Source organism: Scyliorhinus canicula, chromosome 4 (genome assembly GCF_902713615.1).
Source record: "Scyliorhinus canicula chromosome 4, sScyCan1.1, whole genome shotgun sequence".
Lineage (NCBI taxonomy): Eukaryota > Metazoa > Chordata > Chondrichthyes > Carcharhiniformes > Scyliorhinidae > Scyliorhinus > Scyliorhinus canicula.
This window is the reverse complement of record NC_052149.1, coordinates 152,499,236-152,643,414: the sequence shown is the minus strand read 5'-3', so window position 1 is coordinate 152,643,414 and position 144,179 is coordinate 152,499,236. Positions and strand designations below refer to the sequence as shown.

Genomic DNA, 144,179 nt, shown 5'->3' with positions numbered 1-144,179 from the left:
GCAGGAGGCCGGCAGCGGCCTCGGTGCTGAGGGGGTTCATGGATCAGGTGGGAGGGGTGGACCCTTGGAGGTTTTTGGAGCCGGGGGGTAGGGAGTTCTCCTTTTTCTCCCATGTTCATAAGGCGTACTCCCGGATTGACTTTTTCGTGCTTAGCAGGGCGCTGATCCCGAGAGTGGTGGGGGTGGAGTATTCGGCGATAGCCATTTCTGACCATGCTCCACATTTGGTGGACCTGGAGCTGGGAGAGGGGAAGGATCAGCGCCCGCTGTGGAGGTTGGATGTGGGGCTTTTGGCAGAGGAGGTAGTGTGCGGGCGGATCCGTAGGAGTATAGAGGGGTATCTGGAAACCAATGACAACGGGGAGGTGCAAGTAGGGGTGGTGTGGGAGGCGCTGAAGGCAGTAGTTAGAGGGGAGCTGATATCTATTCGGGTGCACAGGGATAGGGGGGAGAGGGTCGAGAGAGAGAGGCTGGTGGAGGAGATGGTCAGGGTGGACAGGAGATATGCAGACACCCCGGAGGAGGGGCTTCTGAGGAAGCGGCGCAGTCTCCAGGCGGAGTTTGACATTTTAACCACCCGTAAGGCGGAGGCGCAGTGGAGGAGGGCACAGGGGGCGATGTATGAGCACGGGGGGAAGGCAAGTCGGATGTTGGCTCACCAGCTCCGGAAACGGGAGGCAGCTAGAGAAATTGGGGGAGCCACGGATGCAGGAGGGAACTTGGTGCGGGGTGGCAAGGACATCAATGGGGTGTTCAGATCCTTTTATGAGGGGCTGTACCGGGCGGTACCCCCCGGGGAAGCAGGCGGGATGGACCACTTTTTGGATAAGCTGGAGTTCCCAAGAGTAGGGGATGAGCGGGTGGAGGGTCTGGGGGCCCCAATCGAGCTGGAGGAACTGATGGAGGCATTGGGAAGCATGCAGACAGGGAAAGCGCCGGGGCCTGACGGGTTCCCAGTGGAATTTTACAAGATGTTTTCCGATTTTCTGGGCCCACTGCTGGTGAGGACCCTGAATGAGGTTAGGGGGGGGGGGGGGGGGGGGGGGGGGCTCTGCCCCCAACGATGTCCAGGGCAATTATCTCTTTGCTCCTGAAGCGGGATAAGACCCCTTCAGTGTGGGTCTTATAGGCCGTTCTCGCTCCTTAATGTAGATGTTAAGTTGTTGGCAAAGGTGCTGTCCAGGAGGGTGGAGGATGTGGTCCCGACGGTGATTCATGAGGACCAAACGGGGTTTGTAAAGGGGAGACAATTGAATGCCAATGTGCAGAGGCTCCTGAATGTTATGATGATGGCGCCGGTGGCTGGGGAGTCAGAAATGGTGGCGTCCATGGATGCGGAGAAAGCTTTTGATAGGGTGGAGTGGAGTTACCTGTGGGAGGTGTTGCAGAGGTTTGGGTTTGGTTAGGGGTTCATCAGTTGGGTGAGGTTGCTGTGCAGCTCCCCGGTAGCGAGTGTGGTGATGAACGGGAGGAGGTCGGAGGACTTCGGCTTTCCAGAGGGACGAGGCAGGGGTGCCCCTTGTCTCCCCTGTTCTTCGCGTTAGCGACTGAGCCCCTAGCCATGGCGCTGAGGGATTCAAAGAGTTGGAGGGGGATTGTGCGGGGGGGGAGGGGGGGGGGGGGGGGAGCGCCGGTTGACGCTGTATGCAGATGATCTGCTGTTGTATGTCGTGGACCCGGCTGAGGGGATGCCAGAGGTGCTGAAGATACTTGAGGAGTTTGGGGACTTTTCGGGCTATAAGCTCAATGTGGGGAAAAGTGATCTGTTTGTCCTGCACCCGGGGGGTCAGGTGAGGGAGATAGGGGAACTCCCGTTGAGGAGGGCTGAGGGGAGCTTTAGGTATCTTGGGGTCCACGTGGCTAGGACCTGGGGGGCTATGCATAGGCTTAACTTTTCGCGGCTGGTGGGGCAGATGGAGGAGGAGTTCAGGAGGTGGGACGTGCTACAGCTCTCGTTGGTGGGCAAGATCCAGTCGGTTAAAATGACGGTGCTCCCGAGTTTTTTGTTTCTTTTCCAGTGCCTCCCCATATTGAGCCCGAAGGCTTTTTTCAGGAGGGTGAATAAGTCGATTCTGGGGTTTGTGTGGGCGCGGAAGGCCCCGAGAGTAAGGAGGGTATTTTTGGAGTGAAGAAGGGAGGTATTGGGCGGTGAACGTGGCGATGATTCGCAGGTGGGTGATGGAAGGGGGAAGGTGACGCATGGAAGAGATTGGAGGTGGCGTCCTGTGCGGGTACGAGTCTGGAGGCTTTGGTGACGGCCCCACTTCCACTCCCCCCGGCAAAGTACTCCACGAGTTCAGTGGTGGTTGCGTCCCTCAAAATCTGGGGACAGTGGAGGCGACATAGGGGGGAAGTGAAGGCCTCAGTTTGGGGCCCGATATGGGGCAATCACCGTTTTGCGCCGGGGAGAACGGGTGGGGGATTTGGGAGTTGGCACAGGGCAGGCATCAGACAGTTTGGGGACCTCTTCCTGGATGGGAAGTTCGCGACTCTGGAGGAGCTGGAGGGGAAGTGCAACCTCCCCCCGGGAAAGCTTTTAGGTATATGCAGGTCAGGGATTCTGTTAAGAGGCAGGTGGCGGAGTTTCCACGGCTGCCGCCAAGGGGGGTGCAGGACAGGGTGCTTTCGGGGACGTGGGTCGGGAAGGGAAGATCTCGGCTATCTACCAGCTGATGCAGGAGGAGGAGGAGGAGGCCTCAGTAGATGAGCTCAAAGCGAAATGGGAGGAAGAGCTAGGGGAAGAGATTGAGGATGGAACGTGGTTGGACACCCTGGAGAGGGTGAATTCTTCCTCCTCTTGTGCACGGCTCAGCCTAACTCAGCTGAAGGTGCTGCACAGGGCTCACATGATGGGGGCAAGGATGAGCCGGTTTTTCGGAGGGGAAGACAGGTGTGGGAGGTGTTCGGGTGGCCCGGCAAACCACACCTATATGTTTTGGGCATGTCCGGCCCTGGAGGGGTTTTGGAAGGGGGTGGTGGGGACTTTGTCTGAAGTGGTCAGGTCTAGGGTAAAGCCGGGCTGGGGGCTCGCGATCTTTAGGGTAGCTTCGGAGCCGGGAGTGCAGGAGGCGAGAGAGGCCGGCATTCTGGCCTTTGCGTCTCTAGTAGCCCGGCGCAGGATTCTGTTACAGTGGAGGGATACGCGGCCCCCGAGTTCGGAGGCCTGGATCAACGACATGGCTGGGTTCATCAAGTTGGAGAGGATGAAATTTGCCCGGAGGGGGTCGGTACAGGGGTTCTTTCGGCGGTGGCAGCCCTTTCTCGATTTCCTGGCGAAGGGGTAGAGGGTCAGCGCCGGCTCTAGGGTTGCTGGCGCCCCGGGCAAGCTGAACTTCGGCGCCCTTGGGGAGGGGGGGGGGCGGGGCCGAGGGGGGGGGGCCGAGGGGGGGCGGACCCGAGGGGGGGCGGGCCCGAGGGGGGGGCGGACGCGGGGGGCGGACCCGAAGTGGGGGCGGACCCGAGGGCGGGGCGGGGGGGGGCGGACCCGAGGGCGGGGCGGGGGGGCGGACCCGAGGGCGGGGCGGGGGGGCGGACACGCTGGGGGGTGGACCCGAAGGGGGGGCGGACCCGAGGGCGGGGCGGGGGGCGGACCCGAGGGGGGGCGGACCCGAGGGGGGGGCGGGGGGGACTGAGCGGGGGGGCGGACCGAGCCGGGGGCCGCCCTGGGGGCGGACGGCCACCGCGCATGCGCTGGTTGGCACCGGCCCAACTGCGCATGCGCGGGTCCCGAGTCTCTGGCGCCCCCGAGCACATGGCGCCCCGGGCGACTGCCCGAGTTGCCGGTGCCTTGAGCCGGCTCTGCAGAGGGTGGTCAGTTTCAGCAGCAACCTGGGGAGGGGGGGGGGGGGGGGGGGGGGGTGGGGGGGGGGGGGGGTGTGTTTGGGGATGGTTGGGGGGTTTGTTTTTGCGGCAGTGGGTTTGTTATGTTATTTTCTTCTTTCTTGTATTGCTATTTGTTATTATTTATTTTGGGGGGGGAGAGTTCTTTTCTTGTTTTGGTGTGGAAACACGCCTTGTTTGTCTTAAATTGCGGGGAGAAAATTTGTTATTGTTATTAAAAAACTTGAATAAAAATTATTTTAAAAAAATATATATATACAAGTGCCTTTGAGCAGGGACATTCCAAGCCCCAGGGGGAAACAGGTTACCAGCCATAGCACCAGACTTGGCCTAGCCCAGCACACTGACAGACAGGCACCAATAACCCCAGGAACTCAGCTGGGGAGACTTTACCAACCAAGAGAAGAAGAATCATCAAGACACTCAATAATTGGGTGGCCTGCGAGGGTTACGCCAATTCCATCCCCCGAGTACAATAAGAGGAACCTCCCTTAGACCACTGGACCAGACTAGCATTTCTACCAGAGCACTGCTCACCCAGATGAAGAGAAGAAGAGAAAAAGAAAATGGAGGAATGCCCACGCTGACCCAGGAATATTAGCAATAGCCCAGCACTGTATGCCATTGCAAGGAGGATATTAAGGGATATGACCGTACTGCCTCAACAGAGACACGGACACTGCCGACACATGGAAAACTCAACCACAATGAAGAGGACGTTCAAGAAACCACTGTATAAGACCACTTGACGGTCGGTGCCTAACACCCCCATCAAACCACCTCCACACGAAAGAAGGGCTCCAACAATGTCAGGATATCTTCAAGGATTAACTGAGCTCACCTCGGCGTGCGCCATCATTCATTTCCTCTTATTCTAATCATTCTAAAAAAAAACAACCTCGAGAAAGGGTCGGAAGGAAGCCAGTTACCCCCCATCGAAGGAGAAAGCCACCCTATTCCGCAGCAACCATCCACACATCACTGGCTATAGCTCCGCTCATCTTCACTATGAACGAGATAAGGGTTGTTCAAAATGCACTCCTTTCTCATAACCTCAAGAATTACAGCACGTAAAAAAGAATAAAACTGTGCACAGACCACATACCACACAATTGACTCAATACGGGTTTTGCTAGAACAGGATAACAGGTGACCCCCGTCCCGATGCTCACACCTTGCACGCCCTTGCGGGGATAAAAGAAAACAACTAATAGTCAACAGCATGATCACAGGGGAATAACATCCAGGGTTATTGAAGAACCGCAGGATAATATAATAACACCATCAAAAAGATTTGGAAAAGCCAGAGCCACGACAGGAACACTCCTCAGGACCTCTTGACATTTCCGATGATCAAGGCACCTTCACTTCCACCATGCCACTACCCCGATGCCCAAGTGACCCACAGCCTTGGCCTCGGCCAGTGGGATGACTCGACACGATCAGCCACCTCCAACTCCATACGATGAGCATCGAGAACAGGATAATATAAGGGCAACGGATGGGGGGCCCAACCGACACCTGGCCTTGAGACTAGCTACATTGTGCATCATCAAACCTGATTCATACAACACCCCCCCCCCCCCCCCCCCCCGATCAGGATTGAAACAAGGCAGTGAATTTTCAAACTCAATTGGGAACTCTCCTCCCACTCCCTGCCAGAGACCAGGCGCACAGACACTCATTGTCCAGCCCCCACCTCGCGACCCTGTCAGGATAGACGACACGCCAAGCTGCAGGATCTCAATGAATCAAAGGCGGGCCCTTACCAGGGAAAGTGATGTTTCAAATGCAAAGATTTTCTCCTGCACCTCCACCATTCTCCCAAGGATACCTCGAGGTTCCTCAAAGTGAGCACCAAAAACCTGTAGCACAGAGCGAGAGATCATCATCCTGGACAAAATTTTCAATGGTGTCAGTGGTACATCATCACCTACATTATATATTAACATATTCCACCTGTTAACCCTTTACACGACATATTGATCCTCCAGCTTTGACAGGCTGCCTGCCATCCTTAATTGGATGATGCTCTAGCCCTCTGTCCATGAATTGGCAAATACATGAAAATCCCAGGTGAGGGCAGAGATGGATTTACAATGAAACACACAGCGCTGGAGCGGGGGGCCCTGGACAATGGCCGGGGTGGGGGGGGGGGGGGGTCGTGAGGGTTGCCCACTGAGAGTTGGTTGTGGGAGCACCAATCAGTGGTAGCTCTGAATTTGCTGATAGGCCAGCCTATCAGCAGGTAATGCAGAATATTGGGCTCTGTTTGTTGGACTCCACTTTAGAGCGGGAAAACATGGTACCAGATGTTGAGAGGTGGTGGAGATTTCGGGCAGTTCGAATGGACCTCCTGATTTTCTGGTGTGTTTACGAACTTTCCTTCCGTGAAGCCGCAGCCTGGTTTCTAAAATTCGGCCTGACAGCCTGAGGCAAAAGTCAGATCATCAGTGTCAAGTCGAGGAAGTAATTTTTGATCCTGCTTTGAATATCTCAGTGGATTTGACAAGCTTCTCAAAGAGCATTTCCTATGGTCTTATTGTCTTATTTGAAAGGTTTGAATGCATTGTGGCTCAGGGAAGACCAACGTTTTAATGCAGAGCCTACGATGACTTCATCACTATAATGGCAGAGCAACTCAGAAACTAGTGAAGTAAAAAATGCCAAATACTATTCCATAATAATTGATTCAACACCCAATGTGAGTCACATGAACCAATTAACATTAAATTTAAGATATGTGACCAGCGATGCAATCCCACACACTGAGTGCCTGAAGGCAACGGTTTTGGAAATCATTGCAAATTTGGACATCAAAAATTGTTGTGGGTAGAACTTTGAAAACGTTGCAAATATGGCAGGAAAATATTTAGGTCTATAAGCAAGACTGAACAATACAAGCCCATGTGCATCATTCATCCCATGTTCCAGCCACTCCTTGAATTTAATCTGCACTGCGCAGTTGAATCATGTGAGGCAGCTGTATATTTTTTTTTACTTTGTTCAAAACCTGTATGCCTGCTTTTCAGTTTCCACGCATTGGTGGAATATGCTGCAATCGCGCTTGGAGCAGGCACATGGAAAATATTTGACGGTCAAAATAATTTATGACACCATGTGGTCTGCCCGTGCAGCTGCTGCTTTGTCTTAGAAAATTTACTTTGTTGATATAAAGGAATGTATTATATGACAGCCACATCAAATTCAGATAAATCACATGTGAAAGGTGAAGCAAAATTCTCAGCAGAGAAGTTTGAAAAGTACAATATTGTAGTTTTTACTGTTTTATGGAACCGTTTACTTCAAAGATTTAATGGCATCAACAAATCACTGGAAGATGTGAATAAAACTTTATTAAGTACTTCACAATTGTTAACCTCAGTTAGAATTTTTGTCATGGAAGTTTGAAATGACTGTATCTCAGTAGAAGCAGAGGGCACATACATTAACAAGGAACACAGACCCCTCTGACGATGAGAAGTGTATAAAGTACAGGTAGTTATTTTTTGATGCAACACGTGACCATGAAATCACTTTGAAAGGGAAAGAGAAAATCATTGTTGAGACTGTCAATGTTATTTGTGACACAATAATGGTGAAATCGCAGAGCAGAAGTGAATCTCTGAAGAAAACTGTTGAATTATTTTGGGTGCTTTTAAACAAATGTTTGGATGAGAATGCTAAGAGCAGCTGCAGTAAAAGATTAATTGAATTCTATCAGGAGGACTTAGACACAAATCGTTTTGAAGATGGAAGTGAACCAATTCATTCATTTCATCGATAATGATGTGATCTGTGCTTCAGGATCACCAGCTGATTTGTACGGACTTGTACATGATGGTTTGCGGGCAACCTTTCCAAATGTGGAAACCGTTCTGAAAGTATTTTTAACAATACCTGTCGCAAATGCGTCAGGTGAACGTTCTTTCTCTGTATTGAAAAGAGTGAAAATTATCTGTGGAGTATGATGAATCAGGAATATTTGGCAACTTCAGCAATACTGACAATTAAAAATGCATCCTGACAAGATTTTGCCTTTAATTATGTTATTAAATGATTTTGTGCAGAAGAAATGTCATCTAACTTGCCATTGATTTCAAATATCCGATGAAGCAAGAAAATCTAAAATCTCTGTCCCTGCACCGTATTCTCCAGTCTAAATTCTGTTCTTCAAAAGAGAACATATATGCTGGTCTGATATAATGGCTGGTGGTCACAAGCAGACAGTTAAACCAGTGAGTAAACACCATTCCCCATCGCTCTCAATACTAGCCTTCCGAAAGTCTCTTCCAGACAAAGAACAGAATCCTGCCAGAGAGCACTGGACTTTTTCTGGCTCATTCTGTCCTGCACTGGCCTGTGCTGTGCTGCAGTCATATCATTGGTTGATTTCTCTATCCCGGTGCTCATCAGCCAGTTCATTTTTGCTTGCCTCAAGACCCACAGATCGCAGTATTGGCCATCTCTACCGTCATGCTGACAACAGATAGGATTGGATTTCAGTTAATTAATTACAGGCTTGTTTTTATAAGTTAAAAAGCACTAAAGCAGTTAAGCAGTGATTTGTTTCCTTTTTCCAGTTTCTGTGGCTTGCATTGTGTGCAAGCCTTTGGGAGCAGGTTTGAAGAACTTACCCTCAGTGCCTAAAAGGTAATTACTTAGCTTTGATGAAGAAGTATTCTCCCACTTTCAGTTTCATATCTAATCATCCTGGTCAAAGCCGAACATGTCTGGTTCAGGAGGGCATTGATTCAATTGGGCGTGGGGTTTAATGGCATTTGGGGTGGGTCACATGTCACCAGAGGGCGGGGCATACCACGGGCACCCTGCAAAGAGGGAGAGCACGGGGTCCCCAAAAGTATAAGTCTGTCTCTGAGTGAGGGACTGTTCCCCATCCTGTGAACTTCTGACTCCCATTTAACCATGATGGTGGTGTTCCTGACCCACAGGGAAAATCCTGGCCCCTGTTTGATTGTGGGCGAGAAACAGGGTGTTTTCACTTGCAGCTGCTTAGAGGGCCAGGTATACATAAGCATAGCCTGTGCACTGGAGTCTGACAATCTATTAATGACAAATATTACTTCCGCAATAGGACACTGGACACCCAGGTTCTCCAAAGAAGTGAAGGAAATCCTATTTCCATATCTTTTTGTTAAAACAGTAAAAAACATATACAAGGCTAAACGGTACAAACACTAATTTTGTGTTGGAGAAACAGGGTACCCTCCCCTCAGTACCAACGTACGGGGAGGGAGGGGGTTAATACTCTGATTATTACAACAGTTCACAACACATTTCTACAAAAAAAACAAATGGTACAGGCACTAAACTTTGCGCTGGAGAGACCAGATACCCTCACCTCTGTACCAACAGAAGGGAAAGGAAGTGGGTGGTGGGGAGATCTGATCAGAAACAATGGAAACACCTGGCCAGGGCAGTGAGTATACAATAAATCAGTGTCACTAATGTTTCAGCATTTTAACAAGCCAGGCAGATTAGCAGCAACCAGTTCCTATCAAGAATACTGGAATTATGCTGTACTGAGCAAAATTGCCATTTACACTAACTTCCTCTTTACTTTGTTTGAAGAACTTACCATCAGTGCCTAGGAAGTAATTACACCCTTAGTGTTTATGCAGAATTGTTCTCTCACTTTCAATCTCATATCTAATCATCCGGGTAAAAGCTTTACATGGCATGTAATTGCATGTATCTGTTCTCACCCACATTATGGGTAGCAATCCAACACCTGCAATTTAATTGAATCTCATGTAAATTAAAAATGATTCCTACTGACTGTATTCCTTTTAAAGAGTGAACAGCCGTAACATTAAAGACAAATTAGAGGCAATTGACTGACCATTTATTCCACTTGTCGGAGGCAGTTCCAATAGCTTGTACCTCCTCACCTAACACGAGGGAGAAGGCAATTGAGGATTTTGTAAATGTGAGGATAGAAGAGTTGTAGATTTATGCCAATATTCTGCTTCTTCATCTTTTCGAACCCCGCATGTTGTTTGTCAGCAGACTTGATCATGACACCCTCATGGCCTACTGAACTTGGCTTTTTCTGACAACTCTTTGGCTTGTTTTCATCCAGATGTGCAAGATGAAGCAGCAACATATGAAGAAGAACAATGGACTGGATTCTCCGTCCTGAGGCTGAGTGCCGATGTTAACAGAGGATCCGTGGTGTTTCCCGTTGGGAAAATCGGCACAAAACCCTCGCCTATTCCGGTACTGGTGAGGGGCTAGCACTGGCGCTGCGTGAAACACTCGCGGAATGTGCGGAAAACGGTCTGATTATCGCCGGGTCCCGTGCGCAGGGCTGACAAGCTGCAGCCGTGCAAGCCTACACCCTCCATACACACACCGGTCGTACCAGAAAAAATGGCACTGGCTGTGCTGGACCGCGTACCTGCCCACCCTGACCCCACAGCCTACCTCCTGGCCAAGCCGCACCACTCCCCCAGCCCTGTCAGAAGTCCCCCGGCCAGCGGCATGGATCTCGGCTGAGTGTTGTGGAGCTGGAGACTGTCCGCATGCACTTTCTCTGTCCCTGCAGCCAGCATGACAGGCTCCCGACCACTTGGACCACACATGGCCCACGTCGTCGGGAACACGGCCCATCAGAGGCGGAGCATTGTGGGTGGGCGGCTGGTGATGTGCCAACGACGTTGCGACTGTGCACGCTGCACGTCCCGATGATGCCGAGTTGGAGGGGGTGGAGCATCGCGACCCGGCGTCAAACCACCACCGACCCCAAATCCGGCGTCAGGAGCCATTCTCCGCCCAATCGCCATTCCCGATTTTGGCATCGGACTACGGAGAATCCCGCCAATACTGTATCCAGTCCTGTAAGTACTTCAGTGTGAACGGGGTCAATCACTCTCTGCCCTCCCAGAACAAAACTGGACAAAGATCCTCTCAGGTGTACTTGAGCCTGAGGCAGGATATGCACGAGGCAGTAAAAGGAATTAGGAATGGAACATGAGGAAGATGTTGATTCCTGGAGGTCCTGGACACTTTACTGTTTGGTTGAACAGCCCAAGGAACCAGATCTCAAGATCTTAAATAAAGGAAAATGACTGCAGATGCTGGAAAACTGCTGTGGAAGGGTCATAGGGACTTGAAACATTGACTGTGTTGCTCTCCACAGAAGATGCCAGACCTGCTGAGGTCCAGTTTTTTCTGTTTTTATCCCCCAGGTCACTTTTTAAAACTTAAACATCAATGCAGATGCTGAGGTCAATCTTCTACAACTTTAAATGTCAAGTCTATGTTACCCATATCTGTAGAAAGATAGGTTCTCTCTCAAATAGATCTGTAGTAGTGATCACCAGAGAGGTGACAACCTAGAATAAACCCATTTGTAAAAAAAGTTGAGTAAAGTTGTGACTTCCATTGCTACTGGATGTGCAGTCCCTACAGTGGAAACTGGTTGTAGGTCTGGATTAAGCATGTGGTTAATTCCATGGGAAAGAAAACCGGGATGAGATAGTGGTGTTGGAAAAATCAACAGTTATAAAACGGGTGGCAATTCATTATTGTGCATTTTATGCTACTGCCAAGTCCAATGTCAACACCATTGTACCCTCTTTACAGTTGCTAAGGATTGATGGGGTAATGGGAGCTTACTGTAAAAAATAAAAAATGCATTTTTTAAAGTGGTTTTCAACGGGGAGTAATATCCTGAATCGGCTGAGAAATGAGAGCTCTGTGATGTTTTTTGTAAAATACTTTGTGGATCTTTTACATTTACTTTTTATCTTTTCTGTACACCTTAGAATACTGGATGTTCATACAGATAATCACATGTTTTAGAATCCAGCCACCTCAGTAACTACTGATTAACGCTTCTTAATTTTCTTCCTATTCCTTATTTCCCTTTCATCTTGAACAGCCTGTGGAGACAGTCCTCCTCAACTCTTCGGACCATTTTTCTTTCTTCCATGAGTAGAATGTCTGCTCCCTGGATGTGGAGAATCTAAAGGCAAAAGCCTCCATCACAGAACCTGTTTACCACAGTTTGATTATTCCAATTTTCAAAAATACCTTTGACCTGGGATTCTGCACATTGCTATTTGACCTGACCTTTGACCTGGGATTCTGCGCATTGCTATTTGTCTCAGTTGGCCGGACAGCTGATTTGTGGTGCAGAGCAAGGCCAACATTGTGGGTTCAACTCCTATACTGGTTGAGAATATTCATGAAGGCCCCACCTTGTAACATGACAAAGAACTGTGAATATATCAATTATCAAAGAGTTTGCTATTATTTTTGCTGTATTGTTGAGTGTTACAAAGGGAAATAATATCCTTTGGTTCAACATGTAAGAGGCTTCAATTCACCAACTGAAAGGACTTCTGTCAATCACACCCCATTTGGTAGGAGAATGGCAGGTATGAATGATATTAGCAAGGGGCTTCCGGTACAAGGACACTCACTTCAAAGATTAAGTGATGTATTTTATCAGAGAAATTGAGAAACGCAAATGAAGTGCCAACACATTCCATGCAAGGTGTGAAAGCTGAGGGCTGAAGCGAATCAGGACACATTGACTAGCTCATTGAAAGTTTGGGATTTAGTTGCCTACCAATTGGTGAATGTAAGGGGAGGAGGGAAGGGCATCAACTGTTATAACATGAGACAGATGAGGAGAGAGAGTTCACTGGGAGCCTTGATTTCAACACAGCAAGGGCAGCAGGAGGCACCTAGAGGAAAATGATCAGAATGCAGGAACAATAATCAGCAGTGAAAGATAAACTTCACTTATATGGAACTCTTCTGCAGCAGAAGGCTATTTAGTAATGTGGGAAAAGTGACAGCCAGTTTGCGCACTTTAAGTTTCCACTAACAACAATGAGATAATGGCCAGGCAAGCTATCATGGCGGTGTGGATTGAGAGATAAATATTGGCCAAGCCAATGGGAAGAACTCACCTGCTCTTGTCTGAAATAGTGCCAGGGGATCTTTTACAGCCACCTGTGAGATTGGGCAAATAGGGCCCCACTTTAATGGCTAATTCAAAAGATGGCACCTTTTGGCAGTGCAGCAAATGATTTTGCATTCAAAATCTGGAACGGGACTTACTTACAGATTGAGTCACTGATGGAGAAATTAGAATTTCTTGTCAAACAGGGTTCTGATTGATATGGCCTATCTGTATTTGTTGAGAAAAAAAAGGTTACTGAAACTAATAAAAGTGAAGTAATGTGTCAAAACATTTTTTATATCGTTCTGGTATTAAGAGTTTGTCGCAAAATCAACTCCACTCCAAGTGGCTACTTTATTTAAAATTTGTAAATCTTAACAGGTTACAGTGAATGAATGATAGTTTACAGAACTAAGCAGAATGTATATCAACCACTCTGTTCTGGATTTAACTGTTCCCTTCCTCCCTCACCACTCATCTCTAAATGATTCCACCCCGAGCAGTCTGAACACTTGTTCTTCACACATCTGAAAAAGGAACTGCACACAGTTCAATCCAGTCAGCACTTTCTACACTTACTTCCCTTGTCCAACTGATTGTCTTCCGCTTAATCCAAGAACCAGTACACGCATGCCTATTCATTCAGATTCCGATCATGTTCTGTCTTCCCAGCATTGTAGATGTGTTTCCCCCTCCCACTCAGTGACAGGATACAGTTTGTTGGCTCACTGCTGTATTACAAGAGATGTTCAATGCACAGGCTATATAATTGTAAATGATGCAGCCTAGCTTTGAAGCACATTAACCCTTTCTTACAAGTTGAGCAGCAAATGTCATGTCACCATGCTGAGGAACTTAAATCAAACAGTATGCTTTGCCTTTAATGTCTTAGCATGCTAAGATCAGAGGAATCGTTTACTTAATGTCAAAGCTTGTGTGAGTAGTTTTGTAACTTGTGTATCATCCAAGTGTGGGAAATTGTCAGTCATAAGGTGCAATGACTATCTGCACTTCTAGTGTCACTCGATATACTTCACCTTAGATATGATTGCTTTGGCGTGTGAGGTAATTGAATTAGCATGTCTCATTTAAAACATCACACCGTGGAAATTCGGAGGAGCACTTGCACAAAACTTGCAGAACACGGAATCTATTGGTCAGAAAATAATGGAAAGAATGCACCTGGCTTTCCACCTCTATCCAGTTAGTCATATTGGCCCTGAAATGTGACCTCTGGGCGCCATCGAATGACCTCGTTGTGTCCGACTCGGTGACACGACGAGACCATTAAATCTCGCGACGGAACGCCTCATGAGGTCTAGCAAGGTTCTGCAAGACGTCGCGATCTGGATCTCGCCCTTGCTGTACGAGATCCAGATTCACATATTAAAGTGAGCCATTGGGCTCATTTAAATATGTTGGTACCCGATTCTCCCAAGGCCCGGGAATGAACGCCCATGCCTGGGAAGCCTTGTCATGGCACCATTTAGCACTGGTATTACTGCTCCTGGGAGGGTCTCCCAGGCCATTGCAGGCCTCTGGGTGGTCGGGCTTTGGGCAGGGTGGGACTGGTTGGCACTGCCAGGGTGCCCCAGTGGCACTGTCAGGCTGGAAAGGGCACTTCCAAGGTGCCATATTGGCAGTGCCAAGATGCCCAGGTTGCCTGTGCCAGGATCGTCCTGCCCATATGACGTGGGGTGAAGGAGTGCTCGAGGACTCCCTAAGAAGGTAGGTTGGGGTGTTGGGTCTGGAGGCTGCACTGGGGAGTCTGAGGGGGCTGAGAGATTGGGGCGGCATTTAAAAATGGCATCCGATCTCTTTCTGCACTGACGAATGGTGCAGGGAGTGAGGTAAGTTCGGGGTGCTCCCGACCGAGGCAAACAAAAGGAGTCCCATTTGATAACGGGGTCGTCCTCAGTGCTGCAGGCATCGTGAAACACCCTGCTATACACGCCCAAAATGGACTCTTTTTTGGACGGTATATCACGCCCTTTGTTTTTCTCTCTGCACAGATGCTTCCAGACCTGCGGACTGTTCCAGCGTTTCTGTTTTTATTTCTACGACATGCTACTGTTTGGAAAGGCCCTATTGGAAGTGCAAGCCTGCAAAATTATCCCTGACATGGATTTGTTATCACACTAGGAACTGGGAAGCTACAAATACCACATCACCTTGCTTCCAAGTGTCATGACATAAATTAATTTATGGCCAAGATTTACTGGCCCTTCCCGCCAGAGGGATCCTCCGGTCCTGGGAAGGTGATTCTGCCCCCCACTCCCAAGTGGGTTCCCCAGCTACAGGGTGAATAGGCTGACGGGCTGCGCAAAATGCCGTATAGATTTCGGCAGGCCCCTGCATTGGGTTCCCTGACTGAATCATGGGTTTCATATTGTTAATTCTCCCTGTAGGCCAAGAGAGATGTAAATTATTGCATCCATGTCTGGGAGCAAGTGGTTTGTGCGGAATCCTTGAAGTCAGAACAAAATCCTTCAGCCTGCAACACACCATTCGCTGTAGACTTTAGCAACTACCGCGAAGTATGTCTACAATTGCAGCAACATACAGTGGAACTCAATCAGCAACTAAACCTGAAAGTAGCTTTAGCTGGAGTGTTCAGTTCTAAATTAGCAGCACAAAGAAAAACTTAAACTTACTATGTACACCTGCTACTAACTCCAATACAGTTGGCAACCCAATACAGTTCAAATGCCACTTATAAATAAAGTTGTCAAACAGATGACTTGCTTAGTTGTGAAGACCATTGGAGAGAGTTCCTTTCAAGAGCAGATTCAGTACACTTTTGTTCAACCTAGCAGCATTTGGCAAAACTGCTGTTCAACTTTAAATCCTTCTGTCTTGCCAGACTCAAATCCTATGGCAAACTGCAAAACCTACAGGCAGGCTTGGTTCCTCCCATTAATTACATCAAATGTATCCCACTAAGATGTCACATGACTTGCTAGCTAGGACTAAATAGAATCTCTCATAAATTATCTACTCTCCAGGGAATCTCCAGCAATCATGACTATAACCCATTAGCCCTTTATCTGTAACCAAGTAAGTGGTTGGAATAAATCATGACCTCATCTTTGACAACTTCTTAATTACAGCTTAAGGAGACACAGTCTGTTTACCTTAACCTAGGTTCTTTAATAATATTACTGCAACAAATATATATCTTAACCCAGGCTTTTAATAACATTATTGCAACAGATATTTAGTACAATATATATATATCCATTTCTTACATTCATCGCACCCTATCAATAAAGCCCAGGATATTAAATGCTTCATTAACTGCGCTCTCCACCTGCCCTGTTACCTTCAATGATCTGAGTACATATGCACCCAAGTCCCTCTGCCCTTGCACCCCTTTTAGAATTTTACTTTTTGTTTTATCTTGTCTTTCCATGTTCTTCCTACCAAAATGCGTCACGTCACACTTCTCTGCATTCAAGGTAATTTGCCACCTATCTGCCCACTCCACCAACTTGTCTATGCCCTTCTGAAGTTCTATACTGTCCTCCTCACAGTTTACAAGTTTTGTGTAATGCGCAAACTTTGATATTGTCTCCTGCACACCAAGATCTAGATCATTAATATATATCAGGAAAAGAATGGGCCCCACTACTGACCCCTGGGGAACAACACTACAAATCTTCCTCCAGCCTGAAAAATATCCATTGACCATTACTCCCTGCTTCTTATTATTCAGCCAATCTTGTATCCGTGTTGCTACTGGCCCTATTATTCTAAGAGCTAGAACTTTTCTTGTGCGGCACTATATTTATTTATGTGCGCTGCAATTTAATAGAAAACAATCTCCAAAGTTTTTTCGAACATAATATAATTTTTAAAAATCAGTGTTTTAAACAGAAAGTCAGGCACTCCCACAATGAATTCCCCCTTCCCTGGTGAAATGGGGTATTTAAAGACTAATTGGCCAGTTTCTCTCTCCTTCACATTTTCCCCTCACCCTCTCGTCTGAAACTTTCACCGACAGGTGGGATGTGGACTTGTGTCTTTGATTCCTCGATAACATTTTGTCCCCTGCTTCTCCTCCCAACATTCAAAAGAAGCAGATCATTCAACAGAATCATTACATGACAGACTGCCTGCTTGTTATCTAAAGACAAAAAAGTAGTTTCTTGCTGTAGTAGGGAAAATGGAGAATCTGAGGTACACATGGGACAGCAGGGAAGGGGATGCCTGGAAAGGGTTAACCTGACAATCTCTAAAACCCAAAATGTGGACAAATGCAAATTAGCATACTACACGCAGGCATATCTCAGGTAACACATTTCCAAGCCTCAGCAATAGGGACAAATCAAAAACGTTCAGCTTGGCTCCAGCAGGTCTGGAAGGGGCATTGTGCATCCAACCGTATGCAGCTATCGGGGAAATAGGGCACTCACCACCTCATGTCTAAAGGACGATCCAGTGTATTGCAAAGCAGATTGACAGGATGTGTCGACCGAACAATTAGAAGTGAAGTATGTTAGACAAGGTATCCGCGTTATCTAATCAGGCAAATGATTGTAGCTAATCAAACGGCTGGTATTGATAATCGGGTTTATTGTAGTATTTTGGATCACTTTGTATTCCTTTGAATCAGTCTGTACCATCCAAACAGTATAAGATGTGTAAACCAGCTTTGTGTGGCAGAGCGACTGGGACCAAGCTACAGTTATAGTGGCCGAATGTCGTTCTCCCGCATGCATGTGGCATTAAAAGACGTTTTGGAAAGTTTCATACGGTCTGAAGAACTCGACTCATTTAACTCCGCCAACATTGCTTTAATAGTTTTTACAGTGTCTTGATTCAGGGAACATCCTTACAGGAGGCTTGGCATCAATCAGTGAGAATTCCAATCTAAAAAGAGGTCTAACATCGGTCAACACCCATTCTAGCCTGACAAAGCTTCAAACATCAATCAGCAACATCCCAACCTAACCATAGCTCTAAACCCAGTCAATGCCAGTCTCCTTCATGCAAGTCATCAAACACTATTATGTCGCATCTTGGTCCAACACGAGTCTAATTAACTGAGATTTATAATCCTAATCTATTAGTATTTGTATATCAGATGTTCAGAATCCCTCGAATCAGTGATAATCCTAGTCTCCCAGGAAATTCTTTAACATTTGTCATTGGCATTTCTGGTATAAAAGGACATCATTTGGGGCAATCCAATTTGTACAGGATGTCCAGTGTCAGCTCACAAAAGCCCTTGTCTAACAGCAGGCTGCCCAAAAGTCATTAATAAATTCAGTTGCATTGGAATCAAACAAGTATCAAGCATTCCAGTCTGAGGGGAGTTCCAATCATCCTAAACCAACCAAGGCCAAGGCCAGCAAATATATATCAGTGGCAATCTCAGTCTAAAGGGAAGCTGGACATCAATCTTTCACAACGTCTATAAAAAGGGAAATTAACATCATTCAGTGATAATTCCTGTCTGGTGCAACATTTATACTGGACTATTGTAACCGGTGATGTGGCATCTGTTGCAGTTGTTCCAGTATGTCAAGAGCTCTAATGTCTATTGCTGCCCAATAATATGAAATGGAGATCAATTCTCAAATTGGAATAAAACCAGATTAATAGAAGATGGAAAACCAGTAGGTGACAGAGAATCTTTGATCTCAAACAGTATCGATTCTAGCTTGTCAGGATATGAAGCTTCTGGAAGTGACATTTCTATTGACCGTGAAAGTCTTCAATTGACTACTGAAACTCATAAAATAACTGTAGTCACAATTAGTGAGGCAGCACGGTAGCATGGTGGTTAGCATAAATGCTTCACAGCTCCAGGGTCCCAGGTTCGATTCCCGGCTGGGTCACTGTCTGTGCGGAGTCTGCACGTCCTCCCCGTGTGTGCGTGGGTTTCCTCTGGGTGCTCCGGTTTCCTCCCACAGTCCAAAGATGTGTGGGTTAGGTGGATTGGCCATGCTAAATTGCCCGTAGTGTCCTAAAAAGTAAGGTTAAGGGAGGGGGAGGGGGTTGTTGGGTTACGGGTATAGGGTGGATACGTGGGTTTGAGTAGGGTGATCATGGCTCGGCACAACATCGAGGGCCGAAGGGCCTGTTCTGTGCTGTACTGTTCTATGTTCTATCTCAATGCCGTGATAAACCTCCCATTGGGCAAGGATAGGACTCTCGCTTCTCATCAGCCAATAGTAGTTCCAGTTTAATGCAACATCACACGCCAGCCGCTGTTAAGTTTTGCTCCAGTAGAAAAATAAAGCTTTGCTAGCAACAAAGTGATACAACAGAAAATCCTAGTCGGTAGCAATCCCTGTATAATAGAAGATCAAATGCTAGCCAGTGATGATGCCATCACTCGCCCTCTAGCCGCATTCTCGGTTCAATAAAAAGGTAAGAAGTCGAGAGGGAAGTCACATTTAAACAGAAACAAAAGGAAATCTTCAATTGTTAATTACCACTCCCATGCAACAGCATCCCGAAAATGGATGCAATCGCCAGCCAGTGACAATCCCTACGTGTCATGGAGTCAGCTGCCAGATCCGGGAACAGTAACTCGTTGCACAAAGGGCAGTGGAACAAGTTACCACCTGCCTGTGGACAGTATCTTGAGAAGCACATGTCGAATTCAGGTCAGTACAATTACAGGCTCAGATTCACAAAGGGCAGCCGCAGAGGATCACAGCTCAACAGAACTCCTGGTATTATCCTGTGTAGTGTTCAGCCAACCATGGCGCCACAAGACATTTAGTGAGCGTTCAAAGCTGAAAGCAATTCAAAGGCAAAACAGTGACATTTCCAGGTCAGCCAGACATCAAAACCCAAACAGGTTAACACGAGGTGTATCAAAACATCCAAGAAAACATCGATCACCACACATACTCGGGATCAGTGAAGAAAATATGACAGAACCATGAACACAAATGTTTTGGATTAAATTGCAAACTATTCTGATTTTCTCCTCAGTAAGACTCTCAGCCAAGTCATTAGGTTGGACTGTTCCCTGTCCACAAATACAGGTTTACAACTGCTGCACAAGGAATTTAAATGTCACTATTCACTATCGAGATGGTACAAAAATCACAAATTGGTTATCATGTCTCGGACTTTTTTAATAATTGCAGTTGTAATTAAATCTAAATGAAAATGCTGTAGTACTCAAACGTGAACACCCTTGTAATTTATCGTCAGAAATGACCAGAATCAAGCTATCTTTCATTACAGAGCTGCCATTCAGTGGATTCCCACTTCTCGATATTATGAATATAATTTGCGGTGGTAAGAAACAAACTAAATTTCACTGGAAATATAGATGATGTCAGGGATGGATAATACTGCTCAATGAATTACATCCAGCAATCCAACTTCGGGGATGGAGGGAGTTGAAGCTGATGTGTTATGTACTCTGGGATAACACAGGCTGCAACTGGATGCATCTTTAACCAAAAGATACTCCAGACTTTGAAGTCAGTTCAATCTGATTTATTGAACCAGTAGCACAGTTGGCACAGTTCTCTATGAGTTCGACTCTCTGCTAACCCAAGTGTGGTTACTCTGTCTGACTGAATCAGACTATCTCTTAGCCACGTGCTGGAGGTGTGATACTGTAATACACCCTGGCTCACTCTGTAGATGTTCATCAGTGGAAAGAGGTGGAGTGTGAGTGCCTTGTGAATTTTATAGTGAGATACCACCCCTGAGTGTCCTGCCTGCTCATTGGTCATGTCCTGTTCTCTGTGTTCATTAGCTACCTGTCTATGCCTGTCTGTATATCATTATCTGCATGTCTGCATATCATGACATCTTCCTTTTTAAAATTTTGTTGGCATATGGGAACGTACTTACATATGGTGGCATATATTAACATATATACAAGCAGTGGTGTATGTGAACCTATTTGCATGTGAAGACAGCTGTCTCATGTGAGAAAATAGAACATAGCAAACAAAACAAATGTTCATAAATCCAGTCTCTGGGGCTTGCGTCTGATCTTTGTCGACCACCGGAGAGGTGGTGGTGGGGACGATGGCGCCTTGACAGGCTGGATGGAAGCCTGACTGGTGGTGTAGACCTGCACAAGGCTGCATAGTGTCCAGACTTACCACAGTTTAAACATTGCCTGCCTCTTGCAGGGCAGTGTTTCCTTAAGTGGGCGTTGCCGCAGTTCGAGCATGTCACAACGTCGGCGTCCTGATGCTCAGCGCGTCATCGCACATGCGCAGTGCGGGTGTCGGCCGCTTCATTATTCCGTTTGCACGCGCATGTGTGGGGCCCCGGGAAAAGCTCGCAAAATGGCCGCTTTCATCAATGCTGAGGCGTTGTCTCCGGAAGATGGCCTGCACACTCTCTGCCTCGTGGGAGGCAAGTTTCTCATTTTCAGCCGATTTGTACTGGGCATAGCGATTTTTGGTGTGCTCATTCACTGTGCATGTTTCAATCGCGACTGGCAGAGTCATATGCTTGATTTTCAGTAGCTGCTCTCTCAGAGGATCAGAGTGAACTCCAAAAGCGATTTGGTCTCTGATCATGGAGTCAGCGATATTACCAAAGCTTCGATGTACAGCAGAAACTTTTGCTTGAATGTCCGCCAGTTGGCACTGAGATTGCCGGAGGTCCTGAGCTGGTGAGGAGCCTGAATCTTCTCCATGGTGCCGGGATACATTTGCTGGTCGTCATGGAATGGACTGAGGTAAAACACCTAGATTAAACAGTCTCCTGGTAACATGATGTGTTATGTACTCTGGGATAACACAGGCTGCAACTGGATGCAGCTTTAACCAAAAGATACTCCAGACCTTGAAGTTAGTTCAATCTGATTTATTGAACCAGTAGCACAGTTGGCACAGTTCTCTATGAGTTAGACTCTCTGCTAACCTAAGTGTGGTTACTCTGTCTGACTGAATCAGACTAGCTCTTAGCCATGTGCTGGAGGTGTGATACTGTAAATACACCCTGACTCACTTTGTAGATGTTCATCAGTGGAAAGAGGTGGAGTGTGAGTGCTTTGTGTCTTTTATAGTGAGATACCACCCCTGAGTGTCCTGCCTGCTCATTGGTCATGTCCTGTTCTATGTGTTCATTACTGCCTGTCTGTCCCTGTCTGTATATCATTATCTGCATGTCTGCATATCATGACAGAAGCAAACATTTATTCTCATGTTTTTTTGCAGAGTCATCAGTTAAAGGTTTTATAAAAGTAAATTACTCCGGATACTGGAATCTGAAACAAAAACAAAAAATACTGGACAATCTCAGAAGGTCTGACAGCATCTGTGGAGAGAGAAGGGAGCTAACATAGAATTTTACATAGAATTTACAGTGCAGAGGGAGGCCATTCGGCCCATTGAGTCTGCACCGGCTCTTGGAAAGAGCATCCTACCCAAGGTCAACACCTCCACCCTATCCCCATAACCCAGTAACCCCACCCAACACTAAGGGCAATTTTGGACACTAAGGGCAATTTAGCATGGCCAATCCACCTAACCTGCACATCTTTGGACTGTGGGAGGAAACCAGAGTACCCAGAGGAAACCCACGCACAGGGAGGATGTGCAGACTCCGCACAGACAGTGACCCAAGCCGGAATCGAACCTGGGACCCTGGAGCTGTGAAGCGATCGTGCTATCCACAATGCTACCGTGCTGCCCTAACATTTCGAGCGTGGATGACTTTGACACAGAGTAATCCAGATTAGAAATGTTAGCTCCCTTTTCTCTCCATGAAAGGTTTTATATCTTGGTCCACATTCCGGTATCAAGGCCACCAACAAAAAACAATTACACAAGGGCAGTTAGGGATGGGCAACAAAAATGTTGAAGCCCCTATGGATAAATCCAAAACGTTATTTGTGAGAGGGGGGGCGGAACGGGAGAGTCCCTCTGAGTCCCAAAAGGAAAGTAACTGACATCCCTGTCACAGGCATACCCCGTGCCCTCTGCCAAGCTACTCCTGACATTCCCACCCCTCCATTAACTTGGAAATCAATGAGCAACCCAGGTGGGAAGTAAACTCTTAAGGACTGGCTTTTCAATCGGAAATCTGCTCATATTAACATCTACCCCATCAACAGCTGAAAACAGCACTGTCCACAAGAGAGGCACAAAATGGCCTTCATTTTCTTCTCCTCGTTTTTCCTCTTTTTATTTAATTGTTTCTCTCCTTTTCTCTTGCGTGGAACTAACCTGCTATTGCCGGTTGGGATGCTAGCGTGGCAGCTGCAGTCTCAGTCCGCAGCCGCTCTGGTTGGGGCGGGCGGATCGGAGACCGGGAATTAATGTGCGAGGTTTGAGGGTTGGGCACGTGGCCGATCTGGGGGGGAGGGGGGGGGGGGGGGGGGGGTCTCTTTCTTGGGTCTGGCTCCTCAATCCGAGTCTGCCATGCAGCACGGCTTGGCCGCTGGAGGCCGCTGCCATGCGCATGCACGGCCTTTGACCCGGAAGTGCGGGGGCCCGTATCCGCAGCGAAAGCTGCGAGATTCACTCTGGGTCCCTGCTAGACCCCTGCAGGGCTATGAATTTGATTCATGGTTTTGCAGGAATTTCAGGAGTACAACTCCACCGTTTTGATGTCGCCATCAGCACTGAGTCTCAAAATCGGAGAATCCAGCCCCATATGTTTGCATGTTTGTCTGTTCATTGCCGTTATTTGTGTAATCAGTATAATGGCTGGGATTCTCTGATCTGAGTTCACCCCACCACCGCTGCCAGCGAGAATGGGAAATTTGGCGCTGAGGCAAAACTCCATTCACTTCAGCGGGACCAGAGAATCCTGCCGGTGTGAACCGACAGAGAATTCCGGCCAATGTTTCCTCCAAAAGATGTCACTTCCAGCAGATAGTCATTCTCTCAGCACTGTGCTAGAAATGTCAGCCTAGATTATGGGCTCCAATCTCTGGAGTAGAGCTTGAACCTTTGGACTCAGGCAGCAGAGTGTTATCCATTGAGCAACAGCTAACCCAATGCTCCAGGTGTTGTACAACCTGTTGACTGAGTGGTTCAGAAGTTCACCTTCTTATGGACGATGATGTTAGCTTCTGGTTCCTTGAGTGATGAGTCTCCTTCTGTAAGATGCTGTCTGTTCCTTTGATCTTTTCTGTTGGCTAAATCCTGTATCTGAACCAGCTGAAAAGGTTTCTGATCCTGATCACTATTCAATGGCCTTTTGCTGGAACATGCACCAGCAACTTGGCTATGACGGCCTGTCAACTCCTCAGATACCGAAGCAGTTCATTTCCACGTGCATCAAGACCTGGACAACATTCAGGCTAAGGCCAAGAAGCAGAAAGTAACATTTAAGCTCATACATGCCAAGAAATGGCTATCTCCAAAAATGGAGAATCAAACCAAGAAATGGCTATCTCCAAAGATGGAGAATCAAACCAACTCCTCTCGACAGGATTACCACCACTGGCTACCCAATCATCAACATCCTGGGGTCACCACTGATCAGAAACTTAATGGGAGGCAAACACATAAATACTATGGCTACTGGGTCAGAGGTTGAGAATTCCTTGGTGAGTAATTCACCTCCTGACTCTCCAAAGCCTTTCCACCATCTTCAAGGTACAATTCTGGGGTGTAGTGGAATACTCTCCAGTTGTTTGGTTGAATGCAACCCCAACACTCAAGAAGTTCAACACCATCCAGGACAACATAGTCTACCTGATCGGCACCCCAAATAGCACTTTAAATACGCACCACCTCCTCCACTGATACAGAGACAGTAGGATGCTGGAGCCTCGACTGCCGAAGCAAATCTTCCTTGCCCAGCTTAAGGAAGATTCCTGGACAAGAAGAGGACAAAGAACACGCTTGAAAGTCACACTTAAGGCTTTAAAAAAAATAAATTTAGAGTACCCAATTCATTTTTTTCCAATTAAGGGGCAATTTAGCGTGGCCAATCCACTTATCCTGAACATCTTTGGGTTGTGGGGGCGAAACCCACGCAAACACGGGGAGAATGTGCAAGCTCCACACGGACAGTGACCCAGAGCCGGGATTCAAACTTGGGACCTCGGCGCCGTGAGGCAGCAGTGCTAGCCACTGTGCTACTGTGCTGCCCTACTGAAGGCTTACCTCAAGAAATGCAACATAGACAACATAAACCTGAGAGACCCTTGCTCAGATGGGATCTACTTTTTGAGACCCTACCGGGCAGCACGGTAGCATTGTGGATAGCACAATGGCTTCACATCTCCAGGGTCCCAGGTTCGATTCTGGCTTGGGTCACTGTCTGTGCGGAGTCTGCACATCCTCCCTGTGTGTGCGTGGGTTTCTTCGGGGTGCTCCGGTTTCCTCCCACAGTCCAAAGATGTGCAGGTTAGGTGGATTGGCCATGATAAATTGACCTTAGTGTCCAAAATTGCCCTTAGTGTTGGGTGGGGTTACTGGGTTATGGGGATAGGGTGGAGGTGTTGAATTTGGGGGTAGGGTGCTCTTTCCAAGAGCCGGTGCAGACCTGATGGGCCGAATGGCCTCCTTCTGCACTGTAAATTCTATAAATACTTGGCGGAACGTCCTGATTGAAGGGAAATAATTTTCCCAGGTCACCCAATGGCAAGAGGAGACCCAGAAATGAAGCCCGAGAAAGGAATACCAGTGATCTAGAGTCCAAGGATTGATCCCACCTCTTGGAAACACCCTGCCAAATGTGCGGTCAAAGATGAGGCTCTAGGATCAGGCTCATCAGCCAGGAAAGGACCCACACAACCCATACCCAGTAACATGGAGTTTCTTACAATAAGAATCATACTTGTTAGCGAGTGATCGCTGAAGGAGAAGATTCTGAAATGTGATCATGACTGTAGACAAACACGGCAAATGATATATTCACAGCAACGTCTCATAAATAGCAGATATAAATGACTAGTTAACCTTTTTTTGGTGCTGTTGATTGAACAACAGATGGTGGTCAGTGCATCTCAGTTCTTCCTCCAACTACCATTCATGTCCATTTGAACACATAGCTGGGCCTCAGTTTAATGCTTCATCTGACAATAGCAGCTCTGAAAAAGCATCAAACTCTCATTGCTTCACTGAGTTGAAAACTTAGGTTATGCACTCATGTCTGTGCAGTACGGTTTGAACGCATGTCACTCTGACATAGAAGCAAGACTGCCGTGCTGAATTGGGCTGCGCTAACACTTGAGAAATGGTATTGCCACATTTCGGGAACCTTTGGCCATTTTTCTGCAGAATGGATTTGGAAATAAGATTTATTTTTAATGGTTTTCTTTACAGAAAGTTGTTATCTGACACAAAAGGCAACCTGATGAAGAATTTGTACCATTGTACCTGCATCCACCAGCAATGAAACAACAAGCAAATCCCTTGCCTGTCTGGCACCTCCAATTTACTGTGGTCATGTGTCACCCCAGGATTTGGCCTTCCTGGTTCAAATTAAAATTCTCATCCTTATGTCCAAGCAGCTTCATGGCTTTGTCCTTTCCTTTCGCTGTAACATTTCCCAGAGGACTTGCCTTATCTTCTCATTTCAGGTCATTTAAAATACCCCAAGCTCAATATTTTGGAAGGACAGATTGGGAAGCATCAATCTGGTTAAGTGGATTCCTCACTTTTGAGGCCCCTACAGACATGTTGAGTTTAACTGCCTCCCTGAGTTGAGTGGATGAGTCGTTGGCCTGAATTTGGAAGACCACTAAACTGGCGTTCGCTCTGCCAGGTGCCATCTTTCCTTTCGACAAGGAGCAGGAGAGACCTAAGAAAACCTTACTTATTTCACATTAATGCTTATTTCACTGTACAGCGCCCTTGTTTCTAGCACACCACACAACACCCTGATCTAAACTAATACAAGATGCCATAAATCATCAGCCACTGACCGTCTTTTTCCTTTTGCCATTTCAAAATTTGCTCCCATAATATCAACACGCTGTTAGACTATTTCTATAATCAGAAAATCAGGCAGGCACAAAAAATGACATCAAAATAACTACGGCACTCTGAAGTGCCCACTGCGTACATACACCCTTTTATCTGTACCATTGACCTTTGAACAAGTGGATATATGCTGTGGTGATGCCCTGGCCTCTGTGCTTCCCATCTGGCAGCTTTACTACTGGTGGAAGGTATTACCTTGGATCTTGGGATAATTCATAGAAAATAGTGAAGGTAAGCCAGGCTCCCTGATGATGAAAGATCAGTGACAGGATTACCCAGAGCTTTGTGACTGAGAAGAAATGTGTCCAAGCTTCATAACATCTGAGGTCTGGCAGCCTGCCTCTGCCATATTCTTGGTTGCTATTGACCTGGCTGAGGAGTATAATGTCCGTCTGCAGATTGAGCAAAACTCACCCTTACGGCCATAGCCTCTGGGTCTCCTCCAGTCGGCTTTGGACCTGCTTGAGTGATTTGATTTGATTTATTGTCACATGTACCGAAGTACAGTGAAAAGTATTTTTCTGCAGCCAAGGGAACGTACACGTACGTACATAGTAGACAAAAAGAACAATCCAACAGAGTACATTGACAAATGATACATCGACAAACAGTGATTGGTTACAGTGCGGAACAAGGGGCCAAACAAAGCAAATACAAGAGCAAGAGCAGCCTAGGGCATCGTGAACAGTGTTCTCACAGGGAACAGATCATTCCGAGGGAGAGTCATTGAGGAGACTCCCCCAAACTTCGTGTCATCGGCAAACTTACTAACCCACCCTTCCACTTCCTCATCCAAGTCATTTATAAAAACCATAAAGAGCAGAGGTCCCAGAACAGATCCCTGCGGAACACCACTAGTCACTGACGTCCAGGCGGAATACTTTCCATCCACCGCCACTCGCTGTCTTCTTTCAGCCAGCCAATTCTGTATAAAGACAGCCAAATATCCCATGCCTCCTAACTTTCTGAATGAGTCGTGAAACAATGATGTTTCATCACTGGAGTCTGTGTCTTCCACTGTGCTGAGTGATCTGGGGTTGAGTTTAGAGAAACAATTCTGAGCAAAGTGATTTTTTTACCTTTGCACCTGGAACAAAACTTCTCAAACGCTGGACACTGCCTTAATTTGTGCCTTTCACCACATGTGGGAAGCACGGTAGCACAGTAGTTAGCACAGCTCCAGGGTCCCAGGTTTGATTCCCGGCTTGGGTCACTGTCTGTGTGGAGTCTGCACATTCTCCCTGTGTCTCCGTGGGTTTCCTCCGGGTGCTTCAGTTTCCTCCTCCAAATCCCGAAAAATAATCACTGTTAGGTGAATTGGATATTCTGAATTCTCCCTCAGTGTACCTGAACAGGCGCCGGAGTGTGGTGACTAGGGGATTTTCACAGTAACTTCATTGCAGTGTTAATGTAAGCCTACTTGTGACAATAAAGATTATCATAAAGATTATTATTTTTATTATCTTTTACACAGAGATACTTTGTCCTGATCTTTAACCTGTTGGTGTGCGAGGAGCTGTAGGACAATACCCGCCTTTTTTTTTAAGTTTCCTGCCTTTATGGAAAAAGGGCGACAACTGGAGAGTTTCTTCCAGACATGTGTGCAGCCAAATATCATGGGCAGGATTCTCCCATTCGGCGGCAGAGTGTCCACGTTGTCGGAAACGCCGTCGCGTTTCATGACGGCGTGAACGGGCCGCTGGCAGTACCGATTCTGGCCCCAACAGGGGATCAGCATAGCGCTGGAGCGGTTCACGCCGCTCCAGCCTCCCATCCTGGCGCGAACTATGCGCGACGGAAATTGCGCATGCGCAGTGGCATCAGCGCCAACCAGTGCATGCGCGGTGGCCTCCCTCAAAGTGCCGGCCCCGACGCAACATGGCGCGGGAGTTCAAGGGCCGGCACGGAAGAAAATAGGCCTGGGGAGCGAGAGGCCGGCCCGCCGATCAGTGGGTCCCGATCACGGGCCAGGCCCCATCGGAGGCCATCCCCCGGGGTCGGAGCCCCCCCCCCCCCCCCCCACAGGCCGCCCCCGACCCAGCTCGCAGTGTTCCCGCCGGCTGTGACCAGGTGTGAACGGCGCCGGCGGGACTCTGCCTTTTTAAAGCGGCTGCTCAGCCCATCCAGGCCGGAGAATCGGCGGGCCGACTGCGTACAGATGCCTGTGACTTGTGCCGCGCCGGCGCCAATGGCGCCGATTCTCCGCGGCGTGCCGGCGTCAGGGCAGCATGGCGCAGTTGCGGGGATTCTCTGGCCCGTCTCCGGGCTGGGAGAATCCTGCCCCGTTGCTTGATGTGTTGGGCAAGCTGGGTCAATGTGGACTGCGTTTGATGCACTGTAGTGAGAGACAGACTTCCAACACTTGATGAGATGCAACATGATTTTATTTAACATCTAACTATATTACATGTTCAACTGTGGGTTGACACTATGCTGACTTGACTGGAGACCTGATGCTAACCTGACCAGGCTTACTAGCTACCACATGGTGTTTGCACTGGCTATGCTCACCAGCTCTGACTGTCTCAGAGGCTGGATCCCAAGAGAGCGGGAAAACTGGTGCCCTCTGTCTTTATAGTGGTCGTGTCCCGTCTGGTGATTGGCTGCTGTGTTCTGTGTGCTTACTGGTCATCCTGTGTGTCAATCACTGCCTGTCTGCACTCCATTATATACATGGATGTATATTATGACATTGCTCTCATTGTAATGTTCTGGTCAGATGGCCTGATTTATATTACAAGAATACTTGCGGCTAAAGATATAAATGATTTATTAACATTATCTATTGATCAACTACAAAACAACAGATAAATAACAGTATGATCATGCACAAGCAACCTCTCTCTTCCAGCTCTCCAGTCAGTCTGAGATCACCTGATTCTGACACTCACTTATATACTAATGAGTCTCCTAGTGGTCAGTCGGTAAATTACGACACAACCATGATATCGTGTATGCGATCTGTTGTAAAATCAAGCACAACACCATAAGACCATAATACGTGCAGGGCCGGCTCAAGGCACCGGCAACTCGGGCTGTTGCCCGGGGCGCCATGTGCTTGGGGGCGCCAGAGACTCGGGTCCCGCGCATGCGCAGTTGGGCCGGTGCCAACCAGCGCATGCGCGGTGGCCGCCCGCCCCCAGGGCGGCCCCCCGGCTCGGTCCGCCCCCCCCCGCTCCCCTCGGGTCCGCCCCCCTCGGGTCCGCCCCCTCGCCCCGCCCTCGGGCTCGCCCCCCCACCCCGCCCTCGGGTCCGCCCGCCCCCCGCGTCTGCCACCCCGCGTGTCCGCCCCCCCCCCGTCCCCCCCTCGGGTCCGCCCCTCCTCGGCGCCGCCCCCCCCTCGGTGCCGCCCCCCCCCTCGGCCCCGCCCCCGGCCCCGGCCCGCCCCCCCCCGGCCCCCCCCCCGCCCCCCCCCGGCCCCCCCCCCCCCCCGGCCCCGCCCCCCCCCCCCCCGGCCCCGCCCCCCCCCCCGGCCCCGGCCCCGGCCCCGGCCCCGGCCCCGCCCCCCCCCCAAGGGCGCCGAAGTTCAGCTTGCCCGGGGCGCCAGCAACCCTAGAGCCGGCGCTGAATACGTGGGAGCAGAAGTAGAGCAATCGGCCCATTGGGTCTGCTCCATCATTCAATGAGATTGTGATTGACATATCTATTCCTCAACTCCACTTTCCTGCCTTATCCCCATAACGCTTGATTCCCTTACTGCTCAAATCTATCTCAGCCTTGGTCATGCCTAAGACCCAACCTCAACAGCTCCCACCGGTAAAGAATTCCACAAATACACAAACCTCTGAGAGAAGTAATGTCTCCTCATCTGTGGCTTAAATAGGTGACCCCTTACTCTGAGATTATGCCCTCTGGTCCCATACTTTTCCCACAAGGGTAAACACCTCTCAGCATCTACCCTGTCAAGCAACCCCCCCCCCCCCCCCCCCCCCCTCACAGGCCTAGGAATCCTACATGCCGTAATAAGGCTGCCTCTCAATCTTCTAAACTTCAATGAGTACAGGCCCAACCTACGTAACCTCTCACAAGAAAATACTCCAATATTGGGATCAACCGAGTGAAGCTTCTCTGGACCGCCTCCAATGCTAACATATCTTTTCTTAGATAAGGAGACCAAAATCGGTTCACTGTATTCCAGCTGTGGTCTAACTAGTGCCTTGTATAGTTTTAGTAAGACTTTGCCATTTTGTACTATGTTTCTTTTGAAATAAAACGCTGTTTTTATCTGTAAATGTTTAGCTTTTGGCATTTGTCTATTAGTAGAATTTTATCCCATTAAGACTCTTTGAACCAAATAGACATCAAAGGCAGATAAATTCCTTTGTGATGTCACAAGGTAGATGATGTGACATCAGAGCAGTTATCGTAACATCACAAAACACTGTCAAATGTAAATTGTGGAAGGAGAACTTGGTCCCCAACCCTGCCCCACCATGCTCATCTCCTGTTAAAAGTTGAGGGTCTGTTAGCTTGATATTCTCGGGGAACTGGCTGATGCAAACGTAAGTTAAATTGCCAGACATATTCCTCAGTTAGAAGGTAGTTTAAAAAAGATGATCGGTTTAATGACGCTCACTGACAAATGGTCACCTCTTGGAACAAATACTTGGGGCGGGATTCACCACTTGAGATACTAAATGCTGATGCAGGCGGCTAAATTGCAAGTGTTCAGTCCCAGAGCGATTCAGGTCCCATTAATGGGTTAGGACCGGCGGCATGTAGAACTTGCGCAATTCCAGTGCATGCCGACCCTCAACCTAGCCAGGATGATGCCTCCGGTTGCGCTGGACTACGCCCATCTCATTGATGGGTTGGCTAGGGTCAGAGGGCATCTGGGGGGTGGCCTATTGGGATACCCATATGACCCATGTTGTTAGGTTCACAGTGAGCAGGAAGGCACGGTGCTGTAGTGGTTAGCACTGCTGCCTCATGGCGCCGAGGACCTGGATGTGATCCCGGCCCCGAGTCACTACCCGTGTGGAGTTTCCACATTCTACCCATGTCTGCGTTGTTATGGGCCAGGGTTTAGAGAAGCCAAAGTCTATCATGGAATTCACCTGACCCACAACTTTTACTAGATTGTGGTGTGGGGAGCACGCGGCCCACTCTACAGGTGTGGTACAGCAGAAATGGAAAAGTATTTTTGAAAGCAAAACAATGTTTATTCTATGGCTTTTAAAGCAGACCAAGGCACGCCAGCAGCGCGGGTTCAATTCCCGTACCAGCCTCCCCGAACAGGTGCCGGAATGTGGCGATTAGGGGCTTTTGACAGTAACTTCATTTGAAGCCTTGTGACAATAAGTGATTTTCATTTTTATTTCACCCTGCAGCAAACAGCCTAAAATGAAAGCAAAAAGCTGACAAACAGCCCAGCTCCACGCACACTCTGACATCACTGATCAACACCAATTTCGCAAAGGTACATTTCTTAAACACCTATTTCTTTTTTTTTCTTTTTTTTTTATAAATGTTTTTATTCAGTTTTCATATTTTATATTGAACAAATTACAAATTGTTAGGAGAAAGAAAAAAAAAACACGCAAAAATTAACATACATATTTACAGGTAAGCATCTTCGTAGTAGTAACTGCGCCCCCCCCCCCCCCTCAACATGTTTATTTAGTTTGGTTTTGGGCCTTAGCTAGCCATCGAACCCCCGTAACGAACCTGTAGCCCCCCCCCTCCCGCTACCTTCCCCCGACAAACACCTATTTCTTAAAGGTACTCTCACATAACAGCGTGGGTCTCACCCCCACAACCCAAAGACGTGTGGGATAGGTAGATGGACCACGCTAAAATTATCCCTTAATTGGGAAAAAGAATTAATGTAAAAACAAAAACAAAAAAATTAACAGTGGGCAGTCAGTAGCACGTGCAGAGTGGTCTGTGCTCGGCTACCCCGACCACATGGTCCACATTCTGACCATCCCCTGCTCCTTCCCCCCAGCCCTGGCAGACATACCCCAGCCAGACACACAACTGTCAACATACTATAGCGATGCTGGACACTGTTTGTACCCCCTTCCGCACCCTCAGCAGCCATGATGCCTGTTTCCCGATTTTAAATACCACAAGTGAACCTCACCATTGGTAATTCCACCTGGCATCGTCGAAGGCCTGAAAAAGATTGGGCTGGACCGTTAATAATATGGCAACAGCATTTACTGTACCATTTGCATTCCAACGTCAGCATGTAGTGTAGAACGCATTCACACCACTGTCACGGGACTAGAGCGTGACATTCCGTTTACACCAGCATCAACTTCGATTTTCAGCTGAGTCCAAATTCTCTGCCAGATCGTATTTCACAATTCTGGTGTCGCTGGATGGAGGTTCCTGCCTTTGGTGATTGACTGGTAAGAAGCAGAGACAAGGGGCGGTATTCTCCCCTACCCGGCAGGGTGGGGGGTCCCGGCGTAACGGAGTGGCGCCAACCACTCCGGTGTCGGGCCTCCTTTAGCGGCTAGGCCCGCGCCGGAGTGGCTCCCGCTCCGCCAACTGGCGCCAACGGCCTTTGGCACCACGCCGACCGGCGTCGGGGCTGGCCGAAAGGCCTTCGCCGGTTGGCATGAGTCCGCGCATGCGCCGGAGCGTCAGCGGCCGCTGATGTCACCACCGGCGCATGCGTGGTGCCCCCACGGCACAGGCCTGCTGGCCGATCGGGGAGCCCCGATCGCAGGCCAGGCCACCGTGGGGGCACCCCCCGTGGTCCGATCGCCCCGTGCCCCCCCCCCCCCCCCCCCCCAGGACCCCGGGGCCCGCTCCCGCCGCCTGCTCCTGCCAGCACAGAGGTGGTTTAAACCATGTCGGCGGGAGAGGCCTGAGAGCAGCCGGAGAATCGCCACGGGGGGCCCGCCAACCAGCGGGGCGCGATTCCTGCCCCTGCCGATTTCCGGGTGGCGGAGAATTCCGGCCACGCCGGGGGAGGGATTCGGGCGATTCCTTGACCTTGTGGGGGGTCGGAGAATTTCGACCAAGATTAATCATCAAGATTGGGCAGCACGGTAGCATGGTGGTTAGCATAAATGCTTCACAGCTCCAGGGTCCCAAGTTCGATTCGCGGCTGGGTCACTGTCTGTGCGGAGTCTGCACGTCCTCCCCGTGTGTGCGTGGGTTTCCTCCGGGTGCTCCGGTTTCCCCCCACAGTCCAAAGATGTGCGGGTTAGGTGGATTGGCCATGCTAAATTGCCCGTAGTGTCCTAAAAAACAAGTAAGGTTAAGGGGGGGGGTTGTTGGGTTACGGGTATAGGGTGGATACGTGGGTTTGAGTAGGGTGATCATGGCTCGGCACAACATCGAGGGCTGAAGGGCCTGTTCTGTGCTGTACTGTTCTATGTTCTAATTCCTAATCTGGGGCTAGATTCTACGATTTTAAGACTAAGTGCTGACGCCATTGTGATAACTGGTCTTTTACGCCAGGAAAACTGTTTTGCTGGCATAAGCCGGCATAGAGCTCGCAGCTCTAGCTGCCGATACATCCCCAGCACTTCCGGTTCAGAGGCCTCTCCATGGGCACGGCAGTGGCCTGCAGTGGCCGAGTCGTGCTCCATGGCTGACTCAGCCCGCGGACCTGGACCGCCAAAGTGGTTGTGGTGATATAACCACTGTAGTTATGCGTACTTGCAGTAGGGGGATGTATGCCTGTACCTGTTCCTCCGGTAAGCCCCTGCCGGCTAGCTCCGCCCACAGGGAGCTTGTGTATAAATATGCGTGTGAGTCACTCAGACCTTTAGTCTACAGTTGCAGATGGAGGGACAGCATCGTACAACAATAAAGCCTCTATTGTACTAGTCTCTCGTCTTTGAGTATAATTGTTAGTGCTACAGTGGTGACCCCCTCCGACTGCTCACGCGCCCCAGACCGCCCACCCACATTACCCCTGGCCCCGAATAAAGCCCCTGCTGCCCGCCGATCGCCCTCTCCCGGTTGTGGCGCCACCAGACTGTTTCCACAACCGCCACACGAGGATCCCAGACGGTGTGAACACACGTAACCCTCGCTTTGGGAACTCGACTGGTTAGGAATGGAGCATCGCAGGGCAGGGCAGGCCTCAGGCAATGGCCTGAGATTGTACATTTGCTAGGAGTAAGCTCGTCAGAGGGGCTTTGAGTCCGCGTTGTTTCACTCTCACCTTCAGGCCTGCACGTTCTCCACGCATCCTGGGGTGACTGCTTCTTTACAAGCCTGGGAGATAGTGAAAGTGTGCAGGTTAAGGGTATAACAGAGGGTCTTCACTCTGGTTGGTGTGTGGATGGAGGATTTGCTGCCTTGCTTGTAGTTCCTGCGTCGGTAGATGTGTCTGCGCGGTCGAGTGATCCAGGTCGCTGTCGGGCTGCGTTTTGGCTTCACCAGTCGGTGGATGTCCAGACCAAGCTCTGGCGTGGACAGGTCAAAGACCGGTAAGTGGATGGCATCTCTGGGGTCACGGTTAATGATGAGGCGGTGGCCATGTCCCTGTGTTGGAGTCCGCCGGGTCCTTTCCAGATCACTTCTGGATCTTCTAGGGGTTAGTTTTAACTCTGTCCTTCGCAGTTGCAAATAAATGTATGGGCGTGTGGTCAAGCTGGTGGGCAAGGGCTTTGTGGCATTTCACTGATATATTCATTTTACTTGCCTGAATTCAGGTCACTTGTTCTAGAAGAATAGAGGCCCGATGTAAATGACAATGGACTGGCCCAGTGAAAAAGAAACTGCAAAAGATTAACTTCTTTTTAAATGGGTATGGTCTTTGTATTCATTGTTTTGATCATTTTTATCTTTTCCCTGTTTCCAATTTAGAAATAAATTAACAGGAGATCCAACATCAGCCAATGACAAACCCAAATGAATTGGAGGTTTAACATTATCGAGTGACGAACTGAGGCTAATACATTTGAGTATGAATCAGCAATAATCCTGCCTTTCAGCCAGGACAATGAACACTCATTAACATCCCTGCTTGACAGGAAGGCCAAGGTAAATCACTCATGCTCTCAAAGGAAGAACGAGCAATCAACCAAGCCTCAAATTAACTCCCAACAACCGTCAGCGCTGATTTCTGTTCAGAGGAACATTAAACATCAATTGGCAACGATACCATACTGCCAAGAGACTAAAGTGCGGCCAACATCAATCCTGAACTAGAGGCCATAAACTTCAATGAGATTGAATCTGGTCTTAAAGCAGATCCTAGTTCAAGTAATGATAATCCCAGTGTAACTGAGTTGACCAAACCTCACCCACTAGGATTCTAATGTAACAAAAACTCCAACCCCAATCATTATCAATCCCAAAATTTAAAAAAAAGAGGTTGAATTTGGGACTGTAACAATTCTAATCTCATAAATATCTCTCACGATTTCCAACAGTAAGCAACCACATTGCTATCTAATTTTGGTTAACAAGAATCCCGGAAAGCTCAGCGTTAATCAAGTGTTCATGTTGGTTAATGAGTTCACGTCCAGAAGGCAATTGCATTTCAGTAGCACCACTTCTTCTGTCTCACAGGCAAACATTGGTTATTAACAATTCAGTTTAATCAGTGACGTATTCCAAGTCTAACCAAACATATCAGTTGATAGGTTACAATCGTGGTGTTAATAAAAGACCTAAGGTCAATCTGCAACAACAGGAATATACAGAACAATGAACACCAATCAGTGACAATTCCAGTCCAACAGGGTTTCTGTCCATGGTAAGTCTAACTGAGTTCCATTACAATACAACCTGATCCCATTCCATTCTGACAAACTATTTGACATGACCCTAGTAGGTATTTTAGCACTTGAAATCTGCTCGGGACACTAAACATCATTATGTGATAGACACATTCAGTGACAGTTACTGTATAAACAAAAAGGACTAAAAGTTATTCAGTTAGTAACATAAACGTGATGGGGGTTCTAATCTCCAGTCGGAAAAATTCCACAATACCAGCAGAATCAATGTCTTTCGTCAGCAGTTATATCCACTTATCGGAACATCAGACAGCAAACAAAAACAGTCACCTTCTAAGAGCACAAATGTTGCACAATAAAAATGCAGCTAGTCATGTGCCTTTCAACAATCCTAGTCTACATGGAATTCTATCGTCAGTCAGTGATGAGACCATCGCAACAGAAAATAACATCAATGCTGACGTTGGAACTATAGCAAATTTTGATCCTAGTGTGCCAGTGGTCAGCAAACGTTCCATTCCGAAAGCAGATCAATTTCTTCTGAATGACAACATTCTAAATGGAAGACGAATGTCAATCAAAGATAATCCCGGCCTAGTAGGAAGGCTAATGTCACTTTGTGGCAATTCTGATCCCAGGGATCTAACAACACATTACAGGGATGATAGTCAAAAAAGTTATTTAAGATCAATCAGCATAAATCCCAGTCTAATGGATGACAAATTGTTAGTCTCTGACAAATATACTCGAACACGAGTTGAGTCAACCAGTGAAACAGGAAATAAAATGTCAGATGTCAGCTATCACAGTGAGAGAGGTATCAATGACTTTAACTTGCTAAAGACTCAAACGTCAGAGAGTGAAACTTCAAGTGGATTACAGCATCGAAGACTGACCAGTATAAACAGGAATCAAACAGAAAATCAAGCCTCAGTCAGCAAAAATCCTCTTCTGACAAGACGCTACACATTTGAAATTGCTAATCCTTCTCAAAGAAATCGAGTGTTCTTTGGTAAAAATCTAACCAGACAGCAAGGTTCAGAGAGTAACAGTTTGTATCGATCAAAAGATGAAACAAGTGCAAATACCAATTACAATCGAACAGGAAGTGAAAGCCTAGTGAGCAATATTCCTCGCCTTGCAAGAAATTACCCATTTTTAATTGAAAATCTTAATAAAACAAGAAGTTCATCAGAACATCAGACACGAGATAGTAACAATCCCACCATATCAGGACATGAAGCATCAATTAGTGCTGATCCTATTCGTGCAAGAGATCAAATGCTGATCAAGAATATTCCATTTTTGGCAAAATATTACACATCGTCAATGAACAATGCAACGTCAACAAGAGGTACAACATCCAGAAGTGACAATAACCATCCGTCAGCATGTGGAACATCAGTCACCGTAGGCCTTCATCAAGCAGGATATCAAAGTCAAAACAACCCTATTCCCTGTCTGACACGACGTTCCACATTAGAAATTGACAATCCAACTAGAACAATACGTCTAATGTTCAAAAATGTGGAACTCACGAGACCATTGAGTACCACCTTGGTCAGCAAAAATCTGCATGTACCAAGAAGTCAAACATTGGTCATTTACAATCCCACCCAAACAGAGCGTTCACTCTCAAATAATGACAATGCTGGTCCTTCAAAACGTCAAGCAATGGCCAGAGACAAACCTAGCCGAACTTATCAACCTTTAGTCAGCTATATTGCTCCTATTCTGAGACGGCGGACGGCGGCAACTGACAATTCATTTCAAACAGTAGGTCTAACCTTGAGAAATGGTCATCTCCATCTATCAAGACATCAAGAATCGGTTAATAATCCTATTCACGTAAGAGGCAATATATTGGACAATCTGATGGAACATCGAACACTGCACAACAAAAATCCCAACCACACAAAAAAATTATCTTCAAACAGTGCCAAAGAGAATCTATCTGGAATTCCAACATTTGTCATTCACTCTCCATCTGAAACAGAGAGTGAAATCTTATTGCAGAATATGTATTCTCAACTGGCAACAGATGAAATATTGGGCAATGACAATTCCACTCAAACTGAAGGGCTATCAATTAGTGATGATCGCAGTCCGTTAGGATATCAGGTGCTCACTGATGATCACAATGCGGCAATGAGTTTATCAACACGCAGCATAAATACTGAACGAACTGGAGATTTAACGTCAATAAGCGTTAAAACTTCACTTCAATCCAGTGTCAGTCTGACAGATTTACCATCAAGTGACGAGATTTATGATCAAATGAGAGATTCGATACCTATCAGAGCCACTACCAGTTATCACGAAATAATATATTAGCCTATCAAACTACTCATCGAATTGAAAATCAAACATCACCGATCAGTGGTAATCACATATTACAGAATGTATACTGTTGGTCTTTGTTGCTCTATAAGAAACTCTCATTTCAATCAATGTGAATCCCATGGATCCAACAGGGTGTCTACATTTAGTGTTATTATTTTAGTCAACAGAATGTGCAACTATCCAAGTCGAGAGAACATCAAACTTGAATATGAGTGTCCAATGTCAGAAATAATTGAAATAAAATATCAAGCATTAATTCTCAGTATAGTTGGCTACAGAAAGTAGGAATTAAGGACAAGGAAATCTGACCCAGCAGACGTAACACTCCCTGACTGATTACAATCCGATTTTCTCAACCCCATCATATCTTTTAATCTCTTCAGAATTACACTTGGTTAACTCTAGATTCCACTCATGGTATCTGTTTCATGTTTATCCTGTTACCTTACTTTATTTCAATTAACTTTTTCCTGCTCCTAACTTGTTTGTATTTATATTTGTATTTGCTGCAATTAGACTTTACCATATTGATTAATCTGTTCAGATTAACGTGCTGGCTTTGGAAAACTATTTGGTCAACATGAAATCTGATATTAATTGGTGATAATTCCAGTTTTAAATAGTCTCATGTCAATAAATAATAATTCCCATCCAACTACTATTAATGAGTGGAAATTAATAGGCGGCACGGTGGCGCAGTGGTTAGCACTGCTGCCGGGCGCTGAGGACCCGGGTTCAAATCCCGGCCCTGGGTCACTGTCCGTGTGGAGTTTGCACATTCTCCCCGCGTCTGTGTGGATTTCACCCCCACAACCCAAAGATGTGCAGGGTAGGTAGATCGGCCACGCTAAATTGTCCCTTCATTGGAATTTGTTTTTAAAAAGATTGGAAATTAGTGATAATCCCAATCTAATGATGCACAGAATGTAAAACCGGCAGAAATCCTCGTCTTATAGGAGGTTTCATATCATTTTGTGATCAATGTTGACAAAGGTGATCCTGCAGGATTTGCAGTCTGGGGGATTTAGCACCACTGGAGCAGATTAAAAATATTGAGGGGGGCTGCTCCCGATCTCTGTCAGCAAAGCCTCCACCAGTTGTCTTGTTGTAGGAGGCACTCATTGAAGCACAGGTGCTGATTGCATAAATTGGAAATATACAGAGTGACACATTGTGAGGTGAGTGTCTAACACTGAATAGATGCCCAAGCTGCCACTTTGGACCTCTCCACTGGTGTTAATACCCTCGCTTAAACATGCTCAGCTGCTATCACTATCATCACTATCATCCAGCTACCAGGTGAGATGCTTTCGACTCTTTGGTCACTGTGCAGACTAAGTGGAAGCCCTATGTTATTGGAGGTGCTGTGAACAGTTGCTTACGTCAACAGTCGCCCATGTTTCTTCTCCCAAAATACATTATCTCACACTTCTCTGCATTGAAATTCATCAGCCACGTGTCTGTACATTTGGACAACTTAGGGCTGGTTTAGCACAGTGGGCTAAACAGCTGGCTTGTAATGCAGAACAAGACCAGCAGTGCGGGTTCAATTCTCGTACTGACCTCCCCAAACAGGCTTTTCACAGTAACTTTATTGAAACGTACTTGTGACAATAAGCGATTATTAGTATTATTAGTATACTGATAGAGGTCTACAAAATTATGAGGGGCATAGACAGAGTGCATAGTCAGAGGCTTTTCCCCAGGGTAGAGGGGTCAATTACTTGGGGGCATAGGTTTAAGGTGTGAGGGGCAAGGTTTAGAGGAGATGTACGAGGCACGTTTTTTACACAAAGGGTAGTGGGTGCCTGGAACTCGCTGCCGGAGGAGGTGGTGGAAGCAGGGACGACAGTGACATTTAAGGGGCATCTTGACAAATACATGAATAGGATGAGAATAGAGGGATACAGACCCAGGAAATGTAGAAGATTGTAGTTTAGTCGGGCAGCATGCCGGCACGGGCTTGGAGGGCCGAAGGGCCTGTTTCTATGCTGTACTTTTCTTTGTTCTTTGTTCTCTTTATTACTTGTCAATGTCCCTCTGAAATTGTTCAGCTTCATCCTCACAATTCGCCCTAGCTTAGTACCATCTGCAATTTTAAAAAAATATCATCTTTATTAGTGTCACAAGTAGGCTTACATTACCACTGCAATGAAGTTACTGTGAAAATCCCCAAGTCGCTGTATTCCGGCGCCTGTTTGGGTACATTGAGGGAGTATTCAGAATGTCCAATTCACCTAACAAGCACATCTTTCGGGACTTGTGGGACGAAACCTGAGCACCCGGAGGAAACATACGCAGACACTGGGAGAATGTGCAGATTCCGCACAGACAATGACCCAAGCCAGGAATCACACCCGGGACCCTGGTGCTATGAAGCAACAGTGTCGAAGCAGACACGGGGAGAACGTGCAGTCTCTGCACAGACATTGACCCAAGCCGGGAATCGAACCCTGGTCCCTGGCGCTGTGAACCAACAATGCTAACCATTGTGCTACCATGCTGCCGTGGAGACATTTTGCCCTCAACACTCTTCTCTAAATTGTTTACATAAATCAGAAAAAGCAAAGGTCCCAACACTGAGTGCTGGTGAACACCACATTCAACTCACTTCCAATCCGAGAAATGCCCAACTGTATGTACCCTCTTGCTCCTATCCCTTAGCCAACCTCTAATACATGCTGCCAAGAACCCATCAATCCCAAACATTTCTAATTTACGAACCAGCCTGCCATGTGGCACCGTATCAAATGCTTTCTGAAAGACCAAATATACAACGTCCACAGAACTACCCTCATCTACTGCTTGAGTCACCAAACTCAATTAAATTTGTCAGACATGACCATCCCATAACAAAGCCATGTTGACTGTCAAGTATTAACTTATTTTTTTCTAAGTGTATATTTATCTTATCTTATATGGCCTCCATCAGTTTTCACATTATTGATGTTAAGCTGACAGGTCTGTAGTTTCCTGCATTATCTTTTGCCCCTTTCTAAAACAACCACGTCGCATTTACAATCCTCCAGTCTCCTGGGACTAATGCTGTGTTCAGAGAGGTCTGGAAGATTTCTGCCAACGACACCGCAATTTGCTCCCTTACTTCTCACAGCAATCTAGAATGCACCCCATCTGGGCCTGGCGACTTCTCTACCTTGAGTGCTGCCAGTTTTTTTTTATCTATTGCTATACTGCAGTTGCTCAATACCCACATTTTCAATTGGGTCATTGTCACTATCTTCTACTTTGGTAAAGACAGAAGCAAGGTACTCATTTTGTACCTCTACCATACCCTCTGCTTCAGTGAGAAGCTTACGCTGCTTGTCCCTTATGGACATCACTCTATCCTTCACTAATCTTCTACTAAAATGTTCCTAAGACCTGTTTTAGCGCAGCCTGCTATCCTTTCCTCATGCTTCCTCTTAGCCTTCTTTATTGAAGCCTCAGCTTCTCTCCTGGATTTGAGATACTCTTCCTGATTGATTTAGCTGTTTTTATTCCAGCAAGTATCGTATGCTTCTTTTTTCATCCTTATTTCTCCTCAACAACCTTAGCTATCCAGGGTACTCTAGCTTTGGATATCCCCTCTGTATTTCTCATGGGTATGTACCTAGATTGTACCCTATTCATCTCTCCTTTGAAAATCACCCATTTTTCACTGATTGTTTTATCCACCAAAATGGATTTTCCAATCAACCTGCTGCAGTTCAACATTTAGACCTCTAAAATTTGCCCTTTTCTAGTCTGGGGCCTTAATCCATGACTGATTTTTGTCCTTTTCCAGCTAAATATTGAACCTTATTACATTACGCTCGCTATTTCCCAATTGCTCCCCCACACTGACGCTCCCGACCTGTTCTGTCACATTTCTTAGGACCAGATCCAGCACAGCTTTTTCCCTGGTAGGACTGGAAATGTACAGTTCCAGAAAGTTCTCTTGCACACACTGCAGGAATTTCTCCCCTTCTGTGTCCCACATTCTACCCTTCCCCCAGTACACCTTAGGGTAACTGAAATCTCCAACTATCACAACCGTACTTGTCCTGCAGATTTACATAATCTGCTGACAAATGCTCTCTTCTACTTCCTCCCCACTATTTGGTGCTCTATAATAATCCTCATCATAGAATTTACAGTGCAGAAGGAGGCCATTCAGCCCATCGAATCTGCACCGGCTCTTGGAAAGAGCACCCTACCCAAGGTCAACACCTCCACCCTATCCCCATAACCCAGTAACCCCACCCAGTAACACTAAGGGCAATTTTGGACACTAAGGGCAATTTATCATGGCCAATTCACCTAACCTGCACATCTTTGGACTATGGGAGGAAACCGGAGCTCCCGGTGGAAACCCACGCACACACAGGGAGGATGTGCAGACTCCGCACAGACAGTGACCCAAGCCGGAATCGAACCTGGGACCCTGGAGCTGTGAAGCAATTGTGCTATCCACAATGCTACCGCGCTGCCCTGCAGAATACCGAACAAGGTAACTGCTCCCTTCTATTTCTCACCTTCAACCAATCTAATTCAGGAACTGCAGTTGTTGAAGGGCAATGATATTATCTTTGACCAAGACTGCTACACCTCTTCCCTTTTTACCCACCCTGTTTCTACTAAACACCTTATGACCCAGGATGTTAAGTATCCAGTTCTGTTCTAGCTTGAACCACGTTTCTGTCAATGCTGCTATGTCATATGCCCCTAGAGCAATTTCTGTTTTCATCAATTAACCCCTTTTTTATTACTGGAAGCATCCAGAGTATGTCTCGAGCCACCACACGAGTGTAGTGGTAATATTACCGCAATTATAATCCAGAGGCCAGGACTAATGCTCAAGAGACACAAATTTAAATCTCACCATGGCAACTGGTAGAATCTCAATACAATTAATCAGAAGCTAGTCTCAGTAACAGTAACCACGAAACCAGTGGTTTCTTGTACAAAAACATCTGGTTCACTAATGTCCTTTAAGGAAGGAGTGTTCATCGACGGGTGTGCTGAAGACAACTCTGGGAACAATTCTCCGGCCTCGTTGCGCCCTCGCTCAAGTGAAACAAGGCTGGTGAATAGTGGGAGGTGCCAAAACCGAGCCAGGCACCAATCAGTTTGCAATGCGACTGGGCCACTCCCATAGGCAAAATCAAGATCTCGCCGTACTGAGGCGAGAAACCAATTATCACCACTTATTATTTCCATACAATTAATGAGAGCCATCCCTTATCCAACGGGCTCCCCAGCAAGTGGTCACGCTGGCGCCAATTAGTACTCCTATTGAAAAACGCGAACCTGGCGGAAAGGCTTCTGCAGGGAGCTGAGAAGGTGAGAAGCCATCTTTGCTGACAGGGAAAGAACTCGGGGGCGCTGGGCTTGCTGCCCCTGAGCTCGGTGGGGGGGGGGGGGGGGGATGGGGGACCCTCGGCTGAGTGTGGGGGATCCTCCGCAGGGGTGGGCCACCATGGGAGGGTGGGGTGGGTGCTGGGGGGGCAACCGAGAGGGCAACCGCTCGCAGCAGCACCATGCTAACCCCTGGATCATGTGTATCTGCTCTGGGGGCAACTCTTGTTCCTGCCCATCTGCCCCAATGACCACCCAGAGCCCCCACAGACTGACGAGGCCTCTGGCCGTGCAGCTGAAGGCTATAGCCTCTAGGGAATTGGCAGTCGTGGTTAAGTGAGCACTTCACACAACGCAAGTAGATTCCCATGGGTGGGCCATATAGTATGTGGGAGTCATTGCCTAGCATCCCAATCAGACCGTGATGCCTGGACACTGACTGAACACTGTGGGAGGCAACACCGCACACGCAGCAGCCAACATCCGAACACCCAGGGGATGGGGCATAGCTCCAGCGACATGTCCACGGCCAGAGGGTGCCACGGGAGGGGGCCAGCACCTGGTCCAGTTGACGTTGTGAGCGGATGTCTGGGGTCTGGGGTCCGGTGAGGGGGGCCCATGCGAATGGGCATGCATGGGCAGGTAGTTCCGGGTAGGACAGTGGGGGAGGGGATCAGTGGACAATGGAGGGTCCCGGGGTGGGAGCCACCACTATTTGTCAGTCTATCACTCTCTTCCAATGCTTTACAGATATTGAACGCTATGGCAGGGATGTTAGACGCAGAGGTTGCCCTAGTGGTGCTGGTGCTACACGATGCGGCCAGACGCCAGAGAAGGAGGTAGCAGCAGCGTCTGAGGATGCTCGAGGCAGCGGCCCATGTGCCAGACCCCATCCCACACCCTGAGGACCCAGCCGCCCATCAGGCTACGGAGGGGCCCAGAGGGGGAGTCCCATGATGGCCCCAGGGTGTACAGGCGTCGGTGGTTCTTTGAACAAATGATGGACAATGTGTGCCTCAGAAGGCTCCCCCTCACAAGGAGATGATGCAACACCGATGTCATATCCTCGTGGACTTGGCACCGCCCCCGGTGGCCGTGATCATCACTACAGCCCTAAACTTTTACACCAAGGGATCATTCCAGGGCTCAAATGGGGTCTTGTGTGGCATCTCACAGGCCACAGTACATAGGTGCACGCGTTAGGTCATGAATGCCCTGTATGCCCAGGCGGAAGTCGACATTGTCTTTGATATGGACCAGGCCCAACAGGATGCCCGGGTTGTAGGTTTCTCCTCCATCGCCGGGAATCTCCATGCTCAGGGGGTCATAGTTGCCACGCATGTCGCCCTGCGCTCACCAGGCCATCTGGGGGTTAATAGAAAGGCATTCCACTCCCTCATCATACAGCTCATGCGCGATACCTGATGAAGACCCCGCTTCCCGGGCAGTGTGCTCGAGAGCTACATCCTGTGCAGTCAGTCATCCCTGCCCTCGACAAGCAGCACCACAGGATGGGCGGCTGGCACTTGGGGGATAAGGGGAATTCAATGAGGACATGGCTGATGATGCCAGTGCAGAGGCCGGAGACTGAAGCGGGACACGGTACAACGAGGCCCGGGCTATGATTGAGCAATGCATCGGACTCCTCAAGATGGGTTTCCGATGCCTCGACCGCTCCACAGATGCGCTCCAGTACGCTGCCTGGAGGGTCGCCCACTTTGTTGTGGTCTGCTGTGCCCTCCACAACCTGGCTGCCCCTGCATCATCAGGCTCTGCCAGCCCTTGCAGTTCCCCATGGCCTGCACCATCGTGTCGACGCCCTCGGCAATCAGGCTCTCCACTGAGGTTGCCACCCTAGCCTCGGTGCCACTCATTGACGGCACCATCTCCCATGCTCGTAGCTACTGGGACTCTTTCAAGTTATGGATCTGCTGGAGTGACACTGACATCTCCCTCGGAATGTCCCGGTCGCATCTTATCTTATCCATCAGCTCCGGGTAACCCTGTTCCAGAGGCTTAGATTCAAGCTAGGACCCAGCTGGGTCCAGGGACCAGGTCTGACCGCTGTCTCGCATGGGGCTCCTGCCTCCGCCAGACGTGCATCAGCAGTAGTGTGGTGCTCACCAGATTGTTCGCCAGAAGCCTCACCCCTAACATGTCCCACCGAGGTGGGTGTATCTGTGCTGGTGGCGGGTGGGATGACAGCTGTGACGCAACTAAAATGGTGGCACCCTCAGGGCTCTGCTCCGAGGTGGTCTCCTGGGAGGCTGCAGAGTGTGCCGCCCAGGATGGGCCGGCGCCGCCGGCTGCTGGACCTGCGGGAGAATGGACATGTGGTCAGTGGGAGGAATGGGTCAATCAGTAAGGCGATTGCCACTCGCATTTGACAGGCACTCCGGAAGGAGCCCGGTGCCTCTGTACATTTGCAGCGTCCACCATCCTCCGCAGAACTCAATGGAGATTCCAATTTCTCCCGTCTTCCCCTCTTCACTAATGGGAAGGACACCCCATCCAAAAACTCCGCCATGACCGAACTCTCCTCCGAAGGCTCTGATCTATAAAGATTCCTATAGACTGCTTCAAAAGCCCCGGCGACCTTAAATGGGGTGGAAACCAGACTACCACCTGAGTCCCTAATCTACATAATCTCCTGGGAAGGCACCTGCTGCCATAGTCGATAAGCTAAAAGGCGACTGGCCTTCTCCCAGTCTTCATAAACTACGCCTTCGAGCACCACAGCTCACTCATCATCTTATCTGTTGATAACAATTCAAATTGCGTCTGCAGCTTTTTCCTGCTCGCAAGCAACTCGGGGATATGGGCAAGCAATACTGATGATCCACCTCAAGCGTGGAATCTGGTGTGTTTGGTCTTCTATACCTTGTAAAGGAATCCACCAAATACCTTGACTTGTCCAAACCAGGATCTTTATTGAATCACACGTGGCAAGATAGCGATCGGTTACAGAGCAAGTTATCATTGAGTTTCTTTGTACTCCTCTGGAACTACACCGAGCACGACTGGTCACCTGTATGTCTTACCACCATCTCCTACAACCATCTGCTGATGGCCGGATGTGTCTCCACTTACATGACCCTGGTCTTGAGACCGCATCACACACCATCCATCAGTGATATTGTCTATAGGCATATCACCGCAGGGTCCACCACCCTCTGCTGCTCCTTTCCATATGTACTTCATAGGAGATTATCTCCCCCACTAATAACCACCTTGATGGCTTCCCATAGCATAGAGGGTGAGATAGACTCGTTCTTGTTAAACTTGACATATTCATCAATGGCGGAGGATATACATTTACAAAATTCTTTGTCTCCAAACAGCACCATATCCTTTTTTAAAAAATAAATTTAGAGTACCCAATTCAGTTTTTCAATTAAGGGGCAATTTAGCGTGGCCAATCCACCTACCTTGCACATCTTTGGGTTGTGGGGGCAAAACCCACGCAAACACGGGGAGAATGTGCAATCTCCACACGGACAGTGACCCAGAGCCGGGATCGAACCTGGGACCTCGCCGATGTGAGGCAGCAATGCTAACCACAGCGCCACTGTGCTGTCTTCCAAAGCACCATATCCAACCTCCATGGTGGGCACTGAGAGGGACTTGACTCTAAAGGATCAAGTCCGCAAAGTGTGGAGCACAACCCGACATCACGATAGCTGAATACCCCTCCCTCTTCACCCAGGGGAGAAGAGACTTACCAGAAAAATGTCAGTCCAAGAATACGTCTGATGGACATGGGAAAAAAATAGTCCTTATCCCTTGGATGCAAAAAGTGCCACGGATCTGCCACCACCCCGCCCCACCCAACGCCTTTGCCATCCCTGATGGAGCCAGAGACGTGGGCCTAGATCGATCCAACTTTGGGTCTAGCACACAGTTTAAGTTCCCCCCCCCCCCCCCCACCCGAGATTAGTTGATGCAAGTCCAAGTCAGGAATGGAGGCCAACAACCTTCGAATAAATCCCACATTATCCCAATTTGGTGCATAGGCATTGACCATCAAAGTGCCCGCTAAAGACCCACTGACCCTAAAATATCTCCAACCAGGATCCACAACGATCTTGACGGCCGAAAATGAAAATCATTTATTAATCAAAATCATCGCCCTGTGGGCCCTTTCATCAAAGACCGGATGAAATACCTGGCTTCCCACCCTGTCTGCAACCTGGTCTGGTCTCTTACCTGCAAATGGGTCACCTGCAAAGACACCACGGGCGAAATTCTCCGACCCCCTGCGGGGGGGGGGGGGGGGGCAGGCCGACAATTTGGATAGTCACCTGGAATGTAAGGGGGCAGGAATCACGCTGCGCCGATCGGCGTGCCCCCCACGACGATTCTCCGGCCCGCGATGGGCCGAAGTCCCGCTGCTGAGGGGCCACTCCCGCCGACGTGGTTTCAACCACCTCTGGTTGGCACTCTTTTTCTTCTGCCGCCGCCACGGCCTCCACCATGGCGGAGGGGGAAGAGGCCCCCTCCACCGGTGCATGCGCGAACCAGCGAAGGCCTTTCGGCCAGCCCCAACACCAGGCGGCGGGCACCAAAGGCCGTTGGTGACGGGTTTTAGCGTCAGTCGGTGTGGCGCCAACCACTCCGCCGTGGGCCTAGTCCCCAAAAGTGCGGAGAATTCCGGGCCCCGTCGGGGCTCAGCACTCAAACTTTTCAGGGGAGTGTTTACCCTCGGCCTTTTCACTTGGTCCTCCAATCCCCTTACATTCCAGGTGACTATCCGAATTGTGGGCCTGCCACACCACTCCCCCCCTGACCCATTTCCACCAAATGTGGTTATCGAAAACTAGAAAGTACAGGCATGAGGCCCACCCAAGATGTCCACCAAACTCACCAACAAGGCAAAACAAAGAGAGATCTGTTGTCACTGTCGGCAAATTAATAGTCCTTTGTCTTCATCTTATAAGTCACTCAGAGCCGTGTCAGGTGCACCAACCCAAACCTAACCCTGCTCTTATATGGAGTTGCTTTAGCCTTATTAAATGCGTCCCCAGCCTCTTTGCTAGTTCAGCTCCAATGTCCTGGTATAGCCCAATGGCGTGACCTTCTCACCTGTATTCCTGATGCTCCTTAGTCCATTTCAGGACCTGTTCCTTCTTCTGGTAGCTGTGGAAACGTACAATAACAGCACGAGGCAGTTTGTTGGGTAGGGGCTTCTGCCGAGTGTCCAATGGGCCCGACCCAGCTCAGGAGGGGACGTGATTCTACCCTCCCCTACCATCTTCTCAAACATCTTTGAGAAATACTCTGAGAGTTAGGCCTTCCGTACCCTCCGCTATCCCCACAATTCTGAGATTCAGCCTCCTGGAGTGATTCTCCATATCTTGGCTCTCAGTGCCTTATTTTCGTCAGCCATCAGGGAGATCTCTGCCTCCAGCGAAGCAATTTGTTCACCATGCTTTGAAAGAGCTGCCTCCATGCCTTTAATCACCGCACCACGCGCTTTTATCATTTCAGACATCTTATCCAACACCGATCGGATGGGAGCCAGGGCATCTTCTATTGATTTACGAAAGTCCTCAGACACAACCCTTAAGTGCTTCTCAAACTCCACTGCCAAGATGCTGGCAGGCATGTCAGCCATTATTGAAGGGGCCGGAGTCACAGGAGCAACCTGTGCCATTTTCTCCACCGAGGAGGCTCCAGAAGCCTCTGAATCTGCCGATGAATTTCTACCAGCGATTTTTTTTTGTTCTGGCCTTTCTTGGCATTTCCTTTTTTCAGGCACCTTAGACCATCGAATAAATGGGATTTTACATTAAAATGTTCCCAACAATTGGACAAAAAAGATCAATAAACAAATGTCTTGATGGGAGCTGCCTCGTGTGCGACTTCTCCCTCATGTCGCCATGGAAGAAACCACTTCTCATTTGACAAGCACTTCATTCCTGGGATCATTCTTATGAACCTCCTTTGGACCCCTCCAAGGCCAGAACATCCATCCTTAGATACGGGGCACACAACTGCTCACCATATTCCAAATGGGTCTGACCAGAGCCTTATTCAACCTTAACAGTACATCCCTGCTCTTGTATTCTAGCCCTCTCAAAATAAATGCTAACATTATATTTGCCTTCCATCTGCCAACTGAATCTGTATATTAACCAGAAGAGAATCCTGAACTAGGATGCTCAAGCTCTTTGTGCTTCAGATTTCCGAAGCCTTTCCTCACTTAGAAAATAGTCTATGTCTCTATTCTTCCCACCATAGTGCATAACCTCCCACTTTTCAACTTTGTATTCCATCTGCCACTTCTTTGCCCATTCTCCTAGCCTATCCAAGCCCAACTGCAACCTCCCTGCTTCCTCAACACAACCTGTCCCTCTACATATCTTTGTAACACTGCAAAGTTAGCAAAAATACCCTCAGTTCCTTCTTGAGGATCGTTAATATATATTGTGAATAGTTGTGGTCCCAACACTGACCCCTGTGGGACACCACTAGTCACCGTCTGACATCCTGAAAAATACCTCTTTATCCGCACTCTCTGCCTTTTGCCAGTCAGCAAATCCTCAATCCATGCCCCTAAAACCATGGGCTCTTATCTTATTTAGCAGCCTCCTGTACAGCGCCTTGTCAAAGGCCTTCTAGAAATCCAAATAGATCATGTCCACTGGTTCTCCTTTGTCTCATTTCACTGTTAGCTCCTCAAATAATTCTAATAGGTTTATCACACATGGCCTCCCCGTGACAAAGCCGTGCTGACTCAGCTCTATTGTGCCAAGTACTCCGCAATCTCATCTTTAATAATGGACTCTAAAATCTTACCAACGAGCGAAGTCAGGCTAACCGGTCTATAATTTTCCATCTTCTGTCTCCCTCCCTCCCTTGTTAATCAGAGGTGTTACATTAGCCATTTTCCAGTCCTCTGGGACCCTCCCTGACTCCAGTGATTCCTGAAAGGTCACCATCAACGCTTCCACAATCTCCTCAGCTATCTCCTTCAGAGCCCTGGGGTGTAGTCCATCCTGTCCAGGTTATTTATCCACCTTCAGACCTTTCAGTTTCCCCAGCACTTGCTCATTGGTAATGACCACTACGCTAACCTCTCTCCCTGACTCTCTTCCCGTTAAAGCTAAGGACAAAGGAAGGTGGCCTCCTGTTGCTAAGCAATGCCCCTGCTACCACTATTTATTCTTAACACCGTAGCCCTCTCTAAGCACAACAGAAACCCAATTGGAACTTAACCAACCACACATACAAACACCTTTAGTCCAGTATGAATCTAACTACAGTGTTTAAATTTTTATCCCATTCTATTCTTAAAGTTATAAAGCTTTATATGCAGAGTGGACTGGGCTACCCTTAATCCATCTCATTGCTTACTCCAAAATCAAATTCAAATTCATATTGAATCCAATTCATGGTCTTCACAAAAGAGACATACAAGATCAAAGCAAACAGGAAAAGGCATCACAACTCACCTGGGGCCTGATCTGAAGTTTAGGTTCTATCCTTCCAGGTACAGAAACATTGAATTAAACCCACTTAAAACTATACCTTATATCTAATTTTTAAAATATAAATATAAATTCCTTAAAACTACCTTTATTTACCCAACCATAGCCATGTGACTGCCATGGGGACTTTGCCTCTGGAGGCAGACATCTTGACATCAGTTCAATAGAAGCTGCACTGAAATACAGTTGTTCTTATACTTGCAAAAACCAGGTCCAAGTTAAAGAAATGAGTCAAATCTGGTATAAAAAGCCTGTCATGAACTAAGAGGGAAACCTCAGTAGCTGGAACGAATTTCTAAGCAAGTGACCTGAGAAGGGAACAACTAAAAGCTGTAGCTAGAGAGGTACAGTTAAAATTGTCAGCAAAATCAAAAGAATTGGACTGATAATAGTAACAATAATAATCTTTATTAGTGTCACAAGTAGGCTTACATTAACATCGCAATGACGTTACTGTGTAAAGCCCTCCAATCATTGGTAGAACATTTGGATCTCTTAATACCAGTAGAGCAGTTAGATATACCTCTTAATCATGAATCCCCTCCCCTGGCCAATATCGAGCTGGAAAGGTTCAGTTTGCAGCTAGAAACTCAGGAAGGGGGAAAAAGAAAGAGAATTCCATCTCCGAAGATTGGAAATGGAGTTAACAGCCCAAAGGGAGAGGGTTCATGTTTAAATGTTTTATCAATGAGCCACTATCACAGCAACAGAAAGAACCCAGTTTATGACATCATCCAGGCATAGAAAGGCTGGCTCAAGTTGAGGAGCCAGCTGCCTGCCTGTTGCCGTGCCAACCCGGAGCACCTAGCAACAGAAGCTGCAACTCTCTAGTTGTGCTAGCACCTGAAAGGGACCTTCAACCAGACAGAATTCCCTAAAGACCCTTTAAGGCACCTTTCTATTTAGGGAGGGATAGTGAGAGGGGAAATCAGGGTTGTTTAGATTAAACCCCCTCCTCTTCAGCACAGCTCTTTTAGACAAATCTTTAGTTTCTTGTGGAATCCAGGGAGCAGGGGAATGTTCTATCTGTCGAATTATGATACTTCAACCAGCTCCTTAATTAAAGTTTACCCAGATGTCTTTATTTATGAGTAGAACAAAGTACGGACATGGATAAAATGCAACACGCTTTATTAAATATAGTTAACCCGTAAATTACCCACTATACATTCAAGAAACACCCAGGATTCGACTATACTACCCACAAAGAGGGTCTGGTAAGTTGTAGATCCAATTCCGAAATCTCTCTGGTTCCTCTTTACAAAAGTAATTCTCGCTGGCTGTTTCTTGCTTGCTTGCTTCCTTCTGGTCTGGTCAGGGTCACCTCACACACCGAGTCTTTGCTTGTCTTCTGCTCTGCTGCTCCTTCTGCGCTCTTTTACTTATAGAATCATAGAATTTACAGTGCAGAAGGAGGCCATTTGGCCCATTGAGTCTGCAACGGCTCTTGGAAAGAGCACCCCACTTAAGTCCACGCCCTCACCGTCCTCGTAACCCAGTAATCCCACCTAACCTAAGGGCAATTTAGCATGCCTAATTCACCAAACACATCTTTGGACTGTGGAAGGAAACCAGAGCACCCGGAGGAAACCATTGCAGACTCTGCACAGACAGTGACCCAAGCCGGGAATCGAATCTGGGAGCCTGGAGCTGTGAAGCAACTGTGCTAACCACTGTGTTATCGTGCTTCCTCTGCCTCTTTTACGTCTTCCGCTTGCTCTTTTGCTTCTTCTGCTTCTTCTGCTTGCTCTGCTCCTTCTGCCACTGGTGTCTCTGAGATCCTTACTTTTATCCCCCCTACACTCGCTTTTCCAGAAACTTCTCTGGTTTCCGGCCAATGAGGTCTGGGGAGAGGGGTCCAGCAGCCAATGGTCCGGTTGATGACTGTTTGACAGGCTAACTGAGCCTGTCCCAGGTGTCCCACCTCTGGTGGTGTTGGCTGCACATGACCTGTTTCTATATAAGTAGATACTCTCGGTAATGGAAAATCTGGCTCGATCTGGGCTATGAACAACAAACTTCCTGAGGTTTGACTGCCGTATGATTTTAAAATGACCCACAGGAGAAAGTGGAGTTGAAGCCCAAGATCAGCCATGATATTATTGAATGGTAGAGCAGGCTGACCTAGTCTCGTCCTTGACCTATTTCTTACGTTTTTATGTTCTTGTGGCAGTGTCAGATGGACTTTCAGTTTGTGGGGCCCCGCGTGCACCTTCACACACTTTTCCCTTCCCCACCCCTCACACACTCCCATTCTCAATATCTCACTGGTTCACCTGCGGACTTCAAGGCAGCCTCCTGCCTCACTCGTCATCTCAAAGAACAAAAAACAAAGAAAAGTACAGCACAGGAACAGGCCCTTTGGCCCTCCAAGCCTGTGCCGACCATGCTGCCCGTCTAAGCTAAAATCTTCTACACTTCCTGTGTCCATATCCCTCTATTCCCATCCTATTCATGTATTTGTCAAGATGCCCCTTAAATATCACTAGCACCCCTTCTTCCACCACCTTCTCCGACAGCGAGTTCCAGGCACCCACTACCCTCTGTGTAAAAAACTTGCCTCGTACATCTCCTCTAAACCTTGTCCCTCGCACCTTAAACCTATGCCCCCTAGTAATTGACCCCTCTACCCTGGGGAAAAGCCTCTGACTATCCATTCTGTCTATGCCCCTCATAATTTTGTAGACCTCTATCAGGTCGCCCCTCAACCTCCGTCGTTCCAGTGAGAACAAACCGAGTTTATTCAACCGCTCCTCATAGCTAATGCCCTCCATACCAGGCAACATCCTTGTAAATCTCTTCCGCACCCTCTCTAGAGCCTCCACATCATTCTGGTAGTGTGGCGACCAGAATTGAACACTATACTCTAAGTGTGGCCTAACTAAGATACAGCTGCAACATGACTTGTCAATTCATATACTCAATGCCCCGGCCAATGAAGACAAGCCGTATGCCTTCTTGACTACCTTCTCCACCTGTGTTGCCCCTTTCAGTGACCTGTGGACCTGTACACCTAGATCTCTCTGACTTTCAATACTCTTGAGGGTTCTACCAATTCACTGTATATTCCCTACCTGCATTAGACCTTCCAAAATTCATTACCTCACATTTGTCCGGATTAAACTCCATCTGCCATCTCTCTGCCCAAGTCTCCAAACGATCTAAATCCTGCTGTATCGACAGTCCTCATCGCTATCCTCAATTCCATCAACGTTTGTGTCGTCTGCAAACTTACTAATCAGACCAGTTACATTTTCCTCCAAATCATTTATATATTACGAACAGCAAAGGTCCCAGCATTGATCCCTGCGGAACACCACTAGTCACAGCCCTCCAATTAGAAAAGCACCCTTCCATTGCTACTCTCTGCCTTCTATGACCTAGCCAGTTCTGTATCCACCTTGCCAGCTCACCCCTGATCCCGTGTGACTTCACCTTTTGTACCAGTCTACCATGAGGGACCTTGTCAAAGGCCTTACTGAAGTCCATATAGACAACATCCACTGCCCTACCTGCATCAGTCATCTTTGTGGTCTCTTCAAAAAACTCTATCAAGTTAGTGAGACACAACCTCCCCTTCACAAAACCATGATGCCTCTCACTAATGCTTCCAAATGGGAGTAGATCCTGTCTTGAAGAATTCTCTCCAGTAATTTCCCTACCACTGACATAAAGCTGACCGGCCTGTAGTTCCCTGGATTATCCTTGCTACCCTTCTTAAACAAAGGAACAACATTGGCTATTCTCCAGTCCTCCGGGACATCACCTGTAGACAGTAAGGATCCAAAGATTTCTGTCAAGGCCTCAGCAATTTCCTCTCTAGCCTCTTCAGTATTCTGGCCCTGGGGACTTATCTACCTTAATATTTTTCAAGACGCCCAATACCTCGTCTTTTGGATCTCAATGTGACCCAGGCTATCTACACAACCTTCTCCAGACTCAACATCTACCAATTCCTTCCCTTTGGTGAATACTGATGCAAAGTATTCATTTAGTACCTCGCCCATTTGACGAGGCCTACAATATCACTCGTTATCAAATGTTCCCAAAATTTGCTGTATTTATTCTTCTTCCGCACAGGAACATGCTGGTCCTGAATTCCTTTCAACTGACATTTGAAAGCCTCCCACATGTCAGATGTTGATTTACCCTCAAACATCTGCCCCAATCGATGTTCTTCAGTTCTCGCCTAATATTGTTATAATTAGCCTTCCCCCAATTTAGCACATTCTCCCTAGGACCACTCTTATCCTTGTCCACCAGCACTTTAAAACTTACTGAAATCTCCTTGTGGCTAAGACTTGATTTGGGGCGTCGTGCCTTGTGCCTCACTGTGTTGGCCTGCCCTGAGTTGTCACAAACCTCTTCGCCTCGTCTGCTTGGTGGCTGACCTCACCTTTTAGGGAGGGGTTGGGGGGTGTGGGGGGCTGCCGTAAACTTCTAACTGGGTTTTCCCCCGCCCAGGCCTCTCCACAGTTTTACGTTAGACATGCGAGGTCTCAGCCGCCCTCCTCATTTTCAGCAATTGAGGTTGTTAAGTGACCAATTAAAGACCACTGAAGGGCTAATTCCTACCCGGCCTCAATTTTCAGGCTGGTGGGAGGGGATGAGGACAGGGGGAAAGCCCTAAAAATGAACCTGCTCAGGTTTCAGGATGGAAGGGGGCGGGGAAAGAGTGCCTCCATCAATGGCCTTCTTTTAACATTGGGCATCCCTCCCCCTCCTCTTCACAATCCTACTCCCAACCGCCACAAACTTCCCCCCCCCCATCCACCCCCCCCCCCCCCCCATCCACCCACCCCCACCCCCCCTGCAGTCTGCCTCCTGCGGGTGCTTCTTCCCCCACCCAGGCCTCTCCACCAACATCCCTACATCCATCCTGGAACAACCCCCCCCCCACCCACCGCTCTTGGTCTCACCCCCCCTGCCCGCTGTGTGGGCTCACGGCCCAAAGTCTCTGGGGACTGTTTGCAGTATCAGTCCTGGCCACTGCAAATTTTGACGCTGCTGAGATCAGAATCAGTCAATCATTGCTTTGAGAAAATATATTTCACGCATTCTGAAAAATCTTCAATTAAGTAAATCAAATAAACATTTTCTTTTTTAAAATAAATTTAGAGTACCCAATTCATTTTTTTTTCCAATTAAGGGGCAATTTAGCATGGCTAATCCACCTAGACTGCACATCTTTGGGTTGTGGGGGCAAAAACCCAAGCAAACATGGGGAGAATGTGCAAAGTCCACAAGGACAGTGACCCAGAGCTGGGATCGAACCTGGGACCTCGGCTCCGTGAGGCTGCATGGTTAACCCACTGCACCACCGTGCTGCCCCAAATAAACATTTTCTGAGGCAATTTCTGAGCATGGCCTATGTTCTGAAATACATCATGGGCTTTCAGTTAAATAAAACCACGGACATATGAATTGGGAGCAATTTGGCCATTTTGTCCCTTGAGCCTGCTCCGCCACTCAATAAGATTATGGTTGATCTGTTTGCAGCCTCAATTTCACATTCCACTTACCCCCAATAACCCTTGTTAGTCAAGAATCGATTCACCTCAGGCTCAGACATTCTGAATGATCCTGCCTTCTCTGCTCTCTGAGGAAGAGAGTTCCAAAGGCTCACAATTCTCTGAGAGGGGCTGAATGGCCTATTCCTGATCCTCATTCATATGTTCACATGTTACAAAACCTGCAGTTTTAGAAGAAGAATTCTTTTCAGGGCTGTTCATAAGATATCAATTTCTTCTCATTTCTAACTTTTGCGTTAATTAACTTGGCTCCGGATTCCATTAGGGATCGTCAGAAGAATATCTTTCTCCTGGAATCCTGAGTATCTATTTGCTGTTCCTCTGCTGGCAGCTCCACCTACAGGAAAGCATGGCATGCAGTTTTTGTTCAATGGAAGGATGTCAGCGAAAGGACAGCGGTCCATACAGTGCTTGACATTGGCCCTCTGAGGTCGCAGGAGTTCATAGCTTAGATATTTTGCCATTTAAAAAAAAAAGTATTTTTATTGATTTTCATTTGTATTTATAACAAAAAAGAAAAGATAAGACAACACAGGAATATACAGGAATATGAGGCATATTAACAATAAAATCCAAATGATCAGTTACAACAACCATACCTTTAACAAAATACATGCAACCCCACTGTATTAAAACATACTAGAGATTGAGGCAACAAAGGCGTAACCTATTATTTGCCGTAGCAGCATCAATAGGATTTTCCGCTCCCTCAGCACCCTTTAATCCTACTCCACTTGTTTCACCTGCATTCTGAGTGTTGCTTCTGCTCCTCCCCGCTTCCCGCCCCCCTCTTTCTTTTCCCCTGTATAGCTTGGTCTCCCCCCCTGCACTTCCCTGCCCTCGCCCCCCTTAATTAGTTGCTGGTTACGAACGGGTCCTTGAAGAGGCTGGTGAATTGCCTCCATGCATTGCAGAAGCACGCTTTCGATCCCCTAATTTTATTTTCTCCAATTTGAGGAATTCTGCCAAGTCGAGCAGGGGTCTCCGGCAGGTAATCAGGTGATCAGGGAGGCAAAGGCTAGGGTGTTACTCCTTTCCCCATAAAGAGTTTTGGCTGTTCAGACACCTCGAAGACCACCACCATTGGGCAGGGGTCCGCCCTCACTCCCACAACCCAAGACATAGCTTTGAAAAAGATGGTCCAGAACACGACAAGCCTGGGGCAGGACCAGAACATGGTGTGGATGGCCGGCCCTCCCTGGCACGTTTCACATTTGTCCTCCACCTCCGGAAAGAACCTGCTCGTGCATGTTCTGGTCAAGTGTATCCTGTGCACCATCTTTAGCTGTGTTGGGCTCAGCCCTGTGCATAAGGAGGTGGAGTTCGCCCTATGCAGTGCTTCCAACCTCCCCCTATATGCATGCCTAGACCTTCCTCCCACCATTCCCGTGTCTTGTCCAATGGTGCCCTCACCTCCTCTAACATTTGTCCCTATATGTTGGCACAGTTACCGTCCCACTAATTCGTCCAATGCTAGCAGTCTGTCAGCTAGGATGTGTCAGGTAGCTGGAGGAACGTTGTGATCTTCTTGTGGAGGAACTTCCTCAGTTATAGATATTGGATCTTGTTCTCCTTTTGGGAGCTGGAGCTTTTCTGTTAGTTCTCCCAGGTTGACAATTCTACTGCCTATGCACAGGTCCGTTATTGTCAGTACCCCCTCATCTTGTCTGCACGTTTTGAAAGAGGCATCTATTGTTGTCAGGATGAATGTGTAGTTTTTGCAGGTGGGGGGCCGCAGTCAACATTGCACCAAGATTGAAAAGCTGCCTGAGCTGGTTCCAGATCCTTAGCGTAGCCACCATCATCGAGTTCCTTGAATATTAAGCTGGGGGAAATGGGAGTGGGGCTATGGCTAGTTCTCGGAGGGATGTCCCCATACAGGAGGTCTCCTCCATTTGCACCCATTCCACCACAGGCTCTCTCACCCATCCCGGTTAAAAGCTTCCCCAGAAATTTGGGCAAGTCTGAGTTAATCCATGGACTAATGTAGCGCAAAGAATTTACCTAACTGCATTGATTAATTTAGTGGCTTCCCACCATACAGATCTTAGCTGTGCTTTTATTGGGAGAAGAGGCCTGTGCTCCATATAGGACCACCTTCCTTTGGTGTACTCCTGCAGCAGGATCACCAACCCTTTAGCATTAAAAGAGTGCAGTGTTGTTCATATCCCTTGATGAGCCATCAATTGCACGAGAGACGAGTTGCTTTCCAAAAGTTAGGCTTTAATAAGCTAGAACTTAGCCCTGCGGTTGTCAACAATAAAATGGACGACCGCCGGGCGTTTGACTATTTATACCTTGGCAAGGAGGCGTGGTTAATTCAGCCTCTTGACCAATCGGAGAGCTGTCACATGACTGGTCTCAACCAATCGGTCGAGAGGCACATGACCGACCAGGGCCAATGGTAAGCCGCTGTTCTGCCCCAATAGCAGACAGCTATGCAAATCATATCACCACATTCACCCCTTGCGGAGAAAGAAGCCGGGGGGGGGGTATCAACAAGAGTCGGGGGCGGGGGGGGGGGGGGAGAACTGGTGATATGAGTAGCAGCCAGGAGGACAAAAATTTTCTCTGCTTTCTTTTATTAAATTTGGGGGCTTCCCACTAGCCCAGACAATAAGCGATATTACACAAAGTCCCAACAAAGTCCATGGAGCTGTTGAAATTTAGATCGATTCGATCAGTCTTTTTGTGGCCCATGACGTTCTGGCAGACCGCCGCAGTGGAGGAGGTGACGTCAGTTCGGCCGATGGTGGTGGTTCCGCTGACGTCCTGGAGTCCGGGAGCGATGGTCCTTGAATAGTCTCCGTCACCCGAGCTGGCTGTGGAGACGCCATGGATGGGGAAGGGGGAACCTGAGTGGGGCGCTGGGGGGAAAAAACAGGGGGGGTCTGTGGTGGAGGGGAGGAAGGCTGCACGCCGGTGTGTGCCAGGAGGCCCAGGATGGTGCCGTGCGGCTGGGGACATAGGCCCGGGCGTTTTGATCGGCGACCTCCAGGGAGGTGGAGAGAGTCCGTGCCTCAGTTAAGTTAAGGTCGTCTCTCTCCAGCATCCGCTGGCGGATAGCGGGGGACTGCATCCCAGCCACATAAGCGTCTCTGATCAGTAGTTCCATGTGCTCCGTAGCTGAAACTGCGAGGCAGGAGCAATTCCTCCCCAGGATAGCGAGGGCCTGGTAAAATTGGTTTAGTGACTCACCGGGGAGCTGCTGCCTGGTGGCCAGCAGATGTCGGGCAAATACCCTGTTGACTGGTTTAATGAATTGTCCATTCAGCTTTAGTATGGCTGCATCGTATTCTTTTTCCTTCTTGATTATCGCGTAGACTTCGATACCCACGCTGGAGTGGAGGATGTGAAGCTTCTGTGCCATGGTGAGGGGGCTGGTTGCAGATTCCAGGTATCCTTCAAGGCATGTCAGCCAATGTTGAAAAAGTTCTGCAGAGTTCGGAGTTTGCGGGCTGATGCGGAGGCATTCGGGCTTGATCCGGAACTCCATCTTCAAAAATCTAGCTTATTAAATTCATGAGCATTTGCAGAGTTGTACCAGTCGTTGTTCCATTGGTGTTGTTTTTGTCGTGCTTGTTGTCGACGTTGATGCTCTCTTGACGTAGCATAAGCTGCTTCCTTGATGTGCACTCTGACAAAGGAAGGTTCAGACTTGGATATTGCGTTAACACATTTATTAAACTGTTAACAATTCTCCTACTTGGATTTACTCTCCTGATAATCCTGCTATAGCTACTCAGACTGACGGACAAGTCTGCAACAATCCACGTGGTGGGTGTGATGTGTTTCAAATCAGCCCTGTGTACTCACTGAGTGTCTCCACTGGAGAGAGGAAGATCATGTGTGCTGTGTCCTTTTATATGGGTTGGTGTAATGCCCTCCTGTGGTAGTGTCACCTCTGTGTGTGTCGTGAATGCCCATTGGTCGTGTCCTATCTTACTGACCTATTGGTTGAATGTCTGCGTCTCATGTCTCTGGTGCTCCCTCTAGTGTCTATCTAGTCTACGTGTATGTACGTTAACCCCTTCTGTATTTACAGTGATGCATATCATCACATCCCCCTTTTTGCGTGTTACATATTTTCTGTACAGTGTCAAAGAAAATTGAACAAAAACAGGCAGATAAGTGATGCTCTGTACAAATCCTGATAACAGTGATCATTAAACAATAAGTCCAAATCATATGTATGAGTCCAAAATTCAGTAATTATTATGGTTGAGTGTCTTTCTTGTTTGGTTGGTGAGGTGGTGATGTTGATGGTGGCATTGCTTTGTATACGCCATCAGTGTCCCTGTGCGTAAGGAACCAAGAAGTGGTCACATCACTTTGTTGTCTGATTTGGAGTCTTTTTTTCTTTCGATGGTTGTGGTAGCGATGTATGCAATCTGTGTCGTCCTGCCATGGTATGTCATTGTACTGAGCTGAGCAGTAACAGTGTCCCGCATTTGCAGAGTTGTACCAGTCGTTGTTCCATCTGTGTTGTTTTTGTCGTGCTTGTTGTCGACGTTGATGCTCTCTTGACGTAGCATAAGCTGCTTCCTTGATGTGCACTCTGACAAAGGAAGGTTCAGACTTGGATATTGCGTTAACACATTTATTAAACTGTTAACGATTCTCCTACTTGGATTCGACTCTCCTGTTAATCCTGCTATAGCTACTCAGACTGACGGACCAGTCTGCTACAATCCACGTGGTGGAAGTGATGTGTTTCAAATCAACCCTGTGTACTCACTGAGTGTCTCTACTGGAGCGAGGAAGATCATGTGTGCTGTGTCCTTATATATGGGTTGGTGTAATGCCCTCCTGTGGTAGTGTCACCTCTGAGTCTGTCATGAATGCCCATTGGTCGTGTCCTATCTTACTGGCCTATTGGTTGAATGTCTGTGTGTCATGCCTCTGGTGCTCCCTCTAGGGTCTAGCTAGTCTATGTGTATTTACATTAACCCCTTGTGTATTTAGAGTGATGCATTACACCACAGAGAGCATTTTGACATAGTCCTTCTAATTTGAGGACTCTAGACATAGGGCGCGATTCTCCGCACTCACGACGGGTCAGAGAATAGCGGGCGGCGCAAATTTTCACGGCGACGCTGGTCCGACGCCCTCCCGCTATTCTCCGAACACTGCACAAACTCCAAGTCGCCATTCCCGTCAAACGCCTCGAATGCGCCCCCGACACGACCAGAATCGCTAGTTTTTGGCCCCCCGCTATTCTCAGGCCCGGATGGGCCGAAGTTCCGACGTCATCACGCACTGTTTACACGACGTCCAACACACCTGCTTTTCAAGTTCGTCAACCAGTCGTGCTGGCTGACAACAACTTCGAGGAGGTGAGCGCACCGCTCAGCGCACCGCTCAGCGCACCGCTCAGCGCACTGCTGGAGTCTGGCCACAACGGGGAAGGCATCCCTGAGAACGGGAGGGGGGTCCAGAGCGGGGAGGAGTGGGGGAGACGGAGGGGGGGGAGTGGGGTTGACGGAGGGGGGGAGTGGGGGAAACGGAGGGGGGAGTGGGGGAGACGGAGGGGGGAGTGGCGGAGATGGAGGGGGGAGTGGGGGAGATGGAGGGGGGAGTGGGGGAGATGGAGGTGGAGATGGAGGGGGGGGAGTGGTAGTGGGGGGGGTGTTAGGGAGAGAGTGAGCGAGTGACCCGTCCAACCCCATAACAAAATGTCTGCCACCATGCCATGGCGTGCCGGTCACGAGGACTCGGCCGCTGGTTGCCCTGTGGCTTACGGCCACAGGCCACTGATGCACCGGTGAGGAGGACATAGTTAACTGCCCGTTGGATGCAGAAAGTGACCAGGGGTTAGGCTGCCCGCGTGTCAGCAGCGCGACCAGGCCACCGGGACACACATGTATCCCGTGGCAGGCGGCTGCCGAGGTGTCGACTAACCTCCGTCTAACATGTCCCGTTTCTCTGCCCCCCACCACCCTTCTGTAGGTTAGCACAATGTATGTGAACAGAACGGCTATGTTCTGCGCAGTGGTTGGGGCCGCTGTACTGCATTTGGCGATGCAGCAGCATCCACACCCACAACCCGCAGTGGATGCAGGGCCAGCTGCAGCAGCAGAGGGAAGGGCCGAGGAGTTGCCAGTCGTCGAGCAGCATGGGGGAGAGGAGGAGGAGGGGGAGGAGGAGAGAGTGAGGCTGCAGCCACGGCACCAGAGGCGACGACCAAAGCCGAGGGTGTACCGTGTCCGGGTCTCTTTCCTAACAATGACGGACATCACCTGCAGGAGGAGACTCCGGCTGAGTAGGCGGACGGTGATACATATCTGTCACCTCGTGGCGCACCTCGCCCCACGTGGAACGGGGGGAGGACACGCGATCCCAGTTGCCATCAAGGTGACGGTCGCTCTTAACTTCTATGCGACCGGCTCCTTCCAGTCTCCGAGCGGGGACGTCTCCGGGATCTTCCAGTCATCGGTGCACAGGTGCATCCGGGATGTGACCGACGCCCTCTATGCCATCGCGGACCGCTACATCACCTTTCCCGAGGACCAAGCAACTCATGAATCACGAGCTCGTGGATTTGCCAGAGTGGCCGGGATACCGATGGTGCAGGGGGCAATCGATTGTGTTCACGTCCCCATGCGCCCGCCTGCAGGGGACAGGGACGTGTCCACAAACAGAAGGGGGACATACTCCATGAATATCCAGGTGGTATGCGACCCCCACATGAGGATCATGAATGTCTGTGCAAGGTTCCCAGGGAGTGTGCATGACTCCTACATACTGGCGCAGTCATTCATTCCTGCGATGTTTGAGGGACGTCCCCCCCGGCTGAGTGGCTGGTTGCTAGGCGACAGGGATTATCCGCTGAGATATTGGCTGATGACGCCTATACGGAGGCCTCAGACCAATGCGGAAACACGATACAACGAGGCCCATGCAGCAACCAGGGGTGTGGTGGAGCGCTGCCTTGGCCTCCTGAAGATGAGATTCAGGTGCCTGGACCGCTCCGGATGGGCCCTGCAGTACCAGGCCGAAAGGGTCGCTCGCATTGTTGTGGTCTGCTGTGCGCTGCACAACATCGCGATGCAGAGGGGAGATGACCTGCTGCAGGAAGCGGAGGGAGAAGCCAGTGGCAGTGGTGCCAGCACAGAGGAGGAAGAGGAGGAGGAGGAGGAGAGGGAGGAGCAGGAGGAGGAGGAGGAGGAGGAGGCTGGTGGAGTGGCGGGCGCAGCACGCAGACACGACCCAGGTGCTGGTGATGTCCAGGAGGCGGCACGACGGACCCGGCGAGGACGGCGGGCACTCAACGCCTTGGTGGCAGCACGGTTCACGCATCGCATGTGACGTCCCCGCTGAACACCAAACCACCACCTGCATCGCTAGTCGTGCAGAGGGTCAACACACAACTGCCACCACCACAACCCCCCCCCCCCACCCCCACCCCCTCTCAGTGTACACTGCTCCACTTCGACATCACCCTTACCACTGGGTCCAGACGGTATGGCACAACATTGATGGCTGTGTCAGCGGGTGTGATCAGTGCCATGTGGAATGATGACAGCCCGCTCTGCGAAGAGCTGTGAGCTCAGAATCGTTAGAGTCTGACCCATGCTAATAGCTGAACCATCCACCTTGGTGGCCGCTGAGTTCGTCACGGACACTCCATCACGTGCCCGCGTGGGCTAGCTGTGGGAGGGGGTGGGGGTAGGGGCAGGGACTGCACACCCGGCACCGAGGTTTCACCACCCGTCACCCCCAGCGACACTCGGTCACCATCACGATTCCTGTGGCTGTGGAACAATCACACGGTTTTACAAGTAAGGTGGAACAGTGCGTTTAATGTTAACAATAATTTACAGGTGCCCTAGCCCCTACAACTAAACTGTGCCCTTCACCCGTGCCAACTTACTCAGTGTCTATCTTAGTTGCCTTACGGGCCCTACCACTACGTCTACGTGATTCCCCAGATGATACAGCAGGAGTGGAGGAGGACTGCTGCGAATCGCCCCCTTCGACTCGTTTCTCCTTGGCCAAGCGTTTCCTGGGGCGACCCGGCCTTGATGGGCCAGGCTGCTCTGCGGGCGTCTCGGGTGACATTGTGCCACCCTGCTCTGCCTGCTGCCCACCCGATGCACCAGGGATGGGACGGGGGGAGGCCGAGAATTTCGGGACGTCCCGTGATGGACTTAATGGGACAGGCCCCGAAACCTCCTCCTCACTCGGGGAGCCCGGTGGCCCCCGGGCCTCACTTTGGGACAGAGGTGCGAGCGGGGAGGTGCCCCGTCGCGCCACCGACACCTGGCGCTGCCAGCCCTGGAGGCCTGCAACGGTATCCAGGGCTAGCTGTGGGAGGGGGTGGGGGTAGGGGCAGGGACTGCACACCCGGCACCGAGGTTTCACCACCCGTCACCCCCAGCGACACTCGGTCACCATCACGATTCCTGTGGCTGTGGAACAATCACACGGTATTACAAGTAAGGTGGAACAGTGCGTTTAATGTTAACAATGTTCCGCATTGGTCTGAGGCCTCCGTATAGGCGTCATCAGCCAATATCTCAGCGGATAATCACGGAGTCCAGGGAGTTAGACATTCCCGCCAGGGACTGTGCGACCTCAACCTGTGAGTGCAAGACGCCATCCAGCACATGTGTCAGGCGGCTGATGCTCTCGGCGACTGACTGCTGTGACTGGGCCATGACCTGGTGAGACTGGGCCAAGGCCCGCAGGGCGCCGGCAATGTCGTTTTGGCTCTGGCACATTGCTGCCTGTCCAGGGCCGAGGATGACATGTGCACATTAACCCCAATGCCTTGCATAACCTGACCCATTGCCTCCACCGCGGATGCCTCCCGTGCGGTGTCGGACTGGGTCTCTGCCATGAGCGGCACCACTCCCTGCTCGTGGACGTGGTTCAACTCCTCTAACAGCGTCTGCAGAGCCAGGAAGGCAGCCCTCCTCCCGTCATTGTTTCCCTGGGTTTCTTGAGGCATCGGCTGTGCGGGTGGGTTGAGAAACTCCAGGAACTCAGAAAACGTCTGGGAGCCAGCTGCATGCTGGGCCTGGCCTGGCCTCCGCCAGTCCGGGCCCTCGTCTGCTCCGACCTCCACCTGCTGTACCTGCTCAGCTGTGATGTGCGAACCAGACTGTGACCCAGGAGCCTCATCACTAAATAGGCCAGCCGGGGTGAGTGTCTCTGGGATGGTGGATGGTGTGGGAGATAGCAGTGCCGCAAGCTCGAGGTCGTCTTGTGTTGACGTCTCCTCTGTGTCATCGTCCAGGTGAGAGGCCGCAGGGCGATTGCGGGCCATTTCTGTTTCCATAGAATAGAACAGTACAGCACAGAACAGGCCCTTCGGCCCTCAATGTTGTGCCGAGCCATGATCACCCTACTCAAACCCACGTATCCACCCTATACCCGTAACCCAACAACCACCCCCCCTTTAACCTTACTTTTATTAGGACACTACGGGCAATTTAGCATGGCCAATCCACCTAACCCGCACATCTTTGGACCGTGGGAGGAAACCGGAGCACCCGGAGGAAACCCACGCACACAGGGGGAGGACGTGCAGACTCCACACAGACAGTGACCCAGCCGGGAATCGAACCTGGGACCCTGGAGCTGTGAAGCATTTATGCTAACCACCATGCTACCCTGCTGTGTCGCCGCCCTCTGGGCGTCCTGCTCCACAGATTCTGTTGGGGAGGATGGGACTCCCCACTGATCGGGCACCGAATGTTGTGCAGCCCTGGGTGAGGTGTGGCCAGATGCGTGTCTCCGCCTGGAGGCAGACGGCCCTGGTCGTTCGGCATCACGTCCTAGGGAAGAGAATGAAACGGCTTATTTAGATTCGCTCGGCCGGGCGCTGGACAGTCCCAGTGGGCAGGGTGTGAAGGGACAGAGGATGGGGGAGGTGTCCAAGTGGGCAGGGTGTGTGAAGGGACAGAGGATGGGGGAGGTGTCCAAGTGGGCAGGGTGTGTGAAGGGACAGAGGATGTGGGAGGGGGGGTGTTTGTCATGGAGGGTTGTCTCACTTGTTGCAGCTCCGCCAACCTCGCATAGCGCGACCTCCCAGGTGCCAGACCCCCCAACAAGGTCCACTGCCCTCTGCTCAAACGTGGTGAGGGGGTGCAGGTTGGGCGAACCCCCTCCAGTCTGGTGCCGCTCACGGGTGTTGTGAGCGGTCTTGGCCTGTTGGGGGAGGGGACATAGGTACAATACGGCAGGTATCAGCAGTCCGTTCAGATACTGGCACAATTTGGGGGTCATGTTGTCATAAGACCATTGCATCTCTCCACAGGGGCCAGAGCGCAGGGTTTGTGACAACTTTGTGAACCACCCTCAACTCACTCTGCCCCAATCCCCCTCCACCCCCCGTGCCAGGGGGGGAGGTGGGTGATTAAGTTAAGGGGGGAAGGATGGTGTGACCAGGGGGCACCCTCTTGGCACTTACCCTGGCAGCCCTGGTGAGGTCGCGCATCTTTTTTCTGCATTGCTCTGCTGAGCGAGGGGTCTGCCCCACAGCACTAACGGCAGCAGCCACCTCACGCCAGGCCTGGCACACAGCGCTGGCAGGTTGGCGATGCCCTCTACGCGGGCAGATGATGCCCCTCCTCTGCTCGAAGGCATCGAGCAGCGTCTCGACATCGGCCTCAACAAATCGAGGGGCAGCTCTCCTGAGCTCCGACATCATGGCCGACAGATTCTGTGCTCGCCCGCGCCTTTTTACGGCGTCGGGCGGCGTCACGTGGGCGTGGTCGTATCGTCATCGCGTTCCATCGTCATCGCGCACGTGATTGACGCGGCCGCATTCCTAGCCCATTTCCCGGACGTGAATACGTCGGGAAATGGACCCTTCCCGACCGTCGTAAAAGGCGCCCGTTTTAACAGCCAACTTCGCGATTTTTCGCGGGTGCGGAGAATCACCCGGAATGTTTAGACAGGGTGTTTCAGAGTTCAGGGCCTGGGCAATTCAAAGCATGGTCCTCAAAATCAGGACGAGACAAGGGACAGGATTCTCCTTTTGGGAGTCTAAGTGTTGATGCCAGGACTCAATAGCGTGCAATTCATGTTCCCATTGGGGGAGCTATTCGGAAAGTGAGTCAGGACATGCAAATGGATCAGCACTCTGTTGGCACGAATTCAGAGCAATTCCCAGCTCAGCCGGCGTTCCAACCACTGGGGCCAGAGTTAGCGCTAAAGAGCCTGGCAGCTGGAGATGTTTTAAGCGCTCCACTAACCACACACACTGCAGCCAACAAGATGGTTCACATAGAACCTGCATCCCAAGGGCAATCCATCCCTCTGAGGTATAAAAGGGGATCCAAGATGGTCCCACAGCTTCATGTCACTGAGAAACGGAGGAAAACCCTCTTCCCCAGGTTGGGCCGCAGAGGCAGTCAATGCTGCCAGCCTCCTAGAACATAGGAACATAGAACATACAGTGCAGAAGGAGGCCATTCGGCCTATCGAGTCTGCACCGACCCACTTAAGCCCTCACTGCCACCCTATTCCCGTAACCCAATAACCCCTCCCAACATTTTTTTGGTCACTAATTCATTGCATTCTAAATTTATTGTTCAGAAACTCTACAAACTGCTCCGTTGACCACTGGGCGGGCAGCGCCCCCCCCCCCCCCCCCCCCCCTTTGTCCTCCTATATCTTTATCTGTGGCGCACCACGATGACTCTCCTGCTCCCGCTGCTCTTTCTTTCTTGCACCACTCCTTGTCTGTGGATCTATTCACCAGCCATACCAGAGGAGTATTACCACCCCGAGCACTCTTGTACTTTTTGTCCTCAAATTCTTTGCCCTTGGGGCGGGGAAAAGACCAAAAAAATTCTGCCTTGAGCAGGAGCCACCAAATGAGCAACCAGTCACTTCATGGCCGCCACCGGAAATATCCCAACTCTGTCACTGGCTGAGTACTGTCCTCATTCAATTTTGAAGCAACTGCATCTCTCAATACATCCAGAACACGTACAAGTCTCAGGCACTGCAGCTGCCTTTTACAACAGCCTTCCATTAACTTTCAATCTTTCTATGGGACAAATCAGCCCATTTTACAAAGAAGGTGAGTAAAGAGCAGGTGATTGATTTCAGACGCCATCTTCCTCAGTGATCCAGAAAGAACCATGACTATTAGGTAGGCAACGCGATAGAACAGCAGAGCCGCGTATCTGTAAGTTTGTATCTCTTCAGACTCTTCAGCAAAGTGACAACAAGTTTCACAGTTTCAATCTGTAGTCTCTAGCTGTCACCTCCTGATAACTTGCCTCTATTTGCCATCTGAGGTCATCCCTTTTCATTATCCACTAGGTCCTTCACATGAGTTAGATCTTCGTTCTTTAGACAACTCAGGAGAGGAACATCCACCTGGTGATGCATCTTCAGCCTGCTCAACCCAACACTGGCAAAAGCTCCGACATTGACAATCTGCCTGACAGCCAGATAGAAACGCCTGTCTGCACATGAGCAAACATCTCGCATGAACCACGTGGAAAAGGCTCAGTAGAGTGTTAGGCCCCCCTCCTAGCTCTGATGAGGACAACAAGTGCGGTGCACAGGGGATCAGCCAACTGCTGCCATGACACATAGAATTATATAATTTATTGGACAACCTGCCAAAGCAACTTAACAGGATAACAGACATCTTGCATGACATCAGCACAGAGCAGTTGGCCACAGACAGTGTGACTACCTCAAGGATACTGAAAGCTGTGTTTGTATCAGATCCATATGTGGCCTAAGCAGCTATCATTTAAGGCATTGTTGCAGGCCACAACCAAAAAAGGTAAGGTTTAAAAAAAACCCACTTGCGTGAATGTGAAGCTGGGAGTTAAAGACACAAAAGATATTTTAGGTCCATATCTTTTTATTTGATTTGAACCTTCATGATTATAAATTTCACCTCAGGACATTTTCTCAACATTGACAGTTCCATAGCTTGAGTGACTTTCAACATGAAACCATGAGATTCGGATCCATTACAGGAACTCAAACCCATCTCACCTACACATGGAATGTGATCAAATGGCCATGTTGCACCTGAAACGTAATGCGCTGTGGTGCAACGTGGATGATAGAAGCTGGGAGACCCCGCTCCTGGGATCTATCTGGCTCGCAGCGCCTCACGAGATATCACGTTATCTCACGAGATATTGCGATGTGAATCCCGCCCATTGTGGCCAGGCTCACTTTTAGGCAAATCTGCATATTAGAGCGAGTCAGCTAGTCTTACTTTAATATGCACTTTCCAGAGGCACCTGAGGAGTTGGCATTTATCTCCTTTGTTTCAGAGACAATGGGCAAGCGCCTTTCAGTATTGCCTTTCACAAATGGGGACCAGATGGAATGGCACTTGTGGGGGTCTCCCAGGAGATTGGAAGCCCCCAGGTGCGTGCCTGCTGGACAGGGTAGTACCTGTCAGTGCCATCTGGGTGCCAGCATGCCAGGTTGGCATTTTTCTTGCGGTGGTGCTTGGGCCAGGTGTTCCCTGTGCAGATGTTGGGGTTTTTGGGTGGGGGGGCTTCATAGTGTGTTGGGGCTGGGAGATAAGGGGGCTAAGGGGCCAGGGTTCATGTTGGGGGCTCCAGAGATCAGGATTCCGTTTTTAAGCAAGCGGAGCACCTCAGTGCAGAAAAGGGGGCTATGCCGCACTATACCCACTGAGGCCCCCAGCTAACCGGGGCACGTTAAATAGCACAATGTTTCTTGGCGCTGCGAGCACTGGGAAACATGTGGCGAAATGGGATTTGTTCCCATTTAGCTAAATCGCGCCCATGATGTTTCTTTCCCTTTGCTGTACATAGACTTGGACTACAGGAAGCTGCTTTGACTCTTCTGGTTCCCCTCATTGTGGGAAATGTCTGGCCTGTGACTGGAGAATGAGACACAGCCTCTCTTCTACATATTGCGATATATATCTTCAGTACTCCAATAAACTAATCTTAAAGCGGCCTTGGAACAAATGCACATTGTGCTTCTCCCTGCATCTTATTGTAAATTCTAATCAAAACTCTTTGCACAATCTCCAATTAGTTTTAGTAATTTCCGGGACCTCAAAATGCTGAAACTCCTTAACTACTGCAGACTTCAATTCTGCCTTCCTCCAGTCAAGCCGAAGCAATATGTCATTCGAACTGGTGACCTGAATTACATTCTACTCAGTTCACCTTGGCCCTTGCTGAAGAATAATTTATAGGAGTTCTCTTTCGGGTTCACTGAAACAGGTAAGCGCTGAATGCGGCTGAATTCCTTTGTGATGTTATAAAGCAGCTACTGTGACATCAGAAAAGTTATTGTGAGTTTCTAAAGTGTGGTAAAAGTGCAAAGGGTCTGTACATACTCTGCCCCATGAGCCTGCTTCTCCATGGAAGATGGCCCGTAAAAATGTGCCTTGAAATATAGGAGGCAGAAATTCAGTCAAAGAAAAGGACTTCTTACGGTCGTATTTCTCAAATTTAAGGTAGGGGGGTGCACTATGTGGATAATATACCCCAGGGGTGGGTGGGTTTCCAAATTGTGGCATGTGTATCACAATGATGTGGGCAATATCTCGAGGGGTGGGTGCATGGCAGAAATTGCCTAATAATGGATGTAACATTTAACATAATTTTTTCTTCATTAGTATAATGATTTCATTCTAAATGCATAAAAAAAATAAAAGGTTAGAATACTTCCTGTTGAATGTTTACTCTATCCTATAATACTTTGCTTGAATGCAAGGGGAGGTAGTGTCATGGTACTGTCACTGGACTAGTAATCTAGTAGACCCATAGTAATCCTTTGGGGAGCCAGGGTTTAAATCCAACCCCCCCCCCCCCCCCCCCCCCACTGCCCCACCAGATGGCAGAGGGTGAAATTTGAATTCCATAAAGATCTGGGACAGGATTCTCCATAGCCCGATGCAGATAATCGTGATCGGTGATCGGGAGGGGAATGGATTCGGACGGCGGAATCAGAGCCGGCGGGAGTTTGACCGCGGTCCGCAATGCACCGCCCCCTTCAATCCGGCATCATCGTGATGTGCAGCGTGCGCCGATTCAACGCCGTTGGCTCGTCTTCGGCCGACCCACCTGCAGTGCTCCACCCCAATGGGCCGAGTTCCCAACAGCGCGGGCCACGCGTGGTCCTAGCGGTCATGAACCCAGCGTGTCGGCTGCGGACAGTGTCCAGCGCCGCCACATTCGTCTGGGATCTGTGCCGCTGGCCGGGGTGGCTTCTGCTAGTACTGGGGGGACTGGTGTGGGGTGGCCAGGGGGTGGGCTGTGGGGTCGCGGTTGGCGGGTCAGGGTTCGAGCATGGCTGGCGCCATGTTTTAGGGCACAATCGGTGCAGGTCATCACCCCTGCGCACGCGTGGCCCGGCACTCGGCCATTCGCCGACCATTATCGGCGCGATCCGTGGGAGTTTCCCACAGCGCGGGTGCAAGCCCCTCGCAGGTACCGGAATCATTGAGGGGCTTGCGCCGATTTTCCTGTCGTGAAACTCCCATGGATTCTCCATTCACGTCGACACTTAGCCTCAGAAATGGAGAATACAGCCCCATAAATTTTAAAATAGTGAGTGTTGCGACTGCTGGCCTACATATGAATGGCCCAGCAAGCCATTCTGTTCAGGGGCAATTAGGGATATCCAAATCCCATAAAATAATATTTTATAAACGTGATATGGTGCAGGGACAGTTTGGTAGGGATGTCCTATGGGGATATGTCTCAGCTGTTTGATGGTCAGGATTCCTGAGGCCTCTCTTTGAGACCTCTCCGCAGAGGATGCATCCATTTCCAAACTACTTGGAGCCAGCGCCGGCCCTAGAGTTGCTGGCGCCCAGGGCAAGCTGAACTTCGGCGCCCTTCGGGGGGGGGGGGGGGGGGGGGGGTCGGGGGGTCGGGTCAGGGGGGGGTCGGGGGGTCGGGTCGGGGGGGGGTCGGGTCGGGGGGGGGTCGGGTCGGGGGCGGGGGGGGGTGGGGTCGGGGGCGGGGGGGTGGGGTCGGGGGCGGGGGGGGGTGGGGTCGGGGGGCGGGGGGGGGGGTCGGGGGGCGGGGGGGGTCGGGTCGGGGGCAGGGGGGGTCGGGGTGGGTGGGGCGGGGGCGGGGGGGGGTCGGGGTCGGGGGGTCGGGTCGGGGGGGGTCGGGTCGGGGGGTGGGGGTCGGGGGGGGTCGGGTCGGGAGGTGGGGGGGTCGGGTCGGGGGGGTAGGTGGTCGGGTCGGGGGGCGGGGGGGATCGGGTCGGGCGGGGGGGGTGGTCGGGGGCGGGGGTCGGGTCGGGGTCGGGGGGGGGGGTCGGGGGGGGAGGGTCGGGGGGTGGGGGGGGTCGGAGGGGGTCGGGTCGGGAGGTGGGGGGGTCGGGCGGGGGGGGTGGGGTCGGGTCGGGGGCGGGGGGGATCGGGTCGGGGGGGGGGGGTCGGGGGTCGGGGCGGGGGGGTCGGTAGGGGCGGGGGGGTCGGGTCGGGGGGGGGGGGTCGGGTCGGGGGGGTGGGGGGGGGTCGGGTGGGGGGGGTCGGGGGTTGGGGTCGGGGGGTCGGGTCGGGGGCGGGGGGGGTCGGGTCGGGGGGGGTCGGGGTTGGGTCGGGGGGGTCGGGTCGGGGGCGGGGGTCGGGTCGGGGGCGGGGGGGTCGGGTCGGGGGCGGGGGGGTCGGGTCGGGGGGGGGGGGGTGGGCGGGTCGGGGGCGGGGGGGGGTCGGGTCGGGGCGGGGCGGGGGGGGTCGGGGCGGGGGGGGGGGGGGTCGGGTCGGGGGGGGTCGGGTCGGGGGGGTCGGGTCGGGGGTGGGGGGGTCGGGTCGGAGGGGTCGGGTTGGGAGGTGTGGGGGTCGGGTCGGGGGGGGTCGGGGGGTCGGCGTCGGGGGCGGGGGGGATCGGGTCGGGGCGGGGGGGTCGGGTCGGGGGCGGGGGGGGGTCGGGGTCGGGGGCGGGGGGGTCGGGGTCGGGGGTGGGGGGGTCGGGTCGGGGGGGGTAGGGGGTTGGGTCGGGGGGGGTGGGTCGGGGGGGGGGGGGTCGGGTCGGGGGGGGGGGTGGGGGTTGGGTCGGGGGGTCGGGTCGGGGGCGGGGGGGTCGGGTAAGGGGCGGGGGGGTCGGGTCGGGGGCGGGGGGGTCGGGTCGGGGGCGGGGGTGGTCGGGTCGGGGGCGGGGGGGGGTCGGGTCGGGGCGGGGGGGGGTCGGGTCGGGGGCGGGGGGGTCGGGTCGGGGGGGTCGGGTCGGGGGGGGTCGGGTCGGGTCGGGGGCGGGGGGGGGGTCGGGTCGGGTCGGGGGGGGGGGGCAGAGTGACCTGGTATTTGATCGGGACTACCTGGTATTTGATCGGGACTCACCGATCGGCGGGCCGTCTCTCTGTCGGCAGGTCTCTGACGCCGGTCACGCACTCATTGATGGCGCCCCCTAGCACATGGCGCCCGGGCGACTGCCCGAGTTGCCGGTACCTTGAGCAGGCCCTGCTTGGAGCTGGCAGGGGCACCTGGATGAGGAGACCATCATCCACTGGTTTAACACAGTGGACTAAACAGCTGGCTTGTAATGCAGAACAAGGCCAGCAGCGCGGGTTCAATTCCTGTACCAGCCTTTCCGAACAGGCGCTGGAATGTGGCAACTGAGGGCTTTTCACAGTAACTTCATCGAAGCCTACTTGTGACAATAAGCGATTATTATTATTACTACCTGGCCTTTTGCCTAGAGAATTGCTGCCCCGTACCGGTGCTTACCTGAGAGTTCCTGCACTCCCGGCTGGAAATGAACTTGCAGGGTCTGGAGGAACAGTGGTCAACCCCTCCAGACTACTGACCTAAACTGCTGACCCTGAGCTCTGGGAGGTTCTCGTAAACAGCATTCATTTCTCCTCTCACCATCTGCCTGTGCCCTTCTGGTTCCTCTCATGGAAGACAGTAGATCATTCATCCCTGTGGGGAGTATCTATACCCTGAGGGGATCCTGGTTCCTTTGGGTTCCTGTCACTGTTTATCAGCTCAAAGAAGCCAGGAGCAGGAGGTGGGGTTGGACATTTCATCTGACTGGGAGACTCTGCTGGGAACTGATCTGGGAAAGAAATTCATGTGGCAGGATTCTCCATGTTGACGCCAACGCAGAATTCATGGACTTTCCCGAGTAAATCTGGCAGCGCACCTGGACCAATTCAACTACTATTAGGGGCTAGCACTGCTGCCACATGGAACACAATCGATTCTAACGAGAAACGGTGCTGGATTTGCCAGTTTTGTGATTGACACTCAGGAGGCTGACAGGCTGCAGCCGCACATACACACTGCACTCCCCACACACACCATCCCAGCCAACAAGGTGGCAGTAAGACCCGCGGCCCCACGTTTCACGGGCGCAAAGCTTCAGACACTCCGCGACACCATGGAGGTGAGAAGGATGACCCTGTACCTCGGCCCAGGAAGGAAGCTGCCAGCCGTCGCCGTTCATCGTGCCTGGGTGCAGGTGGCAGAGGCGGTCAGCGCTGTGGGCAACATAGTCCGGAACGGCCAGCGGTGCGTAAAACGCCGCACAACCTCCTCAGGGCAGCCAGGGTGAGAAGACAACACTGTGCCCTTGGCACTAACCCCCGTCCCACACACCCATAACCCTACAGCCCCCCCCCACCCCCCCCCCCCCCCCCCCCCCCCCCCCCCCCCCCCCCCCCCCCCCCCCGCACGGTGGGTGCTGAACTCCCACCCTGCCCCACATGCCAACACCCATACCGGCCGCCATGGCCGGGTGCCCTGGCCACTGAGGCCATCAGATACTCACCCCCTGGGCTCCATGTGTTGGACTGTCTAACACTGTTGTTTTCTGTTCCCCCTGGGGCATTGTGTGCAGGCACTGGTCCAGGCCCAGGGCAGGGTTTCAGACTCACAGGCAGCCATGTGGCAGAGCCACCTGGACATTGCAGCGGCGTTCCTGAACATGGCCCAATCACAGCGGGCCATGGCTGGGAACGTCGGCGGCATTGTCCAGGCACTGGCCAACGTGGCAGAGGGAGGAGGCCCTGTCCCAGAAGGAGATGGTGCAGTCACTGGCTGATGTGACACAATCCCAGAAGGTGGTGGCACAGTCAACGTGTAATGTGGTGCAGTCCCAGATGGAGATAGTCCACTCCCTGTGCTCCATGGCCGCGTGCTTGCGGACCCTGGTCATGATCAGAGTGGGTTTCCAGGACTGGCAGCGCCAGATGGCAGGGGAGCCTCTGGGGTTACCTTTCCTCGCACCCCCATCCCATGGAGTAGTCCAGGTCCATTAGGCACCCTGAGGGAGGAGGAGATGATGGGGCCCCTGCCAATGACTCTCACAGAGGAGAACACCACAGCACCTCGGACTCCCACCCCCTCCTCCTGTCCCTGGTGGGCATCCGGTGGGCAGCACTGCACCACGCCACCTGGGACACCTGATCAACAACTGGGCCCGTCCAGGCACGGTCGCCCAGAAGACGTCTGCCAACGGGGACCCAGGTCGCAGGGCAAGAATCGCAGCAGGCTGCCTCCACTCCTGCTGTACCGTCTGGGAATCCACCTTGACACAGCGTTAGGGCCCGTAAGGCCAGAAAGTTAGACACATCTTAAGTTGGCACGGGTGCAGGGCACAGTTCAGTTATAGGGGCTAGGGCACAAATCTGTACATATTTGTTCACATTAAACACTTGTTACCAACATTATAACCTGCCTGGCTGCTCGGTGTGAGCTGACCAGGGCAGTGGGGAATGGGCGGACATTGTATGTGGCCTGGGCTTCCCACCCCCTCTCACACCACTCACCTGTTCCCACCACCATCAACCCAGAGACCCAATGGGACCGTGTGTTGGAATGGCCAGCTCGTATGCAGGGATGACCCAGGTGGACCGTGGAAAGTGCTACAGTGGGCAAGAGTCAGGCATTGTCAGACGATACAGAGCACCAGAGCTCATTGGCCCATCGGGGGAGGGGAATTGCGGAGACTCCGGAGAATGAGGTTGGACCCGCTAATGACTTGCAAATGGTAGGATACAGGAATGCCTCCTTGCAGATCAGGGCACCATTTTGGAAGGCTGCCCCATTGTCATCAGCCCCCCTTCCCTCCAACCCGGAAACACCCCCTGAAGTGTTGGGCACTGTGGACTTGTGAAGCAGACATATGTCACCAACACTGAAGAAGGTTCAACACTATTTTATTAACTACTTATAAAATAATAGACATACGATAACTATGGGTTTACACGATGCTAGTTTAACTAGAGACCTGTGCCTGTCCGAACCAGTTGAATCTCTCAGCGCGTGGTATGAGTCTGTACTACACTTGATGAGCTCTTGTGCTTCTGAGAGGCAGCATCCAGAATGAGCGGGAAAAGCGATGCCCTCTGCCTTTTATAGTGCATGTGTTCTAACTGGTGATTGGCTGCGGTGTTTGTGCATGTTGATTGGTCCTAGTGTATGTCCATCAGTGTGTGTGCCTGCACCATGATATACTGGTGTATATTATGACACCCCCTTACCCCACTCTGTCCCCCTGGTAAGGCTCCCCCGGGCCTGATCCCTGGCATCCTGGCACCTGAGCACCCTGGCACCTGCCAGGCTGCCAGGCGAGTGCTAGGGTGCCACCCTGCCCCTGACCACCCGAGAGTCTCTAATGGCCTAGGAAACCTTCCCAGGTGCCTTTATGCCTGGTCCACGTCTATGTGGACCAGTACTAAACAGCACTGAGGTGAGATCTCTCAGGTACAGCTACTAAGTCCTGGGCACCGGGGGAATCTGACGCATGCACATTTAAATGAGTCCAATGCCCAGTGAAGACGAAACCCATATTGCGATCCCTCCTGATATTTCATTGGATCTCACGAAACATGCCAGAGGCCTCTCGCAAGACTCAATGACCTCGTCCCAACACCAAGTTGGGCGCAACGAGGCCACTGAGTTATGCCTCATATATTTATATATATTTAACATTGTACATTTATCTGACATCTCCCCCCAAAGTCTCTCTTCAACTTCGGTTTACAGAGATAAACATTGTGGTGGTTTCACCAATCTCCTTGGCCTTTTTCTTCTGTCTCTCTCAGGTTGCTTAGGATTTAGATGCATCAAGTTAGAAACAGTGAAAAGGTGGAGACCAGTGCACAGAGCAGGAGGAGACCATTCGGCCCTTTGACCCTGCTGCCATTCATTATGATCATGGCTGATCATTCAACTCAATAACCTGTTCCCGCTTTCCCCCATATCCTTTGATACCTTTAGCCCCAAGAGCTATATCTAACTTCTTCTTGAAAACAGAGAATGTTTTGGCCTGAGCTGCTTTCAATGGGCGAGAATTCCACAGGCTCACTACTCTCTGAGTGGAGAAATTTCTCCTCATCTCAGTTCAAGATGGTTTATCCTTAGACCGTGACCCCCTTGGTTCTGGACTCCCCCACCATCCTTCCTGCATCTACCCTGTCTAGTATCAAGTTCTCTCTTGAACTCTGTCAAATTGTTTGTGAATCCTCAGGGACTATTAGTTCTCAGTTCATGTTGTTCTCCACATTGTATGGATAGTGGGTCCATTTATTTGATGGTCTTTTCCTTGTTGATATACAAGAGTTTCTGTTTCTTCTCACTCTCCCATGTTCTGTTTCAACCAGATGAGATTTGGGGCTTTATGCCTTTTCCAGTACTTGGCTTGCTTGCTTCTGGGTCTCTGACACCAAGTTGGGCATCACCTTGACTGGTCTACCTGGATAGAGTTTTGTTCAGTCCTACATTCTATGGTGTTGATTGTAATTCTTTGTGTGATTTGCACAATACTCATGCCCCTTCTCCCTTATTCTTGCGATGTCGGAGGTTTTTTGACACGGTATGAGCATATGTGGAAGAAGGATATTTAGTGCATAATCTTCTTCCCATCAGAGGTCTGATGAGGTTAATCTATTCTGTTGTGGTGTGGGATGGTGGCTCAACATTGCTTGCTCAGCCTTATCATGTGTTTGTGCATACCCGGGGAAAGTAGTTACATTGACAAATCCATAGTCTTCCATAAATTTATCGAATCCTTATTCGCAAATGGTGGACCATTATCTAGAATGACAAGATCCGGAATGCGGTGTGTAACAAAAGCCTTTTGTAGTGAGTTCATGAGTGCTTCTCAGGTTGTTCCATGAAGACATTTAACCTTAAATCACCTGGAGTGATAGTCAGCAAGTTTGAGGAATGTCTTCCCATTTAAGCTCAGGCAGATCCATTTTAAGACGTTCCCAAGGTCCGGATGGAAATGATGATATCATCAAAGGTTCCTTTTCCTTCTTGGCAATGGATTTCACACGGTGTGCAGCTTGAATCAATGTTCTCTAGTGCATTGGGAATTCCTAGCACCAAACTGATTGCCGTGCCCTAGTACAGCACTTTGGCATGTTTCTTTGTCCCTAATCTTTGAAGGATTTTGAGTCTGGGTTCTTGGAATAACCAATCTCACTGTAGGTTAATAAATTACCCAATGTACTGAGATGTCTGCATTGCCTGAAGTAGGATGATGTTGTTAGGAATATGTTCTGTCCATCCCATTTCATTTTATTCTCTGATTTTAGCACGCTCTTCATCTCTTTTCTATGCTTGGTATATTTCACCAGCTTCCGTGTGGATGCAGATAAGAATTTTGTTATGAGTGAGCTGTATGACTCTACCTCCTCATTAAGATTTTTATCCTCCTGTTCCGGATTCCCAACAGGAATGCGTGACAGTGCATCTGTTGTTATTTGCCGCTTGCCTTCTAAATATTCAGTCTTGGCATCGAACCTTGTGAGTCTCAGCCAGAATCTTGACTCCAGGTGGTATATTTGCTAGTTCCTTGACACATATAAAAAGTGACCAATGGCTTGTGATCTATTTCTATTGTATGGTGTGTGGTGATATGCCTATGGGCCATATCATAGTTGGATGGTGTAAGACCTCCAACCAGCAGATGGAGGTACAGACACACCATGCAGGCTCAAGACCAAGGTCATGTTACCTGGGACCTGTATATAAAGAGAGGCTCATCCAGCCATCTACATGAGATGGAGGGTAATAAGACGTACATGCAAGAGGTCAGCAAAAGGTGTAAGTTTCAGAGGAGTAGCAGGACTCCATGATAGCGTGCTCTGTATCATCTTACTGCACAAAACAATAAACGGATCTTGGTTTGGACAGATCAAAGTGTTTGGCGAGTTTATCGTAAAGTACAAGGAACCAAAAACAACATACTGGAGGTTTAGGATGCAATCAATGAACTCCTGACATACCCATGTAGTGGCTAATTCTGCCAATTCGTGGCTGGATCCGGGCCTTCCACTTGGTTGAACATAAGAACATAAGAACTAGGAGAAGGAGTAGGCCATCTGGCCCCTCGAGCCTGCTCCGCCATTCAATTAGATCATGGCTGATCTTTTGTGGACTCAGCTCCACTTTCCGGCCCGAACACCATAACCCTTAATCCCTTTATTCTTCAAAAAACTATCTATCTTTACCTTAAAAACATGTAATGAAGGAGCCTCAACTGCTTCACTGGGCAAGGAATTCCATAGATTCACAACCCTTTGGGTGAAGAAGTTCCTCCTAAACTTAGTTCTAAATCTACTTCCCCTTATTTTGAGGCTATGCCCCCTAGTTCTGCTGTCACCCGCCAGTGGAAACAACCTGCCCGCATCTATCCTATCTATTCCCTTCATAATTTTAAATGTTTCTGTAAGATCCCCCCTCATCCTTCTAAATTCCAACGAGTACAGTCCCAGTCTACTCAACCTCTCCTCATAATCCAACCCCTTCAGCTCTGGGATTAACCTAGTGAATCTCCTCTGCACACCCTCCAGCGCCAGTACGTCCTTTCTCAAGTAAGGAGACCAAAACTGAACACAATACTCCAGGTGTGGCCGCACTAACACCTTATACAATTGCAACATAACCTCCCTAGTCTTAAACTCCATCCCTCTAGCAATGAAGGACAAAATTCCATTTGCCTTCTTAATCACCTGTTGCACTTGTAAACCAACCTTCTGTGACTCATGCACTAGCACACCCAAGTCTCTCTGAACAGCGGCATGCTTTAATATTTTATCGTTTAAATAATAATCCCGTTTGCTGTTATTCCTACCAAAATGGATAACCTCACATTTGTCAACATTGTATTCCATCTGCCAGACCCGAGCCCATTCACTTAACCTATCCAAATCCCTCTGCAGACTTCCAGTATCCTCTGCACTTTTCGCTTTACCACTCATCTTAGTGTCATCTGCAAACTTGGACACATTGCCCTTGGTCCCCAACTCCAAATCATCAATGTAAATTGTGAACAATTGTGGGCCCAACACGGATCCCTGAGGGACACCACTAGCTACTGATTGCCAACCAGAGAAAACACCCATTTATCCCAACTCTTTGCTTTCTATTAATTAACCAATCCTCTATCCATGCTACTACTTTACCCTTAATGCCATGCATCTTTATCTTATGCAGCAACCTTTTGTGTGGCACCTTGTCAAAGGCTTTCTGGAAATCCAGATATACCACATCCATCGGCTCCCCGTTATCTACTGCACTGGTAATGTCCTCAAAAAATTCCACTAAATTAGTTAGGCACGACCTGCCTTTTACGAACCCATGCTGCGTCTGCCCAATGGGACAATTTCTATCCAGATGCCTCGCAATTTCTTCCTTGATGATAGATTCCAGCATCTTCCCTATTACCGAAGTTAAACTCACTGGCCTATAATTTCCTGCTTTCTGCCTACCTCCTTTTTTAAACAGTGGCGTCACGTTTGCTAATTTCCAATCCACCGGGACCACCCCAGAGTCTAGTGAATTTCGGTAAATTATCACTAGTGCATCTGCAATTTCCCTAGCCATCTCTTTTAGCACTCTGGGATGCATTCCATCAGGGCCAGGAGACTTGTCTACCTTTAGCCCCATTAGCTTGCCCATCACTCCCTCCTTAGTGATAACAATCGTCTCAAGGTCCTCACCTGTCATAGCCTCATTTCTATCAGTCACTGGCATGTTATTTGTGTCTTCCACTGTGAAGACCGACCCAAAAAACCTGTTCAGTTCCTCAGCCATTTCCTCATTTCCCATTATTAAAACTCCCTTCTCATCCTCTAAAGGACCAATATTTACCTTAGCCACTCTTTTTTGTCTTATATATTTGTAAAAACTTTTACTGTCTGTTTTTATATTCTGAGCAAGTTTACTCTCATACTCTATCTTACTCTTCTTTATAGCTTTTTTAGTAGCTTTCTGTTGCCCCCTAAAGATTTCCCAGTCCTCTAATCTCCCAGCAATCTTTGCCACTTTATATCCTTTTTCCTTCAATTTGATACTCTCCCTTATTTCCTTAGATATCCACGGTCGATTTTCCCTCTTTCTTCCGTCCTTCCTTTTTGTTGGTATAAACCTTTGCTGAGCACTGTGAAAAATCGCTTGGAAGGTTCTCCACTGTTCCTCAACTGTTCCACCATAAAGTCTTAGCTCCCAGTCTACCTTAGCTAGTTCTTCTCTCATCCCCTTGTAATCTCCTTTGTTTAAACACAAAACACTAGTATTTGATTTTACTTTCTCACCCTCCATCTGTATTTTAAATTCCACCATATTGTGATCGCTCCTTCCGAGAGGATCCCTAACTATGAGATCATGAATCAATCCTGTCTCATTACACAGGACAAGATCTAGGACCGCTTGTTCCCTCGTAGGTTCCATTACATACTGTTCTAGGAAACTATCGCGGATACATTCTATAAACTCCTCCTCACGGTTGCCTTGACCGACCTGGTTAAACCAATCGACATGTAGATTAAAATCCCCCATGATAACTGCTGTACCATTTCTACATGCATCAGTTATTTCTTTGTTTATTGCCTGCCCCACCATCTCGTTACTATTTGGTGGCCGATAGACTACTCCTATCAGTGACTTTTTCGCCTTACTATTCCTGATTTCCACCCAAATGGATTCAACCTTATCCTCCATAGCACCGATGTCATCCCTTACTATTGCCCGGATGCCATCCTTAAATAACAGAGCAACACCACCTCCCTTACCATCCACTCTGTCCTTCCGAATAGTTTGATACCCTCGGATATTTAACTCCCAGTCGTGACCATCCTTTAACCATGTTTCAGTAATGGCCACTAAATCATAGTCCTTCACGATGATTTGTGCCACCAACTCATTTACTTTATTCCGAATACTACGAGCATTCAGGTAAAGTACACTTATGTTGGTTTTTTTACCTTTGTTTTGAATCTTAACATCTCCAGTTTTATTCCTTTTGTTATTACTGGGCCTATTCACTGTGCTCCCCTCAGTTACTGTACCTTGTACTGTCGCCCTTATGGATTTCTGACTATGTCTTCTCTGCCTTGCACTTTTCCCCTTACTTCCTTTTGTTTCTGTCCCTGTTTTACTACCTTCCAACTTCCAGCATTGGTTCCCATCCCCCTGCCACATTAGTTTAAACCCTCCCCAACAGCTCTAGAAAACACCCCCCCCTAGGACATCGGTTCCAGTCCTGCCCAAGTGCAGACCGTCCGGTTTGTACTGGTCCCACCTCCCCCAGAACCAGTCCCAATGCCCCAGGAATTTGAATCCCTCCCTCTTGCACCATCTCTCGATGTTGAAGCACTCGCATAGAGGTGAGACCTTTTCCATCTCTTCTTTTCACTGTTGCTTCTTCTGGGATACGGCTGAAGATTTTCCCACGCTGTTCCTATCCTGAGGTTGGTACCCTTGCTGCTCCTTCCAGTCACTGGGCCCTTCATTTGTTGCTCCTGTTGTTCTGGCTTACTGTTGCCACTATTCCATTGTTTTCTTTGGTCTGGTATGCAGTAGTCATGGTCCTGGACTTATATATAAGGCTATAGATGACACTATTAACAAACTCTTATCAGGCTTGGAGAGCCGAAGGGCCTGTTCCTGTGCTGTACTTTTCTTTGTTGTCTTATTGACATTGCATGAACTATTTACAAGGTCGTCTCTACACAATGCTCTACATGGAATTATCTCTCTGCATGTTCTGTTATCATGTGACCTTATGCCACTGATGATGTGGACTAAATCTTTACACAGTTGCTATTCACCCTTTGTACCACATGGCAGACCTGAGGCTGTGGAGCTGTCGGCTCCCTCATTGGGCTAATGGGCTAATTGGGCTTCTGACCTCAGTTGGACAGTGACCTTTGTGATGTCCTGTTAAATGGCCGCTGCCTGCATAAGTGACTCCAGGGCCTTACTGCCAGCCAGAGCAGGGTCACCTACCACCTCTGGCCCCAAAAAATCAGCCCATGTTTAAGTTTGTGTCTGCCCGATATTTCATTTTTAATTCAGTACATTCCTTGGGTACTAAAGAGGGTGAAATATTAAACAGGTGCACTGGTAGAGGTTTGATAGATCTGGAAGAGTGTACAAATTAAGTAAAAATTTGGGAATCTTTGATATGGACCAAGGGACTCTTGAAGAAATGTAATCAATTCAATATTTAACTGTAATTTATTTCATTGTCTTCTTTAAATGAAGGGCAGAGGATGATTGGATTGGATTGGATTGGATTTGTTTATTGTCACATGTACCGAGGTACAGTGAAAAGTATTTTTCTGCAAGCAGCTCAACAGATCATTCAGTACATGGGAAGGAAAGGGAATTAAACAAAATTCAAGAAAATACATGATAATACATAATAGGGCATCACAAGATATACAATGTAACTACATAAGCATTGGCATCGGTTGAAGCATACAGGGTGTTAATGAGGTCAGTCAATAAGAGGGTCATTTAGGAGTCTGGTGACAGTGGGGAAGAAGCTGTTTTTGAGTCTGTTCGTGCGTGTTCTCAGACTTCTGAATCTCCTGCCCGATGGAAGAAGTTGGAAAAGTGAGTAAGCCGGGTGGGAGGGATCCTTGATTATGCTGCCCGCTTTCCCCCGGCAGCGGGAGGTGTAGATGGAATCAATGGATGGGAGGCAGGTTTGTGTGATGGACTGGGCGGTATTCACAACTCTCTGAAGTTCCTTGCGGTCCTGGGCCGAACAGTTGCCATACCAGGCTGTGATGCAGCCCGATAGGATGCTCTCTATAGTGCATCTGTAAAAGTTGGTAAGAGTTAATGTGGACATGCCGAATTTCCTTAGTTTCCTGAGGAAGTATAGGCGCTGTTGTGCTTTCTTGGTGATAGCGTCGACGTGAGTGGACCAGGATAGATTTTTGGTGATGTGCACCCCTAGGAATTTGAAACTGCTAACCATCTCCACCTCGGCTCCGTTGATGCTGACAGGGGTGTGTACAGTACTTTGCTTCCTGAAGTCGGTGACCAGCTCTTTAGTTTTGCTGGTATTGAGGGAGAGATTGTTGTTGTTACACCACTCCACTAGGTTCTCTATCTCCCTCCTGTATTCCGACTCGTCGTTATTCGAGATCCGGCCCACTATGGTCGTATCGTCAGCAAACTTGTAGATGGAGTTGGAACCAAGTTTTGCCACGCAGTCGTGTGTGTACAGGGAGTAGAGTAGGGGGCTAAGTACGCAGCCTTGCGGGGCACCAGTATTGAGGACTATTGTGGAGGAGGTGTTGGTGTTCATTCTTACTGACTGTGGTCTGTTGGTCAGAAAATCGAGGATCCAGTTGCAGAGTGGAGAGCCAAGTCCTAGGTTTTGGAGCTTTGATATGAGCTTGGCTGGGATTATGGTGTTGAAGGCGGAGCTGTAGTCAATAAGTAGGAGTCTGATATATGAGTCCTTGTTTTCGAGATGCTCTAGGGATGAGTGTAGGGCCAGGGAAATGGCGTCTGATGTGGACCGGTTGCAACGGTATGCGAATTGAAGTGGGTCAAGGCGTTCCGGGAGTATGGAGGTGATGCGCTTCATGATCAGCCTCTCGAAGCACTTCATTACAACTGACGTCAGGGCCACCAGGCGGTAGCCATTGAGGCATGTTGCCTGGCTCTTCTTTGGTACCGGTATGATGGTGGTCTTCTTGAAGTAGGTGGGGACCTCGGAGTGAAGTAGGGATAGGTTAAAGATGTCTGTGAATACCTCTGCCAGCTGGTATGCGCAGGCTCTGAGTGCACGACCAGGGATCCCGTCCGGGCCCATCGCCTTCCGTGGGTTCACTTTCAGGAAGGCCGATCTGACTTCGGAAACTGTGATGGTGGGTATGGGTGAATTATGGGCTGCTGGAGCACTCGACAGCGGATTGTTGGTTGCCTGCTCAAACCGAGCATAGAATGCATTAAGTTCATCGGGGAGGGGTGCGCTGCTGCCAGAGATACTGCTCGGCTTCGCTTTGTAGCCCGTTATGTTATTTAGTCCTTGCCACAACCACCGAGAGTCTGTCTGTGACTCTATCTTAGTTTGATATTCTCTCTTGGCATCTCGGATGGCTTTGCGGAGGTTGTACCTGGATTTCTTGTATAGGGCAGGGTCGTTTGCCTTGAACGCCTCAGATTTGTCCTTCAGTAGGGAGTCAATCTCGCGGTTGAGCCATGGTTTCTGGTTGGGGAACGTACGTACTGCTTTCTTTGGCACGCAGTCGTCCACACATTTGCTGATGAAGTCTGTGACGGTGGTGACATACTCATTTAAGTTAGTCGCTGAGTTCTTAAATATGGACCAATCCACTGTCTCTAAGCAGTCACGTAAGAGCTCTTCTGTCTCATCGGACCAGCACTGCACAACCTTCTTTTTTTTTTTTTAAATTTAGAGTATCCAATTATTTTTTCCAATTAAGGGGCAATTTAGCATGGCCAATTCACCTAACCTGCACATCTTTTGGGTTGTGGGGGCGAAACCCACGCAGACACGGGGAGAATGTGCAAACTCCACACGGACAGTGACCCAGGGCCGGGATTCGAACCCGGGTCCTCAGCGCCGTAGGCAGCAATGCTAACCACTGCGCCACCGTGCTGCCCGTGCACAACCTTCTTAGATGGATTCTCCCGCTTGAGTTTCTGCTTGTAAGCCGGGAGAAGGAGCACAGTCTTATGGTCTGATTTCCCAAAGTGCGGTCGGGGGATGGAATGGTAGGTGCCCTTGATTTTTGAGTAGCAGTGGTCAAGAGTGTTGACAGGAGATGTGCTGGTGGAATTTTGGCAGTACGCTCTTGAGGTTGGCTTTGTTGAAGTCTCCGGCCACAATGAACAAGGCATCCGGGTGTTCTGTTTCATAGTTGTTTATGACTGTGTACAGTTCATCCAGCGCCTTCCTCACTTCTGCCTGGGGTGGGATGTAGACCGCTGTGATAATGGGTGAAGTGAACTCACGTGGAAGATAGTATGGGCGGCACTTTACGGCCAAGTATTCCAGGTCTGGGGAGCAGTAGGTCGCCAGGGTCACCACATCCAAGCACCAGGAGGAGTTGATCAGGAGGCAAACCCCTCCACCCTTCGCTTTGCCTGAAGATACCGTGCGGTCCGCCCGGTGAATAGAGAAGCCTTCAGGTTGTATAGCACAGTCCGGTGAGGCGGGGGTGAGCCATGTCTCTGTGAAACAGAGCACACAGCAGTCTCTTACTTCCCTCTGAGAGGTACGTCTGGCGTTAAGTTCATCCAGCTTGTTTTCAATCGCTTGGACGTTTGCCAGGAGTATGCTGGGGAGAGGGGTCTTGAAACCGCGTTGCTTCAGTCTAACCTGCAGGCCTCTGCGTTTCCCTCGCTTTCTCGGGCGGCGGCCGCTGCTGGATGATCCTGGGATCCGATGGGAGACGTCTGCCCTTGTGGAAGGTAGGTGGTTGCGTCTGGTGGGGTCCAGGGTGCTAGCTGGGGGGTGAGTTTGCGATCCGGATGGGTCCCGGCGTTCTGCGGGAGCGGGAATACCTTGCAGCGTGTTCGGGTCCTTGCGTGCGGTCTCCGTTGTTTCTGGGGTCTTGGGTCGTGGGCAGGGTCTTCCTGGGGCAGATTGGGCTAGGTCCCATGGTCTGTTCCCTCCCTGGGCGCTCCTGGGGTCGGATCTTGAAGCCGGCACGGTGGGGCCTCCATATAGATTTTTCTTTCTTCCATCACCAGGTAGATCGGGTTGCTGGGTGGGCCTCTCCGGGTCGGGTCGCTGGGCGGGTCTCTCGGGGTCGCGTTGGGCCGGGTCTTGCCGTCGGGGGTCGGGTCGGGAGCTCCGGGGACTAGGCCGGGCGATCCGGGGGCTGCCGTCGGTTGTTAGGCCGGGTTTGGAGCTCCGAGGCCCGGGTCGGCTCCAAATCGAGGTCGGGGCTTCACTTCCGGTTTGGGCCCGATCTTCTTCCAGATCACGGAGGTCAGGTCGGGTCGGGTCAAAAGGTCTCCAAGGGCCTCGGAGGATCTTCAAGCCTGAAAGAGAAGATAAAAGAGAGAGGTTAGTAATAATGTTAGCTTTAGAATTAATTTTTAAAAGGTTAGAACGAGTATAAGTTAAGTTAAAAGTGGATCTGTTGGGGAGAGCTTGCAGAGAGTCGCCTCGCTCCGGCACCACCTTGCTGCACAAAGGGCAGGATTGTGTAGGAAAATCCTGAGTTAAAGAGAAGAGGGAGCGAATTTCCAGTTTTAAAAGATTTGAGAAACAAGGGCAGTCAAAGGAAACAAAGAAGTTTCATTATTTGAGACCCAGGGAAAAGATTAGTCCCAGATGATTGCAGTGCAGAGTCTCAACATCAGTACAGTCAGAATGTGGGGATTTCAAATTTTGAATCGGGTCACTAATTGTAAAGCCAGATCTAATCTTGACTTACTGACATGGCAGGCTCCTAATTGCAAAACTGAGCTGTACTCACGATGTACAAGTAAACTAAGAGAGACATAGGGCAATTTTCTCGGTCCTACAGCAACACGGGTGGGACGTGAGTTGGAGAATCTTAACTTGACCTCGCACAACTGACTTGTGGGCCCCCTAATTTTAACAGCTAATTTGAGGCAAATAGTTGCATTGCATGGGCTTCTTACTAATATTTAGATTAGCTTCACAAGGGCTCATAGAATCACTACAGTGCAGAAGCATTCAGCCCATCGAGTCTGCACCGACCCTTTGAATGAGCACTCTGCCCACGTCCAACCTAATCTATCCCCATAACCCTGTAACCTAACTTGCACACCCCTGAACACTAAGGGGCAATTTAGCATGGCCAATCCACCTAATCTGCACATCTTTGGACTGTGGTTGGAAACCAAAGCACCCGGAGGAAACCCACGCAGACACCCACGGAGAATGTGCAGACTCTGCACAGACAGTGACCCAAGGCCGGAATTGGGTGCCTGGCGTTGTGAGACAGCAGTGCTAACCACTGCGCCACTGTACTGATGACGCATTTTACATTTTTTATTTTTTATGTTTCTGCCCACAGCATAAGCCTTGCTAATAAAACTGAATTCCTGAAGTGGCCTTTTTAAAGAGAGATGTTTATCATGATTTTTTTGTGTGTGTGGTTTATATATCCTATTCTGTATTTAGCTTCATGCATTTGTTGCTTTTTTCCAGGTACTCCACCATTTTAGCATTTGTTCTCCCACTATTAACTGACTTTGTTATTTTTGGTTGCTGCTGCTTTTGATGTTACAGCACAGGTGTCCCTTTGGGGTTCTTATTGCACTACATGAATTGAAATGAAGCAAATATGTTTGTGAAGAGCAATAAATGTAGATGCATTTGGGCTAAGCCTTGGGATCTGGGATCCGCTTTTGTAGATTGATCCACATGTCCTTGGACTTGTTACAGAAGACCCCTGTTTCTCAACATGGGGGCTGGATTCTCCGCCCCGCCGTGCCACATTTCTGCCCCGACCCGCCGAGACTGGGCCCATGGCCAGCTGGGACTAGGCCACGGTGAGGAGCGCAGCAGCAATCCGCATCTTACTCTGGCACATTGCTGCCTGTGAGTGGGCAGCCATGTCCTGTGCCACCTACACAGAAAGCCCCACACCTTGCATAACGTGATCCATGTCCCCCACCGCCACCCCCGTTGCTTCCACCGCGGACGCCACCCTGCAGTTTCGGCCTGAGTGGCACACATGATCGGGACCACTCCCTGCTCCTGCACGTGGGTGGACTCCTCCACCCACGGGGTGGGGTGGGAGTGGGTGGGGTGAAGGGGGGTGGGTGGGGTGAAGGAGGGTGGGGGGGGGGTGGCTGTGATGAGGGGGGTGGAGATTGGCACAAATGTGTTGTGGGGGGCTGAGGCCCGGCAGGGGCGCGTTTCACTTGGTGGTACGCCTCCGACCTCGTCATCAGCAACCTCCCGATCCTGGGGTCCGCCAGCGAGGTCAAGTGCCGGCTGCTCGGCCACGGTGAGCGAGCGCAGTTCAGGTGTCCCCCCCCCCCCCAGTCTTCTCCCGCTCCCTGCGGTTAGGGGCGTTCTTCTCCTGGGGGAGGCACACAAACATCAACAGTGTTAAACGGTCCGATGAATTCTGCCCAGCGGTTGGGTCCGTGATGCCATTGGTGCACAGGGCATGAGGCCACTGCGGCTGCCATGGATGGGTGCAGCCATGTGGGTCAGGGCAGGGGTGGGACTGTCCCACTGGGGGGGGGGGCTGCCTCACATGTGTCGGGTAGAGGGGTTGGTGCCATGGACACAGTGGTGGGTACTCACCCTGGCTGCCTGAGTAGGTGACGCATCTTCTTGCGGCACTGGTCGCCTGTCCTGACTACTGTTCCGACGGCGCTGACGGCATCGCCCACCTCCAACCACGAACGCCGGATGGCGGCGACGACTATCCTGTTGCCAGGCGCGGGATACAGGGTCCCCTCCTCTGCTCCACGGTGTCCAGGAGGGTGTCCAGCTCTCCTTCCCGAAATCTCGGAGCTGCATGGCGGGCGGCCATATTTCATGCGACGGAAGTGTTTGCGGCGGATGTGGCTTTAAGGCGCTGCAGCGTCGCGTCAATGACGCAACGCCGCGTATTGGCAGCCGCTCCCTCAGGCGCTTCTCGCGGCCAACCTGCTGGCCCCTTGCGGGCTGTTGAATCGGGTGGGCCTGGGGGCCCATTGATGCCGTCATAAAAATCTACGGTCTTTATGACGGCGTCAACACATAGCCCCATTATCGGGGAATCCAGCCCCTGATCTTTCAAAGTCACCCGGCAGACATTTAAAGACAGGGGGCGGGATTTTTCCTTTTCTGACACTAAGTTTTGACGCCAACGCAGAATTCATGGACTTTCTTGACAGAAAAACTGGTGCAGATCCTGGATCACCAGTGCCGCAACGAGCACAATCGGTTCCAATGAAAAACGGTGTGGGATTTGCCGGGTCCGTGATTGACACTCGGGAGGCTGACAAGCTACAGCCGCATATACACATTACAACCCCACACACACTTAACCCAGCCAACAGTCTGGCACTGGTTTGCTGGCGCACGCCCATAGAGCTGATAGGTTGGCTGAGGCCAGAGGGCACCCAGAGGGGTGGCCTGGGGAGACAACTATAAGTCCCGTGGCACTAAGCTCACAGTAGGTAGTCAGCGGCGTGTCCAGCTGCATGGCTGCCTTGCCGGCTGCGGCAATGGCGTTCCGTGACTGTCCATCCTGACTCCACAGCCCACCTCCTGGCCTCCCCCCACTACTCCCCCCGGCCCTGGCAGTAGCCCCCTCCCCCCCCCCCCCCCCCCCCCGGCCAGCAGCACAACTGTCAGCAAACTATGGTGATGTTGGACACTTTCTGTACCGCCTCTCCCTCCCTCAGCAGCCACAACCTTGGTTTCACGATTTTTAAAAGCACAAGTGAACCGCGCCATCGGGAACCTGGTCCATCAGAGGAGGAGAATCGCAGAGGCCCTGGAGAATACCGAGTTGGGCCCACTAATGACATGCAAACGGTGCTTTCTGTATGTGCACTACGGAATTCATTGGCAACGCTGCCGAGGTGATGGAGAATCGAGATTTGGCGTCAAATTGGCGCCAGCCGCATTTTTGCCATCGGAACCTATTTTCCGCCCAATCGCATTCCCGATTTTGACATTGGCAAATGGAGAATCCCGCCCAGGATGCCTGGAGTTCTCACATGTATAGAGAAAGTGGACAACAGGTAGGTTTACAAAGAGCAACACAATAACTTTTATTCTGATATACCTTTACGGGATAGCAACATGTTATCATTTTAAGCGGGGGGGGTGTCATGCAATCCAGCCTTAATTTCTCTGGGACCTGGAGCCCTGCAGTTTTGTTGTCTTCAAGCTTTCTGTCCATCTATATCTGTTAACATGTGGCAAACATTAATAAATTAATCCACAATGTATTTTCACAATCCCTTATGAGCGATTGGTGCTGTTATATCATTATAATGCATGCAACATGGTGTGCAGCAGTGATTCTTTCAAAACAACATAGTACTCAGCCTAGTAGCAAGATTCAGTACAGGCATAGTGGCACGGTGAACAGTTTTAGACCATGCTACATTGCATAACAATCAATCCTGCTGGGTGCCAGAACATCGGGGACACTAAAGTTTCAGCAATCACAGGTCTACTAACATGCCATTACCTCACACTAGTGGCAATACACAGAATTAGCAAAGTCTCAGACAGCAGATCAAGATCAGAAAATACTCCGACCACTTCAGTGCACAACCTACTATCGAAACATCCAGGGTGGCACAGTGGTTAGCACTGCTGCCTCACGGCGCCAAGGTCCTGGGTTTGATCCCGGCCCGGGTCACTGTCTGTGTGGAGTTTACACATTCTCCCCATGTCGGCATGCGTCTCACCCCCACAAACCAAAAAGATGTGCAGGGTAGTTGAAACGGCCATGCTAAATTGCCCCTTGATTGGAAAAAAAAGGAATTGGGTATTCTAAATTATTTAATAATCAAAACATCCAGAATGTTTCAACAAAATTGGCAGTTTCAAGGTAGCTGCGACACCTCACTTGCAGGAGATTGCAAGTCTGCCAACTGAGCTGGTACATTTTACACAGCACCAATGTCAGAAGCTACAAGCAGAAATAACAATAGATACCACACTACAGCAGCTGTGGAAAATCTTCATTGAAGGATGGCTTGATTCACTTCAGCATGTCCACAAACACATGAGATCATTTTGGCCATATTGAGATGAGATAGGTATTTCCTAAGAGTCATTTTTAAAGTCAGGCATGTCATCATACTGGAATCATTGTGACCTGATATTCTTCAACAACGTCAATGCTCACATATAGGCATAGATAGGACAAGAAAACTCATGAGGGAGGGAGACTTTTGGCTGGGTGTGAAAACTGACATTGAAGTTATCTTCAAGAAATGTGAGGCATGTCAAGAGTTTATATCAATTGAGCACAAATAACCATTTGTTCTGCAAGAGGTTCCTACCCACCCTTGGTCCAAAATCACACCTGACCTCATTCATGTTCATGGCACTAACTTCACTAACATCGTTGACCACTTTACCAAGTACCCCATTATTCGATAATTGCACAATATGTCAAGTACAACTGTTGCACACACTCTAAATGCTATTTTCAGTTTATTTGATGTGCCTTCAGAGATCATTAGGGATAACGGTCTGCAATTTACCGGTAAGCCATTTCAGGATATGTACGTGAAGTGGAATATTGATCATACTACTTCTTCTTCTCAGTACCCTGATCTAAAAGCCTAGTTGAATTAATAGCTTGCACAGCAAAATTAGAATTCTCAAATGTAGACAGACAGGTCAAATGCATGACCTATGCATCGCAATATTACATCTGAAAATTACACCTATAAGTGCAACTATTCCATCACTGGCAGAGTTCATGTTTAGCAGACCAGTGCTACCAATTTACCAACTCTCATCCATTTGGCAGCACGGTAGCATTGTGGATAGCACAATGGCTTCACAGCTCCAGGGTCCCAGGTTCGATTCCGGCTTGGGTCACTGTCTGTGCAGAGTCTGCACATCCTCCCCGTGTGTGCGTGGTTTCCTCCGGGTGCTCCGGTTTCCTCCCACAGTCCAAAGATGTGCAGGTTAGGTGGATTGGCCATGATAAATTGCCCTTAGTATCCAAAATTGCCCTTAGTGTTGGGTGGGGTTACTGGGTTATGGGGATAGGGTGGAGGTGTTGACCTTGGGTAGGGTGCTCTTTCCAAGAGCCGGTGCAGACTCGATGGGCCGAATGGCCTCCTTCTGCACTGTAAATTCTATTCTATGACTCTCTCAGCCGGCAACTTTTAAAACTGAAAAAGAAGATTAACGATGTCCACGATAAAAATGCAGGTCCATGATTGCCAGGTTTATGGGTAGGACATTAAAGTTCACATCCAGGATCCCACAGAAGGTATTCAGAAGGTGCAAACAGCTGAGGTATCAAGGATTTGTTCAGAAATCCTATGAAATCGTTATACAAAAAGGTTCAATGGTGAGATGTAACCGATGACAAATCAAATCCACATCCCACTCCTCAACCACCAGGCAGTCCTGTTGCATCGAGGACAAGATCTCAAAAGCAAGCAGAAAGAACATTTAAGAATGACAATCGGACAGATCGCTGTGAGCAATGAAAGACACCACAAGAAAATGTTCCCATTACAAGATCTGGGCGTACCAGCAGATTACTTCTATGCTTTAAAGAATCATAGACTTGTCTCTTCTCTATACTTTTGCAATGATAACTAACCATGAACATATAAGGGGAAATATCTTTAAAAAGAAAGGGGGTGTTGTACTCTTCCTTTAAGGAATAGCAACATGCCTTCATTTTAAGGGAGGTGTGTCTGTGATCCAGCCTCAGTTTCACTTTGGCCTGGAATAGAAGTCAGATACACACAGTTCTGCAGCTCTCAGTTATCTTCAAACCTTTTGTCCATTTATACCTAGATATGTGCCTAGAATTAATAAATGAACCCACAACATGTTTTGCAATCCCTTATGAGCAATTGGTGCCTTTATATCATTATTACTTTGGAAAAGCAAAATTAGATTGATACGACACAGAACTTACAACATTTCCTCAAGTGTAAAGCAAAGACCATTGCAACCATTGGGAATCAGAGCTCTATAGCATTCATAAACAGAAATGTTTTGCACTCAACTTCTGTGCACATGATAACTGTCCACTGAAACAGAATTATATACCTCAGCAGCCATTATCTGTGAAGCTGCCTTTACATCTTCATTGTGCAGCAGCCCACCATGCCCACAGAATAAAACATGGTTGTAAAACCCTTGGATGAGCAGTAGTATCTGAATGAAGGACCGGGATTCTCCGGCCCTGTTGGAGCTGGATTCGCCACTGGGCGAACCAGCCAATGCCCATTGACTTTCGGTAGGACCAGGCGATCTCTGCGGTGGGCTGGGCTGGAAAATCCCAGCCAAGTTCTGCTGACAGAAGTAAGAAAACCAGTAACAGCAGAGACACACATCAACCTGGACGGATGAGCTGTCCCACAGCAGTGTAGGAGATACACAATGAACGGTAGGTCCCTAGGGATTATTGAGCAACAATGGTACCTTGGTGCACATGCCCACAGATTCCTGAAGGTGGCAGCACAGGTAGAAAGGGCGACGAAGAAGGCATACGGGATGTTTGCCTCCATTAGCTGGGGCATAGAATATAGGAGCAGGTAGATCTTGGTACAACTTTATAAAGCATTGGTTAGGCCAAACATGGAATATTGGGTGCAGTTCTGGTCATCACACCATCAAAAGAACAGTATTGCACTGGAGGGGATGCAGAGGAGATTCACCAGGATGTTGCCTGGGATGGAAGGTTTCAGCTATGAGGAGAGATTGGATAGCCTGGTTTGTTTTCCTTGAAACAGAGGAGGCTGAGGAGGGTTCTGATGGGTATACAAAATTATAAGAGGCATATAGGGTAGATTGTATGAATCTTTTCCCCATGGCAGAGGTGGCTAAGACCAGAGGGCATAGATTTAAGATGCGGAGTAAGTGGTTTAGAGGGGACCTGAAGAGCGTTGCTTGAGAGGGTGGGGAGGTAGATACTCTTGCAACATTTAAGAAGCACCTGGACGAGCCCTTAAATCACAAAGGTATAGTAGGCTATGGCTAAAGTGCTGGTAAATGGGATTAGTATAGATTGGTATTTGATGGTCAGCATAGACACAGTGGGCTAAAGAGCCTGTTTCTGTGCTGTATGACTCTTATGAGCTGCCAAATCTACCTTCACGAAAAGCGTGGCTTGCAGCTTTTGGTACAATGGAAGGGTATGTGTAAGAAACCAATGTTTATACATAAAACTTGAAATAGTACTTCTCAGAAGTCACATCAGCCCTCAGCTTAGTTTTGTTTCATGTTTAAATCAGCCGTACGAGAAATGTGTGCCAGAGTGAAGAGCATACATGCACATTCACCCTGTGGCTGATATCAGCAGACTTTCTGATTTGCGACCAGGTATGAGGGAATTGGGTGAACCAGCTCTCATCAATGCTCCAAACAACTCGCACTTGTGCTTTTACTGAAGGATGGCCCTCTGCCTTAAAACATGTCATACTGCTTTGCACAGCTCAGCCCTAGAGGAGAATCTTCAAACCTTTACTCTCAAAGAAACTGTGCCATTGTTAAAAATAAGTCAACTTATTTTTCCAGAGCGCCTTCCCTTTTTACAATGGGTGGGCCTCCTTTTACGTTATCCAGCCAAATTGTGCAGCAGCCAGGTAAACTCTTCCTATTTGTTGCGACACCCCGGGCAAATGCATGGTTAATTCCAGCCCCTTGTGCCCTGGAACACCAGTGAATTAACCAATGGTTTTTATAAAACTAACCAAAATCTTTGGCCCTTGGCTGCCCAATAATCAGTCACCAGGTTTGTAAATGTAAACACGATTACTGCTTATTTATACCAAGAACTATCATGAAATAGTCAGTAAATACAACTGGTTAACAGCAAGCTAATATCTACTACCCACTTTAACTGCCCCGCCCTCTACCCACACACACAAGACAGACACACAGAGGGCGGGAGAAAGGGGTGACAAATAAGAAGGATTATAGTCAAAAGATAAGAGTCTTCACTTCAGTTGATGTTTTCTTTGCACTTTCTTGACAGAAAGTTTGCAGAATAGAGTATTTGTTTTGCAGCTGACATTGGTCCTCTTTGTCGAGTCATTCATTCATTCATTCAGGGTCCCTGTAGTCTAGAAAATTCAGTACACACAGGTAGCAGGCTTTCTGAAGAGGCACCTTATTTGTCATCGAACTGGGCCTTCAGCTCAAGGTTGGCATTCAGGACTCTATCTTTATGGAGAGATACTGTATTTCACATCAAACTTTGCTTTTAGCTCGTGATTTGACTCCAGACCTCTGCAGTCTCAAAAGAACGGCATCGAGAGGCTTGCTGGAGAGAAAGTCAGCACAAACGCTGGCCTTTTGGAGAGAATTAGCTGGATGTTTTTGGAGAGAGAGTGAGTTGAATCTCTTCATCGGGCTGCCAGAATCAAAACTGAAACCAAACTCAAGCCTTGGGACTCTGAAAAACGTATCAGTGGGAGCAGATCCAGTCACCGCCCATTACCGGGCAGAGCACAGCCTTTTTGGGCCAATTCATTGGCCACCAGCCAATCAATCAAACCGAGTCCTCACTGATGACGGCCAGTCTGCAATCGTCAGTTTAAGCCAGCAGTCTTCCAGATTCTTATGGTTGAATTACAGGCTTCCTACTGCCTGCATGTCTTAAAGTGAGATGTCCATCAATCATCCAGGGATCATAGGTGCAACAGCAAAATAAAAGAAAAGGGAAATAAGGGAATAAACAAAAATAAGGAGGAAGGACACTTACACAAATTAGTAACCTATTCAAACTAAGCACAGTCTGTGCCTACTAGGACTAGAGGTGACCCATTGGAACTTGGAAGTCCTTTAGTAAAATACATCTAAACAAAGATCTTGCATTAATTAATTCCAGAGTTGCGATATCAGACCTTGAAGGAGAAACTTCATGGAAGCATCCTTCACAATTTACTAACTTTTTTAAAAAATTATTTTTTAAGCGGTAATTTAGCATGGCCAATCCACCTAAGCTGCACATCTTTGGGTTGTGAGGGTGAAACCCACACAGGCACAGGGAGAATGTGCAAACTCCACATGGACAGTGACCCAGGGCCGGGATCGAACCTGGCACCTCGGCATTGTGAGGTAGCAGTGCTAACCATTGTGCCACCCAGCAACTTGCTAACTGTAATGTATTAACTACCTTTAGAAGGTTTAATTCTCTATGTATAATAATTTAAGTGCGCCTCTTAAGACTTTTACTCTAAATTCATGTATGTGCTAATTTAACACAGCTGTTATACCTCATGGAGATTAGTAAAGTGTTTGCCGTGGTGACAATTTATTTTCTGCTACAGAAAGAGCCAAACCTCTTTGCAGCATTTTAAAAGTACTTGGTTAAAAACTTAGTAAGGTTTTTTTAGAACATATGTGTGATCCAAAAGTAAAATAAACGGACTTTGTTGAATAATTGCTTTGTGTCAATCTTCACAGTAGAGGAAGAGGATAAATATACCAGGCGTTCCAGGGAAATAAGAATGAAATCAAGGACAGGAACTCAACACAGATAATGTAAGCAAGAAAACAGTATTAGAAAAAAATAATGCTGCTAAAGAATGATAAATCCTCAGGAACCGATGCTTTATGTCCCAGGGCTCTGAAGGCCCAGTAGGTGAGGAAATTGCAAATGTTTTAGCCATATTTTTTCTAAAACTCTTCCAATTCATGAAGAGTCCCTTTTAAATGGAAAATTGGAAATTTAACTCAACAGCGACATGTATTTATATTGCGCCTCATAAAATGTTCAAAGCACTTTACAAAGCATAAACAAACAAAATTTGATTCCAAGATGAGTAAGATATTAGGAGTAAAAACGGAAAACGCAGCAGGACTGGAAGTATCTGTGGGGAGAAACAGAGTTAACATTTCATGTCGAGGTAATTTCTGTTTTGATTTTTGATTTCCACCATCAGCAGTATTTTGTTTTTATTTGAGATATTCGGAGAGATGACAAGAGCTTGATCAATCTGTTTAGAAAATATTTTTATCAAAGAGTTTTCATTTTTAACAACAAAACTTTAAACAAAATGGATGTTACAGTCTGCATTATAAAAGAAGCACAGCCAACAGCATAGATTACATCCCAAAAACCCATATTCCCAACCATAAACTAACCCCACTCCCCCCCCCCCCACCCACCGCCCCCCCCCCCCCACCCAATAACTGACAGTAACTAACTCACTAAAATAAGTGGTGTTAACCTGGTGTTGTAAGACTTCTTACTGTGCTCACCTCAGTCCAACGCCGGCATCTCCACATCATGACTAAAAAAAAAAGAAATCAATATCTGCCATCTCAAGTAGAACCCCTCAAAAGACCCCTCAACGGTGTATTTGACCTTCTCCAAATGCGAAACTTTCATGAGGTCACCCATCCAGGCCGAGGCTCTGGGCAGAGTAGGAGACCTCCACACAAGCAGAACTCACCTCCAGGCCATTAACGAGGCAAAGGGATAATATCTGCCTTCACCCCCGTCTGCAACAGCAGCAGGTCCAATACCCCGAAAATGGCCACCAACGAACATGGCTCCAGCTCGACGCTAAAAACTACTGACATGGTGTTAAATTGGATTAGATTTGGATTTGTTTTATTGTCACGTGTACCGAGGTACAGTGAAAGGTATTGCTTTTGTTTTGATGTTAATCAGCAGGAGGTTTCCTTTAACAAACATTTTATTTCGGTATTTTTTGGTTTTGCAGCTGATGCACGATCAATTATTGTGAATATGTTGAGAATAATCAAAGGCTTTATTTGACAAGATGTGTTCCCCAGCAGCTCGTAACAGAAAATGGCTGCAGCCGGGGATGAACACCTCTTTATACCGTCCACTGGGCGGAGCCAGCAGACAGGGATTTACCCACGTATCTCTAATACAGTAGTACCTCCAACACAGGTACCGTAACACATATAATACGGTCTACCACAACAGCGACAACAAAATAAACAATATACATGAATCTATAAACATAGTGCAAAAGCCGTCTTCCTCCCTCACAGGTCCCACCTTTCTTAACCCCATACTCTAAGCTAAACTAACCCCCCCCCCCCTTTCTGTTGACGATTAATTTTCCGCAAAGAAGTCAACGAACGGTTGCCACCTCCGGGCGAACCCGAACATTGACCCTCTCAAGGCGAACTTGATTTTCTCCAAACAGAGAAAGCTCTCCGACATCAGGGGCTTTGAGTCCCTCCAAGCTAATAATATTCATCTCCGGGCTACCAGGGAAGCAAATGCCAGAACGTCTGCCTCTTTCTCCTCCTGGATTCCCAGATCTTCTGACACCCTGAAAATCGCCACCTCTGGACTCGGTGCTCCCCTTGTTTTTAACACCGTGGACATGACGTCCGCAAACCCCTGCCAGAATCCCCTAAGCATTGGGCAAGTCCAGAACATGTGGACATGGTTCGCTGGCCCTCCCGCACACTTTGCACCCCTGTCTTCTACCCCAAAGAACCTGCTCATCTGGGCCACTGTCATGGTAAGCCCGGTGAACTACCTTGAATTGTATCAGGCTGAGCCTGGCACATGCTGTGGACATGTTGACTCTACTCGATACGTCCGCCCATAGACCATCCTCTATCTCTCCTCCCAACTCCTCTTCCCACTTGCGCTTCAGCTCCCCAGTCTGCGTCTCCTCTGACCCCATAAGATCCTTGTAAATGTCAGAGACCCTCCCTTCTCCCACCCACCCTCTGGAACTACCCTGTCCTGTATCCCCCTTGGTGGTAGGAGTAGGAAGGTTGAAACCTGCCTGCGTAGGAAGTCCCGCACCTGCAGGTACCTGAATTTGTTTCCCTTCGCCAATCCAAATTTCTCCTCCAGTTCCCTCATGCTAGGAAAGCTCCCCTCTATAAATATATCCCCCATCCTCTCAATCCCTGCTCTCTACCATCTCCGGAATCCCCCGTCCATCTTTCCCGGGGCAAACCGGTGATTATTACAAATTGGAGACCAGACCGATGCTCCCTCTGCTCCCACATGCCTCCTCCATTGCCCGCAGACTCTCAGGGCCGCCACCACCACGGGGCTGGTGGAGTACCGTGCCGGCGGGAATGGCAGAGGCGCCGTTATCAACGCCCCTAAACTGGTGCCGTTACATGAAGCGGCCTCCATACGTTCCCATGCCGACCCTCCTCTCACTTCCTAATCATGGCTATATTCACCGCCCAATAGTAGTTACTGAAGTTTGGCAGTGCCAGTCTGCCCTCTCCCCAGCTCCGCTCAAGCATCCCCCTCTTTACTCGCGGGGTCTTGCCTGCCCATACAAAGCCAGTGATCACTTTGTTGACCCGTTTGAAAAAGGACCGCGGAATAAAGATGGGGAGACACTGAAACACAAACAGGAATCTCGGGAGGACCGTCACCTTCAACGTCTGCACCCTCCCAGTGACAACGGAAGCGCGTCCCACCTCCAAAAATCGTCCTTCATTTGGTCTACCAGTCGGGCCAGATTTAGTTGGTGTAACCGTTCCCATTCCCGCGCCACTTGGACGCCTAGATACCTAAAGCTTCCCCTTACCACTCTAAACAGCAGCTCCCCCAGTTGCCTCTCCTGTCCCCCGCCTGGACCGCAGACATCTCACTTTTCCCCATATTTAGTTTATACCCCGAAAACCGGCCAAACTCCCCCCAGAATCCTCATGATTTCTTCCATCCCCTCTGCTGAGTCCGATAAATACAAGAGCAAGATCGTCTGCGTAAAGCGAGACTCTGCGCTCCACCACCCCCTTCATCCCCTTGAGGCTCTCAGTGCAATTGCTAGCGGTTCTATGGCTAATGCGAATAACAGTGTGTAGAGGGAGCATCCCTGTCTTGTCCCCCGATGCAGCCTAACATAGTCCGATGTTGTCCTATTCGTCCGTATGCTCGCCGCAGGAGCCTGATACAGCAACCTGACCCAGTCAATAAAGCCCCGCCCAAATCCGAACCGTCCCAGTACCTCCCACAGATATTCCCATTCTACTCAATCAAAGGCCTTCTCTGCGTTCATTGCGACCACTACCTCCACCTCTCTACCTTCCGGGGGCATGGTGATCACGTTTAATAGCCTTCTTACCCAATATCCCAGAGGACTTTTTATAGAGCTCCACTGGGCACCCCAGGGCTTTACCCGACTGCATGGCCTTCAGACCCTCCGCTATCTCTTCGACCCGATCAGGGCCCACAGACCTTCTACTAGCTCCCTGTCCACCTTCGGGAAATGCAGCCCCCCCTAGGAAGTGCCTCATCCCCTCCGGCCCCGTTTGGGTTTCCAACCCATACAGTCTACTGTAAAACTCCTTGAACACCTTATTCACCCCTGCTGAGTCTCCAACCAGGTTCCTGTCCCCATCCTTTACTTTCCCAATGTCCCTGGCTGCCTCTTTCTTTCTAAGCTGCTGTGCAAGCATTCTGCTGGCCTTCTCTCCATGCTCATAAATCGCCCCCCTCGCCTTTCTGAGCTGTTCCACTGCCCTCCTGTGGTTAACAAGCTGAACTCCACCTGTAGCCTCCGCCGTTCCCTTAAAGGTCCTGCCTCTGGGGTCTCCGCATACCTCCCGTCGACCTGTAGTATCTCCTTTACCATTCTAGGTGATCAGCATAGTTGGGAGGGGACCATTGTCCCCCCCCCCCCCTTCGCCGATCAGCCATCACCTTTCTTGGGCCAATCACCAGCCCATGCCCCGCGCTTCCACCGGCCTGCCCCCAGGCAGCCTCTGCCTCTGACCTCCTCTCTATCCCTCAGCAACAGTCCCTCCCTCGTCAGCAGAACATTTCCCCCCCTCCCCCCCCCCCCCCAGTAACAGCACAATGTAAATCGACCCCTTTGATAAGCCCCCTGTTCACCCCCCACTATGCTTCCGTGAGCTAGCCCGCCCAGCTAGCTTGGTGGCCCCCACCCCTGGCGCCAGACATTCTCCCACCTTTCCCCCACTCATACACACATATTCAAACAATCCCAACATAATTGCCCGACAGAGAAAAAAAAAACGCTAAACAAAGAAAAGATCAAGCAAGGGATCCAGCAGCTGAAAAAACACACCTCCATCCCCCAACAGGGCAAATATAAACTTTAACTCACTCAGCTCTGCAACTGGCCCCAAATCAATACAGAACGCATTACAAATAGCAGACACAAAACAAAAGTCCAGCGCTTCCTCAGGTGACTCAAAATAAGAATATTGCTCCTCGTGCGTGACCCAGAGACGGGCCGAATACAGCAGTCCAAACTTCACCTTTTTCTTAAAAAGTGTTGACCTGATCTGGTTAAACGCTGCTCTTCTCCTAGCTTCCTCCGCACTCAGGTCCTGATAGATCCGCAGGATACTGTTCTCCCATGTATAGCTCTGTGTCTGCTTGGCCCACTGTAAAATACGCTCCTTATCCAAATACCTGTGGAATCTCACCACCATTGCCCTCGCGGGATCTCCCATTCACGTCTTCCTCGCGAGCACTCTGTGAGCGCTGTCCATCTCCAAGGGTCGGGGGAATGCCCCATCCCCCAGCAGCGTCTCGAACATGGCCACTATGTATGCCCCAGCGTCTGCTCCTTCGGACCCCTCCGGGAGCCCAACAATCCTCAAGTTCTGCCAGCGGGACTTATTCTCGAGGTCCTCCACTTTCTCCAGGAGCCTTTTCTGCTGGTCTATCAGCATCCCCATCTCCAACTCCACCGCAGTTTGATGTTCCTCCTAGTCAGCCAGCGCTTTCTCTACTTTCTGAATCACCCGATCTTGGGCATCCAATCTAAACTCCAGCCGTGCAATTGACTCTTTAATCGGGTCCAAGCAGTCCCGCTTCTGCTTGGCGAAGACCTCCTGGATAAATTGCATAAGCTGCTCCATTGACCTCTGGGTAAACAAGCCAGAGGTCCGGTCGTCCGCCATGCTTTCTCCCACTACAGCTTCAGCCCAAGCCTTCTCTGTCCATCTGTTTCTGCCTTTGCGAACACTTCTAGTCCGCCTCTCCATGCACCGATGTGGGAATTCAGTACACAATTGCCTCTGTCATCGATTTTTCAAATCAAGTCCGGTAACAAATCGGGGGGAAAGGTCCAAAAGTCCGACTTGAGCCACCAAATGTGCAATTTTCTCCTTCATAGCCGCCACCAGAAGTCAGTAAAAAGTATTGTTCTGCGTATAGTCGAGACAGATCATTCCGTACATGAAAAAAACATAGGGCATACATAAATACACAATGTGAATACATCGACACAGGCATCGGGTGAAGCATACGGAGTGTAGTACTACTCAGTAGAGAAGATGTGTGAAGAGATCAGATTAGTCTATGAGAGGGTCATTTAGGAGTCTGGTAACAGTGGGGAAGAAGCTGTTTTTGAACCTGTTAGTGCGTGCTCTCAGACTTTTGTATCTCCTGCCCGACGGAAGAAGTTGGAAGAGAGAATAACCCAGGTGGCAGGGGTCTTAGATTATGCTGCTCACTTTCCCAAGGCAGCGGGAGATGTACACAGGGTCAATGGATGGGAGGCGGGTTCACGTGATCGACTGGGCTGTGTTCACGTCTTCGGCCTTGGGCCGAGTAGTTGGCATAGCAGGCTGTGATGCCGCCAGATAGGATGCTCTCTATGTGCACCTGCAACAATTGGTAAGAGTCAATGTGGACATGCCAAATTTTCTTAGTTTCCTGAGAAAGTGTAGGCGAGTTCTGCTTTCTTGTTCATAGCGTCGACGTGGGTGGACCAGGGCAGAATTTTGGTGATGTGCACACCTAGGAATTTGAAGTTGTCAACCATCTCTGCCTCCACACTATTGATGAAGGCAGGGATGTGAACGATACTTTGCTTCCTGAAGTCACAGACCAGCTCTTTAGTTTTGCTGACATTGAGGGAGAGATTGTTGTCGTTACACCAGTCCACTAGGTTCTCTATCTCCCTCCTGTATTCAGACTCGTCGTTGTTCGAGATCCGACCCACTATGGTCGTGTCATCAATAAATTTGTAGACGGAATTGGAGCCACACAGTCGTGTGTCTATAGGGAGTATCGTGGTAGGCTAAGTACGCAGCCTTGCGGGGTCCCGGTATTGAGGGCTATCGTGGAGGCGGAGTTGTTGTTTATTCTTACTGATTGTGGTCTATGAGTCAGGAAGCCGAGGATCCAGTTGCAGAGTGAGGAGCCAAGTCCTAAGTTTTGGACCTTTGATGTGAGTTTAGATGGGATTATGCTGTTGTAGTCAATGGATAGAAGTCCTTGTGGTCAAGAGGTTCCAGGGATGAGTGTAGGGCCAGGGAGATGGTGCCTGCTGTGGTATGCGAATTGCAGTGGATCGAGGCATTCTGGGAGTATGGAGTTGATGTGTCTCATGACCAACCTCTCCAAGTAGTTCATAATGATCGATGTCAAGGCCACCAGATGGTAGTTGTTGAGGCACGTTGCCTGGTTCTTCTTTGGCACCGGTGCGATGTTGGTCTTCTTGAAGCAGGTGGGAACCTTGGAATGGAGTAGGGAGAGATTGAAGATGTCCGCGAACACATCCGCCAGTTGGTCCACGCAGGATCTGAGTGCATGACCAGGGATCGCTCGATGCTTTCCAATGGTTCACTTTCAAGAAGGCCGATCTGACTTTGGAAGCTGTGATGATCGGTATGTGTGTGTCCGAGGCTGCTGGGTCAGTTGACAGCGGTTTGCTGGTTTCCTGCCTGAACTGAGCATAGAGTTAATTGGGGAGGCCTACATTGCTGCCAGAGATTCTATTCAGCTTTGCTTTGTAGCCCGTTATGGTGTTTGAACCTTGAAACAACCGACGTGAGTCCGTGACGTTAGTCTGTGACTCCAACATAATCTGGTATTGCCTGTTGGCACCCCTGATGCGACCCAAACAAGGAGACCCAAACAAGGAGACCCAAAAGCTTAACAACTTGGGACATGACCAGAACATATGAGTGTGGTATTGATTTAATTTATTGTCACATGTACCGAAGTACAGTGAAAAGTATTTTTCTGCGGCCAAGGGAACGTACACAGTACGTACTTAGTAGAAAAAAAAGAATAATCGACAGAGTACATTGACATGTGGTACATCGACAAACAGTGATTGGTTACAGTGCGGAACAAGGGGCCAAACAAAGCAAATACATGAGCAAAAGCAGCATTGGGTGTCGTGAATGGTGTTCTTACAGGGAACAGATCAGTCCGAGGGAGAGTCGTTGAGGAGTCTAGTAGCTCTGGGCAAGAAGCTGTTCCTATGTCTGGACATGCGGGTCTTCAGACTTCTGTACCTTCTGCCTGTGGAAGGGTCTGGAAGAAGGCAAAGCCGAGGTGTGAGGGGTCTTTGACAATGCTGTCTGCCTTTCTGAGGCAGCGGTAGGTGTTTCTGGAATCAATGGGAGGGTGGCAAGCTTATGTGATGCGTTGGGCTGAGTTCACCACACTCTGCAATTTCTTGCGATCTTGGGCCGAGCAGTTGCCATACCAGACTGTGATGCAGCCGGATAGGATGCTCTCTATGGCACATCTGTAGAAGTTTGTGAGAGTTGATGCAGACATGCCAAATTTCTTTAGCTTCTATTAGCTGGCCCCTTAGAACACTGCTCACACTTGTCCTCCGCTCATGAAAAGAAACCACTCATCCAAGCCTTGGTCAGATGAGCCCTGTGCAACACCTTAAACTGGATCAAGCTGAGCCACGCACACAACAACGTGGAGTTTACTCTATGAAGGGTCTGCCTCCACACCTCCTCATCCAAAATAAGTCCTAGTTCCCCCTCCCACTTTGCCTTCACCCTATCCAACGGGATCAACACCACCGATGGAAATACTGACCCAGTCAAACCCTCCCCAACAGGGACGACGGAGGTGTCAAGGGAAACGTCTTTCACAAAAAGTTGCGAATGTGGAAGTATCGGAAAGATTTCGCTACAAAAAGTTGAAACTTTACAAACAGCTTGTCAAAGCTGGCAAACCACCCCTCCCCGAACAAGTCCCCAAACCTCTCAAGACCATTCTCCTCCCATGACCTAAACGTAGGGTCCAAACTTGATGGCATAAAAAGATGGTTACCACATAAAGGGGCGAACAACAACATGGAGTTAAGCTTAAAATGTTGCCTAAACTGCTTCCATATCCACAGGATGGGTTTGAAGAAAGCCTCGCAGGGGAGAAGGAAAGCGAAGCAGTTACCAAGGCTCCCAAACTAGAGCCCTTACAAAAACCTACCTCCATCTGTCTCCATATGGAACTCTGATTGCTAACCCACCCCCAACATCTTATCAATGTTAGCTGCCCAATAATAAAATAGCAAGTTGGGTCGTGGCAAACGGCCAAATGTTTATCCGTCTGGAGAACCATCGTATGGATTCTTGAGGTCTTGCCTGCCCAAATAAAGGAGGATACCAACTTGTTAATCCTAACAAAGGAGGACTTAGGCAAAAAAGTGGGGAGACATTGAAAAATGAATAAAAATCTCGGAAGGACATTCATTTTAATCGGCTGGACGCTGCCCGCCAGGGACAGGGGGAGGTTATTCCACTTTTGTAAGTCCAATTTAACTCCACTTACCAGACTAACATAGTTCAATTTATGAAGTGAGACCCAATCATGGGCCACCTGGATACCAAAAAAAGCTAGATCCGGCAAGTTGAAAAGGCAACATCCCCAGATTGTTTGCCCTCCCCAGGGGTTGACTGGAAAATATTTGCTCTTGTCCAGATTCAATTTATACCCCTAAAAGGAGCCAAAACTCCTAAGTAGCTTCATTATCTCACCCATAGTGGGCTCTCAGTTTTGGTGCTCTGGCTGGCTTCCCACAAGGCCAGAGAGTCACTGGCTGCACACATCTGGCAATCAAAGCAACCCCAGATTAGGAGTCTTCATCGGCTGCAAAGGTTTCCACTCCATCAATATCCAGCTCATCTGCAAAAACAAAAATCTTCATCGCATGTTTGTGCAAGATTCCCAGTTCCAATAATGTTTACACTGTCCGCTGCTGGAAATGGGGAAAATTGCCCAGCTGCATTTGTCCAAATAAAGCAGGATGTGACCAATTACTGCCCCATCAACCTATACTCTTAACCATCAGCAAAGTTACAGAAGATCAACATTGCTATGTCAAGACACTGGCACTTTCTCAGCAATGACCTGTTCGTTAATGCTCACTTTGCATTTTGCCAGGACCACTCCTGCTCCAAATGTCATTACCTGCTTAGTCCAAATATGGACAAAAGAGCTGAATTCCATGAGGTGAGAGTTTACATCAGAGCAACGTTTAACAGTGTGACCACAAGGAGCCCTAGCCAAATTGAAATCAATTGGAATCGGGGGTGGGGGGGGGGGGGGGGGGGGGGGGGGGACTCTCCATTGATTGAAGTCATATCTTATACAAAGGAAGATGGTTGTTGGAGCCAATTATTTTAGCCCCGGGGGGCCCAGCAATCTTAAGCTGCTTCATCAATGACCGTCCGTCCATCATAAGGTTGGGAGTGGGGATTTCAGTACCAGTCACAACTCCTCAGGTACTGAATCGGTCTGTGCCCGCATGTCAGGTTTGACCTGGAAAACACTCAGACTTGGATTAATAAATGCCAAGTAACGTTTGTGGCAGACAAACAAATAATTTCCCCTTGCATTCGATAATATTACCGTTGTTGATTACCTCACTGCTAACATTGACAAGAGACTTGACCAGCCATGTTGATGCCATGGCTACAAGGGCAGGTCAGAGGTTGGGAATTCTGCAGTATGTCGCTCACCTCCTGACTCCCATGGCCTGCATGTGCACCATTTACAGGCACAATCCAGGAACGTGTTAGAATACTCTCCACTTGCCTGGATATGTACAGCTCCAACACTCAAGAAACACACCATTTAGCCTGCTTGGTTTGCACCCCAGCACCACCTCAAATATTAATCCTCCCCCCTCTGACATATAGTAATAGGTTTAAGTACCTTCTACAATGCTCTGCAATAACTCACCACCTCTTTCAACTGCCCATTCCATGCCTGCAAACCCTGCCATCTGGAAGGGCAAGGTACTCCCCCCCCCCCCCCCCCCCCCCCCCCCCCCCCGAAGCCACACACCATGCTGATTCGAAACTATGTTGCTGCTCCTTCTCTGTTGCAGGGTCAAACTTCCTGAACTCCATCCCTCACAGCACTCTGGGTGTAGTTTCATCACATGGACAGTATTGGTTCATGAAGGCAGCTCACCACCATCTTCTATGGGGCAATTAGAAGTAGGCAACAAATGCAAGTGACTCTCATATCCTAATAACATGTAAAAAAAACAATTTTTGAGTGGGTCCTCGACTTTCAATCTCTGGCTGGTTTCCTGAAGATTGAGGGGGGCCATTGACTGCACGCAACTGGCAATCTGAGTGGCTCCAAATCACCCTGGAGTCTTCATCAATCACATCTTCTCAAAATAGAGGTGACCGGAGGGTCACTTCTGGTTCTTTGCCCCTCCCTGGTGATATGTGCTCTGGCCTACGAGCGAGAGCGGTGAAATGGGTTGAGAGGATGAACGGACAACAATTGTCCAGGGTCACTGAGAAGGATAGATATAATATTGCTTTAAGATGAGGGTTTGTGTCAGAGGTGGAGGGTCAGCTGGAAGGTGCTTAGACAGAGTGCAAGTTGTGTTGGTGTGAGGAGTGTTGCACAGGAGTAGGTTTGGGAAGGCACAATGAAGGATGTTGGGATTAGGTGCACATCAGAATGTACTTGAATGTGTCGTGTCACTCATCTTTGTAGACCAGGTTAAGTGAATAAAGGTTTTCTGACATTATGTCCAGGAACAGGCACCACACCCCTGCTGTGACCTCCTCAATGATTTCTAACCACGCTTTCTTGCTCCCTGAAGCAAGCTTCCTACTGACTTGGATGTGGAATCTCAGATTCAACAGAACCTCTTACAACCTGCCGCACCAGCTCTGAGGAAGCATTTGTGAAGTGTGGTGCTGCCTTCCATTGTTGTGACTCCATTGCTGCAGTTTCCTGATCTGTTGAAACAGCTGGAACACATCTTTCAAGTTCTAATATTTCATGTGGATTGTCATCGTGGTTGTTCATGGTAATGGCTCCGGAAACCTGGAAGTCAGATGCAGTGGCGGGGTTGAAGAAAAGCATTGCCAGGCATGCTGCTGAATGTTCCGGGTCACCAACCTTTACTCAACTCCCCCCTGCATCCACCCCCTGCCCCCCCCCCCCCCCCCCCCCCCCCCCCCCCGTCCCAGCGAGTTGTGAAATTAAACTTGAGTCCCATGGCTTGAACGGCCAAATAGCCTATTCCTGCACCTAGTTTCTATTTGTTTGGAAGAATATCCCCCTCTCTATTTTTGAAGCAATGGCTGGGATTCACCATCTGGAAGACTGTGTACTCCCGCCGGAAGAGAGTTGGTACTGATTTGCGCTCTCAGTACCCCTCGCCACCCAAATCAGCCTCCCACCCCCATTGCAAAGCAGCCCCCTATCCCCTGCTGTTCTGGTTTCCCCCCCCCTTCCACCAAGTACAAGGGTGCCCCAACCTGCTCCCAGGACCCCTCCCCCCCACCCACAGAGACCCCCTAAATAGCGATCACCTCACAGGGACCCCTAAATAGGGAGACCCCTCACAGGGACTCGCTAGCTAAATGGAACCCTCCTAACTAAAGGGACCCCTCAACAGACCTGATACTCACCTGGAAGCACCACATGTCCATTTCTGGAAAGAGAACAGTTGTGACCTGTGTTTAAACCCCTCAGATACTTTAACATCAAACTATTCATTCATTTCTGTAGTGGGATGTGGTTGGCAGCTTGTACAAAACAGAGTTAGCCTTGCTTCATCTTCTTCATGAATTAGGAACTCTAAGTGCTGTAACAACAATGTTTACGAACATCAACCACATCAAGAGAGTTAAGTGCATTCCAATCACACTCGAGTGATTTTGGAGTGCTGAGCTGGAAATTGGCAGCACTTAACTACCTTTGCTGCACCACATCAAAGGGAGTAAAGTGTATTGTGATGGGAGGGGGTTCCAATGGTGACTTTAGGGGATCAGATGGTGGCCGGTGGGTCAGATTGGCATTAGCTGTTTGTCAGTGTTGGGGAAGTGGGGGGAGAATCAGATGGTTATCGGGAAAAGTAGGATGATGATTGGGGTTTTCAATCATGATCAGCAGAGGAGCAGATGATGTGGAGATGCCGGCGTTGGACTGGGGTGGGTACAGTGTCATGTGACAGTACTTTTAAGAAATGGGTGTTTATAAATGAGTCTGTATATAAATATCTGTAGGGGGAGTGCCTTTAGGAAATGGGTGCTTTTTACTGAAGTGATGTCAGAGTGTGGGTGCAGCTGGGCTGTCTGTCAGCTTTTTAGTTTCACTTTGAGAAAAGCTTGCATGCGTCTGTGTCTTTTTTGTTTTGTTTTCAGAGTTGGAGCTGAAGCCAGTCAAAGCAGCTGTACTGCTGTTCTCTCTGCCATGAAAAGACTATCTCTTGATCATTTGGTGAATTTAGAATTATAAATGTTCCCAGTAGTGAATGTAAACCTAATGTGCTTCTGTTAAAAGGTGTTTCTTTTGTCTTCTGGATGTTGTTTGGGGAGTTATTAAGGATTACTTAGTGTTGTATTCTTTGGGGGTTGTATTTGAATTGATGGTTGCTAAGATGTTCACTATGTTTTAAAAAGGTTAACTTGAGTTCATAGAATAAACATTGTTTTGCTTTAAAAAATACTTTTTGATTTCTGCTGTACCACACCTGTAGAGTGGGCCGTGTGCTCCCCATACCACAATCTATTAAAAGTTGTGGGTCAGGTGAACTCCATGATACACTTTAGGGTTCTCTAAACCCTGGCCCACAACAACAGTAAGAGGCCTCACACACCAGGTTAAAGTCCAACAAGTTTATTTGATATCAGAAGCTTTTGGAGCAGTGCTCTGATGAAGGAGCAGTGCTCTGATGAAGGAACAGTGCTCCGAAAGGTTATGATTTCAAATAAACTTGTTGGACTTTAACCTGGTGTTGTGAGACTTCTTACAGTGGAGGAGCAGGCAGATAGCAGTGTTTTATTTTAATTGGGTAACTTGCTGAGCCTGGAGGAACCACTCCCATAGTTCCTGGCCCACCAGCAGTGCTGAAAAAGGCACTTAGCTCATGGATTCACTCCTCTTACCTTCTTTAGATTGGACAATTTCCCAAGGTTCAGAACACCTTACTGCCCAGAGATATTAACAGAACGTTGATTAAAATGATAATTTTAATAAAATTATAATACTTAAGTGACCAACCCGCTCTCTGTGGATTGCATTCTCCGTTAAAACTAGCAGTGGTTGGGGAAGCTTGGAACTAGTTACGTTTGTGATTTCAATTTCTTGCATTTAACCAATATACAATTCCCAACCCATTTTTTTGGACTTACTCCCATTCCTTTTACAAATAATTTACTTCCTTAAACTCCTCTGCGGTATGAATAGTGAGAGGATTTGATTTACAGACCTCCTACAGGTGAAACTTGCACTTTAGAGGAAAACATTAAAGTGCCAGAAAATAAAATATATGAGAACATACTGGGCCAGTGGGAGAAAGCCTGTAAATCTCCACTCAATTTTGTTCTAAAATCCCACAATTATTAGAAAATTAATTTCAAAATCGTTGGAACCACCGTATCCATCTGAAAATAAGATGAATTTCACTATTGCTTTAGCAATATTTTGTGTCTTCTAAATAATAAAACTGCACAAGGTGCTTCAGAGGAGTGTGAACTCTGACACTGAGCCTCATTGCGAGATATTTATACGGATGGTCAAAAGTTTTTAAGTCGATAATCCTTCCCATTCTACAGCTAATTTCCCTGTGATTTTATGCGCAATTACCTTATTGAGTAAACTCAATTTAATAAGTTTGAGTCTTTCCACTTCCCCACTGAATTTAGTTATTTTTCACAAACACTACATTGGCTTAGAATTTCCTGAATCATGTTTTGTGGGAATTACACTGAAATTGACCTTGTTTTCTGCTAAACAGAACTTATACCTGAATCAGTGTTTTCACTGCAGGCATCCTTAGGATAGTGTCCTTGGTCAACCCATCTTCAGCTGCTTCATCAATTACCTTCTTTCCACCAAAAGGTCAGAAGTGGGGATGTTCGCTGATAACTGCACAATGTTTAGCACCATTCACGACTCCTCAGATACGGAAGCAGGTTCATGTCCAAATGGAACAAGTCCTGGACAATATGCAGGCTTGGGCTGACAAGTGACTTGTGACACATAAGTGCCAGGCAATGACCCTCTCCAACAAAAGAGGATTTAACTATTCCCCCTTGACATTCAATGGTATTACCATCTCTGGCGGTTACCTTTGACCAGAACCTGAACTAGCCATATAAATACTATGGCTACCAGAGCAGGTCAGAGGCTAGGAATCCTGTGGCTAGTAACTCACCTCCAGTCTCCCCAAAGCCTGTTCACCATCTACAAGGCACAAGTCAGGTGTGTGATGGAATACTCTCCATTTGCCTGGGTAAGTGCAGCTCCAACAATACTCAAGAAGCTTGATACCATCCAGGAAAATGCAGCCCGCTTGACTTCTACCCCTTCCATATTCAATCCTTCCACCACCGATGAACAGTGGAAACAAGATGCGCTGCAGGAACTCACCAAGGTTCCTTAGGCAGCAACTTCTAAACCCATAACCACTACCATCTAGAAGGACAATGGCAGCAGAGGCCTGGGAACACCATCACCTGGAGGTTCACCTCCAAGTCACTCACCACCCTGACTTGGAAATATATCACCGCTCCTTCACAGCTGCTGTTTCAAAATCTTGGAATTAACTCCCTAACGGCACTGCGGGTGTACCTACACCTCAGGGACTGCAGCAGTTCAAGAAGGCAGCTCACCACCACCTCTGGAGAGCAACAACAGATGAGCAATATATGCTGGCCTAGTCAGCAACCTCCTCATCCTGTATAATTAACTTTTTTAATTGCCTGTATAGCTCATGTGCCAATGCCAAAGCTTAAACTCTAGTGATAAATAAGCACAAATTCAGCACTGCCAACAGAGGTGATAGTGAGAAGATGCTATCTTCTGTCACGGAGCCTCAAAACATTCGCAAAATAAATCACAAAGAAAACTGCCACCAAATTTGAGAAGTATCAGTTACCGCAATACCAAAAACTATTTTAGGACCCAATCAACTCAATAGAATAACCAAAGCAAACTCAGGGACAAATTAAAAGGGGTCGTTCCTGGTAGGGCCACGCCCAAACAAAATAAAGAGCAACGGAACTTGCCAAATATCAAACCAGAATGTGATTAAAGGGGTCGACAAAGCAATGCATTCCATGCGGGGCCCCACCGGACATGGTATGCGTTGAGGGTGCCCGTGGACACCGCACGCTCCCTCTCCAGGGACATTCGGCTGCAAACAGAGCCACGGAAGAGGGGCAGACATTCTGGCCGGACAATCCACTCGGTCGCCCGCTGCCTGGACCTGTTGATGCCGAGTTTCACCAGCCAGAGCAGCAGGTTCATGAGGAGGTCCTCTGCCTTCCCCGCCCCTTTCTACACTGGGTTCCTGTTCCTGGGAGTCTGTGATCCGTGTGGAAAAATAGATCAGGAGCATGGAGCTGAAGTACAAGCAAAGCTTCATGAAAAGGGTTGTCAAGAAACTAAAAAGGGAGAGTATCTTAGAACATTGAACATCGACACGGGACTCCACAAGACTACAAAAATGGCAGGGTTCCTTGTAGTCTGTGAACCGATGCAAACCATAGAGGGACCGCGATAGCAAGATGTCTTTTAGGGCTGTGTTGCATCTAAATCTATCAGCATAAATCTACCAGACCATGATTGCAGGAATCTCACAAGGTTGGTCCTCCATCAAAGTGGCGGGTTTATGTAAACGAGTAACTGTAATGACTGCAAATGATCAAGGGAATTTTAGCATGCTAAAGTTTCAACAGACTACCAATGTAAATAGGTGCAAATACCTTTGTGAACCGTGTGGGAAAAAGTTTCAGGAAATTCCAGGCCCATTTTTTCTTTGTGAAAAATTTATCAATTCATTTGTTGCTTCTCACATTAAGGGCGTGATTCTCCGGCCTCATTGCGCACTCGCTCAAGCGAAACAAGGCTGGTGAATAGCGGGAGAGGCCAAAAATGAGAACCGTGTCAGGCACCAAACATCTAGCGATCCAACCGGCCCGCTCCCGTAGGCGAAATCGGGATCTCACCGTTGCGTGGCGAGAAACCAATTATCACCACTTAAACCCAATTTCCATACAACTAACGGGATCCACCCCATATCCAACGGCCTCCCATCATTCACCGGCCTCCCCAGCAAGTGTTCACACTGTCGCCGATAAGTACTCATTTTGAAAAACGTGAACCTGGCAGAAGGGCTTCTGTGGGGAGCCAAGGAGGTGAACAGCCATCTTTACTCACAGGCACAGAGCCCGGGGGTGCTGGGCTTGCCGCACCTGTGCTTGGCGGGGAGTGGGGGACCCTCCGCAGGGATGGGCCGCCATGGGATGGTGGGTGGGAGGCGCTGGGGGTGGCAAAGCGGGGGGCAACTGCACACGGCACGGACATGCCAACCCTTAGATCGTGTGCACCCGTTCCAGAGAAACCCTTGTCCCTGGCTGCCTGTCCCACCGACCACCCATAACCTTCATCGACTGCCAAGCCCTCTGCCCATGCGGCTCAAGGCTATTGCGAATAGAGAATTGGCAATTGTGGTTAAGTGAGCACTTCAGAACACAACCCAAGTGGATTCTCATGGGTGGGCTGGCCATGTAGCATATGCAGCTCATTGCCTAGCATCACAATCACACCTTGATGCCCGGACACTGTGCTTGGACACTGCAGGAGGCAACACCGCACACGCAGCAGCCAACATCCAAACACACATGGGATGGGACACAGCTCCGGGGACATGTCCACAGCTGGAAGGTGGCTGAGAGCCACAGGGAGGAGGAGATGCTGTGTACCCAAACAGGCGCCGGAATGTGGCGACTAGGGGCTTTTCACAGTAACTTCATTGCAGTGTTAATGTAAGCCTACTTGTGACAATAAAAGGATTATCATTATTATGCCTGGAGAGGTGGGTAAGGGTTCGGAGGTTGGCTCGCATTGCAGATGAAAGTGAAACATGCATCATACTGGTTGTGCACAACGGTGTTTACTGTGTGTAACAATTCCCCACTCTCCCAATGGCGCCGTTTCCCCCCCCCCCCACCCTCCCCCAACCACTAACACCCTGGCCCATCCCCCCCCCCCCCCCACCCCGCTCCTCTGGTGCCCTCAGTGATCCTCAATGTGTTTGGCCCTCCTAGCTCTACCACTGTGTGTGTCCCCAGGATTCACAGAGGTGGAGGCAGCCAACTGCTTACCTCGTCCCATGGCTTTCGATGCCCCTGGCGGGCATCCTCTGGGGCCGAAGGGCCCCGGCTCACTGTTGGCAGCACATGCACAGCCGTGCCACCCTGTCCCGTGTGCTGGCTGTGAGATACAGCCTCATCAAAGGGGTGAAACTCGGGGTGAGCTGGTGGCCTCAGTCACCACTCCATGGTATGGGTCTGGGTTGGCACCCAGCGACCCCGCCTCCCACTCGGTGCTTATAGGACCTGGGATTCACCTTGGGACAGAGGGGCAGCTGGTTCAAGCCCCGGTTGCCTCTGCATCACCTGGCTCTGCCAGCCCTGGCAGTTCCCCAATGTTTGCATCATCGTGTTGATGCCCCTCGACGAAGCTCCTCAGTGATTGGGCCATTCTCTGGAGTGCATCGGCAATGCCCACCTGTGACTGGGACAAGCTCCGCTGTGCCGTTGTCATTCCCATCTGAGAATAGGACATGTCCCGCAGAACCTCATCAAGGTCAGCCTGGTACTGACATCCCCCAGCAAGTCTGGGACTCCTCCAATCGGCTATGGACCTGCTGCAGTGACATCTCCTTCTGAATGTCCCCGCCACTCCCTAACATCTCCATCAGCTCCAAAATGACCTCTTCCACAGGCTCAACATCAAGCTGGGACCCAGCTGGGTCCTGGGATCCAGCAGACCTCCAACTGCTGTCTCACCTGGAGGTTCCTACTCCACCTGATGTGCACCAGCAGCTGTCTGGTGCTCACCAGATTGTGCCCCAGAAGCCTGACCACTAAGATTTCCAACTGAGGTGTGTGTATCTAAGCTGGCGCAGGGCGAGGATGACAGCTGTGATGCCTCGATCATGGCATCTTTAGAGCTCTCCTCCAAGGTGTCCTCTTGGGAGGCTGGAGAGCGGGGCCACCTGGGATAGGCTGACGCCATCGGCTGGAGGAACTGCGGGAGAATGGACATGTGGTCAGTGGGAGGGATGGGTCCAGGGCCGGCTCAAGGCACCGGCAACTCGGGCAGTCGCCCGGGGCGCCATGTGCTCGGGGGCGCCAGAGACTCGGGTCCCGCGCATGCGCAGTTGGGCCGGTGCCAACCAGCGCATGCGCGGTGGCCGCCCTCCCCCAGGGCTGGCCGCCCTTCCCCAGGGCGGCCCCCCCTCGGTCCGCCCCCCCCCCCGGTCCGCCACCCCCCCTCTCGGCCCCCCCCTCTCGGCCGCCCCCCTTCTCGGCACCCCCCCCCCCGCTCTCGCCCCCCCTGGCCCCCCCCTCGGTCCGCCCCCCCCCCGGTCCGCCACCCCCCCTCTCGGCCCCCCCCTCTCGGCCCCCCCCCTTCTCGGCACCCCCCCCCCCCCCCCCCCCGCTCTCGCCCCCCCCCGGCCCCCCCCCTCCCTCGGCCCCCTCTCAGCCCCGCCCCCCCTCGGCCCCCTCTCAGCCCCGCCCCCCCTCTCGGCCCCGCCCCCTCTCGGCCCCGCCCCGCCCCCTCTCGGCCCCCCCCCCCCCCCCAGGGCGCCGAAGTTCAGCAACCCTAGGGCCGGCGCTGGATGGGTCAGTCAGTAAAGCAATAACAACTCACATTTGACAGGCCATCCAAGTGGTTCCTCACTTCTGTGGTGCCCGCCAGCCTCCACGTTGGTTGCCGCTCTGTCCTCGGCCACCCCAGTCATCTCCAGGGCCCGCTCCTCGAAGGAGGTGAGGATTCTTATGTCCGGCACCCCACTGCCAGTCTGGACCCTCTCCCAGTGCTTGTGCGAGAGCTTTTCCTGAGGAGACACAGAGAGGTCATCGTTAGCCACAGGTTTAGTTCACAGTGGTGGGAGGGGAGGGGAATGGGGGTTGAAGAGAGAGGGGGGTTGTGTAGGTAGGGTTGAAGGGAGGGGGTGTGCGCAGGAAGGGTTGGGGGTTGGAAAGAGGATTGGGGGGTAGAGGAAGGGTTAGGATCACATGGAGAGTTGGAGGTCGATGCTTGCGTGAAGGTCTCTGGAGGGTGGGCGGTGTGGGATGTTGATATCTACTCACAAGTACTGCCCGGTGTAGGTTGTTGACCTTTCTCCCTGCACTGGAGGCCAGTCCTTCTGGTCACACTCCCCAAGCTCACAGCCGCCGCCACCTCATCCCAGGTGGCAGTAGCTGCCATGAGGCTGACCCTCTGGACCCTCGGTGGAACAGGACATCCCTCCTCTGCATCTACGAGCCTCCCCAGGTCAGCATCCCCGAATCTTGGGGCTGGTCTCCTGGGCGCCATTGTTGTGAGCTGGCTAGGGTTGGCTGAGCAAGTGCAGCTTAAGTGCTGCTCGAGCTTGTTATCGGGGAGCTGGTGAGCACGGTACCGGCGAATCAGCTGGCCAGCCTTCATTTGCGGTGAGAAGCCCGTGAGGCCTCGTTAAGTGGACCAATTAACGTTGAATAGCCTTGCCGGCCTCGCTGGGCTGCATGACAGGAAGCTCGAGGCAGTTCCCACTTGCTACCACACTTAGAAATCTTTCTGGAGAATCGTGCCTTAAATATTTGCCAAATTGCCAAACATTAGTGAAATTGCACCTCTAACAAGGAAGCGGCGATTTGTCTCTGTAATTGACGGAATTATAGGAACGCATGACCTAGAATATATAATTTATGGGAATTAGATTTTCTTAGTGAGTTCCTAGTTATCGAGTAAACCCATTTTGTTACTTTTATTAAAAAGATAGTTTTCAAAAAATGTACTCTATCCTCACATATTTTACAATTTTTATTTTCCTCCCAGTTTTGTCTTTCAGTAGGAGTCTAACCAGGAACCTGATGTCAATTAGCAACAATTGCCGCCTGAGAGGAGAACTAACATTAGTGAGCATTAAATCCATATCTGTCACAATATCAAGAATTAATTACCAACAAGCCCTATATGAATCAGGGGTCGAATGTCGGTGGGTTTCTTCTCTAATCTGGCAACGTGTGAGTGATTGTTCCGCCTAACAAAAGATCTACTATTAAAAGTCACAACCCAAATACTGCCGTTAGTCGGTGTTAAGATCAGTGTCAATCACAGTTTTAACAATAGGCCTAACGTCAAAGAACAATGACATTCTGATCCCTGAATTTTAATCGCAAGACAATGGCCAGAACAGGAGATTGAGGATTAATCACAGATGATCTCCGTTCAACAGGGGTTTTTAAACATTAGTCAGTGGTATTCCCAGTTGCAGGAGGCATCACACACTGGTGGATGGCAATCCCAGCCTCGCAAGGAATCTAACTTGGGTCAACGATATTTCTAGTGTAATAAAACATCAGCTTGTGATCAGAGATTTGCTGTCAGTCACTGTCAGGTTAACAAGTGCCTGGACATTTGTCATCAGCAAAACTAGCGATACAGGAAATCAAGCAGTTCAATCTAAGGAGAATTCGACCATTGATCAGTAAAATACTACATGCAACAGGACATCTGATGCTCTCAATCCCATTGGAATTGAATGCCCAATGACAAACAGTGGCGATCCCAAACCAAGAGGCAATTACAGGAATAAGCAAGAGAACAGGCATGATTAGTAACTATTTCACATCTTTACAAGAAGAAATGTCCCATCAATAATGATCCCTGTCCATCAGGACATTAGTGTCAATCAGTCACATTCCAATTCAACTTGGGATCAAAGATCAATCAATGATAATTCCAGCCTCACATTGGTCTATGATATACTCAATCCGGCAGCTAGCGTGATGTCAGGTCGCAGCAGAGGGTGTAACGTAAATCGATGGCAGTTACCTTTTCATGACCATCATTGTATAATAGAGTACTGAATGTTAATTTGCACAATCTTAATGTAATGGCAAGTGGATTATCCAATGGAAAAAAACAAATCCATCAATTCCAATCAAAGATCAGGCAAGGTCAACCTCCCAGCAGTAAGTCAAATATTAAGCGCTTCAATTCCAGAAGGTCAAAATATTCTTAATGATAATTCCAATCGAGCAGAACTTCAATATTCAGTCGGTAACACTCAGTCTTCAGGAGGACTGGCATCTCCAGTGAGCAACACCGTAATTACCATAGACTCCCCTAATCAGGATATTACTTCGCCAATAAGTACCTCTCCTGCCAGCAACATTGACAGTGAGACAGGACTGTTTGTGAATGTCAGCGACAGTGATGTTCTCACGGATGGCCAAATGTCTCCGGTGGACAGTCCCAATAATAGAGAAATTAAATTAATGGGCACTTACGCCATTTCAAGATATTTACAACAGTCTTTCACATCCCTCAGTCCAGAAGATCGTCATTCACCCACAGTCAACCGCAAAACCTCACACACTACCAAAGTCACTCCGGTTAAACCCCATATTTTTGTGAATGACACTCCAACAATTGGCCAGCAAAGTACACGTTCTAGCTCAGCTTTTCATCCGATGAGCGAAGAAGGCTCTCTAACAGAATCCGCCATGTGGATCACAGGCAATCTCCCCTCAGAGAATTCAAGCACGAGAGATGTATATTCAGCACAAAATGAAGACCCCTCCATTGCCAGTGTCAATTACCCCGCCATTAGGACAAGACATCAAACTCAGCCCAATGACAGTGAAGCAGCAACGAATGACAATCTCCATCTGATAACAAATCCATCGAACATGGATTATACACGTTTTGTGGTAATACCCCATGGAACCGAGAAACTTGAGTTACTTAAAGGGGCCAGACCATTGGGGCGTTATGTCCAGACGAAAGTTGGCGCCACCCAGGGAGAAGGTCAAGGGTCCCGCCATGTTGGTGTATCATTGGGCAAGAGCAACCCCAGTTCCTCAATTCGTCGTTCACCAGCCAATGTCACTGCCGAAGTTGAAACCCAGATCAGGAGCAGTCCCAATGCAATCGGAAGCCAAGCGCTCGACAGTAACCAGCACAAATTACTGGACCATGACATGCTGTTCATGAGCCATCGCACGCGACGAGTGGAGCAATCACTAACTGGCAGCAACTCCAGCATAGCTGATCAGAATGCTGTTAGTGGAAACATGAGCGATTCAACAACACATGACTCGGCAGCCAGTAGCAATCCCAGTACCACAGGATTCAACACACTGGATAAGGCCCATCGCAGTCGAAGGGGGATCCATCCGTTGAGCGTTAGTAAATCCAAGCTAGTGAAAATTGAGACACAGTCCAGGACCAACCTGCACCCAGCTGTAAAAGCAGCGGGAAACAAACCCGGTGAAACTGAACATTGGGTTCTGCACAAGGGGGGTCGAATAACAAAACGATTGCCAGTCAGTAATGATGCCCGTTCAACAGAACAGGAGACAACAGTCAGGAGGAGTTCTTACACCGCAGAGAGTCAACTGTCAGTCACTGGTATTGTCAATGCAGCTAAAAATCGTGATGTCCGGTGATGACTCTGAATTCCTCTCTGATTTGTGACAATTTCAGGTGGTGAAACATTGGTCAATCATGGACCACCAGACAATGCTGTACTGGTTAGAGACAATTGTTAAGGGCATGTGGCACTGTCGACTAAACTGTTGAATAATAAACACTCAGTTCACCAGAAGCAACTGTTCTAAGGCCTATCTCTGTATCAGTGTTCATTTAACATCTACTAATTGAAACCTCGATCCAGTTTAACATTAAAGGTTATTGAATAGTCACATTTGACATTATTTGTAATCTTCTCGAGTGATTGCATGTTTGTCAGGATCTCTAATAACGGGCAGGAGATCTTGTGGCAGGGTACTAGTCCTGCCCCTGAGCAAGAAGCTCTGGATTCAAGTTCCACTCCCAGCAATGCAACACAGCCATGTAGGTTGAGCGCCAATCTGTCGATCCAGTGACCCCATGAGAACGCAGCTACAAAAGAGGTCACTTGCGGGGAGCATGTGAGTTACCTTCGGGAACACAGGCAAAGCACAAGTGCTGTATGTGGCTGTTGAGCTCAGGGATGGGTGACCTTTGTTGGAAGTTCTTTGTGTCGATGATTTGGGGAAGCCATGACATTCTACAAGGCCAGCAGGCCATATTTAAATTGGGGCATTCCCTGTCAGCAGATTATTAGCAATGCTGTAACAGTTGGTGGGACCTTTTGAGTACTTACTTCCATTGCTGTTGTCATTGCTCACAAACATATTGCTGGTCTGTAAAATTTGTCTGTGTGTGAAAAGAATCTTGTGTGCTCCCATCTCATTGTAAGATCTATTGCCATCCCTCATTTGGTCCCTGTGAAGACCCAACTCTGAGGAGTCTGCGAGACGCGCCTTTTGGTGAGAACTGCACAATTGGGCGCCAGAGCCCAGCTCACGGTGAGACCCTCACAACACACCTCCCATCAACAGAGAGGCCAAACATGGGTCAATCCCCTGACCACTCACTCCCAGCCTTAGCCCATATCAAGGTATGGTCCCATACAACATGGCCACACTGTGTCAACGCATGCCAATCCGGGTGCACACACGGCAATGGTGAGGCCGTCACATCTCTTCAGGCAAACGGTGTGTCAGACTGTGAAACAACATCCCCCACTTTCATGTCTTTTTGCCAAGCTAATGGACCCACCACGCACATGGATAACACATGAGGGGGATGGGGGGGCACTGTGAATCCTACTGCTGACGGCCAGACCAGCTATGCAGGAGAGGGCCATGGAGTCGCAAGGACCATCATCTCGGAAACATGTGGGTGATGGCGAATTCCCCCCTTCCATTTCCACAGGACTGTGGAGGTGGCATCCTCCTGAGTGGTTGTCATGCAGGTGGATCTTGGGGAATGGTGTGCTGTTTTGGTGGGATGGTGGGTGGGGGGGGGGGGGGGGGGGGGGGGAGGTGTGAAGGTGAAGTTTGATGATGAAGAGGTGGTCCTCAACCTGCCAGGAGGATCTAATGTGACAGCTTTCTGAGGAATGGGTGCAGTATGTTGAGATGCCAGTAATTCCTGGTGAAGTTCTACATGTCTTCCTACAAATGTTTCTCTGGTTCCTCCAACAGGTTCCAGTGGTGTGCCCCCAGCCCTTGAAGCTACGCAATGCCTCGGACAACAGGAAGTGGACGCATTGTTCAAGGAAACAAGGCCATGCCAGATAACCCCACCAGGCATCAGCACAGGCACAATCAGCTTGATGTGAGCACTGAGTGACAAGCACAGTGCCAGTGTGCAGTGCCTGAGACAGAGCCACCTGTGGACAAGTCCTCTTGGAGGGGGGAAGGACAGTCGTAGGGACGCTCCACAAGGCAGTGAGTCACATTTTGGGGTGGGGCAATAATCAAATCTGCAACAGCAGTTGTGTGGCCACCTGGAATAGTTCACTGAGGCATTGAGAGCTCATGTTCTGTCAATGGAACAGTCCATGTTGCAGAACAGCACGGTCATATCTCCACCCATGAGACAGTGGGCAGGTTTACGGAGAGCCACATGCTCGCAGGGGCATTTTCCTTCCATTCACAGAGTGTCTGGCTCACACTGTAGCCTGGACCAGCGGGTTCAGAGCCTGACTGCTGAGCGAGGAGCTGCTGTCCCAACGATGGTGGAGGGGGTATCAGCTGTGCCCCAGCAGCTGCCTCCTTCAAGTCAGTGGGAGAGCATGCAAAGTGCTGAGAATGATGCAATGGTGGGTGATGGGTCTGTCCCTCTGGACAGAATTGCCCCAAACTTGTCCCTTATTTCATCTGTGCTGGGCTTCAGTCTGAAGATGACTGGGTTTGAAGCCATCTTCACAGAGTGGTGGACGGGGTACAACCAGAATGTTCAATAGTCCCTCCAACCTTTCCAAGGAGCACGATCCCACACCATTCCATTAATCCGTCATCTCCAGGGTTGCCACCCATCTCATCTCCTCTGGAGATCTTCCCTTTGTGAATTCCCATCTCATAGGCGAACCCCCACCCTGCACCATATGCCGGTACCCATACTGGCGGTCATGGCCAGGTGCCCTGGCCAATGAGGCCACCAGCTACCCACCCCCTGGACTGCATGCATTGGACTGTTTAATGCTGTCGTTTTCTGCTTGACCTCTCCCCTTGCCCCCAGGATAAGGCTGCCCACAACTGCCGGGAGCGTGAGAAGACAGGAGGGGGACCGCTGGACCTGCTGTCCTTAACCAGGGCAGAGCGGTGGGCCCTGGACATGATCTGTGCCCCACCCAAAAGGGCAGTCGCCGGGGTGGAGTTCCGTCATGGGTGAGGAAGCAAGACCCTGCAGAGTTGCAGTTCCCTGTGACACGTGTGACAACCCCCCCTCACAGCAACACCCCCACACCACCCTCACCCCCACACCACCCTCACACCCACAGTCACCCCCTCACCACCCTCACACCCACAGTCACCCCCTCACCACCCTCACCCCCACACTACCCTCAACCTCAAACCACCCTGTGGTGAACGTATTGCAGTAACCATTCACCATATATGTAACTGTACCACGCTGTTGCCCAAGTGGGCTCCACCTATGGACCATTGTAAGCTATTACCTGTGATGTATCATGATGGTGCCTTTGTGGGCTCCACCCCTGGCTCCACCCCTTGAGGGGAGGTATAAAGAGCAGCAGCCCTGTAGGTGGCTCTCAGTAGCATTGCAGTCGCAGGCAGGCACTGTTCTAGTCGATTAAAGCCACAGTTTACATCTACAATCTGTTTTGCGTGAATTGATGGTCGCATCAATTTAATCGACAACACCACTATGGAATCTGCCCTCAAACCTGACCAGCTGGAACTCGACCCACAGGCCGCGGAGGCCAAAGGGATTTTTTCGCACAGTCTCCGCTGTTTTGAGTCCTACCCCGCTGCCTCCTCCTCGCCTTCCGTCTCCGACGATCAGAAGCTGAGCCTCCTCCACGCCCGGGTGAGCCATTGAATCTCTGTACAACTCGAGGAAGCCTCCACTTACACAGATGCTCTCGCGATGCTGAAGCGCCTATACGTAAGACCCATTAATGAGGTGTACACGCGGCATCTCCTCACTACTCGCCGCCAACACCCCGGGGAATAACTGGAGGAGTACCTACGCAACCTCAAAGTCCTTGCCCGAAGTTGCAACTAACAGGCCCTTAGGGCCACTCAACATATGGACCTCGCAGTCCGGGATGCCTACGTGGCTGGAGTCAGGTCCAACTACGTGAGACAACGCCTACTCGCGAAGGGTGCCCTGGACCTGGAAGAGACGGTAAAGCTAGCCTCCTCCCTAGAAGTAGCGTTCCAAAGCCTCAATGCGTTCCCGTCTGATTACACGGACCCTCGTGGACCCCCGACCAAAGAGTACCCCAGGCCTGTGCCGCACGGCTACCCACCCAACTCGGTGGGGGGGGGGGGGGCTACCCTGCCATTTCTGCAGCCAGCATCAGCACCCCAGGCAGCGCTGCCCGGATCGGAACGCGAACTGCAGCGACTGCGGAAAAAAAGGACATTTTTCTGAGGTTTGCCTGGCCAGGGTCAAACCCTCAAAATCGCAGGCCCGACCCTCAGACTCACAGGCCCGCAGTGTAGCAGCTTGCCTGCCGGCTTCGCCCCCGGACGCGTCATCGGCCCTGTGCTCTCCGTGGGGGCAGCCATCTCCAAGCCCGCACAACATATGCGACTCACGGGGGCCGCCATCTTGGCCATCCTCGCCCACGTGTCCCGCCACATGCGACTCGTGGGGGCCGCCATCTTGGACGCCATCTTCATCGCCGCCTGGTGAATGTATTGCAGTAACCATTCACCATATATGTGACTGTATCATGCTGGTGCCCATGAGGGCTCCACCTATGGTCCATTGTAAGGTATTATCTATGATGTATCATATTGGTGCCTTTGAGGGCTCCGCCCCTGGCTCCTCCCCATGAGGGGAGGTATAAAGAGCAGCTGCCCTGTAGGCGGCTCTCAGTAGCAGAGCAGTCGCAGGCAGGCACTGTTCTAGTCGATTAAAGCCACAGTTTACATCTACTCTCTGTTTCGCGTAAATTGATGGTCGCATCACACCCTCACCCCTTCACCCCGACACCACCCTCAACCTCACCCTCAACCCCCACCCTCACCCCACACCACACACATCTCCACATCAACCTCACCCACCTCCCCCTCCGTGAGCTGGGCAGCAACGCTGAGTGGCGCGGATGGCAGCTCTCCGCCCGAGATGCAGGACACCCTGCAGCTCAAGTCTGGGGATGACACTGACTTCCCATCACAGCCGTCTCCAACACCCTCCACCATCCCAGAGACACTCACCTCGGCTGGGCACTTTAGTGAAGAGGGTCCTGGGACACTATTTGGTGCGCACCGCACAGCTGATCCGCCACAGCAGGTGGAGCTAGGAGCTACCGAGGGGGCAGACAGTCAGAGGGCAGGCTGACCCCAGGGAATAGCTGCCATCCAGATGGGTTTTGTGCTTCAGGAATCGACAGTCCCATTGATTGGAGAGATGCCGTCGGAGGAGTCCAACCGTGTGAAGGAGCAGGAGATGGTGCCGACAATGTGTGCCAGGCCAACACCGTTCTGGAGATGTCCGCGGTGGAGGCATTGGGATGGTGCGGGTTTTGGCTATGGATCAGCATGTCCAAGGCCTGGGGAATTCTGTGCAGGCGCTGGTCGAGGCCCAGGACAGGGTTATTGCCTCACAAGCAACCATGTGACAGAGCCACCTGGACATCGTAGCGATGCTCCTTTTTTTCTCTTTATAAATCTAAAGTAGCCAATTCATTTTTTCCGATTAAGGGGTAATTTAACGTGGCCAATCCACCTACCCTGCAAATCTTTGGGTTGTGAGGGTGAAACCCACGCAAACACGGGGAGAATGTGCAAACTCCACACGGACAGTGACCCAGAGCCGGGATCGAACCTGGGACCCCAGCCCCGTGAGACTGCAGGTCTAACCCACTGCGCCATCGTGCTGCCCTGTAGCGGTGTTCCTGAGCGTCGCCCAGTCACGGCGGGCCATGGCTTCAGACCCCCACCCCACCCCAGCCCCTAGAAGAGGCCCGCCAACGGGGACCCAGGATGCAGGGAATCACAGCAGGCCGCCTCCGCCCCTGCTGTACCATCTGGGGATCCACCTAGACGTAGCTTTAGGCCCGTAAGGCCAGGAAGTTCCACATAAGTTAAGTTGGAGTGGGTGCAGGGAACAGTTTAGTTATAGGGGCTAGGGCACAAATCTGTATATATGTTGTTATATTAAACACCTATTCAAACTTACACCCTGACTTGGTGCTCTGTCAGATGGGTGTGAGGGGTGAGCTGGTCTGAGCTGGCTGGAGAGGGGGCAGGGAATGCACGGATGTTATGAGTGGCCTGGGCTCCCCCACTCCTCCGACCATTCCTACCAGTGTCACCCCAGGGATTTGATGGGACCATGTGATGGAATGGCCAGCTCCCATGCAGGGATCACCCAGGCGGACGGTGGAAAGTGCTACCACGGGCAGGGGTCAGACGTTGTCATACGATGCGGAGCATCAGAGCTCATCACAGAACGGGTTGTCATCATCCTCTACCCCATGGACCAGACCCGGTGGTACCGCCAACCCAGGGTCCACACCCCGTGGTGTGGCAGGTATGTAGCACGGAGGGGTTGCAGGTGATGGGGTGGCCGCTGGGGTGGGGGTGGGAGAGGGGGCGGCGTGTGGGGGTGTCCGTGTCCCTGGCCAGTCCCACCCCTCTCCCAACCCTTGGTTGGTGAATCTGGGGGCGATCAGAGCGTCCCGTTCACCTTGGCCCGGGACCTGCGGCCTCCCAGCCTGCCTGGACTCCATGTCCTACCCAACCTAACCCTCCCCCACATCCTCCTTGCTTTCATGCTCCACCTCCGGCACGTCGCCCCTCTGCTGCGCGATGTTGTGGAGAATGCAGCAGACCACCATGATGCGGGCAACCCTCTCAGTATCACACTGGAGGGCCCCTGTAGAGCTGTTCAGGCACCTGAACCGTATCTTCGGGAGGCTGAAGCATCGCTCGATCAAGCTGTATGGGCATCGTTGTAGCGGGTCTCCTCGTTAGTCTGTTGCCTCCGGATAGGCATGAACCACGACCACAGTAGATAACCTCTGTCATCCAGGAGCCAGCCCCAGCTGAGGGGGACGTCTTTAACAAGCCAGGAATTGTTGAGTGGTCAGGATGAAGGCGTCATGCACACTGCCTGGGTATCGGACGCAAACGTGTATGATGCGCATCTGATGGTCACATATCAGCTGCACGTTCATCGAATGGAACCCCTCTCGGTTTGTAATGTTAGTGGGCAGCACGGTAGCATTGTAGGATAGCACAGTTGCTTCACAGCTCCAGGGTCCAGGTTTGATTCCTGGCTTGGGTCACTGCCTGTGTGGAGTCTGCACCATCTCCCCGTGTCTGCGTGGGCTTCCTCCAGATGCTCCGGTTTCCTCCCACCGCTCAAAGATGTGCAGGTTAGGTGGATTGGCCAAGCTAAATTGCCCTTAGTGTCCAAAAACATTGGGTGGGGTTACAGGGATAGGATGGAGGTGTGGGGCTAAGGTGGGATGCTCTTTCCAAGGGCCGGTGCAGACTCGATGGGCTGAATAGCCTCCTTCTGCACTGTAGATTCTGTAATTCTATGTGTTGAGAGGCCTGTCATCTGCAGATGCTCATAGGGGAACATGCATCCTGTCCATCACCCCCTGGCCCCGAGGCATCGCATTGATGGCGGGGAACCTGGCTGCCCAGACACCCTGGTGGGCTCGGTCCACATTGAAATGGATGTATTGAGCCGCCTGGGCATATAGGGCCTCCCGTGATGGCGTGGATGCACCTGTGCACCGATGTTTGTGAGATCTCGGACAGGTCCCCACTCGGCGCCTGGAAGGACCCCATGGCGTAAATGTTCAGGGCGACCATCACCCGTTACCAGGTGTGCCATGGTCTAACAGATGTGTTGTACTGTCACCCTGCTCAGCCGGAGTCTTCGACGTCATGCCTGGTCCGGCAGGTCCTCGAATGACAGGCGCTGTCGGTATACACGGGGCCTCATGTGGTGCCTCGTTTGCACCTCCCCCTCCTCGGCCTGTTGGGCAGCCGCTCTCCTGTTCCTCTAAGGCCCGCTCTGCTGCTGCAGCTTCCTTCTCCTCGAGCAGCTCCAGCTCATACAGCCGCGGGGCATCCCCCAGGGCTGCGACGACTAGCAGGAAGGCCACCTTGGTTGTATTCCAATATCCATTGTCTGCAGTTGGTGAAAGGCTGACATGTTACCATAGTGCGCACCCCCTTCTCCAACCAGGTCGAATGGGTTACATGGTGGCCCTGGTTGGCACTGCGGGCTCTGTACCTGCATGTCCCATCCCCCGACAACCACACCCTGGCCCCATCAGTGGCCGGCACCATGGGGACCTCTGGCCCTGGCACTTGTCACGGCTGCCAGAGGTACGATTAGCTGGTGCTATCCTTGCCAGCGGTACGCTCCACGGCACCAGCTCAGCACTGCCAGAGGGGTTATTGTGGGGACTGCAATGGTGGGCCGTTGATGGCCAGGTTGGGGGGGCTGGGTGTAAGGTGGAGGGTTGGTACAGGGGTGGGCGCACCCATACGGCCGTGTCACTCTGCAGAAATAGGGGCCAAGATGAGTGGTCAATGGGGTGTGCAGTAAGATTTGTGGCAATAGCGGGCAGTGACTGGACACCACCCTAGTCCCGTGGGGCTCACCTCGGCCACACGGCCTGTTCTCCCATCATCCTTCCTCTCCTGGCCCTGGCAGGGCCCCCTCCTCAGCCCAACCAGCCTGGCCAGTGTCCGGCCGGCAGCCCGCAGTCACACCCCTCTCTGTCCTACCTCCTCTCTCTCCCTTTTCAGCCACAACGCTGGTTTCACAATTTTTAAAAGCACAAGTGAACTGCGCTGTCGGGAAATCGGCCCATCGGAGATGGAGAATCGGTGAGGCCCCGGAGAACATCGGGTCAGGCATGCCAATGATATGCAAGTGGTGTTTACTGTATGTTAGTTCTGGGCTGCATTGACACCACTGTTGAGGTGACGGAGAATTGCGATTTGACGCCAAATCGGCGCCCGCTGCGATTTTGGCATCAGAACGTATTCTCCGCCCAATCACGTTTCGCAATTTTGGCATAGCCAACGGGGAGTCCTTATATTTTACTCATATTAAATCTAGTATGTCCCTCCCTTGGTTTATTTTTACTTTTCTTAACTCTGCTACCTTATCCTGTTCCTTGATTGATTGATACTAAGTAATTAAGTGAATAATCCCCAAAGTCTGTCCATCATCTGCAAGACACAAGTCAGGAGTATGATAGAGCTGAAACAACACTGAAGATAGTCACCAGCATCTAGGGCAGTGCAGCCTGCTTGAGTATCACCTCATCCAAAGCCATAAACATTTAGCCCCTCCTCCAGCCATGGAGTGGCAGCAATGTGTGTATTATATACTAGATGCATTGCAGCAACTCACCACAATTCCTTCAACAGCACCTTCCAAATCTGTGATCACTACTGGAAGGATGGGCGGTACTATGGGAACACTGCAAGTTCCTCTCCAAATATAAAGATAATTTCTATTCTATCCGCTTCAAAGTCTTATTGCAAGCCCGTGATAAGTTGACCCAAGAGTTACGTACACTAAACTATTCTCACCAGCTTTGTAAATACCTTGAAAATATGGATTAAACAAAATAAGCAGCAATTTCCAGAGGAAATATCTACCCAGCATGGGTATGACCTGAGAGAATCAGGCTGACGTCTGGCCTGCTTTGGATGGCACGTTTACTGTTGCTCGTTTTACTGGAGTGTGATTAACACGCCTCCGTTTAAAGGCCGTGTGCTTAACACTGCTATGGCTCTGTATGTGTAATTATGCTCGGAGTCGCCAGGTGCCGTATTTAGACACCGTCACAAGTATATTAAGGTCAGGTTCAAAGTAATAAATCTGTACACCGATTAGTAAGTCCAAACGATTGGTGTTTATTATAACAAATATAATAAATATACATGCATACGCTAAAGAGACTAACTTACTTCTAATACTAAACAACTAAATACTTATCTAGACAGGAACAGGCAAGGTCAGGGAACAAGGCCTTCGTCCCGTTCTTGGTCTGCAACTCTCTGATTCTTAAAGTTGTCAGGATCTAGCAAGGTCTGGATCACGTAGCGATCGTTGTATTGGCACTTACAGTTTGATGGCTGATGGCTCAACGGCTGGTGATGGAACTGGAGTCAGGATGCAATGTAGCAGCAAAGCAGAGCAGAGCCGGAGCAACAAAACAGTCAGCCGGAGCCAAAAACAGACCGAACCATGTGCGGGGTCTACTTTTATAGGTCCTAGAAGTCCGTGCCCCCTTGGGGCGGTTCTTTTACCTGCCAGGTATCGATTGGGCCTTTCCCAATCGATATCTTCCAAACCCCCCAATCTGAGGGTCGTTCCTCGATGGGTGGGGCGGTCCCTACGGTTCTTTGTGTTGGTTACTGTGGCGCCATTCTGTCTGGGCGTCTACGCAAAAGTATCCATTGATACTTAAATGTTTCTATTGTGCGGGGTCTGGATATGGATCACCTCATTACTATGCCGATCTGTTCCCATTTGCACCTTTGGCTGAAACTCTGCACCTGGCCAAAAACTGGTTTCAGTACGTGCAGAATGCAAATTAGTCTTCTGCAAGCTGCTTGTCCTCACTAAGACTGTTTTTCCCTGCCGCCTTAGCAGTTCTCCATTTTGTAGCCGAGTGTCCATCTTAGATGGCTACATTAGCAGCTATTGGCTGGTATGCCAGCTACACGACAGCATCTTTGGTACTGCATTCATCCAACGCTTTCTTTAAGTCCAGACCATGTCGAGGATACCGGAACATCTCCACACTATCATGACTTGGAAATATATTGCCGTTCGTTCACTACTGCTGGGTCAAAATCCTGGAACTCCCTCCCTAACATCACTGGGGCTGGTTTAGCTCACCAGGCTAAATCGCTGGCTTTTAAAGCAGACCAAGCAGGCCAGCAGCACGGTTCGATTCCTGTACCAGCCTCCCCGGACAGGCGCCGGAATGTGGCGACTAGGGGCTTTTCACAGTAACTTCATTGAAGCCTACTCGTGACAATAAGCGATTTTCATTTCATTTCATTTCACTGTGGGTGTACCTACACCACATGGACTGGAGCAAGAAGGCAGCTCATCCGCTCTTTCTCAAGGGCAATTAGGGATGGACAATAAATGTTGGCTCGGCTGTGAACAAATAAATGATAAAGCTGGTTGATAATTCCTGGATTTTCCTTTCTTACCTTGCTAACAGAGTGTCATATGCAACTTTCCAACCAAAGCACCAGTTTCTGAGTTGAGGGAACATTGGAAGATTAAAATTGGGACACCTAGAATGTTCTCGCTGATTTCTTTTAAATGCCTGAGATGGAAGCCATCTGGTCCTGGTGTTTTGTCACTTTTTAGTACCATTAATCTCTCCATTATGGCTGTGTGCCTTAATTTTGTTGATTCACTATCCCAAATTCAATATTGACGAATACATGAAGAGGAAGGGAATAGAGGGATAAGGACCCCGGACGTACAGAAGGTTTTAGTTTCAACAGGCATCATGATTGGCGCATGCTTGGAGGGCCGAAGGGCCTGTTCCTGTGCTGTACTGTCCACTGTTCTTTGTTTATTAATCCCTTTGGGGTGTCTAGCATACTGACCTCTTGTAAATACCGATGAAAAGTAATTATTTAACATTTCCACTATTTTCTTATTTCCATGAAGTATTTTCAGTTCCCAAGGGGCCAACATTGCTTCTGGCCACACTCTTTCTCCCAATGTAATTGTAATTTTTTCTGCTTATTTTTTTTTCCTGCAGTTTATTTCCTATTTCTTTTTATAGCTCTACATACTGCCCGGTGTAGGTTGTTGACCTTTCTCCCTGCACTGCCAGTCCTTCTGGTCACACTCCCCAAGCTCACAGCCGCCGCCACCTCATCCCAGGTGGCAGTAGCTGCCATGTGGCTGACCCTCTGGACCCTCGGTGGAACAGGACATCCCTCCTCTGCATCTACGAGCCTCCCGAGGTCTGCATCCCCGAATCTTGGGGCTGGTCTCCTGGGCGCCATTGTTGTGAGCTGGCTGGGGTTGGCTGAGCAAGTGCAGCTTAAGTGCTGCTCGAGCTTGTTATCGGGGAGCTGGTGAGCACGGTACCGGCGAATCAGCTGGCCAGCCTTCATTTGCGGTGAGAAGCCCGTGAGGCCTCGTTAAGTGGACCAATTAACGTTGAATAGCCTTGCCGGCGTCGCTGGGCTGCATGCCAGGAAGCTCGAGGCAGTTCCCACTTGCTACCACACTTAGAAATCTTTCTGGAGAATCGTGCCTTAAATATTTGCCAAATTGCCAAACATTAGTGAAATTGCACCTCTAACAAGGAAGCGGCGATTTGTCTCTGTAATTGACGGAATTATAGGAACGCATGACCTGGAATATATAATTTATGGGAATTAGATTTTCTTAGTGAGTTCCTAGTTATCGAGTAAACCCATTTTGTTACTTTTATTAAAAAGATAGTTTTCAAAAAATGTACTCTATCCTCACATATTTTACAATTTTTATTTTCCTCCCAGTTTTGTCTTTCAGTAGGAGTCTAACCAGGAACCTGATATCAATTAGCAACAATTGCCGCCTGAGAGGAGAACTAACATTAGTGAGCATTAAATCCATATCTGTCACAATATCAAGAATTAATTACCAACAAGCCCTATATGAATCAGGGGTCGAATGTCGGTGGGTTTCTTCTCTAATCTGGCAACGTGTGAGTGATTGTTCCGCCTAACAAAAGATCTACTATTAAAAGTCACAACCCAAATACTGCCGTTAGTCGGTGTTAAGATCAGTGTCAATCACAGTTTTAACAATAGGCCTAACGTCAAAGAACAATGACATTCTGATTCCCTGAATTTTAATCGCAAAATAATGGCCAGAACAGGAGATTGAGGATTAATCACAGATGATCTCCGTTCAACAGGGGTTTTTAAACATTAGTCAGTGGTATTCCCAGTTGCAGGAGGCATCACACACTGGTGGATGGCAATCCCAGCCTCACAAGGAATCTAACTTTGGTCAACGATATTTCTAGTGTAATAAAACATCAGCTTGTGATCAGAGATTTGCTGTCAGTCACTGTCAGGTTAACAAGTGCCTGGACATTTGTCATCAGCAAAACTAGCGATACAGGAAATCAAGCAGTTCAATCTAAGGAGAATTCGACCATTGATCAGTAAAATACTACATGCAACAGGACATCTGATGCTCTCAATCCCATTGGAATTGAATGCCCAATGACAAACAGTGGCGATCCCAAACCAAGAGGCAATTACAGGAATAAGCAAGAGAACAGGCATGATTAGTAACTATTTCACATCTTTACAAGAAGAAATGTCTCATCAATAATGATCCCTGTCCATCAGGACATTAGTGTCAATCAGTCACATTCCAATTCAACTTGGGATCAAAGATCAATCAATGATAATTCCAGCCTCACATTGGTCTATGATATACTCAATCCAGCAGCTAGCGTGATGTCAGGTCGCAGCAGAGGGTGTAACGTAAATCGATGGCAGTTACCTTTTCGTGACCATCATTGTATAATAGAGTACTGAATGTTAATTTGCACAATCTTAATGTAATGGCAAGTGGATTATCCAATGGAAAAAAACAAATCCATCAATTCCAATCAAAGATCAGGCAAGGTCAACCTCCCAGCAGTAAGTCAAATATTAAGCGCTTCAATTCCAGAAGGTCAAAATATTCTTAATGATAATTCCAATCGAGCAGAACTTCAATATTCAGTCGGTAACACTCAGTCTTCAGGAGGACTGGCATCTCCAGTGAGCAACACCGTAATTACCATAGACTCCCCTAATCAGGATATTACTTCGCCAATAAGTACCTCTCCTGCCAGCAACATTGACAGTGAGACAGGACTGTTTGTGAATGTCAGCGACAGTGATGTTCTCACGGATGGCCAAATGTCTCCGGTGGACAGTCCCAGTAATAGAGAAATTAAATTAATGAGCAGTTGCGCCATTTCAAGATATTTACAACAGTCTTTCACATCCCTCAGTCCAGAAGATCGTCATTCACCCACAGTCAACCGCAAAACCTCACACACTACCAAAGTCACTCCGGTTAAACCCCATATTTTTGTGAATGACACTCCAACAATTGGCCAGCAAAGTACACGTTCTAGCTCAGCTTTTCATCCGATGAGCGAAGAAGGCTTTCTAACAGAATCCGCCATGTGGATCACAGACAATCTTCCCTCAGAGAATTCAAGCACGAGAGATGTATATTCAGCACAAAATGAAGACCCCTCCATTGCCAGTGTCAATTACCCCGCCATTAGGACAAGACATCAAACTCAGCCCAATGACAGTGAAGCAGCAACGAATGACAATCTCCATCTGATAACAAATCCATCGAACATGGATTATACACGTTTTGTGGTAATACCCCATGGAACCGAGAAACTTGAGTTACTTAAAGGGGCCAGACCATTGGGGCGTTATGTCCAGACGAAAGTTGGCGCCACCCAGGGAGAAGGTCAAGGGTCCCGCCATGTTGGTGTATCATTGGGCAAGAGCAACCCCAGTTCCTCAATTCGTCGTTCACCAGCCAATGTCACTGCCGAAGTTGAAACCCAGATCAGGAGCAGTCCCAATGCAATCGGAAGCCAAGCGCTCGACAGTAACCAGCAGAAATTACTGGACCATGACACGCTGTTCATGAGCCATCGCACGCGACGAGTGGAGCAATCACTAACTAGCAGCAACTCCAGCACAGCTGATCAGAATGCTGTTAGTGGAAACATGAGCGATTCAACAACACATGACTCGGCAACCAGTAGCAATCCCAGTACCACAGGATTCAACACACTGGATAAGGCCCATCGCAGTCGAAGGGGGATCCATCCGTTGAGCGTTAGTAAATCCAAGCTAGTGAAAATTGAGACACAGTCCAGGACCAACCTGCACCCAGTTGTAAAAGCAGCGGGAAACAAACCCGGTGAAACTGAACATTGGGTTCTGCACAAGGGGGGTCGAATAACAAAACGATTGCCAGTCAGTAATGATGCCCGTTCAACAGAACAGGAGACAACAGTCAGGAGGAGTTCTTACACCGCAGAGAGTCAACTGTCAGTCACTGGTATTGTCAATGCAGCTAAAAATCGTGATGTCCGGTGATGACTCTGAATTCCTCTCTGATTTGTGACAATTTCAGGTGGTGAAACATTGGTCAATCATGGACCACCAGACAATGCTGTACTGGTTAGAGACAATTGTTAAGGGCATGTGGCACTGTCGACTAAACTGTTGAATAATAAACACTCAGTTCACCAGAAGCAACTGTTCTAAGGCCTATCTCTGTATCAGTGTTCATTTAACATCTACTAATTGAAACCTCGATCCAGTTTAACATTAAAGGTTATTGAATAGTCACATTTGACATTATTTGTAATCTTCTCGAGTGATTGCATGTTTGTCAGGATCTCTAATAACGGGCAGGAGATCTTGTGGCAGGGTACTAGTCCTGCCCCTGAGCAAGAAGCTCTGGATTCAAGTTCCACTCCCAGCAATGCAACACAGCCATGTAGGTTGAGCGCCAATCTGTCGATCCAGTGACCCCATGAGAACGCAGCTACAAAAGAGGTCACTTGCGGGGAGCATGTGAGTTACCTTCGGGAACACAGGCAAAGCACAAGTGCTGTATGTGGCTGTTGAGCTCAGGGATGGGTGACCTTTGTTGGAAGTTCTTTGTGTCGATGATTTGGGGAAGCCATGACATTCTACAAGGCCAGCAGGCCATATTTAAATTGGGGTATTCCCTGTCAGCAGATTATTAGCAATGCTGTAACAGTTGGTGGGACCTTTTGAGTACTTACTTCCATTGCTGTTGTCATTGCTCACAAACATATTGCTGGTCTGTAAAATTTGTCTGTGTGTGAAAAGAATCTTGTGTGCTCCCATCTCATTGTAAGATCTATTGCCATCCTCATTTGGTCCCTGTGAAGACCCAACTCTGAGGAGTCTGCGAGACGCGCCTTTTGGTGAGAACTGCACAATTGGGCGCCAGAGCCCAGCTCACGGTGAGACCCTCACAACACACCTCCCATCAACAGAGAGGCCAAACATGGGTCAATCCCCTGACCACTCACTCCCAGCCTTAGCCCATATCAAGGTATGGTCCCATACAACATGGCCACACTGTGTCAACGCATGCCAATCCGGGTGCACACACGGCAATGGTGAGGCCGTCACATCTCTTCAGGCAAACGGTGTGTCAGACTGTGAAACAACATCCCCCACTTTCATGTCTTTTTGCCAAGCTAATGGACCCACCACGCACATGGATAACACATGAGGGGGATGGGGGGGCACTGTGAATCCTACTGCTGACGGCCAGACCAGCTATGCAGGAGAGGGCCATGGAGTCGCAAGGACCATCATCTCGGAAACATGTGGGTGATGGCGAATTCCCCCCTTCCATTTCCACAGGACTGTGGAGGTGGCATCCTCCTGAGTGGTTGTCATGCAGGTGGATCTTGGGGAATGGTGTGCTGTTTTGGTGGGATGGTGGGTGGGGGGGGGGGGGGGGGGCGGGGAGGTGTGAAGGTGAAGTTTGATGATGAAGAGGTGGTCCTCAACCTGCCAGGAGGATCTAATGTGACAGCTTTCTGAGGAATGGGTGCAGTATGTTGAGATGCCAGTAATTCCTGGTGAAGTTCTACATGTCTTCCTACAAATGTTTCTCTGGTTCCTCCAACAGGTTCCAGTGGTGTGCCCCCAGCCCTTGAAGCTACGCAATGCCTCGGACAACAGGAAGTGGACGCATTGTTCAAGGAAACAAGGCCATGCCAGATAACCCCACCAGGCATCAGCACAGGCACAATCAGCTTGATGTGAGCACTGAGTGACAAGCACAGTGCCAGTGTGCAGTGCCTGAGACAGAGCCACCTGTGGACAAGTCCTCTTGGAGGGGGGAAGGACAGTCGTAGGGACGCTCCACAAGGCAGTGAGTCACATTTTGGGGTGGGGCAATAATCAAATCTGCAACAGCAGTTGTGTGGCCACCTGGAATAGTTCACTGAGGCATTGAGAGCTCATGTTCTGTCAATGGAACAGTCCATGTTGCAGAACAGCACGGTCATATCTCCACCCATGAGGCAGTGGCCAGGTTCACGGAGAGCCACATGCTCGCAGGGGCATTTTCCTTCCATTCACAGAGTGTCTGGCTCACACTGTAGCCTGGACCAGCGGGTTCAGAGCCTGAATGCTGAGCGAGGAGCTGCTGTCCCAACGATGGCTGGAGGGGGTATCAGCTGTGCCCCAGCAGCTGCCTCCTTCAAGTCAGTGGGAGAGCATGCAAAGTGCTGAGAATGATGCAATGGTGGGTGATGGGTCTGTCCCTCTGGACAGAATTGCCCCAAACTTGTCCCTTATTTCATCTGTGCTGGGCTTCAGTCTGAAGATGACTGGGTTTGAAGCCATCTTCACAGAGTGGTGGACGGGGTACAACCAGAATGTTCAATAGTCCCTCCAACCTTTCCAAGGAGCACGATCCCACACCATTCCATTAATCCGTCATCTCCAGGGTTGCCACCCATCTCACCTCCTCTGGAGATCTTCCCTTTGTGAATTCCCATCTCATAGGCGAACCCCCACCCTGCACCATATGCCGGTACCCATACTGGCGGTCATGGCCAGGTGCCCTGGCCAATGAGGCCACCAGCTACCCACCCCCTGGACTGCATGCATTGGACTGTTTAATGCTGTCGTTTTCTGCTTGACCTCTCCCCTTGCCCCCAGGATAAGGCTGCCCACAACTGCCGGGAGCGTGAGAAGACAGGAGGGGGACCGCTGGACCTGCTGTCCTTAACCAGGGCAGAGCGGTGGGCCCTGGACATGATCTGTGCCCCACCCAAAAGGGCAGTCACCGGGGTGGAGTTCCGTCATGGGTGAGGAAGCAAGACCCTGCAGAGTTGCAGTTCCCTGTGACACGTGTGACAACCCCCCCTCACAGCAACACCCCCACACCACCCTCACCCCCACACCACCCTCACACCCACAGTCACCCCCTCACCACCCTCACCCCCACACTACCCTCAACCTCAAACCACCCTGTGGTGAACGTATTGCAGTAACCATTCACCATATATGTAACTGTACCACGCTGTTGCCCAAGTGGGCTCCACCTATGGACCATTGTAAGCTATTACCTGTGATGTATCATGATGGTGCCTTTGTGGGCTCCACCCCTGGCTCCACCCCTTGAGGGGAGGTATAAAGAGCAGCAGCCCTGTAGGCGGCTCTCAGTAGCATTGCAGTCGCAGGCAGGCACTGTTCTAGTCGATTAAAGCCACAGTTTACATCTACAATCTGTTTTGCGTGAATTGATGGTCGCATCAATTTAATCGACAACACCACTAAGGAATCTGCCCTCAAACCTGACCAGCTGGAACTCGACCCACAGTCCGCGGAGGCCAAAGGGATTTTTTCGCACAGGCTCCGCTGTTTTGAGTCCTACCCCGCTGCCTCCTCCTCGCCTTCCGTCTCCGACGATCAGAAGCTGAGCCTCCTCCACGCCCGGGTGAGCCATTGAATCTCTGTACAACTCGAGGAAGCCTCCACTTACGCAGATGCTCTCGCGATGCTGAAGCGCCTATACGTAAGACCCATTAATGAGGTGTACGCGCGGCATCTCCTCACTACTCGCCGCCAACACCCCGGGGAATAACTGGAGGAGTACCTACGCAACCTCAAAGTCCTTGCCCGAAGTTGCAACTAACAGGCCCTTAGGGCCACTCAACATATGGACCTCGCAGTCCGGGACGCCTACGTAGCTGGAGTCAGGTCCAACTACGTGAGACAACGCCTACTCGCGAAGGGTGCCCTGGACCTGGAAGAGACGGTAAAGCTAGCCTCCTCCCTAGAAGTAGCGTTCCAAAGCCTCAATGCGTTCCCGTCTGATCACATGGCCCCTCGTGGACCCCCGACCAAACAGTACCCCAGGCCTGTGCCGCACGGCTACCCACCCAACTCGGGGGGGGGGGCTACCCTGCCATTTCTGCAGCCAGCATCAGCACCCCAGGCAGCGCTGCCCGGATCGGAACGCGAACTGCAGCGACTGCGGAAAAAAAGGACATTTTTCTGAGGTTTGCCTGGCCAGGGTCAAACCCTCAAAATCGCAGGCCCGACCCTCAGACTCACAGGCCCGCAGTGTAGCAGCTTGCCTGCCGGCTTCGCCCCCGGACGCGTCATCGGCCTTGTGCTCTCCGTGGGGGCAGCCATCTCCAAGCCCGCACAACATATGCGACTCACGGGGGCCGCCATCTTGGCCATCCTCGCCCACGTGGCCCGCCACATGCGACTCGTGGGGGCCGCCATCTTGGACGCCATCTTCATCGCCGCCTGGCACGTGCAACCGACAGGGGGCAGCCATCTTGGGACCACCCTAGCACAGTGCACGATCCGGGCGCCGGACAGGCTGAACCTGTGAACCCTTCATCCCCGCCGGACTTCATTTTTTTAACAGGGGGTGACTGTGGTGAATATATTGCAGTAACCATTCACCATATATGTGACTGTGCCATGCTGGTGCCCATGAGGGCTCCACCTATGGTCCATTGTAAGGTATTATCTATGATGTATCATATTGGTGCCTTTGAGGGCTCCGCCCCTGGCTCCTCCCCATGAGGGGAGGTATAAAGAGCAGCTGCCCTGTAGGCGGCTCTCAGTAGCAGAGCAGTCGCAGGCAGGCACTGTTCTAGTCGATTAAAGCCACAGTTTACATCTACTCTCTGTTTCGCGTAAATTGATGGTCGCATCACACCCTCACCCCTTCACCCCGACACCACCCTCAACCTCACCCTCAACCCCCACCCTCACCCACACCACACACATCTCCACATCAACCTCACCCACCTCCCCCTCCGTGAGCTGGGCAGCAACGCTGAGTGGCGCGGATGGCAGCTCTCCGCCCGAGATGCAGGACACCCTGGAGCTCAAGTCTGGGGATGACACTGACTTCCCATCACAGCCGTCTCCAACACCCTCCACCATCCCAGAGACACTCACCTCGGCTGGGCACTTTAGTGAAGAAGGTCCTACCCCGCTGCCTCCTCCTCGCCTTCCGTTCACCTTGGCCCGGGACCTGCGGCCTCCCAGCCTGCCTGGAATTCATGTCCTCCCCAACCTAACCCTCCCCCACATCCTCCTTGCTTTCATGCTCCACCTCCGGCACGTCGCCCCTCTGCTGCGCGATGTTGTGGAGAATGCAGCAGACCACCATGATGCGGGCAACCCTCTCAGTATCACACTGGAGGGCCCCTGTAGAGCTGTTCAGGCACCTGAACCGTATTTTCGGGAGGCTGAAGCACCGCTCGATCAAGCTGTATGGGCATCGTTGTAGCGGGTCTCCTCGTTAGTCTGTTGCCCCGGATAGGCATGAACCACGACCACAGTAGATAACCTCTGTCATCCAGGAGCCAGCCCCAGCTGGGGGGGACGTCTTTAACAAGCCAGGAATTGTTGAGTGGTCAGGATGAAGGCGTCATGCACACTGCCTGGGTATCGGACGCAAACGTGTATGATGCGCATCTGATGGTCACATATCAGCTGCACGTTCATCGAATGGAACCCCTCTCGGTTTGTAATGTTAGTGGGCAGCATGGTAGCATTGTAGATAGCACAGTTGCTTCACAGCTCCAGGGTCCCAGGTTTGATTCCTGGCTTGGGTCACTGCCTGTGTAGAGTCTGCACCATCTCCCCGTGTCTGCGTGGGCTTCCTCCAGATGCTCCGGTTTCCTCCCACCGCTCAAAGATGTGCAGGTTAGGTGGATTGGCCAAGCTAAATTGCCCTTAGTGTCCAAAAACATTGGGTGGGGTTACAGGGATAGGATGGAGGTGTGGGGCTAAGGTGGGATGCTCTTTCCAAGGGCCGGTGCAGACTCGATGGGCTGAATAGCCTCCTTCTGCACTGTAGATTCTGTAATTCTATGTGTTGAGAGGCCTGTCATCTACAGATGCTCATAGGGGAACATGCATCCTGTCCATCACCCCCTGGCCCCGAGGCATCGCATTGATGGCGGGGAACCTGGCTGCCCAGACACCCTGGTGGGCTCAGTCCACATTGAAATGGATGTATTGAGCCGCCTGGGCATATAGGGCCTCCCGTGATGGCGTGGATGCACCTGTGCACCGATGTTTGTGAGATCTCGGACAGGTCCCCACTCGGCGCCTGGAAGGACCCCATGGCGTAAATGTTCAGGGCGACCATCACCCGTTACCAGGTGTGCCATGGTCTAACAGATGTGTTGTACTGTCTCCCTGCTCAGCCGGAGTCTTCGACGTCATGCCTGGTCCGGCAGGTCCTCGAATGACAGGCGCTGTCGGTATACACGGGGCCTCATGTGGTGCCTCGTTTGCACCTCCCCCTCCTCGGCCTGTTGGGCAGCCGCTGTCCTGTTCCTCTAAGGCCCGCTCTGCTGCTGCAGCTTCCTTCTCCTCGAGCAGCTCCAGCTCATACAGCCGCGGGGCATCCCCCAGGGCTGCGACGACTAGCAGGAAGGCCACCTTGGTTGTATTCCAATATCCATTGTCTGCAGTTGGTGAAAGGCTGACATGTTACCATAGTGCGCACCCCCTTCTCCAACCAGGTCGAATGGGTTACATGGTGGCCCTGGTTGGCACTGCGGGCTCTGTACCTGCATGTCCCATCCCCCCGACAACCACACCCCTGGCCCCATCAGTGGCCGGCACCATGGGGATCTCTGGCCCTGGCACTTGTCACGGCTGCCAGAGGTACGATTAGCTGGTGCTATCCTTGCCAGCGGTACGCTCCACGGCACCAGCTCAGCACTGCCAGAGGGGCTATTGTGGGCACTGCAATGGTGGGCCGTTGATGGCCAGGTTGGGGGGGCTGGGTGTAAGGTGGAGGGTTGGTACAGGGGTGGGGGCACCCATACGGCCGTGTCACTCTGCAGAAATAGGGGCCAAGATGAGTGGTCAGTGGGGTGTGCAGTAAGATTTGTGGCAATAGCGGGCAGTGACTGGACACCACCCTAGTCCCGTGGGGGGTCACCTCGGCCACACGGCCTGTTCTCCCATCATCCTTCCTCTCCTGGCCCTGGCAGGGCCCCCTCCTCAGCCCAACCAGCCTGGCCAGTGTCCGGCCGGCAGCCCGCAGTCACACCCCTCTCTGTCCTACCTCCTCTCTCCCTTTTCAGCCACAACGCTGGTTTCACAATTTTTAAAAGCACAAGTGAACTGCGCTGTCGGGAAATTGGCCCATCGGAGATGGAGAATCGGTGAGGCCCCGGAGAACATCGGGTCAGGCATGCCAATGATATGCAAGTGGTGTTTACTGTATGTTAGTTCTGGGCTGCATTGACACCACTGTTGAGGTGACGGAGAATTGCGATTTGGCGCCAAATCGGCGCCCGCTGCGATTTTGGCATCAGAACGTATTCTCCGCCCAATCACATTTCGCAATTTTGGCATAGCCAACGGGGAGTCCTTATATTTTACTCATATTAAATCTAGTATGTCCCTCCCTTGGTTTATTTTTACTTTTCTTAACTCTGCTACCTCATCCTGTTCCTTGATTGATTGATGCTAAGTAATTAAGTGAATAATCCCCAAAGTCTGTCCATCATCTGCAAGACACAAGTCATGAGTATGATAGAGCTGAAACAACACTGAAGATAGTCACCAGCATCTAGGGCAGTGCAGCCTGCTTGAGTATCACCTCATCCAAAGCCATAAACATTTAGCCCCTCCTCCAGCCATGGAGTGGCAGCAATGTGTGTATTATATACTAGATGCATTGCAGCAACTCACCACAATTCCTTCAACAGCAGCTTCCAAATCTGTGATCACTACTGGAAGGATGGGCGGTACTATGGGAACACTGCAAGTTCCTCTCCAAATGTAAAGATAATTTCTATTGTCTTATTCAAAGTCTTATTGGAAGCCCGTGATAAGTTGACCCAAGAGTTACGTGCACTAAACTATTCTCACCAGCTTTGTAAATACCTTGAAAATATGGATTAAACAAAATAAGCAGCAATTTCCAGAGGAAATATCTACCCAGCATGGGTATGACCTGAGAGAATCAGGCTGACG

General features: G+C 49.8%; 1 protein-coding gene and 1 long non-coding RNA gene across 5 annotated transcripts; both read left to right on the top strand.

Moving 5' to 3' along the window:
• The first annotated feature begins 32,039 nt into the window (after positions 1-32,039).
• Positions 32,040-35,810, top strand: LOC119965088. The gene is made up of 2 exons (XR_005460428.1): positions 32,040-32,080; positions 35,440-35,810. It is a non-coding gene; the product is annotated as an uncharacterized LOC119965088 (long non-coding RNA).
• Positions 35,811-71,311: 35,501 nt separating this feature from the next.
• On the top strand, positions 71,312-136,503 carry LOC119965087. 4 transcript variants are annotated; one of them, XM_038795369.1, is made up of 4 exons: positions 71,312-71,449; positions 98,292-98,369; positions 118,897-118,976; positions 133,623-136,503. In XM_038795369.1, exon 4 carries the CDS (start codon positions 134,703-134,705, stop codon positions 136,239-136,241), a length of 1,539 nt encoding a protein of 512 aa, XP_038651297.1. In that variant the 5' UTR covers positions 71,312-71,449; positions 98,292-98,369; positions 118,897-118,976; positions 133,623-134,702; the 3' UTR covers positions 136,242-136,503. The 4 variants fall into 4 exon arrangements, with proteins under 4 accessions (XP_038651297.1, XP_038651298.1, XP_038651296.1 ...); XM_038795370.1 differs by lacking the exon at positions 133,623-136,503 and having other exon boundaries at positions 98,295-98,369; positions 118,897-121,776; XM_038795368.1 differs by lacking the exon at positions 133,623-136,503 and having other exon boundaries at positions 118,897-121,776.
• The last annotated feature ends 7,676 nt before the right edge of the window (positions 136,504-144,179 follow it).

Bases quoted from the DNA above. Each gene is read 5' to 3' on its own strand.
- LOC119965087 (XM_038795369.1), top strand. From the start codon at position 134,703: ATGGAAAAAAACAAATCCATCAATTCCAATCAAAGATCAGGCAAGGTC.